The sequence below is a fragment of the Anastrepha ludens genome, chromosome 3, assembly GCF_028408465.1.
Source record: "Anastrepha ludens isolate Willacy chromosome 3, idAnaLude1.1, whole genome shotgun sequence".
NCBI lineage: Eukaryota > Metazoa > Arthropoda > Insecta > Diptera > Tephritidae > Anastrepha > Anastrepha ludens.
The window spans coordinates 26,592,022-26,736,200 of record NC_071499.1 but is presented as its reverse complement, the minus strand read 5'-3'; the positions used below and the strand labels follow the sequence as shown (position 1 = coordinate 26,736,200).

Here is a 144,179-nt window from a genome sequence, read left to right as displayed (position 1 = left end):
ACCGCACTCGCGGACGGACGCGCACGGACACTTATCCGCTCAGATGCGCAGATTGGCACACCGACACGCAGACAATTAATAAGAATTACAAGTTGTTCACTAGCAGCCGCTAACCGCAGCAGCACACACGCGCTCAGCTCAGCTCAGCTCAGTGCAGCTCGATATGGCTTAACTCCAGCCAGCGCAGCTCACAGTTACCGCATCCTCACCTCGGCTCAGCTCAGCTCATCTCGGCGCGCTGAATCCACACTTTAACGCAACATTGCCTATCGACAGTCGACTGTCAGCTGGCCGCCATTACGCCAATAACTTAATAAATCATCGCACATTTGCTACTCCCAGTAATGCTACCAAAGCACTTGCCAACGCCACCAACAACAATATACACATACATATATATATATATATATATATATACATACAGCTACCACAACACAAAGCCGCGAAAGTACAAACGCACCGCTGCCGGTCGCCGTTGCATGCGCAACGCTATCAATGCACGCCGTCGGTTGGTTGTTGATTGGCACACATGGCGGCTTGAAAGAGCCGCTTGGGTCAGCGTGCGTCCAAAATGCATAATTCAATAAAAATCCGCAAATTCCTTTAATCCTCCGATATTCATTAAAATGAGCCCTGGGAAACATGAAATGGATTACGCGACACGTATACGCCCTGTTGGCCCAGCAGTGATGGCTATCGACAGCCGCGCCGCGCAACATTGGCTGATGGTGGTATATTATGAGCAAGCGACCAAATGATGTCACGTGAGTGCTGTTGAAGTCGCCAATACAACGTCGTCTCCATCAGCGTAGATGCTGTTGGCGGGCGAACGCGTCAATTAAATCCAGATAAAAAGTGCGTTTGCATACGCACTGCCACATTTGCGGCATTTCAACCAGCGTTTATGGCAACCGGCGCAACCGGCAGATAGCAGTTTTAATGGCCGTTATTGCTATAGAGATTATTGTTGTTATTGTTTTTGTTGATATTGTTACTGTATTAACAACTGACCGATTGTTTGGTAGTTTATTAACGCAAATGACCGCCACCAGGTGGTGCGTTACACACTCGCACAAGCGCCGTGTATGCAAACATACATGCATACATACATACTTAGATACATACATACACACACACATACATACATACATACACATACGCACTTCGCAGAGATATCGTCAGCATATTGCTGCAACAGAAGCCATGCGTTCATAACCGGCGACTACTTGAACGCTCACGCCTACAAAATGCGATACAAAAAACGATTTTAAAAGCATTGACATCACCACTTATAAAATATTGCCGTTACTCGCTTTAAGTAATACAACTACAAAGTGTGAAACATTGCCAACACCGTAATTATTATTACAAATATACCATTACTGAGCTATAGCCATAAATAAAGGCTGGTTAAATTTCAAGGGCCGATGTTGCATGTGAACCACACCTAAACGTCAACGACACCGTTGGACTTCTTTCTTTGGAGTTATTTGAAAGAAAAGGTGTACGTTGATATGCCAGCAACAATTCAAGAGCTAAATGATGAGATAATTCGGCACATTAACGGCATAGAAGCTCAATTATGCTTCAGCGTCATCGAAAATTTGGACCATCGGGTGGAGGTGTGCCACCGAGGCCGCGGCGGCTATTTGGCCAATATTTTGTTCAATACGTAATTGAACCATACCAATATTATCATAATAAAGAGAAATGACAATAATTTCCTAAAGAAATTGTATTTTATTCAAAATCAACACCGGCCCTTGGAACTTAACCACCCTTTACATAGACACATTTTTTTGTCTTTTAGAGATATTCTCCCACCTATTCTGTTTGACATTCAGAGGGTCATAAATTATGGAAATGTGTTTCAAAAGTAAGTGTTCAATAAAAAATTATCGCAGAAGGCCCCACCCAGCCCAAACAGGTGCATAATTCACATGACTAACCAATCTACCAAACTAACCAATCACACTACCTAGTTTAGATTAAGTTAGCCAGGTTGCTCTTCTAAGACAAGGCACTCGGTGGCCCTAAGGTCCATTGTGATACCTGCATTTGATTTGCATCCACTACCTAATTTGCTAAGCCACTTAGATCTTTTTAAAAAAGTCCCTAACTAGTCCTTCCAGCGAGACATTTTGTAAATTTTTTGTAAATTTGGCACGGTTTCTTTGCCGATCAGGACATTCACAGAGGCGATGTTAGATTAGGTTAGGTTTTTGCGTGGAGTAGCCAACTCACGTAGATCATGTTAGTCTATTGTGGTGCCACTGTGTGATACGGGAACCTCTCTGTTTATTTGTCAACATGAAACCAGTTACTACTGTTTCTCTACAATTTCTGCAGTTCTCATGCATGAGTATTCCTAGCCTAGAAGGGGGCCTACCTAACAGCCAATGACCGATGACACAAGCCACAAACTTCGAGATGTTCTCTCTTGAGAGGTTGAGCAATTCTCCTGATCTTTTCTTATCTATTTGTTGGCTAAACTAGCCTGGTTGTAGCACAAGTATTTTCTTCTCTCCATGACTTATTGGCCTACTGGAGAATATAATTTTTTGTCCTTAATTTCCAAGTTGCCATAGGAAATCAAATATTGCCTCTGTTTTCAAGCAGCGGAAGATTATTACCCTTTCGAGCTAGCCTTCATTTTCCTTCAATATCTCTATGTCACGGAGCCCATATAAGGCTGATCTTGAAGACGGTACTAATATCAGTAAGAGCTGCCAGGCAAACTTTTGTCTTGGTATAATTGCCTCCATTGATTTGATGGCCGCCTGGCTGCCCGGGAAGTTTTGTTTTGTTACGGCAATTTCTTCCTCATCTCCACATCTTCTACAGAAGTCATTGTGAAGTACACCCATTCTACTGTCTAGGGTGCCAATAGTGAAGTGGCCCGTTATAACACCTTTGCACACATTTTGTCCTTTTAATATTCCGTTTTGGCCAGACCGCTTTGGAGATCTTCCAGCTAGTAGTCAAGGTCACCTTCCGCGATTACGCTCAAGTCAATCGCAGTGCATAGTTCGTTTAGAGAAACGCATGTGTCCTCTACCCCTCGCTGAAGGTCAAGCTCAAAGCCTTTCCTTGCATACTCGTCCGCCGTCTTCGAGTCTTCCACAGACCCTTTCGTTAACCCATGGGTTCAACATATGCGTCTACCGGCCTTTTGGTGACTGGTCCCTTTTTGTTTGAGTTCTGCTGTCGGCTTGGGACCTTTCGAGCAGTACAATATCTAATGTGCTTTTGTTACGATATTTATAGGCATTTTTCTAGCTAGGATGCAAATTGCATCGTCTGACACCATCCTATAGTCACATGCGGCCCTGAATGCACTTGTTCTACTATCTCAACCTTAGAGAACTTCCACACAGTAGTATTAAGTTGGGTTTCTGGACACGAGTGAATTTAGCTGAAAAAGGGACAAACATTCGTTTAACTGGTACTGAGCCTTGCTGTGGACTTATGCTACGAAAGGCCCAATTATTGAATAGAGCGTGAATAATGTGAGAACTTCTTATAAAATTCTCGTAGCAGAGTCGGTGTTATTTGGATTAACGTGCACACTCTCGCTTCTAACAAACGCATTTTTCAAATATGTGCGATAAGCGAAAGATGAATAAAGAAAACGTCTTTTTAGTCTTTCCGAGCCGATTATATCTCCATCCATTAAATACTGGCATAAGAGGAAGCGACCGGCGTAGCCGAATGGGTTGGTGAGTGACTACCATTTGGGAGTGCGTAGGTTCGAATCAGCGTGCATGAAACACTAAAATTACAGAAAAATTTCTTTCTAATAGGGGCCTCCCGTCGGCAGGCAAATACCACCACCCTATGAATGTATTTCTTAAACGAAAAAGCTCCTCTTCTTAACGAAAAAATTTATTTGCCGTCGGAGTCAGCTTAAAACTGTAGGTCCCTCCATTAGTGGAACAACGTCAAGATGCACGCCACAAATAGGAGCAGGAGCTCGGTCAAACACCTAAAAGAAGAGTATGCGCCAATTATTATTTTTATTTTTTAATAGAAGGGGCAAGTTGAGGAGCATGAGGTCCAAGACCGACTTACTTTACTTTACTAATTCAGTTTCGAAGTAACTAAGCTAACTGCAATCGGTCGTTCTACAATGTGGCGCAAAATTAGTCATCCAATTTTGTTTTTGAATAAGTTTTTCAGTAAATAAAGAAAAACTTACTTTGAGCGAAGAAAATCTGTATCTAAACCTTCAGGAGCTGTATTGCTTATTTGCCTTTATACTAAAGATGATTAATTTCGTGCCACTTCGTAGTTGAAAACCTTTACACCGTTTCCGGTTCTCATATTGTAAGCCATTGTGCTGCTGTAACTAAAATGGCAAAAACAAAGTTCTTATGATGAATTCGGATCTAAATCTGTTATAAAGGGTCTTCAATTTAAAGTCCGAAACGTTTAAATTTATGACCCTTTTATAGAAAACAACGCAAATTCAAATGGATTGTGCAATCTTTCTTATTTTTGTGTCGAACCATTTACGATATTAATTTTTTGAAGATACTCCCTTTCAAATTTTGGCGGCAACTGCGCCGTAATTCGATCATCCACCAATTTTGAATGACTCGCTGGAGAACTTCAGTCGGTATCTCGTGAATAACTTTAGTAATGTTGGCTCCCATTGCCTCAATTCAAGCTGATTTGTCCACAAAGCATTTAGACTTTTACATGCCCTGACAAAAAAAATTACAAAGGTGGATTTTTTGCACGATCATGGTGGTCAGTCCACTGGTCCGAGGCAAGAGATGAATTGTTCACCGAAACGACCACGCAGTAAATCCATTGTTTCAAGAGCTGTCTGGCTGTATTTGCAAATAGCGCCGTATTGTTGGAATCAAATGTTGTGAAGATCACGGGTGTCAATATCCGGTATCAAAAAGTCGTTTAGCATCTCGCGACAGCGTTCGTCATTCACTGTTACATTGGCCCCAGCCTCGTCTTACAGAAATATGAGCCGCTGATTCTTCCAGCCCATAGGCCCCACCAACCGATTGTTTTCAATGGATGTACTGACTGATCTTGAATGGCTTCGGGTATTCTTCAGCCTAAATACGGCAAATGGCATGCTAAAAATAGCTCTCATCTCTGAACAAATTTCGTATCCCAAAATGCGGAATGCGCGTGACGAACACTTTTCACAGAGCATCGATTTTCGTAATAGAATTGTACGATTTGTAAACCTTGTTGAGGCATAAGTCTTTCCATGATGAACTGTCAATGAATGCTGCAAAAATTATGTATTTAGTTCGACAGAAGTCACGCGTAATCTGTCGAAAGTACCCTATTAGAAAAAGTAACTTGAATCTGATCAGCCTTTACAAGATTTTTCTAGTGTATGGGTCCTTAAAATCATTAGGATAGCGTCCCAAAAAAGCTAAATGTGCATATGACTACAATTATTCAAACCATTCAAACCAATACTCTTCAGGAACTTCCAAGTTATAATTAATGAACGCACAGACTGGAGAACTAATTCTATCACTGTCAAACCTGGATCTCAGCTATGGTTTACTGATGAGTCCAAATTGGAAAATTGTAGAACAGGGGCAGGAATCAATGGGCCTAAATTCAAAAAATCGATTCCGATGGGACTCTACCCAACAATATTCCAAGCAGAAATACATGCCATTGAAATATGTGTGAGAGAATGTCTTAGCAAGAAAATGAGAGGTACTCACATCTACATACTTTCAGATAGCCAAGCGGCTCTAAAAGCCCTTCTTTCAACAACTATCACATCCAAATTGGTAAATGATTGCCTAAACCTTCTCTACACGTTAGGAAACCTCAGCATAGTAACACTAGGCTGGATTCCGGGACATGAAGAACATGAGGGAAATGAAATGGCTGATGACCTTGCAAAACAAGGAGCAAATATGCAACTTACTGGTCCTGAGCCTTTCTGTGGACTCACAAAAAGCCACATTAATGGATTCCTTAGGAAATGCGAAGAAAGAAAATTTGCTGCACACTGGCTAAACTGTGGCGGTCAGTGCCAATCCAAACTATTTCTAAGACCCAACAAAGGAATATCTGACAAGCTACTCTCCCTAAGCAGAGTAGATCTGCGTCTTTTCACAGGATATCGTACAGGTCGCCGCAACCTGAGGTATCATCTAAATAATATTGGTCTATCTGAAACCAATGTCTGCCGCTTTTGCGAAATGGACATAGAAAGCTCAGAACATGTGCTTTGTGAATGTCCTGCGTTGGGCAGACAGAGACTTCATCAACTTGGTTGTATCGTAGTATCTCCATGCAATCTTTGGAACAACAAACCCAAAATTGTGCTAAAATTTTTAAAAAGCCTAAAACTCTAGGGTTACAAAAATAGGCCTTTCACAATAGATCAGCTCTGGTCGCAGTGCGTAATGGCCTTCTAATAATAATTATTCAGAGCATTCAAGTCTTCCTGGAGTAACAATTAAACTGACGAACAGGAAATTCTGGATTTTCGATTCAGGAGAATACTTGAAAAACGACTAACGTCAGTGATGAAAAGTAAAACAAGATAGGACCAAGAATGCTAACTTGTGGTACTCCAGAACTTGACACAAATTTATGCGATTTAGTATTCCCAATTTCAACAAATGAGATTCCTTTTCACAGCTGGAATTTCAACCAGAATAGAAAAGCCGAATGGAAGCCTAGATTTTCAAGTATTCGGATGAGTATTTTGTGTGAGACCGTGTGAAATGCTAACAAAAAATCGAAAACGTGCCAACTGGAGAGTTACTTTTAAACTCAGTGACTCTGTCACATCTTCCATCAGCTTAGTCCATTTTATACTCACCAGCTGCCAGTTTGGAGTTTGAAGAAGCCAGCCTTCTTGACGTGCGTGGCACACCATGAATTATCATAATAATTTTTTAATCAGAAAGTGCTGTTATCTACCGGCAATCTTTACCACAATCCGTGCCACTATTTGTGGTCTTGTTGCAAGTACAGCTGTGCCTTCACCGCCAGTGTGCCAAATGGACACATGGTAATTGAATCTGAAACCGAGGCCGATTTTCGCGTTACAAAAATTAATTCAATTTGCTGTGGTTGCTTTACTGAAAGTGAAAACAACAAGAACGAGATTACCGGAATACTGCAGCATAAAAGAAGTGGCAAGAAAATGCAGTGAAAACGCGCAACCATTTAATTTTTAGCAGCGTAGTCGTGAAAAAGACTCTTATGCGTGGAGTCTTAAAAAAATATGAAGTGTAAACCAAGGCACACAGCTCTTACAGGTGAGAAGGGAAAAGCACCAATTCAACATCGCCTCATTTAAACAGTATGCGGCAGAGCTCGTTAAAACGAAGCACAAACTGAAAATGAAATGCCGCCATATTTCGCATTTTCTTCCAATTAATAAGTATCCCTTTCTCCTTTACCTTCGCGCGCATTAATCAAGTGACAAATTGAGCTGGTTGCTCGCCACTGTCCCTACCGTTGTTTCGACATGTCGGCTTTCCCTCCTTTCTGCAGTGCTTTGCATTACTGCGCCTGCCACCCACACCGTAAGACAGCATGCGGTCGCATGCGAAAAAATGACAAAGCCAAAAAGAAGTAGGGTAGCTATTGACAAAACAAAGAAAAAACAAAATTTGCAATACGCACAGCGTAGGGGGAACCCTTCAAGGGACCCACAATGAACCGAGCTATCGGCCGACCACGAAGCCAGAAGATTGGTGGCCGCAATGTTGGCCTCAAAAATCAAAAAGGCCCACCAAAAAATAGCACAACAAAAGTAACGTTCAGGCCATACACCAACCGCGTCAGCCCAACCAATAAAAGATATCAGGCCGCGTTATGTGCCAGTGTTGGTTAACAGTTGGTGGCCGATTTGGTAACTCTCTCTCGATAGCGTTGTTGGTGGTCGCACACCGTTGTCGCTTTCTTTTTGCCCCTACTGTGCTGCACTTCCAGTGATGTGCCACGTTGCACACGTCTTCTGTTTTTTGTTTTGTTTTTGCATACGCGGAAATTTTATGTGCGAATGGCGACGCAGCGAAATTGGGAAAAGGACACGCGCCGATTGAATTTTTATTTGCATTTGCGCGAAGAGGGACCGAATAAACGAACAAGTAAAGGTGGAGGGGGAAGGAGGGAAAAGTGCATTGGCTTACGAAAAACCGAGAAATCGATGAAGACAACAGTTATTGAAACAGCTTTTTTGTATCAATACTGGGCGGATATATGATAAGTTTTCATATGCCGTCGGAAAAAATGTGTTGCATGCTTTATGCGATATCCGGAAGCAGTCAATAATGTAGTGCGGCACAAGCGACGGCAGTGCGTTGCATGCAACACAGGAATGCTAAATAAATACGCATATAATTATTGTAATTAACTCACGACTGGTGATGTGAGAAAGTGTGGCACAATGGCGGGGAGAATTTCACTTTAATTGATTTAATATTTAATAAATTTAGAAAATTATTTTATTTCCAACAAATGTAATATAAAAAATTCTAAAACAACATTAGACTCTCGTTCGAGTATTTTGTTGAAATTCACTTAGAAATAATAATTCATTAAAAAAGATCGCATCAAAAGTTTAAAAATCGCAATTTGTGGGGAAAAATTTAATTTGTCAAATTAAAGACGTGGTAAAATTTAAAACTCAAGCAGCACAAAATTATCTGCTGGTAAGTAGGAGGATGGATCCATGTGTAGACGTCCACGCAAGTGGGGAAAGTTACTGATCGCCATTCACTTGGGAATGGCCAGGACGATTCTTCTGCATATGGTTCAAGCAGCTCACAACGGCCGGTCGTGTTTGGCGACTTCAACGCCAGGGTGGTCAAGGAGGGAATTTTTGGTCCCAAAGTCGAAAAATTCAGCCTGCACAACGAAACATGCGGTAACGGACAGAGGCTGATCGACTTCGCCGGGGCCCGAAACATGGTAATCTGCAGCACCAGATTCCAGCATAAGAAGATTCACCAAGCCACCTGGCTGTCTCCTGATCGAAAAACACGAAACCAGATCGATCATGTTGTGACAGATGGAAGACACGCTTCTAGTGTATTAGATGTACGTACGATCCGAGGACTCAACATCGACTCAGATCACTACCTTGTTGCAGTCAAACTGCGCACACGCCTCTGTGCAGCAAAAAACGTGCATCTACCTACGCAAAGAATGTTCGACATCGAAAAGCTGCAATCGCAACAGACAGCCAGAAGATTCGCCTCTCGACTCTCACTCCTGCTCTCAGAGAGGAACAATGGAGCAACATTTCTCGTTCTCTACGTACCGCCGCCGAAGAAGAAATCGGATTCCGGCGAGCCCGAAAAAACAATTGGTACGACGAGGAATGTCATGCTGCCGCAGAAAGAAAGGATGCCGCCTATAGAGCCACGCTGCGATCGGGCGCAACGCGAGCCATGTGGGATCGCTACAGAGAGCTGAAAAAGGAAGAGAGACGTATTATCCGAAAGAAGAAGCGAGAGGCCGAAATACGTGAGTGCAAAGAGCTTTAGATGCTGGCCAACAGGAACAACGCCGGAAAATTATACCAAAAAGTTCGGCGGCTTGCAGAAGGTTTTAAGACCGTGGCGTTTACCTGTAAGAACAAAGACGGCGAACTGGTGACTGACGTACAGAGCAATCTTAAATAATGGAGGGAATACTTCTCGAACCTGTTAAACAGTGACAGCTGCGCATGTCACCGAGAAAGTGAAGATCCCAATACCCCAATCGTTGACGACGGAATTGTCGTTCCGCTACCCGACCATGACGAGGTGAGAATAGCAATATCACGGCTAAAGAACAACAAAGCCGCGGGCGCCGACGGACTGCCGGCTGAGCTATTCAAACATGGCGGCGAGGAGCTGGTAAGGTGCATGCATCAGCTCCTATGCAAAATATGGTCGGATGAAAGCATGCCTGCCGATTGGAATTTAAGTGTGCTCTGCCCAATCCACAAGAAGGGCGATCCTGCAATCTGTGCCAATTACCGCGGGATTAGTCTTCTAAATATCGCCTATAAGGTTCTAGCGAGCGTATTGTGTGAAAGGCTGAAGCCCACCGTCAACCAACTGATTGGACCTTATCAGTGTGGCTTCAGACCTGGAAAGTCTACCATCGACCAAATATTCACAATACGCCAAATCTTGGAAAAGATGCATTCGACAGTACGGAAAGGAGCACCTGTATGCCGCGTTATCTGAATTTGGTATCCCCACAAAACTATTACGGCTATGCAAAATGACTTTGCTCAACACCAGCAGCGCCGTCAGAGTTGGGAAGCACCTCTCCAAGTCGTTTGATACCAAACGAGGTTTCAGACAGGGTGACTCGCTGTCGTGTGACTTCTTTAACCTGATGTTGGAGAGCATCGTACGAGCCGCAGAACTTAATCGCTCAGACACAATTTTTTATAAGAGCGTACAATTGTTGGCGTATGCCGATGATATTGACATCAACGGCCTTAACAACCGCGCTGTTAGTTCTGCCTTCTCCAAACTGGATAAAGAGGCAAAGCGAATGCGTCTGGTGGTGAACGAGGACAAAACGAAGTACCTCCTGTTTTCAAACAAACAGTCGGCACACTCGCGTATCGGCACCCACGTCACTGTAGACAGTTATAATTTCGAGGTTGTAAAAGACTTCATCTTTTAGGAACCAGCGTTAACACTGATAACAATGTCAGCCTTGAAATCCAACGTAGAATCTCTCTTGCCAACAAGTGCTACTTTGGACTAAGTAGGCAACTGAGCAGTAAAGTCCTCTCTCGACGAACAAAACTAACACTCTACAAGACTCTCATCATGCCCGTCCTAACGTATGGCGCAGAAGCTTGGACGATGACAACATCCAATGAATCGACGCTTTTATTGTTTGAGAGAAAGATTCTGCGTAAGATTTTTGGATATTTGCACGTTGGCAACGGCGAATATCGCAGACGCTGGAACGATGAACTGTATGAGCTTTTCGACGACATAGGCATAGCGCAGCGAATAAAAATCCAGCGGCTACGTTGGCTGGGTCATGTCGTCCGAATGGATACAAACTCTTCGGCTTTGAAAGTATTCGATGCGGTACCAGCTGGTGGGAGCAGAGGAAGAGGGCGGCCTCCTCTGCGTTGGAAAGATCAGGTGGAGAAGGAATTGGCTTCACTTGGTGTGTCCAACTGGCGCCGGTTAGCACGAGAAAGAAACGACTGGCGCGCTTTGTTAAACTCGGCCAAAATCGCGTAAGCGGTTATAACGCCAATTAAGAAGAAGAAGTAGGTTAGACGGTCACCGTAGCCGAATGGGTTGGTGCGCGACTACCATTCGGAATGATGATGAGCTTGCCTGGAAAAGGCTAAATTGGCCTCAGAGATCTCCTACCCGGTCATCGGCATCCTCCTGACAGTTGTTGAAGGGGAACTGGACAAATTATTTCTCAGGAAAGCGCAGAAAAGTCGGAGCTCCATTTCTTCATGGGCTATTTCGAAATCATTTTGGTCCCAATACGATATACGAAGGACTCAGAAAGTCCAAAAAGTTCCAAACTCGTAGCTGTGCTTACCGGTCACTGGACGATCGGCACACACGCGGAAAAGCTAGGGTTACAATTTAACCCCCATTGCAGAAGCTGTGGGAACCTTTCAGAGAAGGAGACTGTTGTGCACTTTCTCTGTAAATATCCGGGCTTGGCAGCTAGACGACTAAGGTCACTGAATGTTCCTATCTTCGACAGCCTGGAGGAGTGCCCCAACCTAAATTGCATCAATCTTCTCCATTAAATCAGCAGCTTTGGCTGGCTGTAGATATCTTCCTGTTGGAGGTCTCATAATGGTATCAAAATGGGGATTCAGTGCTACTTGAGGAGTGCCAGACTGGCACTTCAACTATTTCACCTACCTACCTACCTACCTACCTACTATTCTGAATTCGGAGAGCACATAGGTTCGAATATCCGTGAAACACCAAAATGAAAAAAAAAAATTTTTTTCTAACAGCGGTCGCCCCTCTGCAGGCATTGGCAAAGCTGCGAGTGTAGTTCTGCCATGAAAAATCTCGCCACACAAAAACTATCTGCCAGTCGGATTCGGCTTAAAACTATAGCTCCTTGGAATTGTGGAAAAACATCAAGACAAACAACACAAATAGAAGAAGGAGCTCAGTCAAACACCTAAAAGAAGTGTACGCGTCTATTATTTATATATTTTTTTAGGTAGAAGTTCTAATGAAGTCAAATGGTGTTTTCAAGTGTTAATTCTCCAAGAATCTAATTAGCGCTTCCGCATCATTTCGTTGCCACATTTTCACTACTAATCAGTTATACGGGTTATCCCTTCACGACTATATCCCTGTGAAGCCTGTGCGATTGAGAAAGATTAAGTTGTTTGCGTCTAATACCAGCTAGTTCTTTGAGATTTTCTGAAAGTGGCTTATCAAGGATTAACATCCTCGCCTTCTATGGGCCAGGGCATTCACAGAGGAAGTGCAAGATATTTTGCTATTTCTCCGGTTGATATGAAATTATAATACTTTTTTTAATAAAGTTGGTTTTATTTAATCATATAAATATTAAAAAAATTTATTTTCATTCGAAATGGTCTCCATTTGCTTTTACACAAGCCTTTAAACAATTCGGCCATTCAGCTATTGCAGCACGCACGGTTTCCTTGGATGGGTGGATATTGATATATTGAACCAAAGATTGTTTGAGACTCTCCAAATTTCTGTGAGATCTTCAACAGGCCATTTTCTCTAATTCTTACCACAAACTGCAGCCCAATGAATTCAGATCTAAACTTCCACCGCGAATATTCTGCGGCTATGAACCCAGGTATTTTGTGTTTTAGCCACTACTGGGTGATTTTTGCCTTATGGGCTGGAGCGGAATCTTGCTGGAAGATCCAACGCGCTCCACTGAAGGGAGTACTTCTCAACTGCTTCACCAAGTCTTTAAAAACATCCACTTACTAAACTTTTTCCCCGGTCATAACCCTTTCTTCGCAGAAATGGAGAGATGTAACGCTTTTACAAGACACTCCTCACCAAACTATATCGCAGCCTGGATGGTGGCTACGCTGAACCCTTGCAACACAATTTTTGCGCCTATAGAAGTTTTAGCATAGATTTTGTGGTTATGCTTTTAAAAACTTCTTCAACAGTGAACATTTTCTCATCTGTGAAAAGAGTATTGAAGGCCACGAAGGCCGTTGACCGAGTGCCACCGCAGAAGCTGCTTGCATCTTTCGAGTATAATTTTCTTCAAGTGCGTTGACCAAAGACAAGCAGTTGAGCTCCGAAATTTTGTGCTTTCATGTGGAGATATTCTTTGCTTAGTTTTGACATGGATCTGGTCGATACATTCATTTCCCTGGACATAATTTCTGGGAATTATTTCTCGAACGGCTCTTATGGCTGCACTAATTCGAACCACGCGAGGACGACAACTTCTTCTTCTTTCTGTCACTTTAGATGTTTGGGAAAAACGATTGATGGTGCGGTAAAAAAAACATTCTCGAAATATTAAGTTTTTTCAGCAATTCGTAAATCTTAATTGCACTTCTACCACACAGTAATGCAATTTCTGCAATACGATTTACCACGAATACTCAGTTTCAGTAGGCAATTATGTAGTAGACAGTAGACAAATTACTTAGTTTATGAGTAGAAAATTCATACGAACAAAAGCAAAAATAACGCAACTCTTTTATGCGAGTTTGTTCTCGCCGTATGCGTTGTGAAATTTGTCACAAAATTCATAGTATACCCATTTAGGGATACCCATTTATGTAGGCTGCTTGCTCTCCTATAGTCCAGAAGCCAGTTATGACTGCCGCAAGTCCGCAGGCATCCCTTCGTATTATATTTGTTAATATTGACATTTTTCGTGGTTGTAGGTGGGTCATACGCTAAGCAATTTTCTTTGCGGGAAGCAGGTAAAACTGGTTCACAAATAAATAACGATTTGATTACTCAATAACCAGACCGTTCAGTTCTTATGTAAAAATGGATATGATTTTTTTATCTGATGAAGGTTTCGCCGTAGCTGAATTGCTTGGTGCGTAATTACCATTCGGAGTAAGTAGGTTCAAATTCCCGTGAGACACCAAAACGTAGAAAAAGTTTTTTTTAATAGCGGCCACCCCTCGACAAGCAATGGCAAACCTCCAAAGAACTAATACCAAATTTCATTTTAAATTCGGTAAAACCTTTACCCAAACATTTGAATTCAAAAAAGTGTATGGCGATGGTTGTCTATCTCGTGCCAGAGTTCACGAGTTGTTTACACGTTTCAGAGATGGTTGTGAAGACATAAATGACAATGAACATACGAGCCGCCCAAAATCAGTAAACAGCGAAAACTCCAACGAAATTGTTCGTAAGTTTATAAAAAAAAGAGGTTGTCTGTAAAGTCGGTTTACTGACGATAGTTTAACGTGATAACGTCATAAGAAAATACTGATTGAATGGTTGCATTTTTCAAAAGAAAATTTTAATTTTATTTGTTTGATAGATATTTTGTATGGATATAGAGAATGAGTTAACATTAACATAACATAACATAACATAACATAACATAACATAACATAACATAACACAACACAACACAACACAACACAACATAACATAACATAACATAACATAACATAACATAACATAACATAACATAACATAACATAACATAACATAACATAACATAACATAACATAACATAACATAACATAACATAACATAACATAACATAACATAACATAACATAACATAACATAACATAACATAACATAACATAACATAACATAACATAACATAACATAACATAACATAACATAACATAACATAACATAACATAACATAACATAACATAACATAACATAACATAACATAACATAACATAACATAACATAACATAACATAACATAACATAACATAACATAACATAACATAACATAACATAACATAACATAACATAACATAACATAACATAACATAACATAACATAACATAACATAACATAACATAACATAAAATAACATAACAAAACATAACAAAACATAACATAACATAACATAACATAACATAACATAACATATCATAAAGCATTCACCAACAGCTTTCATTTGATACCCATATTGTACATACACGTCCGAAGGTTACCCGGGTCCACGTTTTGACCTATATCTCGAGACCCTATCTACCAATAGGTATCCAAACTATACGGAAACCATCTTCAATACCTCCTTAACAATGTGTGTAAGTTTGGTTTAATTCGGTGCAAAGACACGGCGGGTCCACGTTTTGGCATATATTTCCAGACCCTAGTCATCAATAGGTATGAAAACTACCCCGTATTAAAGCACTTATCAACAGCTTTCATTTGATATCCATATTGTACAAACACATTCTAGGGTCCACGTTTTGGTCTCTATCTCGAGACCCTAGTCACGGAGCGGATGGAAATACTCTGAACTAAAGCATTCATCAACAGCTTCCATTTGATACCCATATTGTACATACACATCCGAAGGTTACCCGGGTCCACGTTTTGACCTATATCTCGAGACCCCAGTCACGGAGCGGCATGAAAAATACTCTGTACTAAAGCATTCACCAACAGCTTTCATTTGATACCCATATTGTACATACACAACCAAAGGTTACCCGGGTCCACGTTTTGACCTATATCTTGAGACCCTATCTACCAATAGGTATTCAAACTATACGGAAATCATCTTCAATACCTACTGAACAATGTGTGTAAGTTTGGTTTAATTCGGTTCAAAGACACGGCGGGTCCACGTTTTGGCATATATTTCGAGACCCTAGTCATCAATAGGTATGAAAACTACCCCGTATTAAAGCACTTATCAACAGCTTTCATTTGATACCCATATTGTACATACACAACCAAAGGTTACCCGGGTCCACGTTTTGACCTATATCTCGGGCCCTATTTCCAAAATAAAATATAATCCATGTTACTCGTGGATGATGTAGCTTTCGAATGGTGAAAGAATTTTTAAAATCGGTCCAGTAGTTTTGAGCCTATTCATTACAAACAAACAAAGTTTTCCTCTTTATAATATTAGTATAGATATGGTAAATATTACCATACATTTTTTCCTTCATATATAATAAAAAATTAATAATAATAACATTAAAACAACAGGTATTATTAACAAACTTGGTTTTATTTTAAATTCTTCAAGTGAATGAAATTAATAATAATCAATAAGAAGGCATATGCAAATACAAATACGTGAATTTATATATGTACATTTGCGCATATACATACATACATATATACGCTCACTTAAGTAGGAGAGAGCAAGATGTCGAACGTTGCCGTTCGTTTGCTTTGTTTGCTTTGTCGTTCGTTCCGCCCTTTCGCTTGCAGTTCATTCAATGCAATGAGCAAGGTAACACTAATGAGCAAGGTAACACTAATATGAGCAAGGTAACACTAATGAGCAAGGTAACTACATATGAGCAAGGTAACGACACATTTTTTCGTGCGTGCAGCCTGTTAAATCGAATTATAAGACGTTATCACGTCAATAAACCGAGATCGTCTTTGAAATTCATAGAGCCGGAGTTGAATATCTGCAAAACATCGATTTATCGCATTTTAACATTTTTTAAGCCCAAATGGGCTTACGAACGGTCTTGTGAATGTTTCATCCCGCACAAGTTAACTGAGGACCAAAATTCCTCAGAATTCAACATTTGAAAGACCTCGTCGAAGAGGCGAGAAAAGCCGAGAATTTCCTTTACAACATTGTAACTGGAAACGTGGTGCTTCCAACATGAACCTGAAACTAAGCGTCAAAGTACCGAATGGAAGGCCCCAGAGGAGCCACCCCCCCAAATTCGCGTTTGGAAAAGCCAAAAATTAAGTGGATGCTCATTTGTTTTTACGATTCAAAGGGAATTGTCCACAAGGATTTCGTGCCAATGAGTCAAACCCTCAAAGCAATTTTCTATCTTGGCATTTTAAAGCGTTTGTTGCATCGCATTCGCCCTGAATACTGCGAAGGAGGAAGCTGGTGCTCATTGCATGATAATGTGACTGATTTTTTGACCAGAGATCGCTATTTTGAATAAATAAACAGGAAGTTATCAGAACAAAGCTCCTTTGTTTCTATTTTAGATCAGTCTAGTTTATGGAGGACATCACCTTGTATATATACAATATTTTGTGGCGTGCGTCTTGCTGTATTTAAAAATATTATTTCTAATAGAGGTCAACAGGCTGTGGTAAATCTCCGTGTGCTTTTCTGCTATGAATTTCTGCCTTGTAGAGGAAACGCATTAGAAGCGTCCTAATCTTCATTAGCGGAGAAACAGCAAATGGCTCACCACGAAATAGAGGAGGTGCTAGCGAAGTCCACATTCGCTTCTTTCCCAAATGTATGCGTCAACCTACCAGGTACGCTACGTGAAATAACTATAACTCTGGGACTTATTTACAAGTTTTGAAAATTGATTTGTTTCTTATTTGATTTTGAAATTTTTTTCCATGAAAATATGGTTCATTTTCTTATAAAAATCACATAAATGCAAGTTTGAAACAGAAACATACATTCTGTCAAAAAATTACCGGGAATTGTACAATACAACGCAAAATAAATGTTTAATCATCAAAATTTATTTTGTCGCTTTCAAGATAGGCTCTATTCGAAGCTATTCACATATGCCAACGATTAGTCCAGTCATCAAAGTACCATTTAAACGCGTTTGAAGAGATCTGTTTGAGATTCTCCTGAATTCTTCTTAATGGTTTCTATCGACTCAAACCGGCGTCCGCGGAGCGGCAATTTAAGCTTTTTGAAAAGGAGAAAGTCACAGGAGGCTAAATCCGGTGATAACTTTGGTTGCTCGATGATATTTATCGAGTTTTTCGTCAAAAAAGTGTTCACAAAACGAGACTTGTGAGACGGTGCGTTATCGTGATGCAAGATCCATACGTTTTCTTTCCACAAAGTGGGCCGTTTCATAAGCACTTCTTTCCTTCTCTCTCAAACGTCGCATAACTTCCAAATAATATTCTCTATTTACCGTAGAACCATTTAGAAGGAATTCTGAGTGCACAACGCCATAAGACTGCACCACTTTAACCAGTTAACCACGCCGCATTAACTCTGTGTGTCACATCTTCGTCAAAGTTTCCATTTTCGCTCCGGATCGATCCTATCTACCAGATTCCCATAAAAAGAACTCATTTCAACAACATTTCTACTTTGTATTATCATTTTAAGTTCTCAAAGTCTTAAGAAAACACCCGATATATGCTTACTGAGGTGAAGTTTGCATTAAAAGGAGCAGGATTTAAGACCTTTGAAACTGTGTTAGAGAAAGCGCACGCATTTTGAAAAAGACGTCTTCTAAAAAGAAGACTTCCAGCTCTTTTTCGAATGATAAAAGATTCGCATGAATCTTTGTTTGGATAGCAGATTGGAGTTGAAGTACTTACAGCATCACCCGCGCTATTTAGGAACCACATCTCGAATGAAAAATCGATGCAGTGTATTATTTTCGAGTAAAGTAGACGTACGAGACTTCGTTTATCTCGGAACCACTCTTAACACTGGTAACAAAATCAGCCAGAAATCCAAAGGAGACTCTCTCTTGCCAACTAGTGCTACTTTGGACTAAGAAGGCAATTGAGTAGTAAAGACCTCTCTCGACGAACAAAACTAACCACTCTATAAGGCTCTCATCATAAGGCGCTTGGAAGATGGCAACAACCAATATCACTCCGTCCTTTGGAGTGTTTGATAGAAGGATTTTGCGGTAGATTTTCGGATCTTTCCACGTTGGCAACGGCGAATATCGCAGGCCATGAAACAATTAGCGGTATGAGCTATACGACGACATAGACTTAGTGCAGCGAATAAAGATCCAGCGGCTACGTTGGCTGGGTAATGTCATCCGAATGGGTATAAACGCTCCCGCTTTCAAAGTATTCGATGCGGTACCAGCTGGTGGTAGCAGAGGAAGAGGAAGGCCTCCACTGCGTCGGAAAGATCAGGTGGAGAAGGACTTGGCTTCACCTGGTGTGTCCAATTGGCGCCGGTTAGCACGAGAAAGAAACGGCTGACGCGCTCTGTTAAACTCGACCAAAATCACTTAAGTGTTTATAGCGCCAATCAAGAAGCAGAAGAAAGTAGAAGTATCATTAACAGCTGTGAATGTTCCTATTTCACCGACTATTACTGTAAGTGAGTGCGAACAATGGCAAGCTGAATTTAAATTGTATGAATTAATTTACAATGTCAACTGTGTCGGTGTGTGCGTGAGTGTTGTTTTCATGCAGCTTTAGCAGCAATATTTCAACGATTATATGACCAGCGGATCACACACGCAGCCAGCCACCATTTCAACTCCTCAACTACCTGCCACCCTGACCACCAGCGCTTCCTTCCATCACAAGCACTAGCGCCAGCCTGGAGTGGCACAGCAGCCATGCGTGGCATGCGTTGCACATTTTATTGATTTTTATTTTTGCAGCAATCATTGATACTTTTGTTTTTCAGCCTTTTAAATTTTTATTATTTCGCTTTCCATTTGCAATTCGTTTTATTTTTATTTTCTCTTTTTATGTTTTTGTTTTTTTTTTTTATTTTATTTATTGCAAATTTCCAAAGAAGCGGAAACCCTGCAACTGGCCAACGCACTTCCGTTTGCTGCTCTTCCGTCTGTCCGTGCATGCGTTTGCCTGTGCATCCGCTCCTCCAGCAGTTGCGCTGATTGTTCATTTGTAGCGCCGCGCTTTGTCCTTCGGTAGTCAGTTGAATTATTGTTGCTGCTTCAGTGGTTATTTTCGTTTGTCATTATTTGGCTCCTCTTGCCAGATTGCTGGCTGACTGGCTGACGGGCAGCTTGGCCTCTGGTGTTCTTGCTGAATTTGTTGCCGCTTTCAATGGCATTACAGTTGCTGCCGATGATGAAGCAACAACTTTTTGCGGTTCATCGTTGCATCGTTGCTTCGCTGTCGTTTTTTCGCATTTTTTCCTTCGCGAGTTAACAAAAGTGTCGCTCCAGTCGTTGGCACTGCAGTTACTTGTCGTTTTATTGTTGCAGTTGTTGCTTATTTTTGTGGTATACGCACATATTTTGATGTTGCAATGCTGCTACTGCCACTGCCACTGGCACTGGCGTAGCCGCAGCTTCTGTTTTTATTGTTGTTCGCATTATGGATAGTTATTTCAGTGAATTTTTCACGTACGCCAATTGTTGTTATCTTTGTGCTTGTTTTTGTTGTTGCTGATGTTGTTTTTCCTTCGACGCCTGTTGTTTGCACAGCATAATTTTTTACGATTGCCACCTGCGCCGTCGTCATCATTGACGTTGATGTGGTTGTTGGCTTTGTTGTTTGTTCACAGTGAAAACCCCAAACAGCAAAAATGCCTGCCATTTCACCACACTGCCACGCCTCCACGCCACCATCACGCCACATACGGCTTATCTGCATGTATATGTATGTATGTGTGTGTGTGTGTGTGTGTGTGTGTGCAGTGTCTGTACGAACGTCTGTCCGTCCATCTGTTGGCGCGTAGTCGTGGCAACCGCAGTTGGTTGGTGATTTTTGGTTTCACGTTGTTGTTGCTTTTTTCTCACCACTTCCAACAAACGCGGTTGCTGTTACCGTTGATGTTGCCGCTTACATCTCCGCTCGGTCCCTCCCGCTGCTGTAGTTGCTGCTATCGCAGTATTTCTGTTGCTGTTGTTGTTTGTTATTGTTAATATGATTCTTGCTCTTGTTGGTCGTGTGTTGTGTTGTTGACCATTTTGTTGCATTTTTTACAATTTCGCGAAGTAATTGTGTCGGTTTGTCGTACATTTCTGTTACAGTTACCATTTTTACTTTTTGTTGTTTGCCCTGTTTGCTGGTTTTATTGTTGAATTTTTCTCTTTCCTTGTCGTTGGCACATTGTTAGCATTTTGTTGGGGCAGGGCAGGGCAGCAATGCCACGAAGGCAAGTCAACATCAGCGATGATTTTATGCTTTTATTGTCCAATAATAATGACAATTGGAAAAAGTAGGCAGTAATGTTGGAGAGGTGAAAATAAAAAAGTTTCATAAAACATAAAAAGGACTTCAGTTGAAGAAATCTCTTTCTAGATGAAGATATGATTCAGTGCGTTAATAAACCGTCGTAAGCTATGGGTCATACCCTTGGCGGAAAGATTTTTAGAAGTGTGCCCCTTAACAGACCGTTATTCAGCCCTGTGCGAATTTAATTAAATCAACTGATAGGCTGACGTCACTTGAGATGTGTTTACAAAAAACCGAGATGGTTTTTGTGATATAGAAAAAATCCGCAATGACCTTTCGCTGCCATCTAAACAACGACTGTTTGGGCGAGTGTGTGATTGCATGTGAAAATATCGTTCAGAATTCGCCTGCCGAATTTTCCAAGTGACATGGCAGCCGCAGTTCCACACACAATCTTCTTTTTCACCATAGTTAAAGAACAAACTTGGTAAATCTATCATCCTTGGCTACTCCACTCTTAGTCCACGTAGTCGTAAATTTTACCGAAGTAGTTATTTTAAGATAACTCTTAGTCTGTTAAATGTGGGGGACGAAGTAATATTTGTGAAACAAAATTTTACGCATTTTTTATAAATTTTACTTCAGAAATTTTTATAGGGTCAAAACACAACATTTATAAAATTCCCGAAAATTTTTCAGAACGTTGTATTTTCTCTTTCCATTCACATTATTTCGAACGAAAAAAAATGTGTGAAAACAAAAAGTTTAATGAGGCCTGTATTATGAATGTTAACATTAACAATGCCGTAAATAAAATTGACTTTTCAAAATTAACAATATTGTGGCCTCAGGAAATACTTTTCAGATTTTCGAGAAAAAGACCGAAAATTAGTTGTTAAAAAAAATCCAAATTTTGAAAAAAAGTCCTTCGATTTAACTGAAATCTACCAAGCGGTTTTTACCCATGTGGTTTCGGCATCTGCTAGCTCGCGCAACATCGACAGTCTCCAAATTCTTTGGCAGACCGCGACCTCTGCTCCTTGCGAGTTTTAGTCGAGTGCCCTTCTCGTGATGCTATCCGATGGTTTGCTAATCGTGTGACCTAACCAACGCCACTTTCAGCTTTTGATTTGCCATAGGTTGGGTTCCTCATGCGTTGATCTCCACATATTGAATAAATGACTTGGGTGAAAGTTTAGAAGTAGGATTAACCATAGAAAAGAAAAATATTAAATATTTAATGTATGCGGATGATATCATTTTGTTAGCGGAGTACCCAGGCAAACTACAAGAAATGATTAATAACCTTGAAAGTTACTGCAACTTATGGAACCTAGAAGTAAATCGCTCAATATCTCAAATAATGGTGTGCAGAAAGGGTGGGAAACTTAGTAAGGAGAAGCTTATTAGAAAAAGCCTACTACAAGGAAACGTAACGGTTAAGCTCCATCTGGTACCACTAAGGAACAATAGGTATATGTGATGGCTTTCAGCCAGCCAGGCCAACCTAACCTAACCTCGTAAGGAGAAGAAATTGTATTATAGTAAGATGTTACCTGTCATGTCTGACCGACTGCCGCAGTTCCTCCTGTCACTAAGCAGATGAGACTGTAGGAGGCTGGGTGGACTGATGACGGGCCACTTTCTGTGGGCAAAGCATATGGAAAAGGTGGGCATCTCAGACAGTCCACTCTGCCCAGCATGTGGAGAGGAGGATGAGACGGCTTTCTGTGCGTCTGCCCCGCCTTCGCTCGAACCAGGCTTGAGGCCTTTGGCTCTGATGTGTTCAGAGGCGACCACCTTGGCTCCTTGGCACCACAAGAACTAGATTTCTGCGGGGTTCGAGTAGATTTAAAGAAAATTAAAAAGGGAATTCGAGTGCAGTACAATTGACTTAATTGTGTCTGAGTGCTGCACGTGCTAGTCTGTCCTGACAAAAAAAAAACAAAAAACAAAAAACAAAAAAAAAACGATATACTTACTTACACTTCAGATAAATTAAAAAAAAAATGTTGAAAACTGAATAGTTTTCAGCAAAAAGTGGTGTTATTGCTTCGTGGACTCGTCTTTTAAAAAAGAAAGAAATCTCAGATGGAAGCTAAATGGCAGATTTTTCTTGCAGTTTGTTGCTCAATACAGTCAAAAATTATGACTCAGAATCAAGCGTGTGGATAATGAGGGCTAGAGGTGGCATGGTAATTTCAAATAGCAACAGATTTAACACAGAAAATAAAAATTGCTCATTGTGTAATTTAGGCGAGTTTGAAAATATAGAAAACGCATTTCAGGCGCGTGTCAAGGCCCAAGACTATGTTAAGAAATTGTGGGAAAGTCTATTTTAGAAAACTTACATTGAATGATTCACAACTGATTAAGATTCTCAATGGGGAAAATGATCATTGGGATAAACTTTTGCGATTTATTAAATTTTGCCATTAAATACAGAGATTGTTGAAGTGGTTGAGTATTTCTATTGAAATAATCGTAATTAGCTACTTGCGCCGTTTCATCCAGATAAAATCGAAATCAAGCGGGCTGTAATTGGATAATGAATTATAGTCTCGAAGTGCGCGAGCGATGGCTGCATTACTCGCAAATTGAGGCTTAAAGTTTTCCCCATAAAAAAGGTAAAAATTGCATTGCATCGCTTATCAGTTCAAGTAGATCGGGGCAGTCGACGATGCCATTAACAATACTGAAAATAAACGAAAATAAAAGGGTTGCCCTTCTCTCTTCTAAAGATTACAAATTAATTAGCATTAGCCGATAATTATAAGAAGGAACAGGGGCTTCAAATCGTAGGGAACGTCGTGCCTGCTTCAGGAATATTTTTGAAATGCGCTCTATTTACTAATCGAGAGAGGGCCATAAGGTCTCCTAATGATAACAGCATAAATGAATTAAGTGAGAACGAACATGAGCCGTACACAGCAATTTATAGGTATGCGGATAAAAAAATTCAGTTGAATTGCGACAAATGAACCCCAGAAACGAATACGATTTTGAAAGAATAAATTGAATGTGGCCACTGAAGGAAAATTTCGTATCGACTAAAACTCCAGATACTTAAACTCTGTCACACTTTGTATCATAGTAGAGAGTGAGTTTTAGAAATGGCGTAGGATGTCTTAAAAATGCACTGACGCCTCGAAAATGTTAAACGAAAATATTTTTTTAATATTCAAAGACAGTTGATGCACCAACGATGAAGATTGTTCAAGTCGAGTTGAAGCTTCTGAGCTTCCACTGAGTCCTTAACAGATGAGAAGATTTTTAAATCATCCGCGAAGAGTAGGAAATTAGAAAAAGTAAAATATTTGCTCATGTCATTGATAAAAGTGACAAAAAGAGAAGGCCCTACAATGCGCCATTGGGGGACACCTGAAGTAGCTACAAAGTGATTCGATAAAACTCCTTCAATTTTTACCACACACCGTCTGTCCGTCACATATGACTTAAACCATAGCACTAAAATCTCGTGCGACACTTTGCCAAATGCCTCAGTGTAAAATTAATGTAAATATATTTTTTTTGTTTTTTGTTTTTTTTTATTTGTTTCCTTATTCACTCCACTCGGGAGCATGGGGTCTCGATAAGACTCAGTTTTACGTTGGTTTGATTACTGAGAGAGTAGGTGATTAGCCTGCCGCTACCAATCCTAAATAGTGGGAATGCCCATCTGTCGTTGCTTACAAACAACGCCTTCTTACTGTTTTGAGCGCCATCTGTGTGTCACATTTTTCTGGCAGAAGGATCGCACAGAGAGTTGAGGACTTCGCTAAATTTAGTGTATCTGTGCTATTACCGCGATTGCCCGCTTCCTCTAGCTGGCCCCACTGATGCAACTTGTATGGTAACTTTGTGTTTTTCTTTGCTTTTCATTTGTTCTAGCAGCCACAATGCAACTAATGCGCTGACTTTTGTATGGGAGTGAGAATTGGAAGGATAAGGTTGTTGGGGTTGAGGAATGAATTCCTTTAATTTTTTTTATATAGAAACTAGGAAAGTAAGTAAGTTTGGAAAAGTGCGAGGACCGTGCTTTACGGGGGACTCGAACCCACAACCTCTGGGATGGCAGGCTAGTGCACTTACGCTAGACTACCGAGACCGCTTTTTTTCATCGTAATAAAAATACTTCTCTTAATAAGTAATTATCAAAAGTTTGAATATTTTAGTTTAATTTGCAGTAGATACTTATATTAAAAAAATAATTCAAATAATAAAATATTTTTTTTCTATTTTTAATTATTTTTAAATAATACAAACTTTTTAACAACAAAAAAAGGAACCCTGATGTTTTTGTTAACATTTTTATGGAAGATAAAAACCCGAGCGTCAAGTGGATAAAAGCAAAAAATTGCCAAAAAATGTTATTATAAACTTTTATGCGGTATTCAGAAAATTAAACGTTTGCTTGAAAATGAAATTCACGCAAAAAATCTCTACACGAAAATTTGCCTTATTTTACTTATTCCAAAACACAGCATTTTGCGATATTCCTAAGACATATTTATGAACAAATTTTGAACTAAGCTTATGACTAGTGGATTTCTAGATCGACCAGTGAATGCACGCATTCACAAGTGTATGTTTGTATGTATGCGTGTGTGTAAATAAAATATATAGAATGTCTAAAGTAAATTCTCGAGTTGTGTAAAGAAAATATTGAAAATCTACAATAGACGTATTTATATTATGTATATGTATATGTATATGTATATGTATATGTATATGTATGTGTATGTGTATGGGTATGTGTGTATGTATGTGAATACTATTTACACTTAGCTGCGTGCATAGTTGTATACACATACATATATACAACGCACACACATATAGACAGAATGCAACAACTCAAAAATAAATAAATGCATGCAAAATAAACCCAAGCAACAACAATAACAACAGCTATTAAAAGTGCAGTAATAATGCAATAGCAACAAATAACAACAACAGCAGCAAAAGCGACGACCAAAAACAACTTATGGCCTACCAATATTATTCCACACAACTTCAATAACCACAAAACGTGGTTAGTTTTCGGTAATAACCGAAATCTGCACTTGCCACAATATGGCGGCAACAAAGGAGGAGCAAGTAAAGAAGTTACTGCACAGTAAAGCGGCAGCATAAGCACACACAATACATTAGAAGTATGTAAGAGTGAGTATATATGAATGTATTAGTGAGTATGTTTGTATGTATACGTGTGTGTATGTACTCCCTACGGCAAGTGCAGTGAAAACGCTAAGCGTTATGTATGTGGAGGAAAAAGATTTAATGCAAGGTTGTTTAGTGGTAGCCAAGGCAACGATGGAGGCGAACAATATCGGGGGCAATGTCGGTGTGGCAGCCGATGCACGCATGCAACATGCAAGTCAAATAAAATGCATGCGTTCAGACAGCTAAGCAAATGCAAAAGGGCGAGCAGGTGTATAGGGGGGACGGCGGGGGGCAAATGTAATGCCTAGAAGTGCCTCGATTGTGGGGGCGAGGCTGCAAATAATTCAACACAAATTACTGGTTAACCGAAGTGTAGCAGCAAGCATGCCCCAAGTGGGGGAGGGGCGCTGGGAAGAAGCAAGAAAAAATTGACTTTAGGCATTTTCGTGCGTGACTTGCAAAAAATGCAGAAAAATAAACAAACACTTAGGCGCACATGTGCATATACCGTTCGATTAGTGTATGTTGCAAGCTGCTTTTCTGCTCTTCTGCATTTACGACACAACATACACGCATACATACGTACGCACATAAATGAAAACATGTAGCAGACCACCCTAGTTAATGTTGGAAAGGATCCAAGCAAATGCGTGCTGGTATATTTTCATACATGCGTACATGCGTGTGTGTGTAGTGTGTGTTTTCAAGCCATATTATTAACAAATTTAGCTGCATTTTCCACCAAGCAAATATTTTCCCACAGCAGGAGCGCAAAGTACTCCGGCCAACGTGCAGCAAATGCAAGCGGCAGAGCGCGTGAGCGTATGAGCAACACAGCCGTGTATGTGTGTATGTATGTGCAACTATGCATATCGGCAGAGCCATGCAAGTGCAACCGAATGCAAGCTCACGCATGCAGTGCACACTCCGAACGCCAAACGCTTTGCAGAATCACCACTCATTTCTGTTGCATTTGCCGCAAGGGTTAAAATACCGTTACACCCAGCAGCCAGCAGCCAACAACCAAGTGCTCCCCAATAAGCTACATGCATAGCTAATTGTGAGAGCAATGCAGCCGAGAACACAAACGAAAGAGAGAGAGAGAGAGCGAGAAGTTGCTGTGAGAGATTGCGCGCTCTCGCCCCAACTAGATTCAGTAAATTAGTGAGAGTGGTCTCGTTTTAATTAAGAACGGAAGCGGAATGTCGATCACGAAGGCAGCGCGCAGCAGCGCATCCACACAGCTGCTCATACACAAACAGATGCCCGTTCCTACCATAAACTAAGCAGCTGAGAATGGAGCAGCGCTGCCTTGCAGACGCGCATCACTTCGCTGCGTTGGAGCAAACACAAACACTAAAGCCGTTGAGTGCCGTAGTGTGTGCATGTGTGTGGATGTGCTGCTGTTTGGGGGTTCGTCAAGCAGTGTGTTTGTAGTTGTACGAGTGTGGGTGTATGAATGCTTGGCATTTGCGCTCTCATTCGTGCGCTTAGCTATGTGCGTGGTATGTGTGTGTTGGGAGTACACCTGCATGTGTGTGCCTGCGTGTGTGCATGCAAAAGCATGCATATGTGTGCTAGCAGCAGCAGCCCCAGCAGCAGCAGCAGCAGTAGCAGCGGCAGCGACATAACATCAAATGCGCTAGCAATGGCAACTCCAACGGCAAACCGTAACCGACAACTGAAATAAAATCAACACAAATTCGCCACACATCATCATTGACGCAACCAAAAAACAGCACACACTCACGCGGACGCACATCGCAAACAATCACGCAAAAAGCACACAAACGCACTATTGCAGCGAAGTGCATAGAGTACGTGAATATTTTGTTTGCCTTCTTGTTGCACCGCAAACATTTTTTTATTGCCTATTGTCGCCACCGCCGCCGCCGCCGCCGTGGCTATCACCGACGCCCCCGTCGCAATTGTGGCGTGTATTAATTTTTCCTTCAAACGCAATTGAAATTCGGTTAAAAGGACAAACGGCTGACAGCCTATAAGTGTGACCACAGTGCAGCGCCTAACGGTCTTACGTTGAAATAATACAAAAAATTATTACGCTAAAAAAACTTGCTACAAATACTTCTAAAGGTGAAAAATACGCGCTAACAAATTTATATGAAAGTGACATTTTTCGCTCGCGCATAACAGCAGAAATACTCACGTTGTTCTTTTGTTTTGTTTATTTTTTTTGTAGCCACACATCGGTGGCCGCAAACTGTGTGCGATTATTGTGGCCACGGCAAATCGACGCGCTGCGGCAGTGCACTTCAAATCCTATTGCAGCTGAGATTTCTAACAGTGCCACTTGGCGCCAGTGAAGCTGTGAAAATTGAAGGAAGCGCGAAGGTATGTGAACTCGGGAAAAACGGTTGATTCTGTGTTAAGTGTTGAGTGATTATCGATAAGTTAAATGTACGAAAAAAAGCTTGTTTTTTCTTTCAATTAGTGAAATATGCAACTGTCATAGAATTGGTGATTCCCGGAAGTGAAGTTAAACGAAGTGACTTGGAGAAAATAGAAAAGTGAGGCAAATAGCAAAGTGACACTCGAATTTAAACTACGCTGCTCGCCATTGGTTCGCAAAAGCATTTTTCTTAGGTTGGTAATGCCGTCATTGACGTTGGTGTAGAGTTGTATGTCATTATATCCATTAGCTGCTGTGTCTTCTGTGAAAAACTGAAAGTGAATTTGGCGATTTTTTATTAATTTTTTCAATAATTTTTTTATAATTTTTTTTTTGTTTATTTATGCCTGTGCGAAAGATAATTAAGTTTCACCTTTGTTTTTTGTAGAGTTGTATGTAATTATCACCATAGGCTGCAGCTTTACTGTGGGTTTTATGAAAAACCAAAGTGAATTTAGCGATTTTTTATTATACTTTTTTTTTATAAATTTTTTTTTTAATTTTTTTATTTTTTATTTTTGTTTCCTTTTTGTTTTTTTTTTTTTTTGATTATTTGTACCTTTGCGATGGTAAGTGAATTTTGCGATTTTTTATTATTATTTTTTTTATTAATTTGTTTATAATTTTTTTTTGTTATTTATGCCTGTGCGACGGAAAATTAAGTTTTACGCGATGGTTTGTGAACAACTGGAAGTGAATTTGGTGATTTTTTTTTTAACTAGAAATTTTTTAAATTTAATTTAAATTTAAATTTTTATTTTTTTTTAATTTAAGTTTTTTAATGTTTTTTTTTTATACATTTTCTGTTGTTGTTGTTGTTTGTTTTTTTACACCTGCGGCCGAGTAACTTAATTTTAACTACTTTTTGTTTTTGTATTTAAATTTTTAAATTTCTTGTTATAAAATTGCAGTGCCTTCTACAACAACCACCTTATAACTCAATGCTCCATAATTTGCACAAAATTCGCAAAAATGCTTTACTGAGAATTTTCTTCCGTACAAAGCACTCCGAGGTGAGATGATTTCCCCGCGAACGCAGAGAATTGGGATCCCCCTGACTACCTGCGGTCTGCTCCTGGAAAGATGGGAATCGCGCCAACTCAGCGAGCGTTGGGCAAGTACACAAACTTGTAAGATCGCGAAATCCTTCTGGCCACATGTGGACCGGGGGCGCTCGGGCGAGCTGCTGAGGTTGCCAAAATATCAGCTCTCTAATCTCGTGGGTTTTCTCACAGGTCACTATGCGCGAGGAATGCATGCTGTGAGACTTGGAATCACCTCGAGTCCTTTTTGCGCTGGATGTATGGAAGATGAGGTGGAATCATCTCAACACCTGCTCCTTAGCTGTCCTGCTCTGGCGGGGCTAAGATCCAGGCATCTTGGCTCTTACTTATTTGCTGCGTCTGCTGATACGAGTATAGCTGGCGCTGACATTAAAAATCTGATGAATTTCGTCAGAAGCACAAAGCGGTTAGCGTAAACGCAGCATAGTCACCGTTCGTAATCCACACACTCTAAACCCAGTCTCCTAACCATCCCACCACCACCTCTCCCCGCACTGTCCATGTATCCCATCGGTCTTTCTCTTTCACCTCACCGCTTCATAATGGACTTCACAAAGGATGAATCCATTATTCTTCGTCCAAGTGTGCTCATTCCTTGGGCAACCATACCAACCTAACCCTAACTTAAGCACTCCGATGCACTTCATACGAAACACTTCCGAAAAATTTTCTTAAATGCTCAACACTACAGCGAAAAAAATTGTCAAAAATTCACCAAAATTTTGAGTCACTTGAAACTTTCTCTTTCATTTACTAATATCCAATGGGTTATAAATTTGCATGTGTAGAATTTTTTTACGAATTTTAAATGAAAAGTTGAATAGTTTGATGTTTTTTTTCGGAAATTTATTAAATTTTTGTTAAAAAGCATACACAAAATTTTTCTAAAAATTCTAAATAAATAGTTGAATAGTTTGATTTTTTTACTGAAATTTGCTAAAATTTTGTGAATTTTGAAAAAAAGTTTGGATATTTGAGTCTTATATTCTTTGTTGTAGAATGCACTACGCATTTATAAAAACCTAAAAAAAATTGAAATAAAAATTAAAAAAAAAATTAAAATTCGCTCCTTTTCTTAATTATAATATGTACACTCGGCTGCATATGAAATTTAGTTACGAATTCTATAAATAACTGTGGTCTGTTACGAAAACAGGCAATTAACTAACTGCGATTTCTGCAGCACTCAATTCTATTCAGGTAAGAAGTTGCTTTAAATTTTGTTTGTCGGGCGAAATTTTTGTTGCAGGAATATTTATTTGTTTATTCATTTTATAACTTGCAGAAGATGTTGTAGCATGTCTTTTATAGTCAAGCTTTATTAGCCAAAAGGTAGAACAAAAGTTGAGTGAAATGTGACTTCCAATCGGCATAAAACAATAACTGATGAAGAAAACGTCAAGAAAATCAAAGATTCGTCGCTTAAACGCTACCGATTCACTATGTTGTTGTTGTTGTTTGTACCAGCAGAAAAACTCCCGGAAAAAATATTTGAGGAATGCTGCTGGAGTCCTGCAAGCTTTGGCTGGATATAAATACCCGAATTTCAGGTAACGTTAAAATGACTATCGCAGTCATTTCGAAACCATTAGAGTCGGCGGCCTCGTAGTTTAGCATAAGTGCACTAGCCTGCCATCCCAGAGGTTTTGGGTTCGAGTCCCAAATAAGGCACGGTCCTCGCACTTCTCCAAACTTACCTACTTTCCTAGTTTCTATATAAAAAAAATTAAACAAATTCATTCCTCAACCCCAACAACCTTACCCATCCAGCGCAAAGACCCAGTTACACATTGCATCAGTGGCGCCAGCAAGAGGAAGCGGGCAATTGCGGTAATAGTGCAGACACCCTAAATTTAGCGAAGTCCTCAACCATCTGTGTGATCCTTCTGTCAAAAATATGTGACACACAGATGGTGCTTCAAGCTGTAAGAAGCCGTGGTTCCTAAGCGACGACAGGTGAGCATTTCCACTATTTAGGACTGGTAGCGGCAGGCTGATCACCTACCCAGTCAGAAATCAAAATAGATTAACGAAACCAACGCAAGACGGAGTCTTGTCGAGGCCTATGTTCCCGAGCGGAGAGAACAAGGAAAAAAAAAGAGTCGTCGGCACTGCTATTATCTAGTCATGATCAACTATATTAGTTTCAAAATACCGTTCGAGCTACAACTGGTTGTGTGCAAAAAATGCTCCAATTCTTGGATTGATATGCAGATTAAAAGATAATGTACCCATAAATTATTACACTTTTATCAACTCCCACCTCGGACGCCGACATTTCTTTGTTAAGCAAAACGAAGAACACCCCGAGAGTAGTATAATGAGCCCAATCCTATACTCTACAACTCTGCAGCCACGATTTACCAGTCACTGAGAAAACTGTCGTCAGAACTTTTGCAGATGACACCGCTGTTTTCGCAATTGACTCTAACCCCCCCAAGAAGGCTTCACTTAAGCCCCAAATAGGATATTTTTGATATTTTAACTTAATGGTTAAGGGGTTGAAGAATAAAATCCAATGAGGCAAAATCAGTTCAAGTAACTTTTACACTGAATCAAAGCATTTGCCTTCCCGCAAAATATTGTTACGAAATATCTTAGTATGCACCTCGACAGCAATTAAACTCCGAAATCCATACTAGCTACTTAATCGGAATTCTCTTGTTTCTCTCAAAAGTAAGCTCTTACTATACACAGCCATATTAAACACCGATACAGCGGATATTATATTCAAGCTCTTCAAAAAACACTGGATAGTAAAATCACTACTCACAGCTAAGATTTTAGTATAGTCCAATTAAATTTTGAATTATAACCAGAGCCTTTGTTTTCACCCTATGCTCCGACGACTAGGAGCGATAATATGTGCAGAGAGATGTTTTCTATCGTATCTTTTTCTGAGCCTCTGCAGTGTCATAACATCCTTTAAGCAAGCATTGTTTTGCTCTGCCCAATCCAAGCATTAATTGAATACCGCTATTGCTTCTTCCCATGTAATTTTATTCGTAATTAGCATCACTTCGTTAGGTACTTTACCGACTCGTCGCCTTCGTTACAGTATTATTCAATGAGGTTCAGCAACCCATTGCTCGATTTCACATTGGCAGACTTGCTGCAATGGCTCTACTTCCCGAAGCAAACTTTGAATGAATTGAATATTGGATGCATCATCGGCTATCTGTAAGCTTAACTTCGAAAGTTAATGATATTGTCACAATCCCAGTCAGACCCTTTTTCAAAAAATTTCTGAGACGATGACTGAAATGAAGTTGCAGTAAGAGAGTCCTTAGCTAAAAAGTAAAGCTACGGTAAGAGCTAAAAGACATTTTGAATTTTTCAGATCGTTAGTTTACAGTGACTCATCGAGAGTTTCTCCACGAGCGACAATATGACTTAAGAGGGATTTTTTGTAGTTCAACTTATTAATTCTTAGACCCTTTTGTTATATGGGCTGTATTAGAACCGTACAGTTTGGAAGAAAGCATATTACCGATATTTAGCCGTCGTAGCTTTATAACTTGCTTTCTTTGGCATGACATGGAACATTCAATAAGATAAAATGCTTGTTCCAGAAAAGTTTGTGCATGAAGGATCTCTTCTACCTGCTTCTCTAAGCAATTTTTTATTAAACAGGACTCTTTGTTTTAACGAAAAATCAACATACCCCTGGAACAAATGTTCTGTGAAATCATTCTGCAAATAAATCTACGCTCATCCAAACACTTTTATTTCCTTTGTATCATACAAGCAACGAACCTTATTCTCTCCTTACTGAGCTTATGCCCCGGAGCCGAGGTTTCTTTTCACCGGGTAAGAGCTTTCAAAATAAGCCAGACTCATCGGCATTGCATATCTACAGTTTTGTCAAACTTAAATTCATAATTCTTTTGTTAAATTTGTCCAAAAATGGGTTCATGGAATTACTCTTATTTGATCATTTTTCTCCGCAAATTTTTAGAGTACCGGGAATGTTTAAATAAAACAAATTTCAGACAATTAAGTTAAATTTCAGGCAAATTTATTTCATCTCCTTCAAAATATGATCCGTCTGAAGCAACACACATGTGCCAACGCTTAACCCAGTCCTCCATGCACCCCTGGTAGGCCGACGAAGGGATGGCCTTCAGCTCCTTCGTCGCATTCTCTTTGATCTCCTCTATCGACTGAAATCTCCTTCCACGAAGTGGTAGCTTCAACTTGGGGGGAAAAAGTAGGTCGCACGGGGCCATATCAGGTGAATACGGTGCAGCGATGGCGCGTTATCATCATGGAAAATCCAAGAATTTTTTGCCCACACTAATGATCCGATGGCGCTAAAAATTGACAGCTGTGTGTCTTACAGTCCTACCAACATAAGAAAAAAATATGCACCGGTTCCTACGTGCGCGGTTCGTTTAAATTAAACATTCCCGGTACTTTTTGATCATAGGGTAGTATTCCAGGCCTCTTTTGCCAATTTGTCAACCCAACAAATGCTACCGTGGAAGCCTCCAAGCTTTTCCGAATTTTGGCTTGTAATAACTTGGCTTGCTCTTTTAGCATCTCACTCGTAATTGGTAAGTTTTCTTACCCTTCGATCCGCCAACCAATTGAACAACGTCTTTTCCGTTTCTAGAAACTCAGAAATCTTTTTTCAGTAACTTTTGCCTGAAAGTAAACTTTTACCTGGTGCAGACTCAGATTGCGTAAGAAGCTTCTTTATGGGACCGGCCTGCTGGACCGTACTTAGATTTCGTTACAAGCTTCTTTTGGGATGTTCATTTTTTTCAATACGAATTATTGTTGCTCTATGCAGGTAAAAGTTTTTAGCTAATGCATTAGTGGAAATTCCCGCCTTTAATTTGTTCAGAATATCAGCTTTTTCTTTTACCGGAAGCAGCGTAAATTTTTTTCTTTGACATTATGGGACCACTACAATGCAAAAGTTAACGCAAAACTGTCATTTCATCAGCAAATGAATTAAACAGTACTTCGCCTAAGTTCATTCCGCTGATTCAATTCAAAAAATGCCATTTTCAGAATGACATCCGCGGTACTTCCCTGAGGTTTATTCTCAAAAATATAAGGTAAAAAGAGCAATAGAGAAAAACAAAACAAGAAATTTTGCAGGTATAGAGGTAAACATTTCCTAATGTACCAAGTACTGCGTACACAATGAAGAAGTAATTGTGTGGCAAGTGTCGAGGTCTGCGAGTATCGAGTTGTTACTGTATTTTGTTTTATTTTTGTTGGGTTTTTTGCTTTTGGCTCTTGGTCATCACAACTATTAAGCTGCAGAAGTTTTGTATGATTAAAAAAAAAAATAAAGCATGGAGAATAACAATTCATATTACTTGTTTACTAAACATTCATATTTGTAAGCACAAAAAAAAAGATAATAAAAGTAAAAATTCACAAAAAATGCCTTGGCTCCTCCTACGAATCACTGACCAACCACGCAGGGTGTCCAACCACACACAAGCCCATTCAGAAGCACAAGCATTGAAGCACTAAATACACTCATATAAGATCGTATACATTCATATAAAGTAATATTCGACATAATATTCTCGCACTAAGCGGCATATTCGTCACTTGACGGCGGCAGCTCCGCGTTGGACCACCCCGGGCGTGTCGTCCTTTGAACGAACGAACGAACGCAATTTTACGACATTCATTTCTTTAAACAATTCAATAGCGATATTTCAAAATATGCAACACTGTCTAATTATCACCACACACGCATGCATACATACATACATACATACATGCACACACACACACATACGCACACGCATATGGAAACTTATTATTCGTGTTCGTCTGTTGTTGCCGCCGCAACGCACTTGTAGCTACGCTTAAAATTTGTTTGATTTTTTTGTTTATGGTAATTAAATGTCTTCAAATATGCACTTCGGTTTATCAAAACACAAACAACATTCATCATTGCGTCTTCTTCCCAGCAGCGCATTGCTTAGGCACGAGCGGCTGTGCAAAGCTCGTAAAATGTTGCTTGTGAGGCATGCCGCCGCTGCTGCAGTTCATGCCGCGTGACATGGTGTGTGGCAAACCAATAAAAAACGCGTTTGTGTTATTTTTGTTTATAATTTGCATTATTGGTGTAAACAAATATGTTTGGAAAATAGTCAAGTTGCCGCAATATGAGGCAAATTCATATTTTGTGTCCTTAAACTGCAAAGCGGAATTTTGCTTAAATCAACATCAGGTGGCAGATGATGAATTGATGCATGAACTCATATGAATATGTATGTATGTATGCGCATTTTTGCGTAATTTTTTTTTTCTTGAACTGAATTATTACTTGCCTTTTATAGCTTGAAAATTTTATTCATGCACAAATCTTTGCCCACTTCCTGTCAGCCGTCGTACATTCGCAGACCTCCATCGGAGGTGAAGTTGCAGACAACAACTCGTATGCCTTCAACCCAAATTTATGCTTCCGGACCACTTTAAAGTTTTCCATGCGGAGGTAGCCGCAATTAATGAATAAATGAATAAATAAATAAACTAAGGACGCAGTGGATTAGTTGCTCACCTCGGTAATTAATTTTTTTTCTCCTTGTTCACTCCTCTCGAGAACACAGGGCCTCGACAAGACTCTTCCAACGTACACAGTTCTGTGCCGTTGTTTTTTGCACAGTCCCATGAGATGTCAGCATCTGCTAGTTCCCGCAACATCGACCTTCTCCAAGTGTTGTTTGGTGTCGCGGTCGACCAGAGCCCCTTGCAGGTTCCAGTCCAGTGCCATTCTTGTGATGCTACTCGTATCTGGTGGTTTTCTCAATGTGTGACCTATCCATCGTCACTTTCTGCTTCAGATTTGCCTAAGGATGGGTTCCTCGTTCGTTAATCTCCACAGTGCCTCGTTACTGATGGTGTTTAGCCAGAATTACTTTAAAGAACGTAAATTTCTACTCCGATAGCCTAGCGGCAATTAGTATCTTAGACTCCTTGTTTATGCGTTCGAAATTAGTCGGAGAACGCCTAACTTCTCACTCGCCTGCATCGGCATACTTCGATATTAGGCTCTTATGGGTTCCCGGTCACAACGGCATAGAGTGAAACTGTTGGGCTGATAAGCTGGCTAGACAGGGGATCTTGGAGACGGTTTCATCGCAAGACGTGAAGATTGAGGTTCCTTTAAAAAATTTAAGTTTTTAAAATTCTTAAAAAAATCTTTCGTTTTATCAAAACCGCCGAATTTTTTTTAATAGTGTACAACTTTCTTACATTTACGCATTTGTTAAAATTTTAATAGCAAGACCTCCAAAGGTTTGCATAACTTACGACAAATGGCTACGGTATACTTAAAAGAACTCGATGCCATCTTGAACGCAACACTAAACTGGCTAATCGAGAAAAAGTGGCTGGGTAGAAGTATTGAAAATTATGGTGACAGTCAAGCTGCATTAAAAGCCCTTGCCAGCCCATGCTGCTCTTTAGTCGGTGAATGTAAGAATAAACTGAGCAGTGTTGCAAAACAGAACTAAGTTTGTCTTCTGATTGGGTCGTTGAAATGTATGAAAATGATCCGGAACTCCATCGAAAAATCATCTTGAGTGATGCGACTCATTTCCACTTCGGTGGCTGCGTCAACAAGCAGAATTGTCCGAGCTTGGGCTCAGAAATCCAAAAATTATTGTTCAAAAGCCTCTCTATCCTCAACGTGAGACTGTTTGGGGCGGTTCATGGTCCGACGGAGTCATTGGACCTTACTTTTTCGAAAATGAAGCTGGAGCAACAGTTACGGTGAATGGATTGCGCTATCGAGAGACGATTAACGATTTTTTATGACCGGAATTGGATGGTATTGATCCGAACAACTTTTATTATCAAAAAGACGGCGCTACGTGCCACACAAGCAACGAAATAACACCTCTTATTGGAAAACCCTTTAGCTAGCGTATCTAATTTTTGGATTCTTTTTCAAGGAACTCGGCATACAAAGGTCCCACAGATTTTTTCTCATAGATTTATCGGGGTAGCTTGGCATATGGAAAAGATCGAGCAAAAGTTAAACGTCATAGTACAAGCGGCCGGTCTTCTCACCAATCGGGAGGTGGAGAACACCTTCCAGTAGGAGGTGCAGCGCGACATCGTTGCAGAAGCTGCGCCGATAAGAAAAGTGAACAACGTACAAAAACGTTGTGCTCTTCTTGCAATATTCCTTTATGCAAGGTCTGCAAATTTATTTCATGTACTCCTATTAAAACTGCCATTTATTAGCATAAAATAAGACTCAATGAATTCAATAAATAAAAATAAATAAGGTAATCAATGAGTTCCTATTGGTACACATGCGTCCCACAGCTTATTACGCGGGGGCCAATGTTTTCCTAGGACATTTTCTCAAGTCCTGGAAATATTTTCTTGAAATATACTAAAATACATACTATTTGGATCGCTAGCAATAACTTTGCATCGTTAAGTATTCTGTAGCATAAAAAAAGTTAGCATTGAAAGGGTTAAAGCACATCAAACTTTATAATTATGATGGAAAACTAATACCATGTTTTTTTTTTTTGTTTTTGTGGTGTTGTGCATATTGCAACATCCTAATAAACATTTATACGAAGTGTGTTCGATTTTTTTGTGGCGATATGTTGGCACTCATGTCTCTCACTCATGGCGACGAGTTCGGCCATTTTGAATGATCAGTTGTTGAATGTGTCATACGGAGAACCTACTTTGGACCAAAGCAACGTTTATGGGTGGTTCAAAATGTTCTCAGAAGGCCGAGAAGATGTGAACGACGAAAAGCGTGCCGAACGTCCGAACACTTCAACAACAGACGAAGAAAATGGTATTGGCTAATCGTCGAATCACCATGAGAGAAATTGCTGAGGACCTAGACATATTGATTGGCTCGTGCCATTCGATTTTTTCCAATGATTTGGACATGAAAAGCGTAGCCGCAAAATTCGTACCAAAACTGCTCTATTTCAACCAAAAGCAGCATCGCATGAACATTGCTAATGAGATGTTGGACTCTGTCCGCGACGCCCCAAATTTGCTCCAGAGGGTCATAACTGGTGACGAATCGTGGGTTTATGGTTATGACGTGGAAGGCAAAGCTCAATCATCTCAATGGAAGCTGCCGCACGAACCAAGACCGAAAAAAGCGCGCCAAGCTTGGTCGAATGGAAAAGTTTTGCTTACCTTTTTCTTCGATTGCAGGGGCGTTGTGCATCATGAGTTCTTGCCACAGGGTACAACCGTCATTAAGGAATATTACCTGCAAATTATGCGCAATTTGCGGGAAGCAATCCACCAGAAACGCCTGGATTTGAGGAAGAACAAAAATTGGCTCTTGCATCACGATACCGCCACTGCTCACACATCGTTGCTGGTGCGCGACTTTTTGGCCAAAAACAGCGCACTAATGATGCTACAGCCACCGTATTCCCCAGATCTGCCCCACTGTGACTTTTTCTTGTTCCTGAAATTGAAGAGGCTCACGAAAGGACGACGCTACGCTGCGATTGACGAGATTAAGACGGCAACGAAGAAGGAGCTGAACAAGGTAAAGAAAAAATGATTTTTTGAAGTGCTTCGAAGATTAGAAAAAACGTTGGCACAAGTGCAGAATATCTCATGGGGATTACTTTGAAGGGGACAAAATAGATATTAATGAATAAACAAATAATTTTTGAAAAAATACAAAATTTGCGATACCTTTTGTACACACCTCGTAGACCTATATATAGATGAATGCCATCGACTTGCAATTTTCTACTCCAATCATACACTGAAAATCAGTGTTACCTGAAAATCTGGCTTGAATTTTAACAACCACTCAACCACCGGTGGGCCTGCAGTCGGAAAGAAAGGTAATGCAGCTGAGTGCGTAATTTGTTGTTGTTATGCTTTTTGCCATTGTAAATTTTAAATCCATGCTAGAAATTAGTAGAATATTGCATATCGTCGGCAATTAAAATGAATTTTCCGGTAACTTGACACATTACATAATTTACATATCCGAAGGAGGCACTAAGCACACACACAAATAATATATATGCATATCCATATATAAGTGCGTGTGTGTGTATGTGCGTAGCTTTGACAACGTCTATGTGTCACACAGCCAAACAACAGCTCTGCTCCTCCTCTTGCCGTACTGATGGTGCTGATGGCAATGGCAAAATTTCAAAGCCACATCGACACTTCTGGCCGAAGGATTTACATTTGTGTTTGTATTTGTATGTTATATGTCTGCGTTATGCCAATGCAAATGTCAACAACAGTGCACTTCTTGCAGTTAACGAAAATGGCAACAACAAATAATACAAATAACAATGAGTACAGCAACAGCAGCCCCATTGAGTAGCAACAAATTCACAAACCGCAGACATATGCAACGATGCATGCCCCCAGCAACACCTGCTCCCTCCACCCAAACGCGCAGTAAGGGTTGTTGAATTCAAGAAATACGCCAGTAGAATTGGAGGAAGAGGCATTCCATGGCTTTTTGAAAATATTGTCAATTGACCTGAAGACAGTCATACCGACAAGCAGGCATGCAATTCGGTCGGATGAAGGTGGAGCGGGGACAATGGAGGCGGAGCCGTTTGGGTGCATTGCAAGTGATTCGTGCGGTATGAAAGCAAAAGGAAATGCTAGGCATTAAATATTACAGGCCTCTTTCCGCTTTAAGTGCCCCAACGATATTAGAATTGCTACCCACGCCCATCTCACAGTCCCTTCGACACGAGGTTGAATTGATGCTGCATTTAAGTCGCCAAGTTTAACAAATTAAATGACTTCCAGTGCGTAACATTGTTTTGACATTCTCGTTACGCATGCAACACCGCAGCCATGCAATCAAAGTAAGTTGGGGTCGGGGTGTTAAGACTTGGTGGTGTTAACGTGTTGGCACTTTGCGGCAAACTGCAGGCATTCCCCATATCCGGTTCGGGCAGTTAGTGTGATTGCAAAAATATTGTTGACACTTCAATTGATTCGACCGACCAACTGGATTTCCTTCCACTCAACTCAACTCAAGTCAAGTCCACGTAGGTGCAATACGATAAGGTGTGAAGCTATGAAGGAAAGCAGGAAGGCGGGAAGGTATGAAGGAAGGAACTAAGGACGGAAGGAAGCAAATTGCTACTGATTTGTATCGCCTTCGAATGTAATGCCCGTCGATTTGTCTCAACAAAATTCGTCAAAGGTATGGGTAGCACTTCCATACACGCGTCACAGCACTTCATAACACACATACGCACACATACACACACACATACGCTCTCAATATCCATCTCCACTGTGCAATGGCACAGTTGAACTATGATCGCCATTGCTTTGGTAATGCATGTGAGGCAGGGGGGTGAGGCGTCACTTGGCATGGTGACATGTTGTCACATTGTCACCTGTCGCTTGCAGCTCAAGTTTGTCAAGTGCACAGGCGATTTTCGAGTTAACCCCGGTGGGCTCTTTTGTTTGCTTAGCGCATTTAATGAATTTTTCAACTCAAACTCTGGTGGTACGAAATTGGAACTCTAACGATGAAATTAATTGGCTCGTTAAAGGCTGAAGAATTGCTTAAGAATTTTCAGCAAAAATGTCCGATTTTAGCGAAATAGAAAGTGGGCAAGTAAATATTGCAAATCACTTCAGAGAGTCAAACCGAGGGGATTTATGTATGGACTCCTTTTATTAGTTACTATAAAATTTTTATATTTTTCTATATTTTTGTGTGTAAAAGTTAGCTTTAAAACAAGAGTTTATTAAAAATTAGGTATCTATATAATTTTATTCAACATTTGCTCAACAATTCTCATAGCGAAGTTAAATTTATTTTATTAAAGCTTTTATGCATAGCTCAAATCAAATGGTAGGTCCAGTGAGAATATGAAGAGGAAGATAAAGCCTCCATATGCAGTATTGTCCTCTCATTTAATGATATTGTGGAGTTGAGCCATGGTAGAAATTTATATATTTTTTAACCCTAGACGGACATTCTTCGTCGTTTCGACGACGCTCGATTGCATTTAACTGCTTATCATAATTTCCGTTCATTGTTTTTCTTTAATTTTTCGTACAGCTTTAGTCGTTGCTGAGCTTTAGTTGTGAGCGTCCGTTCATCTATGCTAGTTGCTTGTAAGTACCGTTTTAAAAAATTTGCGTCGTCGAAACGACGAAGAATGTCTTTTGTGTGATTTTTGCAACAAAATAATATATCGCTTTTAGGATTTTTTTTGTGTCTTAAAAACTGCCAATTGGCACTGCCACTTCTGCCAATTGAGTTAAGGAAGCCATTTGTGTTTGGTTATATTCTTCAAGTAATGAGAATACTTACTTTTTTCACTTGAGTAAAACCACTTGCTTTTTTGGTAATTTCCACAAACCAATCGCCTCAGACTACCTGGCAGTTGAGAAATAGACAAATGTGGGGTTACACAGACAAAAGTTAATCAAAGTTTCCCCAGAGTTAACCTGCAAGTCATCTTTAGGGAATAAAAATTTACGAAAATAGCACGAAAATAGAACGAAAATACCACCAAAAATGGTGTATAAATTAAAATATATATGATTTTTTTCTAATAAGAAGCCCGACTTATTTGGAACGGATAATCTTTTCAACGAAATCTAGTAAATCATCTGTAAAAATAAGACAAAAGCATCTTTAATATAATTAAGCACCTTTGTTTTCATTAGAATCTCCTCTTTATTTTAGTATGAAATGAAATTTATTTAATTAAATTATTACATTTTCTGAAAATAAATATCACACTGTTTTTTTACATCCTTTTATATGTTTATATTATATCTGTTTTATATATTTCATTATAATTTTTGTAATTCATATTCTGAAAATTCTAATAGGTAATTAAGCATGCAAAAAATATTGCAAAACACATTGGGCTTTATAAATAAAATATACTTAAGAATAATAGTTTTTTTTTTAATTTTTTGATAATTATCATCAAATTGGAGCAATTATGTTGTTTTCTCGAGGAAACACCACAGCATTTCATGCACTCATTTCCTTATATCAGAATATTGCATTCTACGCCCCGAGGTAAGGTGTGCACAATACAATTTCAAATTTTTTAAATTTCTACTATCCAATTGCTTTCTCAAAATAAGTTGACCTTTAACTGTTAGGAATTTGAATTTTGAGAAGAAGAAGAAATTGCAACAAACTCAAATAATTTGGAAACAAAATAAAGCCTTGGGGTCTGCTTATAACTGCGGACCGCATTTTTGTTGCCAGTTTTAAAGACCGGGGTTACAGATGTCTGTTTCCAATCGGCAACATCTATACCTGAGGCCAGAGGAATATAACTGAGAAAATAAAGGTAAAAGGCTCATATAGGGATGGTTCCATATGTAGAAGTCCACGCAAGAGGGTAAAGTCACTGATCGCCATTCACTTGGCAGAGGCCAGGAGCAGCTCACAACTTCCGGGACTAGCCCAAGTATCCTCAGAGTAGCTTCCGAACACCCGTTTGGGAGTTAGCCAACGTGAGAAGGCGAAGCATTCCAGGATAGCTGGTTGTGCGCTGGGTTTGGGACCAGCCACATAAAAATCACTCCAATAAAGCGAGCGTCTCGCTATAATCCGCATCAAAGCCCGTTTTTTTAGCATCTCGCTAATTTTCGCCCACGCCCCAACGGAAGAAAAGGACGATGCGACCAAAGATTTCTTCTACGAGCGCTTGGAACGTTCCTATGAGCGCTGCCCTTGCCACAACATAAAAATCGTGCTTGGTGACTTCAACGTTAGGATGGACAAGGAGGAGATTTTTGGTCTCTCAGTCGGAAAATTCAGCTCGCACAACGAAACATCCGGTAACGAACAGAGGCTGATGGACTTCGCCGAGGCCCGAAACATGGTAGTCTGCAGCACTAGATTCCAGCATAAGAAGATACATCAAGCTACCTGGCTGTATCCTGATCGAAGACGAGAAACCAGATCGATCAGAGATTTTAACAGAAATGTTAAGAGGTAGATGGTTACTTGGTTTGAGGCGAAGCCCTAAGATCACCAATACCTTTAATTGCATTCTCAGTTGAAATGGAAAATGGCTCAAAGATTTGCACGGGTTCACTAGGCGAAGCAAAACCCGGTAAATAACAGTCCAGTGCATTGACAAAATTGGCGAGTCCGAGGCACAATTCACGGAATGTCACAAGTTGGTGTTGAGGAGCAAGATTTTCTGGAGTCAATGTATTGCTAGGAAGTCTTAGAATTCGATATAATATTGGCTTCGTAGCTAAAAATATAATTTCGGCATAGAAATTTGTTTGAATCGCATACAAAAACTATTTCAAAAATCCACGCGATTTTTGAGCGACTTCAAACTTCAAACCGAAATTTTCTGAAGATGCTGATTAAAAAAGTTGAAAAACTTGGCGATAAATCTTTAAAATTTTTTAAATTTTATACTAATATACTATAAGGCTTTAGGTAGGTAGGTGAAATGGTTGAAATGCCAGTCTGGCACTCCTCAAGTAGCACTAAAGCCCCATTTTGATATATTACCATTATGAGATCTCCAACAGGCAGATATCTACAGCCAGCCCGAGCTGTTGATATAATGGAGAAGATTGATGGGATTTAGGTTGGCGCTCTGCCTCAGGCTGTCGAAGAAAGGAGCACCCAGTGACCTTAATCGTCTAACTGCCAAGCCCGGACATTTACAGAGAAAATGCTCTACAGGTTCCTTCTCTGAAAGGTCCGCACAGCTTCTGCAATGGGGGTAAGGCTTTTTTTATACAAAACAACATTGGGAAAAAAATGTTCCATGAAATATATTGCGCATCTCTTAACGATGTGATGACTTTATTTTATGACCACAAGCTCCAGCTTTAAGCGCTTCAAAAGCCCTACTAAAATGCTTTGCATCAAATGCATTCCAACTATCCAACAAGCGATCAGCTATTCCTTGTGGACTCTGCTATGAGTTTAAGGAAATTGCATCCCTGACGACATTGAAATATTGTGGCATAAAAGTAGCAAGCGTGCGCCGTCGATATGTTGCACCAATAGTGTCACAGCCTATGTGCATGCATGTGTGTGTTATCTATATGCATGTGGAGACCTACGGAACACTTAAAAACTAACAAAGCAATTGCCTCAAGACCTCTTTGTTGGCCAACAAAACCGAAAATGAAGTTTGCAACACAGCCGCACAAAGTGGCAAGTAATCAGACCTCAAAACCAATACCACAGACACCAATACTAATGCCAACAACAGCAAGAACAACAGGCATGCCGTTATTATGCAACAACAACAACACTAACAACAGCAATGGAAAGCTACAGAGTAAGACCAACACTGAATTAACCAAAAATTGATAAATTACTCCAGCCAAGGCTGAGGCGAGCGATTGTTAGTTTTTTTTTTTTTTGTTTTTAATTTCTTTTTTGTTTTGTTCTTTTTGTAGGCCAGACTAAGGCAGCAAGTAAAGTGCTTGCTGGCATGGCAATCGGGTCGAAAGTCTTCCACCGGTCGGCACTTTACTCACTCGCCAGCTCAGAATGTATTGGCTTGCACCAAAAAACGTTGCATGCTACATGGCATTCTTGTGCCAACCAACAACAATGCGTACATGCTTTGCCATGCTTTTCACACTTTCTCCATGCACACACACACACACACACACACAAGCAGGCGACCTCGACGTGCGGAGGAGTGGCGTAACAACTGCGTGAGCTTGCAGATTTGCATCTAATATGCAATGTTGCATGAACTGAATGAAGTTGCACATCACAACAAGTCGCTGTGTTTGCCTTTCGCCGAGCCCAGTTTTGGCTCAATAATTACAGCATTTCTTGCACCATCATATCCTGCATGCCACATGCCACATGCCACACTCCTATCAACCACTACCAGGCCGTATATTTTGGCCCATACACCGGAGAAACTCTTTCAAGCTGTCTTAGTAAATTGCATGCAACAATTTTTCATCACATCATCATGCATGTGTGTGTATGTGTGTGTGCCACTACATGTTGCACTGACGATGTATTGCGGAATATGTTTGCTTGCAAAGTGTAGTCGAGTTTTTTCGACTGTTGTTGTTGTTATTGCTGTTGCTGCCACCTCGTACCGTGCGTTATCTATGGTCAGTAGCTATGCCACAAGCAATGCCACAGTCGTTGCTAATGATGGCGTTGATGGTGGCAACAGCGTAGGTCAAAACAAGCACCACTACAACAGCAGCAAGCCGGCATTAAAAGTACAAAACTGCTACTGCTGATGATGACAACACCAACGTTGATGACCTTATCGTCGTCGTCGGTACGTTGCATGTTGCACATTGTCTGGTTGTCTGCAGCTGAGTGCATTTAATGCACTCATTTTGCACATTTAGTGTGGCACGCAAGTGAGGCACAGTAAAGAGGCACATGCAACAGCAGCGGCAGTTGTTGGATGAGCGGAAGAAGGAGCAGAAGAGCAGTGCGTAGGCCACAATCCGGATGCCAAAAGCAACTGGACTTTTTGGTCAATTTCGAGGTTACGGCCTGTCACTTGAGCCTCTTCTGTCAAGCGCCTCGAAATTGTTCAGCCTCTAGAAGCCTGCCAACGGTGCCTCCTCCTCAACGCGTTGTTGTTGCTTTGTTGATAAATGTGGCAAACAACTAAAAGGCGTGCGTACGTAGAGCTCTTCCACCCCCCCTACTCGCCTACCGCAACGGTGCTGAAATCACGTTTAGCCACACACACACACACAAGCATCACTACAACTACAGTTACTAGGCATCAACAGCAACACCAACAGCATCATTGCTGTCGCCGCATATTTAGGGCGCTGAGGTGCCATGTGTCAGTTGCAATAACCAACATTCCTGTTGGTCACTGCCGCACGGCTGGCCGGCAGCTGAGTGTTGTTGCAACACCGCAATGCATCCTTGGTAGTTTCCGGTGTACGTCCGCGTGCCACAGCTACCCTGCCACACACCATCCCGCCGCCAACGCCTTCTGAGCAAATGAGAAAAGTGCATTTTCGCAGAAAATATTGTCCTAATGTGTGCACAGAGTTGTTGTTGTTGTTGCTCCTGTTGTTATGTGTGCAAATTCATCGATGTCGGAAATTCGTTGCGCCATCCAGCGGTAGCTTTTAAGCTCTCACAGCGCAATTTACGTGTTCGTCCATTGCTGACTGCCTTGGATTTGCATTCGCATTTTTGTAGCTCACCTCCACTACTTCGCACATACTGGCGTACCTCCTCTGCTTATTGTCCTTGCAACACATTCGCGCACATGCCATGTTACTTCTCTAGGGTTCTTGCCCCAACAGCTTCGCTACAGCTTAAAGTGGCGTAATAAGTCCTGGCGTGTCTGGCCGCCGCCATCACCGCCACTGTCGCCCACGACGACTTAGTACTTATCACTTGGCGGCCAGCTTTGTGTGTCCCCAATGAGTGCGTGTGCGTGTGCATGTGCGGGCGCTTGCTGATGCCTGCGGTGAACACACTTGGTCAGAAGATAAATCACTTTAGACTGTGCGTAAACTGCATTCACGCAACGACATTTGGCATTGGCCCTTCTTTCCGCGCGTGCCTTCTATCCAAACGCTACTTTGCTGTCGACTCCTACTCCGAGCCTTCGTCTGCCTCTGCGGCCCACTTGCGGAGTGAACGATTAAAGAATTGTTGTTCTGCGAAGGTTGTCAGTGCTGTTGGATTTCCTGCCGCCTTCAAGCGCCACTTGAGTCCTGCACTTGGTTGAGGGCCGGTATGCACTTGCAATTTGCGATTTGCTGCGTGTGTGAGTGAGTGCCGTCCTGTGGACAAGAGCACACAATGAAAGTCAGTTGTTTTAGAAACGTAAATTGAAAAATCACATTCTAACTATGCTCATTGTGTGATAGCTTCTGGATGGGACGACAGTAAATTTGCGGCAAATTTTGTTTGCAACCATTAAGTCACTGCTGATTGCCACCAGTTGTTGTTCGTTAGACTTTAAATTAATTAGGGCACGAAGCATAACTTAGTAGATCGTCGCAGGACAAGGCTTTATTTTTCACGCTTAAGATTTCTAACTATGCTAACGGTGAATTTATGAATATATTTTAAGGGTCTAAATTCTTCTTATCCGGGTCTAAATACAGTTACCGGCATATTTTCCTGTTGAGAGGATTTTTAAACAAAACTCGTCTAAAAATTGTCATTAAAAATCTTTAAAGGATTCATGTAGCCACTGCCTCGGTAGCATTTTTTCTTTTAGCTGGTTGATTCCAACATAGTTGCCCTTGAGTAGTGGTACCAACACATCACTCAGTGGCTAAGTGGGATTTGAATTATTTCACCGTCGTCATGAACTAAAAACCTCCGCTAGAAAGTTCGGAGGCTTACAAAAGGTCTTAAGAGCGGGACATTTTCCTGTAAGACTAAAGACGGTGATCTGTTGTCTGGCATCCAAAGCATACTTAAGTTTTGGAAGTAACTCTTCTCAAGTTTACTGAATAGTGACAACTGTGGATGTCACAGAGATTGTAAATATCCAGATCCCGAATCGTTGATGACGGGACTGTTATTCCGCTACCCGACCATGATGAGCCGCAAATAGTGACAACGCGGCTAAAGACCAACAAAGCTGCGGGAGCCGACGGACTGCCGGATGAGCTGGCCGCGAGGAGCTGGAGCGCCTACCCTTGAGGGATTCCACCAGTCTCTTCGTACTTTTTTGACGCATTATCGGTATCGTATTGTAGGAAACGATTGCTGAAATAGCTTCTCATGATGCGGAAGAGATAATGTGGCACCTTCAAGTACTTTAAAGCTAGCAGTATGTTGGACCATTTTGTCGAATTGAAATTGATGAGATCTTAATATCTAAAAATGAAGAAATGATTCTAGCTGTGGTGCGATATTAACCAGCTTTCGATGATATATCCGAGCTGAGATCCGAACAAGACGGCGGTACATGCCATACAGGCCACACGACGCTCAAAGCTATGAAGGAGAATTTTGACAACTGAGTAATCTCAAGGCGGAGGGTTCATCAATTAGCCGCCACGTTTATGCGCCTTAACCCTTTCGGTACGGAAAGCCGCTAACGGAAATACAAATTATTTTATACCTATGTTTAATAGTTGCAATTGGTGAAATAAAAGTGTTTTGTCCCATCAAAATTGTATTCGGTTAAAAAGGAGCGGTGGGAGGGGCTGGGACAAATATGTCCCGTCAGTATTTTTATGGGCGCATTTGTCCCGTTTATTATTTTATGATCCAATATCTGAAATATTAATACCATTTGGTTTTATATAATAGGACTATGAATAAGTTCGTGCGGTTTTTTTTCGAAATTTGAAACTTTATTGACGTAAAATGGTTACAAATTTAATATTCAAAATATTGTCCATCGCTTACTACTACTTTTTCCCATCTTTCTGGCAATTCACGGATTCCCTTTGTGAAAAATTCGGTCGGTTTTGCCGCAATCCACGAATCGATCCATTTTTTGACTTCATCGTAATTACGGAAGTGCTGGTCAGCCAGGCCATGTTGCATCGATCGGAAGAGATAGTAATCGGATGGCGCAAGGTCTGGACTATACGGCGGGTGGGGTAGGACATCCCATTTGAGCGTTTCTAAGTATGTTTTGACCACTTGTGCAACATGTGGCCGAGCATTGTCATGTTGCAAAATAACTTTGTCGTGTCTATCGGCGTATTGCGGCCGTTTTTCTCGCAGTGCTCGGCTCAAACGCACCAATTGTCGTCGGTAGACATCCCCCGTAATCGTTTCATTCGGTTTCAGTAGCTCATAATACACAACACCCAGCTGGTCCCACCAGATACACAGCATAACCTTCAGGATATGAATATTCTGCGCCGACGTCGATGTTGAAGCATGGCCAGGGTATCCATACGTTGCCCGACGTTTTGGATTGTCGTAATGGACCCACTTTTCATCGCCAGTCACAATTCGATGCAAAAAACCCTTTCTTTTGTGCCGTTGAAGCAGTTGTTCGCATGCCATAAAACGGCGTTCAACGTCTCTTGGCTTCAATTCATACGGCACCCAATGGCCTACCTTTCGGATCATTCCCATGGCTTTTAAACGTTTGGAAATGGTTGATTGATCAACTCCCAAAGTTTTTGCAACCTCTTCTTGCGTTTGAGCCGGATCTTGATCGAGCAATTCCTCCAATTCGGTATCCATGAACTTTGGCGGCGCACCCTCGCGTTCTTCGTCTTCCAAGCCAAAATCACCACTTTTAAAGCGTGCAAACCACTTCTGGCACGTTCGCTCAGATAGAGCATGCTCACCATAAACTTCCACCAAGATACGATGACTTTCGGCTGCTTTTTTCTTCATATTAAAATAATGAAGAAGAATTCCCCGCAAAAACACATTATTTGGCACGAAATTCGACATTTTCAAGTGTGGTAAAAATATTGTTGTTTACGCTTCAAATAAAAAACTTATACTGACGTTTGTGCCTTACGACAGTAGCTCTTCAATGAATGTTTGGAAATGTGGATCGATGGAATAATAATCAAGTTACGCCATCTGTTGTAAAACCGCACGAACTTATAAATATACCTATTAAAAGTTTGTTTTATTATGAATTCAACATATATTTAGTTTCAGTAAAGTGAAAAGAAGAAAACAATGGGCAAGTAATACAGTATAAAAAAATTGGTTTTTACTTATGGTAAGGAGCAAAACAGTCCTTGCATAGAGGAATCTGGCATTCTACGCACAGTGTCTTTGTTCGCCTTTCTCTATTTTGTTGTGCACAACCTGTGCAACGCCTTCGCTTAGCAATGGGAACAGGAAGATTACCTGCAGATAGTTTCCTTTTTCTTCCAGATGTACCAGATCGACTAACAGCAGCTCTTTTTTTACCTTCGGCTATCATATTTTCCGCCAGAACGATCATAAAATCTAAGAGTGGATTTTGTCTCCACATATTACAGCTTGGATGCTCCTTCAGGTTTTTCAGGTGAAGCAAAATACATTTTTGATGACAGTAACAGAAATCTATCCCGCGATATTGCCGATTTTATAGCATCGTTTCCCATAGAACTATGTTTCGACCAATAGTGTTTCACAGATGGCAGACGATTATATGACATAATTATCATGCAACCAATGACGACTTTTATTTCTCCAATATCTGTTAGTTTTACGTTCTTGTATGCTGGTTTTGATTTTCGCATTATCTCAATTCGTTCATCGCATAAAGAGGCTTCCTGAGAAAATTTTCATACATAAATTATAAGGATTGTCGGTCCTATCAAAGCGCTGGCTTAATGTTTTCCTTGGTACAAATTCCGGGTTGGGAGACGACCACAATCTGTCGAGTGCGTTGTTGGCAAATCCTCTTCCGCATCCTCTTCACTATCATCCTCCGTGCTTCTTTCATGAGCAGATAAAACCTCACTATCAGAAGGCTCATAGCGTCTTATGTACAAAATGCGTCTGTACAAAAGTAACAATAAGAGTTTATAAATAAAAAATAGCTTTAAATTATTCCAAGAAAAAGCATATTTGATCCTTTGAGCCCGACAAGAATACTGATGGGACACATACGTCCCACTAGGATAAAACTGCCAGTAATTTTTTATATAACACAAAAACTTATACTTACTTACCTCAATATAATATAATAGTAGAGCACTAGCACAATAAATAAATATATTACAATATATTTTCAGTAAACTTTGAAGATAAGAAACCACGAAAAATCGCAAAAAAACCTACCACTTGCAAAATTCGCGTCCACTTTTGCGTTTGTTTTTCGACTAATGAACACGTGTTTACCATTTAACTTCAAATATTGGAAGGAAATACCGTTAAGAATGGCATTAACTACGAAATGGGATATATAAAGCCCATTAAATTCGCTTAATTTCCAGGCTAGGTATCTTCAAACATGTGCCGGGACATATAAGTCCCGTTCGGACCGAAAGGGTTAAGGCCCTCGATAAGTTTTCTGGAGCTACGTTTTGTCCATACCCTACCACTTTGGTACAGCCAAGCACTTTAAACGCGCTCGAAGCCAACCCGGACAGTAATATTGCCACACTTATTGGAGTGAAGCATCAAAAATTGGACCGACAGATTTAAACAGAGCCAGCAAATCAGAGGCTACTTTTTGAGTGGTGTGCTCTCCAATATATATCGCCATGAACGTAGCTTCGAAATAAAGCCAGCATGGGATTGATACCCCACGCCTTCCTGTTTTATTTAAATTTATTTTCCTGTCGTTCTTAACTCCTGACCCTTCATGTACTTCGGGATACCTCTAAAACTGTGAAGTAGGAAAGGCCAGTGAACTGAGTTAAATGGAAAAATTTGAACCGGAAAAATGCAGCTAAATACTTTTGCTTTTGTATAAAAATTCTATCAAAATTATTAAGTAAATATTTTTAATTTCCACCCAGCAAAAATCATCCAATTAAAATGAGACTCCGGCAAAGCATCAAATATCCATGGAAAAAAATACCATCTTATTAAAAAAAAAATATGTAAGCGATAACGCAAATTGCGATGTAGTCTAAAAGCCACCAAATCGATTGATACATCGACCGCAGACATGGAAGGAAGTCAGGAAACCATGAATTTTGATTTCAAAAAAACACTCAAACTCGAAATTTCTACCGTCTGCCACTCTAATCGCTGCCAGTAGCAAGGTGACAAACCGCGGCTAGAAAAAATGGGCGCGTTAATCCAAACGGATATCAGTCGGTGTTACCGACACCACCACTGCCATGTGGCAGACCATTAAACGTTTCGCCAACGGAGCTGTCGAACAATAAAACATTACCAACACCCTGTGATGTCCAGCGCACGGCGGACACTAGTGGACACAGTGCAAAACGGCGGACAGACAAAAAGTATGGTGTTTAATATCTTGTGGCATGTTGCACGAAATCATATATGAATGCAAAATTGCTCCGCCAACTGTGTGTGTGTGTGTGTGTATCAGTTTGTGTTGATGTCCATGACTGCGGCATTTTTCACTACTTGGCAAAGCCATTTATGGCGAAAGTGTAATAGTGTGAGTGACAAGACGAACATGAAAAACAAAAGGGAAGTATGTTAACGCTGTGCAAAGAGGAAAAAATGACAGGAGCGGCAGCAGTAGCATAAAAAATGGCAACTTCAAAAAGCGCAACAAAACGCGAATTCACTGGTGCCGTTGTTCGCCTGTACTGCCAACCTCTCCGCCTGCTGCTCGACACCAGCAGCCATCGTCCATCGGCCATCACCAAACGTAAACCCTTACATTTTTGGCCAGAAGTCAACCAACAGCTGCGGCATTTTTAAGTAATTTTATCGGTCGCCTCTTGGACCCGCACGCCGTGCACCTTTCCGTCGACGCTGCCGCGAAACCAAGCGAGATTGCAACGTTGTCTGCGCTTTTAAATTTGCGTCCAACGCTTTGTGCTGCTTTCACGTGAAATTTTTGTATTTTTCATTTTTCTGTATTTTTTCTCTGGTACACTTTTCCGCAGATATGTAACACATATGTATGTATGTGTATATTTACCAGCGAATTGCACGGACACATGCGAGCAGCTCCTTTAGGAAAATGTACTCTCGCACATTGGGAGTTGGGTGCGTGAGTGCAAATCGTCATGTTAAACAAGGCCATCGTCATGTTGTGATTCCATCCATAAAAGCATTTAACATGGCCAGTTTGGTGGCTCAGCCAAATACCAGCATACAAACATACTTACACACTACGAGGGCAAGTCCGCATATTTACGTAGTCCTTGACAGAGAAAAGGATTCGCAAAAAGCTACAACCAACAGCGAGAAGAAAAAACGTGCGAACAATGGTTGTGGTTCTTTGGCAGCGGCTACACAAATAATTGGAGTAATATGCGAATGTTCTGGCATTTATGCACTCGCGCACACACACACATACACACCTACCCATGGAGTTCCTTTGCTTGGGTCATTGCTTTGGAGCAAAAAAAAGGTGTAGTACTTTTTGGCAGAAATGTAGCTTCATTTTGAATATTTAACAAGCCCGTGATTACCCCACTCACGAAAAATATATGATAGTAGGTATGTATATTAGGATGGGTCCATTTGTGGGTCGATGACTTTTCTCGACATCGTTGCTGGCAGATTCAGATTCTATGTTAAATTTTAAGAAAAAAAGTTCACTAAGGCATAGCTCTAAAGACTATTTCGAACGCCCCAAAAGGAGATATCTTTAATTAATACGAGAATTTAGAGGGAGTTAAGCTCATACAGTCTGTTGTTGTGACAAACTCAATTTAATTCGGAGAAGACTGTTTACATCGTCCCAATGGTGACATTCAATAGGAATTGTACCACTCACTTTCCATCTCAGGAGGAATGGAGTAAGGGATTCTCACTAAGCAGCAGTTTATAAGATGTCTCCAAAATGGATTGTGACATTGGAGCTGGTATATTTTCTCATAGACTTAGAATTGAAAAATCTGCGTGTCTTCCTGATGCCTGCAGAGTCTTTCAGGTGGAAATACTAGCAATTGGGAAATGTTTGGGGTACTAATCGCAGATTTCTCTTTTAAGGGCAGTTTCGCTAACCATTCGGATAACCAAGCTACAATCCAGGCACTAGTTTTGGCTACAACAACCTATAAACTGATGGAAAAAAGCAGAAATAGCCTTGCCACCTTGAGTCTAAACCATAATCTGGGTTCCGGGACATCGGAGCATGAAGGAAACGAAAAGGCAGACGAACTGGCAAGATTGGATCTCCCATGAGTAACTTTCTTGCCGAATCGGTATTCACACCACTGAGTGCAAACAAGAATACAATCTCTTCAAAACACCTACGAATCGCGGAATGTAGATGGAGAGATCAGACGACGTGCAAAGTTAAACAGACTACAGAGATGTGTATGCTAGGGTATCACAGGTACTATGAGTACGACATCTGGTGACGACCTTAATGCCATTCTGAACTTGCAACTTCTAAATCTTCAAATTCAAAAGGAAGCGATGCAGGGAGCGTACGGGCTCAAGTTTAGCGGAGTCTAGCGAAATGAAGAAAGCACTGGCCACTGTCAGATAAACCACCAGTTGTCGGAGCGGTGCACACTGTTCTCGATGCCAGTGGGCAATCGGGTACCTGTCGTTAGCTTCGGTAGGAATTATCATATTTTGATCCCAGATAGAGATCAATGGTTAAGTCCACAGAACCTATTAACGGGATATCAGCACACTTTCTACACGAACGGATCCAAAACCAGTGATGGAAGCGGATCTGGATATTACTTAGGACGAAGACACTAAGTACTCCTATGACACAGGACAGATGGCCACGATTTTCTTTACGGAAGTCTATGCCAGCTTGAATGTGGCATACTGGCTAATTGAGAAAAAGTGGCGGGGCAACAACCAAACAGAAAAATAGCGACCTTTCTCCAAAAACTCAGCAGAAAGGGCCTGAGAGTACTAGTGGGTGTAATCACAAGGCACAACGTCTGTGGCCAGCATATGGCTGTCATGGGAGTCATCGACAGCCCGATATGCCTATTCTGTCTTAAGGATGACGACACTGCAGAGCATTTTCTCTGTAGCTGTCGGGCGTTTTTCAGAATCAGACTTAGGATAATGGGTTGCGATGTACTGAGGATGGATAAAGTTTATACTCTTCCTCTTCTGGATCTCTTAAGATTCATCAATGAATCCAAGAGATTTGTGGAAGAGTGACCTCAAATTATTTTATCCGTCTTACCACCCACTTTTATCTTTCCTATCTCTCCATTCTTTCTACTGAAATCTATCCGAGTGTAGTATAATGGTCCCTTCACTGAGTGCTTGGACTTGTCCAACTCCCAACAAATCTAATCTAATCTACTCTAGCAGAATGTTAGGGCCCACCTGCAACCACAAACAAACGTCAATATTGACAAACATGAAAATAAGGAATGCCAGCAGACTCAAGGCACTGATAACAGGCTTCTGGTCCATAGCAGAGCAAGCATCTAAAATGGGTCTCCCTTACAGTTTGTGCTGTCATATTTGTAATCAGCCGGCGAAAAAGGAAACTATCTTTCACTTCCTCTGTGTATGCGCTGCCCTATGGAAGGCAAGGATGTTAACCCTTGACAAACTGCTTTTTGAAAACCTCGTAAAGCTGGCCGGCATAAACGAAAACAATCTTTTAAAGTTTCCGAATTGCACAGACTGGATATAGTCGTGAAGAAATATTCGTAAAACCTGTTGGTAGGGAGGATTGGGCAACAAAATGATTAGAAAGCAGTAATTGGATTATTGGTCAAACGACATTTCAACCAATCACCCAACCAAACTCTGATGGAAAAATTGAGATTTTGATGACAATTTATTGAATTTTTATAAATCTGGAAAGTTTTCAACTTAGATTATTGTGGAGTTTGCTTAAGAACATTTTTAAAAAAGAAAAATTTTGTTGCTTTCGAATTTTATTGCAAATATTTTTAATCATTTGGGAAGTGCAGGCACGAGACCCACGCACTGATGAGTTAGAAGTTTAAAATGTTACACAAAAATGTCTACCGTTATTTTTTACAAAGAACTGATGAATATTTCATATATCTGAAATATAAGGAACTTATAGTTTCCTTATTCGAATTCCCGTAAGAATTTGCAAAAAGATAAAAGATTTGAAAATAGACTTTCGTACGCATTAAAACCTAAGAAAAAATAATAAAAAAATATATAAATAATTATCGCATACACTCCTCCTATTTAAGACGTGCGTCTTGATGTTGTTTCACAAATGGAGGGAGCTTCAGTTTAAAGAAACTCCGAACGGCAAATGGTTTTTTTGTATTATGAGTAGTTTTTTCATTGCAGGAATACACTTGGAGGTTTGTAATTGCCTGTCGAGGTGCGACCGCTATTAGAAAAAACTTTTTCTTCATTTTCGTGTTTCATGGATGTTGATCCGAAGCTACGTACTCCGAATGGTAGGCACGCTCTATAGTATTCGGCTACAGCGGCTTTTATTCTAGACTAATACACTTCGTCCTATGCTGCTCTATTTGGTTGATCTCTACCAAATAATTGGAGTTGCCCAAGTTTGAAAAATAGCCATGCGTTTATGCAATCACCTTCTTGTTTAAGTAAAATATTTTTCCTGCCAGCCCTTTCTTCAAATTGGAAAACATATAGTAGTCTGAGTGATCCGATGGACTCAAGTCTGGAGACTAACGGGGATGTGAAACGAGTTGGAACTTTACTTCCTATAATTTTGCAACCGCAACTGCTGAGGCGTGAGTTGGTGCATTGTCGTGTTGGAAATGGACTTTTTTGAAAATCATTTAACTTTTCGAATTCAAACGAATGTCAAGCATAAAAAGGTGGAACAATCTGGCTGAAGCTTGGTTCTTGTATTCTTCCGAAAGATGCTACTAACTAAACATAACCTCCATATGCGCCAGTAGTGGCATCTTTCTAACTTTGAAATAACCCTCATATGAGAACGGAAGCTGTAGCCAAATGGATTGGTGCTTGTCTACCATTCGGAAGTGCGTAAGTTCGAATCTCCGTGCAAGAAACATCAAAGAGGTAACAAAAGTTTTTTTTTAACAACGGGCGCCCCTCGTATTACCATAACTCAAATACGATCAGGCATCTCATATTTAACTAACTGAATTTTTGTTGGCTTTTTTCGACTACCATTTCTTGAATACGTTAATCCCTGCAATCTAATTTTTTTCGTTGCATTTTTTTCTTTTGCAGATATCGGCACCCATAGCCACATCTATAGTTGTTGCGAAATAACCTTTGGAGCCAACCGCCAGCCACTTTTGTAGCTCACTTTTTCGTTGTTGCTGTACTTTAAAGAAAAATTCGCAAAAATTGTCCGCCTTAAACAAGTCGCCCACGGCTACAACCACCACCACTACAAAATGCATCTCACCACAACGACCAATACCGTCGCCGCCAACAATGCGGGCGCGACCCAGAGCAGCAACAACAATGCAAACAACTCCAGTTCAAATAATAATGGCGGTAGTAATAATACTACAACAAATGGCAACAACAGCAACACCAATGAACAGAACACACCGCCAACAGCGGCTCAACTGCTGAATGAAGCCTACACGAAGATGACCTCAGATATATTGGCGGAACGGACATTAGGCGATTTTCTCACAGAACATCCAGGCGAGCTGATACGTACCAGCAGTCCGCTTTTCGTTTGCACAGTACTGCCGCCACATTGGCGTTCCAATAAGACTCTGCCGGTCGCCTTCAAAGTCGTCTCACTGGGCGATATAATGGACGGCACTATGGTGACGGTGCGCGCTGGCAATGACGAGAACTACTGCGCTGAACTGAGGAATTGCACGGCCGTTATGAAGAATCAGGTGGCAAAATTCAATGATCTAAGGTTCGTGGGACGCAGCGGCAGAGGTGAGTTGGAATTGAGGGGATGTTGTTAGCCAACATAGTCGACGGGGTATGTTGAAGTTAGAGAGAGTGAAAAAATTTACTTAGATAATTATCATTTTTCTTTGATGCGCTTTCCTTTGTAGGACCATTTCCAGTATAGTTTTCATGGTCTCAAAGCTGCCAAGCATGAAGGACTTCCTGCTTTCAAAACTCGTTTTTTATTGTAAACCACTAGGCGGAGATCAAGTACCTTGAACGAATAAGGATCATTTTGAGATAGTTTTGTGATTTAAGAAGATCCCGGCGTAAACCCGTGCCATGCTCCCGAGGAGTGTGGTGCTTCGGGAAATAATAGAATAGAGCAGCGCTTGCTTTGGCCACGATTTGATGTACGAAGAAGTAGGAAAAACCTGAGGCACTTAAAAATTAATACACTCAATTGACCGGGACATCCTTTTTACCATATGGACATCAGGTTCATAGCCGCGCGCGTAATATTTCCTGAAGGAGATGAGAAAGGGCGAATACCCCACACTTTTAAGAATGTATTTTAGCTTTATGGAAACCACTTTCTAAGTATACCCTAATGGCAATCACAAAATATCGATTGCAGCAGCAAATTGATAGTTTTAACGATTCCGTTCCGGTGTTATGAATAGGCAAGCTCTGGTATATGAAATTTCGACGCACGTGAGTACTTATTTCATTGCCAAGGAACTGAAGAGTAACCATAAAACCATTTGGAATCATTTTAAAAAGGCTGAACTAAAGGTGAAACTCGATGTAGAAAAGTAATCAAGTCGCATTTTCACGGATTGCTCCAGGACCGAGCACGTCTCCGGCTCTGGTGTCTATGTGGAATCCTAAAAGTAGATGGATAGGCAAATCTATATGTGTCTGAAGCGACAGCCAGCTGCGCCATGACCTTAGACAGCCCCCCAACAGCATCAGGGGTAGTCGAGTGCTGTAAATCCAGGCTGAATTATGTTGGTAGACATAATAGGCTGATGCTGGCATGGGCCCTGGGACACGTGGGTATCGTGGATAACGAGTCCTCTGACTCCTTAGCTAAGATGGGCTCTGAGGCCAACTTCTTTGGCCCGGAGCACGGTCTGCTACTCCCTTCTGCAGCCATCAAAGCCACGGTTAGTAAACGGGTTACTCTAACACACAAGCGAGCTTGGCAGGCTGACAGAGGTCGCAGATGAACTAAACTTATGTTACCTGTCATGTCCGACCGACTGTCGCAAATCCTTCTGTCAATAAGCAGAAGCGACTGTAGGCAGCTGGTTGGACTGAGGACGGGTCACTTTCTGTGGGCAAAGCACATGGAAAAGATAGGCATCTCAGACAGTGTACTCTGCCCAGCTTGTGAAGAAGGGGCGGACCACTTTCTGTGCGTCTGGCCCATCTTCGCTCGAATCGGGCTTGAGGTCTTTGGCACTGATATGTTAAGAAGCGACCACCTTGGCTCCTTGGCACCACAAGTTGTACTCAGATTTGTTCGGAGGTCGGGGATATACTTTTGAATTTGAAGCAGATGGTGAGTGGTAATGAAAAAACGTTTGACTGAAGAGAATATTGGGCACAAAATATATTTGTAAAATCGTAATGAATCGACCTAAATCATCTCCAAACCCCAGTTATCAGCCAGGATAGTTCTGCCTTATTTTTGTGGGACTGGACTTGAATTATGTGTTTTGAGCAGCTCCCGTCGGAGTACCAACTACTCAATTCGGATCCCTACTGTCAACAGCTAATCAAATTTAAACAGTTGATCAACCAGAAGCGGCCACAATTGGCAAATAGTAAGGGTGGTGTGCTCTATCGAGACAACGCCAGGTTGCACACAACGAGGCGTCTGAAATTCCAAAAGCTTGGATGAGAGACTTTATTGCAAGTCAAGCGACTATCACATTTTCAAGCGTTTATAAACTTAGTTAAAGTAAAAAAAACTGACAAAAAACTCGAATCAACTGCTCTTTATTCATATTAATTCCAGCCGTCAAAGAAAAAATGGAGCTATGATGATGCTTATTGGTTTCACGCTCAACTACGCCCCTTATGTAGTAGTCCAAGAGACTAAGGTCTAGGGCGTTAGGATGCCATAAGTTCGGTGCTATGTGGTCATGGAAATTATGTCGCCACCATATTGTCAGCGGAGTCTTGCTGAAAGATATATGGGCTGCCATCGCGTAACCTATTAATTCAGGGTTTCACTACCATCTCTAGAACTTTGATATTTGCAGCAGAATGTACTCGAAATACTTGGGTGTAGTGGCGAGACATTGTCATTGCCTTTGTTGCTCACAGCACCCAAAACCATAACAGTGGCTAAAAATTTCACCTGAATGGCAATAGAAACCTCTGTAGGGTTGGAACATAGCCATCTGTCATTCTGGTAATTTCAGCCTTTGGTTCTTGGTTAAACATTTTTTCCTCAAGATGTTTAATTATGTTGAGAAGGTATTTCGATCGGATAACTCGCTGTTCTCGTGTTTACTCCATCATAAACTGTTTTCTGCGCATAACGTAGGATCTATAGCGAAGACCTTCATGAACAACTCGACGCATAAGCCCCTCAGAAGCCTTAAGCTCCCTCTCAAGCGCCCTCATTTATTTTGAAGGGTCCTCGCTAACGACCTCTTGCACTTGGAAATCGGACGGTGTCACAACGTTCCCTTTTATTTTTTGAGTGTTGCAAGATTCTGCAGCGCCGCCTGTTGATTTCAATGCACGGCGAACCTTATGAACTAATGAACGGGCGCACTTAAGAAAATTTCAGATTTCCAAATCGGTGTGATTTGTACATAAAGCGACTATATTTGCATGTCTCTTCATTTCTTGAGTTAAGTTGTAGGCCTCCATGTCATATCTGAAAAAGAGAAATAATAGTTTTCAACTACCGTATACACCCTGTAAAATGTGTCAAATTATAGCCCGCGAAAAAACTATCGCATTTCACCATTTCAAGTATTTTTTTTGTATGCTCATTTTTATTTTATAAAAGAACTAGCAACCCGCCCAGCTTCGCACGGGTATAAAATATATACCCTATGTCACTCACTGAAAAAATGATTAAAATCGATCCAGTAGTTTTGGCTTATTCATTATTGCCCGTGACCCGCACGCGTTAAATTTGGAGTAAAACAATTCTCCTTTCTTTATAGCATGAAGATTTCCTGCTATCTTTGGGATATCTAAATTCATACCCTACATTTTTGCATATTAACTTTTTGCATTTTTACATATGTATTTATTTTATTTTTACAACAATTACTATATTACAGAATGTCTTTATATACAACGTTCATAGCCTTCTTGTCATTAGACAATACAAACATGTTTTCTCTAGAGGTTACTCTTGAAAGAGCGACATACAGTTGGCCATGTGAAAAACAGTCAACACTCAAATCTAAGCCTGCAACGTTGAAGGTTTGACCCTGAGATTTATTAATGGTCATTGCAAAAGATGTCTTTACCGGAAATTGTAAGCGTTTAAATTGGAGTGGTAGATCCGATGGTATCAGAGGGATTCGGGGAATCAATACATCTTCTCCGGTACCACATTCTGTGAGTATTGTGCACTCTATTATGAAAGTTGTCAGTGATTTTACCAGCAAACGCGTGCCATTGCAAAGTTTAGGTGGACTTAGGTTTCTTAATAAAATAACAGGACAACCTATTTTCAGCTCCATTTTGTGAGGAGGGAGTCCAGACGGTTTCAAAGAATTTAGAAATTCTGTAGGAAATTGAACAGCTTCTTCCAAATCGAGAACAGTATCGACCGAGTAGTATATTTTCGTCGGCGCATCAATCTTTGAAATAATCAAGTTATTTACTTTATCTACTTGTTCGTTAGTTGGTGACAGATTAGCTCTTTCTTTAAACCAAGATATTGTCTTACACCTTATGTTATCAATGTCTGGATAGACATTGTTGACTAACTCTTGGATGTTGTCTATCAAAACACAAAGGTTTTCTAGGTTAATCCTTCCCTCACTTTGTGTTAATTCTCCATTGCCAACTTTTAGCAGCATCTCTGGAAATAGCCTGTTCTCACGTGAAGATGACGAAATCCTCATATTAGTTTTAAGCTCTAATTTATTGACATACGACTAAAGGTGGGATCTTTTTAGCGAAGCATTTATTTCGTCAGCACAACTGGTAGGATTTGACGGAAATCTCCTGAGAACAGAATTGTACATCCTATCCAGTGCTTCCACAGACGTCTTGTTTGACATGGTAGCTTCGTCCCAGACTATTAATGAGCAGTCACGCATCAATTTTCCTGTATTGCTCTGTCTAGAAACACTACAGACGCTGTTATCATCATCGGTGGCGATTTTCAGCGGGTGCTTCATTGTAGAGTGTGTGGTTCGGCCTCTTTCCAAAAGACTCTTTCCAAAAGAGTAGCGGCAACGCCGGATGACGCAACAGCTAACGCAATTTTTCCGGTAGATCTCAATTACTAATTACTGATGTAATATCTTGAAATATATTGTTTTAATTATATGCTGTAAAGAGCCATATACATAGATCTATATGAAAACAACAATGTATTTAAGGTATTTAATTGGATAAGGATTAATGTTGTACCCATTTGTTGAAATCGCTTCGAAAATAAGCTATTAGTTGTCGTAAAAAGTAAATGACAAAAAATGTTATTGTATGGAATTGATAGCAAACTAAACGCGCTCCGAATCAATAAAAACTATTCAAAAACTGTATTTTAATTATATGCGATTTACTGATATAGAAGCTGAAAATAGCGTTGTAAAATTGTATGTACATATAATTACATGGAATTCAGTACATACATAGATACATATGTACATATGTCCGAAATGAAATAATGCGAGCGATTCGTAAATACATACATACATACGTCACCATACGATGTAATTCAACATTAATGAGGTGTGGTGAGATTATCGCTTAACGCCTGTTGCTTCATTCGGTTGACAGCGAACACACACACAAACAGCTTTTTTTGGAAAAAGAGCTGCTTTTGTTTAAACAATTTTGGTTAAATAACAAATAAATCAATTATTTTTTTGATGCAGAACGAAAGTAAATATTTCAAAGTTAAACTTCAAGAAAGTTTCATTTTAATTGGTTGATTCGTTTATGATTTATGGCCGTGAAAACAAAAAAATTATGTTTTTTTGCCACATTTTGACCGATTGCCACGCCCCCTTTATATATTTCTTCACATTATATAGATATAAACCTTCCTCTTCAATCAATCTATCTTTAAAAAAAAAACCGCATCAAAATCCGTTGCGTAGTTTTAAAGATTTAAGCGTATAAGGGGACATAGGGACAGAAAAAGCGACTTTGTTTTATAATATGTAGTGATAGCTTATAGTTAAGAGACGCCCAGATAAATCCATATTTCAAACTCTCTCTCAGCTTCACAGTCTGTGGTGGACCATATCTTCATCAACTATCCTCCTCCAATTCAGTCTCTCTCTTGCCTCATTTCTCCAATTACGAAAGTTTATCGCTTTAAAATCTGCATCGACGTCATCAAGCCATCTCTTTCTTGGTCGGTCTCTCTTTCTTCCTCCAATTGGGTGCAAAGTAAACAACCTTTTTGGATTCTTTCGTTAGGCATTCTTATGGTGTGGCCTATCCATCTAATCCGCTGCGCTTTAATAAAGCATATTACATTTTCGCCACCAATAAGGTTTTCAATTTCGTTGTTGTAACGGATGCGATACGTGCCGCTTTCAAACCGAATAGGACCGTAGACTTTTCTCATTATGGTTCTCTCAAATCGCAATAGCCGGTTTATAACTAGTATTAAGCGGTTTTGGTATGTCGTTCTCTTATTCAAATGGTAGCCTAACACAGCACTTTTTGCTATCTCATCTACTATTTCGTTACCCATAATACCTTTGTGACCAGTAGCCCAGTACATATGCAGCCTAGTGTTTGCGGCTGAATATATAACTGTCACAAAAAACTGGAAATGACTGGAACGAAACTATATATTTTTCTTAATGTAGGTATGCCAAAATAAACAAAAATCATTACTAAGTTCATGTGACATACACAGCGTTGACCAGTGTTATTGTAAAGAAAAATTAAAATAATTTTTTTTATAAAGTTTACGTGCTAATACATAATGTATGCATTCTTTTACATTTATATCTCTTATTATCCCTTCTCTTTTGGCGCATTTTTGGTGCTGCTGGACGTATGTGACCCCTTAAAGTTTGAATAAACATTTTTTTTCTCTCATTATTGCTGGCTGTAACGAATTTAGAATGTATTTTTTAATATTTAAATTTTTTTTTTTAATTTACTTATTTTCATTTTATATGCAATTAAAATAAAAAATATAAGAATTTAAAGAATTTCGCTATTTTGCCCACCAGTTTTTCAACAACTTTGACTAAGCATTTTTCTCAATTACACCCTCAATTAAGAGTTAATATTTGTTTGAATTCCAACACAATTGAGTGGATTGTTCTGGCGGCCGAACAATGGAACAATTGCGAAACACCCAAAAAGACAAAAAACCAAAACGAGAAATACAAAAAAAGACAGATCGCAAAACACTAACAAAATGCAAAAAAAAACAAAAAAAAAAATTAACACAACGAAAATTCTCAACAATCAAAATAGCCACATCAGCAAAAATTTCGTTCAGCAGCTGACAATGCCCGGCACACCACACCAGTCCCCTGGGTCCCAAACCTACTGCGCTACAATTAACGAGAAGTGCCAACATTTTGTAAACCAAAGTGAGCCTTTTAGTAGCAACATTTGCCACTTTTCTACATGCAATGAAAATTCACTTTTGTTGTACGACGCACACTCCAACACTATTGTTGTTGTTGCTGCCTTTATATTATCTTACAACACTTGGAATTTGATTGTTGTTGAGGCAACTTGAAGTGGCGAAATTGTTGGCAGTAAAAAGCTGTCAGCCGCCAAGAGCAGCGGTTTTTCGTCGTTTAAAAAGCAACCTCATTCACGAAAGGATCGCCGCATATCCTTTGGGGAGCTGATGCGCTGTCCGGTGTTCGGTGTTCGGTTATCGCTGAAGATGTGGAGAAGATGTGACGTTGCGTACACAATGGCTTTTCAAAAAACACTCAACACTTTTGCCAACAATACAGCAGCACCCGCCCTTACGTACTGACCTCCGCGGAGACTTTTTTACAACAAGCGAGTAATGCAATTTTGGTCAGAATGAGATACAAAAAAAAAGAAACAAAAAAGTGCTGCGCAACACAAAACACTTCACTTCGAGTGTCCACACTGTGCGAAATAGCAAAAAAAAAAACGGGAACAAAGTTAGAGTAAATTAAAAAAGTGCAAAACTTTCGTTTCGCTAAAGTGGAAATGAAAATGAAAAGGCTAAAGTTTTGCGTGAAAATGCCAGAAACAACAACAATAACTAAAAGTTTTCGCTAAAAAAGTTGCTGAAAATAATTTAGCCGATTGCCGTGGGAGTTCGCTGCAAGTTTTCATTCTATTCATTTCATGCACTGCAAAGCAACTCAGTGAAACTTTGTGCGCTTCAAAATATATTTTTTGTTTCATTTTTTTTCTATATTTCTTTTGTTTAAACGCCGAGCAGGCCGCTTACTCTCCTCAGCTGTCACTTGCTGGCCCTAATGGCAGCCAAATGAAACCACTTGTTAAGCAGGAAAAGTGTCAGCACGCGGTCAACTTCATTTGGATCCTTTTTACACATAAAATTTTGGTCTCGTATTTTTTGATCCACACAAAACATTTCTATTCAAGTGGCAATTAATTTACGTCGTTAATAGTTCAGTTTTTAGTAAAATTACATAGTTTTTTGTGCGTAATTTTTTGTGTGAAGTTTTTTTGTGAAGTGTAGGAGTTTGACATGGCCAGTTAAGAGTTTGCGTAGCGGCGCCTTGCTAAAGGGAATATTTGGAAAATTTTTTTATATAAGCAATAAAGGGTATTTCAAAAACGACGCCTAGATGTAGGGAGCTAGGTTAGATGGCAAGAGTACCACGGGTGCACTACAGGTAGCACTGGGGTGCCGCTTTGATACCATAATGCGAAAAAATTCAAAACGTAAACGAAGAAAACCATCTATATACAATCATCTAGAGCTGTTGAAGTAGTGGAGAAGAGAAATGGGATCTAAGCTTCTTCAGCTTCTGCCTCAGGTTATCTTCGAAAGGCACGCTAAGGAACCTCAAGCGCCTAGCCGCCAGATACGGTCATTTGCGAAGAAAGTGGTCAACAGTCTCTTTCTCTACCGGATCCCCACAGCTTCAGTACATCCTCACGGAAGCTTCTCCGGTGAACACCGCCATGAGTTCGGAAATTTAATGGTTGAGGATCCTCAACACTTTAAGCGTCCTGCTTCTATCGTACTAAGCCCAACGCATTTTTGAAATAGCACACGATAAGATAGAGCTCCATCTGTGTTGCACTTTTTTTAGAAAGTTTTAGAAAGAAATTGTGCAGTTCCTCTTTAAAAACAGTCAAGGGGACACCGATATCTGAAATCGGACCTGTCGACCCTTTCGTGGAAAGCTCAGCGGAGATTTCATTTCCCTCAATGTATCTATGCTCTAGAACCCAGATGTCGATGGGGAATAATTCCTAGTCGGTACCTTTTTTATATCAACTTTGAGCTTTATCAAGCTAACAGATGTACTTGAAACTTATTACGCAAAGGATCGATCTTTAATAGCAACAAATCGCAAAATTCGTGATTTTTTTGGTGGAAATAATCGTTCGAATGAGCCGACAATTCAAAGGTTGGCGAAACAATCTCAAGAAATTGGTTCTGTCGAGCATAGAAAAAAACACTACAGACCAAAAACTGGACGTTCTGTTGATTGCTGCACAATCTTCAACATCGATATCTCAACAACGGCATTCTCAACAATTAGGCATTCAAGAGATGACTGTTTGCCACAGAGTCATGATATGATGATTTTCGCACCCTTTATAGAGTACTTGGCTGCTGCTTGAAGTGATACGGCTTTTTACGCTTCAGTTTTTCCTTCCACCCATTCCGATCGGTGAGAGCTGAAGCTTCACTGCTAACATGTTTAGAGAGAGCCTCTTCATGTGCGATATGGCATATTTTTGGATTACTGCAGCAACTGGCTCAATAACAAGATCGCATTCGAGGCCGCGACTGCGTACGACCAAGGCGCGTTAACAGCACATCTCAAGACTTTGTTTTGAAATTATTGCATTCGCAAAGTACTGGTAGTGCTTGAGAAACTCCAAAGTTGGATTTTATACGTCCACATTGGTTTGAATATCTGGTACTGTAGCAGTTCTTTATTTTATGTGGATAAGGCAGAGCGCTTGCCCATAAACCAGCTCATGTTTCGGTATCTCGGCATTTTATTTCCAACTCTTCTTTTTTTTAACATCTGCATTCAATTTGAGTTTAGTATCTAAAGTCATACCCAGATATTTAGCAGTCTTTTGATGTGGGATTTGTTCTGCGTTTATGTACAAAGGCAGGCATCTGATTTTGTTGCAGGCAAAGTCGATATATACCGATTTTGCTTCATTTAATTTGATGCGCCATCTTGTTGTCCATTCAGAGATGTTGTTGAGGTGACATTGCAGTTTTTCAATTGACTCAGACTGAGTTTAACCAACCGACTGCGGTGCATTTCAGATTGATCCGTTAGTCGCAATTAAAATGTAAGTAAAGCACAGGCCCCACTTCACTACCCTGTGGAGTGTCAGCTTTAATTTCTTTGAGTACGAAGTATATATCGCTGTATTTGATTCGAAAAGAGCGATCTGATAAATATGATTGTACTAGGTTGTGATATTGTGTCAGTAGTAATGCGTTAATCTGATAGAGAAGACCACCGCGGCATACTTTATCGAAGGCATTGTGCATGCCAAGAAAGGAGTTTTCAATAACTCGAGTTAATCTGTGGACTTGGTCGATAGTTGAAAGCTTTGCGCGAAAACGAAATTGGTGCGTAAAAATTAAATTTCTCTGTGGAATTGGTGATTGAGACGCTTGGTAAGTAATTTTTGCATTAAGGGGGTATTCTAGTCTAGAGGCCCGAACTTCGAGCGTTTTTGACGGCGAATAAAAAAAAGCTATTGATATTTTTACTATCCATTTTTTTATCATTTATTTATTTATATATTAAGAGCACACAAAATGAATTAAAAAAATTAAAAAAAAATGTCATGGAATTATGCGTCCTTGGAGTGGAAGGGGAAAGCAAAAGGCAGTGTTCTCGTCATCACGATTTCTACCTTTGTCGTCATCTGAAAAAAGAACGATGACAAATTCTTAATTAATATGAATGTCATTATCGTATGACGCAGAAAAAAAGGGTGGCTACTCAAAAAATGAGCTCGATTTTTCCCTAATTTTTAAGCTTTCTCGAATTGCTTACACATATTAAAAAATTTAAATTTCCAGTTTTTCGTGCTTCATGCGATAGAGATATATTTAAAGAGTATTCATGATAAACTACAAATCGGTTGATTAGAGCTTGAGATATCGTGCCGACCGTATCGAAAGAAGTAGTTTCGGGAAAAACACGTTTGAAGTTCGCCGTCCGCTCAAACCAGTCTAGCTGTCGCGTCACTAAAATAGTTGTAACTTCGAAAATAATTCGAATTTTTAAAAATCCTTTTAGGGAGATATTTTCGAATACTTAACCTATCGAATTTTGAAAAAAAAAATCGATATTTTTAAGTTTCTAGACACGGGGGTATCCCTTAATTAGAAATCATGGGCAATGTTACATGGAGTGATGGTTTTCCTGGCTTGCTAAACAGCTATTTTCTAGCAGGATGTATTTTAATTTGAAAATGGCATTCATAATTTTTGTTATCCTTGATATAATCTATTAAGGGAGTTGCTTTAGGTTTTCGCTGGGGAGTAGATCGAAGTCAGGAGAATTTTTAATTTAAGCTTTTAATTGCTTCACTTACTTTAACAACCGTTGTTAGAGGAACTTAAGGAAAGTCCAAATTGGGCTGTACTTTGTGTGTCATACGAGTACAGTTTAAAAATGTAGTGATGACGCTCATTTCACACTGTCAATTTTGAAAGAAGATTTGTCTAGTAAAACATTGCCGCTACTGAGTGAAGAAAATTCTCAATTTTTTTCAGAAAAAGCATTGCATTCAATAAAATCATTGTATTAATGTACGGTTTGGTATAGTTTGTGCGCTGGTAGAATAATTGGCCTAGTTTTTCTCGAAGATGAAAATGAAAAAGCTGTTCTGTCAACGAACTTTGCTACAGACAACTCATTTTTGTGGCCCGCATTTGTCTGTTCCAGACATAGTTGGCATTTTTTCCAACAGTATGGAGCCGCAAGTCACACAAGACGATAAAACATTACATTATTGAAACCGAACTTTCCCGGTCGATTAATTTCACGCAATAGACTGATCATGCGGTCTAACAACTTTAAGGCAATTTTTGAGGAGTTTTTTGAAAAGTAAATAAACCAATAACGATTCCAGGGCTGAAACAGATTATCCAGATGGAAATCGCTGAACTTAATGCGATAATGTGTGAGCGAGTCCTAGAAAAATGTAATTATCTTATGACACCCCGTATGCTAGCACAACTCAGTAGGCATCACAATTGATGAAAGAATACAAACGGTCAATAGAGCATACTTCTCCCTATCAAAATTGTGCATATCATAGGTACTTAATGAACCGTGCAAAATTGCGATGCATAAATCTGTGGTCCGACTAGTTTTGTGCTACGGAACAGAGCCTTGGCCATTAAGTGAAAAGAACAAAGCCGAACTTAAAATATGGAAAAGAACAATTTTAAGCAAAACTTTCGAAGCAGTCAAAGGCAACGGCGGATATCGCGTAAAATGGAGCCAACTAATAAAAAGAGAGAATATGGTGCGCTTCATCAAATTCCTAAAAATCAAGTGGCCAGGTCATGTGACGAGAATGGACCCAGCGAGAGCTCAACGCAAAATAAAGGTAGACCAAAAACAAAATGAATTGACGACCTGGAGGATGACATAAGGAAACTCAAAGTAAAGAACTTAACAGAATCAACCAAAGATCGGGTCAAATGGAGACATTTTTTTCAGCACGTCAAAGTTGACACAGAGCTGCAGCGCGAAATGATGATGATGATGATGACAGCCTGTAGACGTGCTCGTGTTTAACATTTAAATGATGTTTTTCCCCCCATTTTTCACGTATAATTGTTGAGAGTCTTTTTTTTGAATAAAAACAGTGAAACCTGAAAGAATTTAAATTTTTACACTTTTTATTTTAAAACAACATCGAAGCGCGTATTTTGAAAGACCATTTAGTGTTGGGTATCCAAATGGAAAATTTATGTTAGCTCGAAATTTTCAAGCTATTTTATTAACCCTGCTACTACGTTAGGGTCTTTTGATGACCCAAATTGCATATAACATCACCGTATTTCTAACTGGTGGAATATATTTGAGAGTTCTTACTACTCAGTGCATCAATTGTGGAAATATACTGAATTCAAGTAGTTTTATCACCATTTTAAGCTTAGAAAATTTTTTATTGCAAGTGCTTACGCATATCATGTTCGGGTCATTTTATGACCCCTATCATATTTGTAAAACGAATAGTAAATATATAATGTAAAAAGTTATAACTGTAAACGCATTCCAGCATTCACAACAGAGAGGTGTTCCAGACGATGACTCTGCAACAGGGTCAATAATTTTTGGTCAATAATTTTTGTATTCAATAACAACGAAACCAAATACTCTCAGTTCTGTGCTAAATATTGTAGTGATCAGTTGCTATTGTAAATCTAAGTTTATAGACGATAGATTTTGATAAAACATGGAATCTAGGCGTACTGTAAGTATATAAAATCTACATTTTTTTTCTAAATTCATACAAGTATTTATACGGTAAAATTCGTTGTTGTATTTACTTGGCCATAATGTCAGCGTGGACAAATGACTGAGCATGACATTGGTGCATTCTTGAGTGTCCTTGAAGACGATGCAAGTGATGATAATTTTGTACTTGAGGAAGACGAATGTTTATCTTCAGAACAATCCATTTCCAGTGGCACAGAAGCCTTCATTTCATGGACCGTAACTAATAGCACAGAAGTTTTTGATAAAGATCGGATGATAAAGTGGACAACAATACCTTCTTTGCAATGTCTAAGTCGTGCAGCAAGTAAAAATATTCTTCACGGAAAACCTGGAGTGACTCCTTATGTTATTCATCGTATTTCAAAAATTCGTGATACTTTTGATGTATGCCTTACAGAAGCTATGAAAAGGGATATAATTCACTACAGCAATTTGCAAGGAAGTGCTGTTTTCGAACATTTTCAAGCTATAGATGCTACTGAGTTCGATGCTTACCTGGGACTTCTTATACTTATTGGTATTTATTTACAATACATTTTTCCTATTATAATTGTATAACGGACATATTATTCGTTTAGGAGTCTACCGGTCATACGGTGAAAGTCTTAACTCCCTGTGGGACGAGTTTCATGGACGTCCGTTTTTGAAAGCAATCATGTCTTTGGAGCGATTTAGCAATATTTGTCGTGTACTAGCATTTGACGATAGGCAAAGAAGAAGATCAGAACAAAGAGGAGATAAACTTGCTCCTATTCGCACATTAAAAATATTTTTGAACTGTACAAATTTGAATTTTCTCAATAAAAAAATGTGGGGTCAAAATAAGACCCGAACATAACATGTGTATTTTTTTTTCTAACATAGTAGCAGGGTTAACCACGAGCCAGAAACTTTTTCTTGAACATATGAAGCTTTCCGCGCCACACATTTTTTCTTTCTTCCTTTTAGCATACGAATTTCTACTAGAAAAAATGTAGCGCATTTTTAAGTGATTTATAAGGTCAAAAAAATCAATTTTTTTGTTTCGTTTTAAGCGATTCCTAATATATTTCAGAATATTCACACAAAGTTACAGAGCCTAATTCTCAATATTTCCGTAGATACAAAGCCAAAGGTAGGCGAGCGTTAGGTAGTTACGCTGTGACCGGACAGCTATAGTACAAACTTTATCTTCTTTTCTCGACTTTTCATTTTTATGATTGCTTTGAATTGGCGTACATGAATGAAAAACAACTAATGAACCTTTTGAAATGAATCATAGCTTGTTCCCTTCAGTATTAAATTCTCTTCTATTTGAACTAACAAAATAGATAAAAAAAAAATGTTTCAAGATTTTTATATCAAGTTGAAGTGAATTTTTTTTTTATAGAAAGGCATTTTTTTCTTTAAAACCTCCAAAAAGTTGAAATTTTGTAATTTCTCATTTGAATATTTTGCTTTAGGTAATAATTACGAGCTGTATTTTGTACGCCAGTTGGAAACTCCAGCGTTGCAGCGGTCTACTAATTTCTATGTTAAACATTTTTTTCAACTTATTTTAACCAGTACACAAATTTTTTATACTTTTTAAATGTTCATTAAAAGATAGAAAAAACTTTGCAGTGCTAAATTATTTTTTTCCTTAAAAAAAAAAATCGCAAAGAGATGCAATTTTTAGACCTCATAAACCAGGCTCCCCCCTTAAAGCTATCTAATGCTTTCAAATTGCTGGATTTCATCATCAAAATTAGTTAGAGGAAAAAGGAATTCATCATTTTCTCGGTAGGTGGCAGAGGTGATGATCGATATCTCGTAAAGTGTCGATCAAACAATTCAAAGTTTGCGCTTGTTGTGAAGGTGACTTTCCCACTAAAAAATTATTTTGCTGTTTTTTGCTTGTTCCATTCAGTTGTGAGTTACAGGGTGTTAATTGGAAGCCAACAAAGAGAAAATTCGGTACATTTTGAAGTTTTTCTTTAATAAAGGCGAAAATGCAAGCTGGGGCGCTGAAATTGTGAATGGTTTTGATGGTGCCGATTCTGTAACAGAAAACTACGTGCAATTTTGGTTTCGCCGATTCCATTCAGGTATTTTTGATGTTAAAGATGCACCTCGCAAAGGCAGGCTGTCGTAGAAAATGTCGATAAAATTACAGAAATACTGGAAGTTGACCGGCAGGTTGGCAGTCGTAGCATCGCCCAGGAGCTAAAAATCAACCATAAAACAGGTTTAAGCCACTTGCCTTTTACCCAATCGCAAAAGCGAACAAGTCGACTTACAATACTAAAATAATAAAAAAAAACAAAAAATAAAAAAAAACACTGCTGTTGGTGGTCTATCATTTCAGCTGTATAACGTTGTTTTGTGGTTTTTACATTTTGCTACCATAAAAAAATGTAAGCTCCTATATAAGAAAGCAGTATGATTACGCCTGCATGCCAACCAACATAAGATTCTCATACCAGGTTGCAAATTTCTCAATAACTATTTTACTCGTGGCACTTCCTCCAATTTTTCGCATTTCCCACAACTCTTTCGAAGAGCTCCCTATTCATTTAACCGTTTCGCCTATACCACTCGTATTATCTCCACCTATTTGGCACATTCCCTTTGCAATTCACATTCATGGCGATGCACTCAATCAGCATTGGCTTTTATGGCTTCGCACAAAAGTTCGATTGCTTCCAAACGAAAATCCTACCAATTTGAATGGAGAAACTACTGGAATAGCTGTATTTTCAATAGCAAATAGCAAATAACAAAAACAATCACAACAAAAGCGAGAATTCGAATGCGAAAAAATGAAAACAACAACAAAAGGCAACGAATCAACATGCAACCGTTTGTGGTTGCACCGCAAAAACCAAAGCCTCAATACAGGCCACATTACTCGTCAGCACAAACCCGGACAAGGCGTTCCGTCATACATCGCGCTGCCACCGGCCACCGGCCATGCGAGAGTCATTGGGCTCCACAACAACAGTCAGGTTGCCGCTGCTGCCACTCACCATTCATTCACACAACGCGCATTTAATTATAAAGGCTCAGGTTCAACGCCTGTCAATATGAGGCAATAAGGGCTCTACAGAGTGTGCCCCAGCGTACCTCAGTGCCATTGTCCGTCCGCACTCATGGTGTCCACATCCGCATCCGTGCACACGTTGTGGCGTTCAATGTGACACCGCTATGCTAACTCTTGTTGCACTCCTATTAACGTCAGCGCCAATAACCGCTACTCTCCCACCCGCCTACCCGCCACCCAGCCGTGCAACGTTCACCAACGAAATACTTTCGAAGAGTTCGCTTTTCGCTTTGGTCGTAAATTTGGTGGCGAGTTTGGCTGGTTTTTCGTTGGCGTTTTTTCCAATGCTCGCGCGTTACGGCTGTTGGACGGGTGTCTGTTTTGTTGAGCTGTGCTCTATTTGAGCCACAGCTGCGTGTAAATAAAGTGATGTTTGCGCTGATTTACCAGGCTTGTCAAAATGGGTGTGTGTATGTGTGGGTGTGTGTGTGGGTGTTGATAGGCTTCCCTCACATTGTTGTTTATTTGTGTTGCGCGCATTTATTTGTGCTATTGGCGTTGGTATATTTTTGGTATTGCATAGTTTTTGGCGCATTCGCTTTATTTTGACAATGCGGGAATGTGCGCCTGACCACTACGCCTCCTCTTTTCGCATCTTCGCTCAGCTCGTATTCAATGACTCGAGTCTTTCACGTATGGAAAATACAAAAGTTCAACAATTATCAAAATTGGGCCGCAGAAAATTTTTCAGCATCACGCCAAATCGCCGAATCTATGTAGTCGAATGGCATGGCAGTAGGTGTAACAGGCGAGCGGCAGCTGCAATTTGCCACATTCACAAAGCCAAATACTCACTAACAGCGCCGTATTGTATACAATGCTTTTGCTACGCTCTTGACTATTCACTGATATGCTTTTGTTTGCGCGCCTGCGTGTGTGTGTGTGTGTGTGCGCGCTTGTGTAGCTTCGGTCTGTTGGAATGCCGCCACGTTCTTTCGGTGGCTCCTTGTTGTTTTGGCCACATTTTTTTGATTTAGAAAATTTTGTTTGTTGGATTTTGGGTGCTGCTAAAATTTCTGCATCGTCAAAACAAACTGAATTCACAGAATTTTGTGGGCAGGCGCGCATGGGTGGGGCGCGGTAGAATTTTGCTGAGTTGAGAATTGTTGATTGGCAGTTCACTTCCTGTATTCGTGGGCATTCCATGCACTTTGTTTTGTGTTAATTGAATACTTTTGTCGATGTACGAGTTGAATTGAGTTAAACTGAATTGAAGGGATTAAATTTCCGAAATGCAACTCTTTTTCGATTGAATACAAAGCGGTTGGGAAAGGTTTCGAGTATTCGAGTGGGTTTGCGATAAAAATTAGCTTTAAGCATCGGAAAGAAAATGCTGATATTTGGTCGAGTCGATTTTCATGCCCCAAATTTCTAAATTAACGAGTGTTTTTTTAACGTATAAAACATTTGGTAGTTTTACTCTACCTTCTATGTGCATTAGCTAGAACCAGAATAAAATGCTTAGGAGCTTTACAATATGAGAAGTATGAATACCTCTCGGGGATAGATCTTCAAAGTTTACTTAGATTCGCAAAAGTCGCAGACGTATTACAAGATGTCTACTACAAAGAAGAAACGTAAGGGTCAAGCTCCATCTGGTAACACTGAGGATCAATAGCTCTATGTGATGGCTTTTAGCCAGCCAGGTCAACATAACCTAACCTTTACTCTTCCTATGTCAGGACTGACAATCGAACAACATTAAAAAAACGTATAATTAGTTGACCAAATTCCCGTTCTGTGCACGCAACTTGCAGGCCACAAAATTGTACACTTTAGCTCCGATAAGATTACAAGAATAATTGAATTATGATCGCGCCTTCTATTATGGATATGTATGTAGGTATATACGAGGGGTCTAAAAAATTTCGGTAGCTCGATGGCACTTTTTATTTGTTTTAAAAATTTTTGAAATGCCACTAATGGTAATTGTAATAGTGTGACAATACTTCCTTTAAAATATCAGGTAAATAAGTGTGAATTGAGACGAGAAAACGTAAAATAAGTGAGGCAATAGAAGTAGAAATTCCGCCACCGTCGCAGCAGAAAATTCTTCACTAAATACTTTACGGCTTTCGACGTCAACTCAAACCTGTGGAAATTTTCAATGAGTTCCAAACTGCATGCACAACCGACACTCCATCTCTTAAGACTATTTTCAGGTGGTACCAAAGATTCCATACTGCATATTTTTTTATGGAGAACGAGTCTTGAGAGGGACAGCTGAAATCGTAGACCGGCGAGACAAATGTTAAACGAAAAAATTGATGTAGGCCCACGAATGATACAGAAACTGTCGAAGGTAACTTTCAAGATTTTGGGGTTGTAACACTCGGTATTGGTGTGTCGTCGACTTTTGCATTAAGTTGCAGTTTGACCTCCTTTGTCCAGGTGGTGAAAAGAGTCGCTGTGGACTTCGTGGGGGAAAGTTTTAGGTTCCTCATAGTAAAGAAGCGAGAAAGGCAGATGAGGTAGTCGTTAACTTTCGCGCACAGGCCAGCAATGTCATTGCCCTGCTTCAATATGATCGTAATAGGTGACGAGGCTTGGTTTTTAATATCAGCCTCAAATTTACGGATATGATTTCGCCGAAGAGCTTTACTCAAATGATTAAACATTTCTTTATCACTCTACCTTTTGCAGTTTTTTCGTATACCATGGAATCATATACCGCTTCTTACTTAGACGTGGTACAATTGTAGCAGAAAGTGAGTCTCAATGAAGAGCCGAAACTTCGTTATTGGCAATGTGGAAATTACAGCGTTCAAGGGGTTACATACGTCCAGAATTTTCAAAAAATCGACTTTTTTACAGATTATTATTTTTAATAGTTTTAGGCGTATTTTTGTGGAAGTCGATTGTAAAAATTTCCCATGGGTACAAAGGTATGATAGAAAATGTAACTGCTTTTTCTCGAAATTACTTTTTCCGGCACGGTCGGCTTGATAACTCATACGGTTTTTAATATTTTTTATGCGTTTTTTTTTTTTGTAAATATTTGAAATTGTTTTCTCTATAGATTTGATGTTTGATATTTTTATTAAAAAATTGTATAAACATAATTAAAGTGTGAATTTTACACTTTTTTAAAAATCCCGTACATTGCAAAATTTTTCGAAATTCCGAAAATGCAGGTCGACAGACTATAACTACAACTTAATTTAACAAGAACTTTTTTACTTATCCACCAACATTTCAAAGAGAAATGATGCAGTTTTTCTTTCAGCACATTTTTGGATTTGGACGTATGTAACCCTTTAAAACAAAAGCAGACACCTAATAATTAACCCGAAGATTTTTGAAACTTTAAAATTCATACCAAATAGTAAGACATAAAGATGATTATTAGAACTAGACATATGGGAGAGACATTCACGGATTGAGAAGTTGATGTTATCATTTTTAAAGAGGAGGACAAGAATTCTATAATTACAGATACATGGTGTAATAGTTCAAATTATTTGAAATAGTTTTAAAATACGCACCAATTCCTTAAATCATAAAAAAAATGGTTCAATTTCTACAAACTGCAAACGTAACTATGGGCAACGTTTATCCATGGAATAATCTATACCCGGGAACCACAAGGGGCTATGTACATGAAATAATAAATAATATTCCACAGAACCAAAATGCGTACGGCCACATTTTAGCGATCAATTAGCATCAAAATTGCTCATAAAGATACTTTACAGGATTTTATTTAGCTGTTGTCGCATTGTTGTTGCGTGTTTAGCAAACACAATTAACTGCTCAAAACTATTTTTTTACACTTCACCACTTTGAAAAAATGAGGTCTTACCACGTCTGCCGCGAATCACGTGAAAGTAGCAAATTCGCACAACATTAAATCAACTAATAGCAGATAATATTTTTTTATGGGGAAACGAGTAGGCCATAAAAAACTAAACAAAAAATAAAATCCACAATAATTCGCAACCAGTAACTGCTAACACATAATTTTTTACGATAACTTGCAAAAGTCACGAAATTTCTATGTACCAGTAGCACTAATCCATGGTGTTATTACTCATAAAAGGGGGCGGGAGAGGGGCAAGACGGTGTGAAAAAAGTAACTACCTTAACTCACAGGTCTATCTACATATATGTACGTACGAGTAGTCCTAGAATTAGCGTGTGGTAAAATTTATAAGTCTTTTTACGCTTCTGAAGTAAAGGCAAGACAATCGTTTTATAGATTCAGATATTAATATGGAATTTTTGTAGTAAATATGTGTCCTATAATGTGGTATTTTTATTTTTTATATGCCATCGACTTTTGTTACATACAAAGTGAGCAACACTATTGAAGGTCCTTTGCAAGTTTTGGCATTTATTTTCTATTAATTTAATGTTAGTTAGTTTTTAATTAGGACAATTTTTGTAATAAAAAAAAATTCAGCAAATTTTCATCACAACTTCCAACTTTTTAATAGGTTAGGTTATGGTGGTAGTCGGTCTGCACGACCGACTCACTTAGACCTTACAGGTCCGTTGTGATACCACTGCACGGGAACCCCATTTTTCTTCCTTCCTAGAACCATTTTGTGGCTCTTATGAAACGTAGAATTGATCCCAACCCCACGCCAGACAGCTCCCCCGTCAGTTTTCAGTATATTTCTGAACTGACTAACTTGGAGAGACCTAGTGTCGATTGTCTGACTCACCTCTAGCGTTAGTGTCGATGCTCCCCCACAGGATGTTGTGAGCAATTGCGTCGCAGGAGACAACCAAGTCTTTGTTTTTCCGGGCTGCCTCTTGCACCAGCGTACGAACTTCATCCAGCGGGGCATCTCTATCGTGGGCCATATAGGCGGAGGCTAGCCAAAAACCGTTTTTCCCGAGCTCGATGCTTGCCGCTACCACGTCGCCGCTACTAAGCTTTGGAAGCTAGAAAATGTTTATATTACTTTTTGTAAGGATGCGGCTATGAGTCTTACCTGTGTGTTGTGCGGCAATCAGTTTAAAGTCCTTCACTCCGAGACCGCAGGTTTTATTGCCGTATATCCACGGCTCTTGGATGAGGGCCATGTCAAGTCCACCGGCAGCCAAGCGGACGGAAAGGTGCGCGGACGCAAGTTTAGAATGGTGAAGATTAATTTGGATCAGCTTCATGGGAATCTGTCCGTTTGATCTCCACAATCGTGACCTCGACGTCCTCCTCCGAGATCTCCCCACCATCAGTGTCTGCGAGGAGATTCTCTTCGTTAAAAAGAGGTCCCACACCTGTCAGCCTCCCCGAATCGGTTGAGCATTGGCTGCTGGCCAACTCTTGGCTGGCCTTGTCACTCTCATCACTTGAGTCCAAAGCTGGCTCGTCGCTATGATAGATTCGAATGGTTGCGTCAACAAACCCGAACCTCACGACGTTGTTTTTCTGCGCCAGTGGGGAGAGCGATTCTCCATTGAGGATGAGCATCACCTGTCGCCTACCTTTTACTGGCTCTTCTATTCCACCTACCTTCCAATTATGAGTTGGCAGGCCTCTATTGCAAGATTTGAACATCGCCTTGGCTTGAATTCAGACTCGAGCTCGACGCCTGTTAGGAATTTCATCCTTACTAACCGCTTCGAGTTTGGCTCCCGGCCAAACCTCTCCTACCTTACTTACGGCCAATCTGTAGAGCGTGGCTGTTATAGTGTCTTCGCAGTTTAGCTCTACCCTGATACCAGCCTGCGTCATGACAAAGGGGAGGAGGTCCGAGGTCTTCCACTAGGAGCTGCAGGTACACTTCGGTGATAACCTCATCAATCCACCTCCATTTTTCCTTAGGAATGACTCCTTCCTCTTCTCCCTTGTTGATGATGGCCAGTATCTCACCGCCGCCCTTTACAACCTCACTAAAGGTTGGATGTTTGTGGCCGCCTACCTTTTGTCCTTTGGCGACCCTTTCTATTGTCTGCTCTGCAGACCGTTGGAGTCTTTTAGGAGTAGCACTCACCCGTTTTCCCAAGTCGAATATTACTCCCTTTGCCCACTCTAGCGATTCAGCCCGGTCTTCGGTTAGCTGTTCTATTGCTGCCTCTCCAAGTCTAAATAACACCCTTTTGGCCGTCTTCTTGTCTTAGTAGTTCTGCTTGGAGGGGCGGAGATGGTTAGCCGGTCCCCCCCCCCCCCGTCCTACGCTTGTAAACTGCCTAGAGGTACTAGTACCTTCTATGGCAACCTGCCGGTTAAAACTAAAAGCAGGTGCCGACCCCCGCCCTCTATAAGAGGTTGAGGGGAGATGGGGGAGATAAGCTAAATTGTGTTAGGTTACAACAAATTAAGTTTAGTTTATTTAAGTTAAGTTATATAAATCTAGAACCTAGACTAAGAGCCGAATCAGATGAACGTAGAGATTAAAGAAATTTCATAAAAAATGTCATGCAAATCGTAGACGATTGGTTCCCTTCCAACCGAACGAAACACATAATTTGGATTATTATAATAATTTTGAACTAATATTTCCACAAGTGAGCTCTTTTCTAGCGCCAGTTAAAGCTTATTTAAAAAAATGGGCAAACTTCGTTGACGTCCATTTATAAGCACCAATACATAGAGCTTCTTCTTGAGACCAGCCCTATGTAAATAATTTTAAACAATATTCTGACTTTTCTTCAATTCTTGGACAACGACTTTGTATGTATTTATTTTTTTATTAAATGAAGAATAAAATAGAAACATTGCCCCAGTTTAAGGCGAGCATAGCTGTCAGTGCCCTCAGCTCATTTATGTGTAAGCGCTCATATGCCGATCCGATTTCACTATTTCCATGATTTGGCATTCTCTCGTAAGTGAGAGAGGATTTCTTATCTTCTACGTGGATATTACTACAATGGAATTGGAACCTCCACTTTGCTGTCACATGGGATGCTGTTTCGGGTTCATTCAGAGCTTACTTTTTCTTCTCTCTTCGGTTGCAGGGACACTAAAAATTTAATAACTTGTCTCTTCTTCTTCTTACCTCAGTTTCGAAACTCTTTAACACACTGTAAAGAATGGCTCGATGCTACGCACATATATAATACATCGTGAGATATGGCACGACCATGATAATTAGCGGCAAAAGCTCAGAACTTTTTACTTCCCTAATAAAGTATGTGAAAGCATCGAAAAAACAATGCATTCCATTTCCACCCAACAGTGCGCAACATTGAATCTGTGAGTTAGCCAAATATAAAAAAAAATAAAACAAATATTGCTTGCTTACCTCACCTCCATAAATATTACTCCATGCCATTAAACAAATGTTGGAGACTAATATTTGCTAGGAAAAGAAATTTTTATTTTGCTTGTTTGCACAAAAGCCAAAATGCCTTGACGTGCTAAAGGACAATTTGTAATATTAAATGTCTATATAAAAGGCAATTATTGCTTACACAAATTTTTTCTAAGGTATTTTTATGATTTCCCAGAAGCAAATAATGTGAAAATGACATCATGAAATGCATACATAAATATGATGGTAAAAAATAAAGGAAAATAAAACTGCGAGAACCAATTTCTTGGTAAACAAATGCGTCCCGCACTTACGGTGTGTCACTTGCAGAGTTGGTAAAAGCTGTTGAATATTTGTAGATATATCCAAATGTATGTACATATGCATAAGAACATATATTTAAGTATTTACATATACATTTATATTTACATACACATAGGTATATACGCCACGCATATATTTACAGGTATGTACTTTATTTATTTGCTTTTGCTGTTTGCACTGACGTTAGCCCACAAACAGTTAAATCAAAGCTTCGACAAACGCACACACACGCCTGCCACATACTCGTATTTTCCCTATTTCACTGACATTTATCAGCCCAGCAAATGCTAAGTACTTTTGTAGGCCTTGCTTGATTTCACCACTGGCGCACATGGCGTATACGTAATCTGTGTGAGAGCTCACTAACATTCAATACGACGAGTACTCCCACATACACGCATAAACGCTCAAGCAAATGTGTGAGAGCTGTCATAATCGCTGGCATTTGATTTATTTGCATTGATTGTTGCTGGAAATCACGACATTTTAACTTTACTCCTCCACCCTGCACATGCATACATACGAGCGTGCATACATATATAGGTGGATGGGCTTGCAAAATTGAGGCGTGCATAAATCGCCTCTAATCTGACTCATTGCGCCACCTTGCACCATCCTTCACTGACATAACTTTGACTGACTGAGTAAGATTTCGCAGGAATGTACTGAAAGATTTGCACACAATTAAATGGTTCCTAAATCATTGACAAATATTTAACTGTTGTCATATTTTTCAGAGAAATAATTTCAATAGCTTCAAGTGCTTTTATTGCTCGTTGTGGGTTCCGCAATCCTTTTAAGTTTCTGCTCAAGTGTTGTGCGGTGGATACTGTTAACTGTTAGCTGCTGACTGCTGACTGCAATAGCTGTTGTTGCTTTAGTTGGGAGGGCAAAATGCCATAGCAATTATTATTAATATTTACCTTGTGTGGACATTTATTTACTTTGTTTGGTGTTTTTGTGTGTTGCCAATAAATTGTCATCGGCTCTGCCACAAAGTGAATACTGTTTGAGGTTAATTTGATGGCCAAGTACTTACGAAAGCACTTCTTTGCACATATTTATTTACATATGCGCATGCGTATGTGTTAGTTAGTGGCTGTACTTAAATAGCAGCTTATGAATAAAATTTCCATTGTTTTTTCTTTTTGTAAAACGAATTGCTGAGGTAATATATTAAAATTTGTTGCTTGAGAAAAGGAGCGCAAAAGTTAAAAAAAGAAAGGTCATAAAAATTAATCTGTAAATAAAAAAATGTCAAAGAAATTCTCTATGATCGGAAGTTCCTTGTCCCGAAATTATGCTCACGCATGCAATGCTTTCTTCTCTTTTAAATTTCTTTCCTATTTAAGAGGTTGTTCATATGGAATTCATGCCGGGGCAGATTACACTGATGGACAAATAATTAATGATTTTTTTGTACTCAAAAAATTTGCTCAACGATGCAAGGTACTGCGAAGTTCCAGTGGGTATTGGGGTCCGGCAGGACTGCGTTTCGCCCCCTCTACTATGGGTTGTCAAACAGAGTTGTTATTTTGATATTCAAAGAAAAATGCTTTTTTCATATAGATGATCGGATGTTTATTTCAATATAAAGAGGAAGGTGTGCCATTAATAGTGGAAAATAACATCAGGCAAATGACCACCACGACTACGCTTACAGGACAATATCCTTTTCATGAAATTTTCCATAACCGAATTGCAAAGTGGCTGCCCTATGCCGTAGATAGCCTCACGAATTCCACCTTTGAGCTCTTGAATCGGCCCTGGGCTGTTGGCGTAGACCTTTTCTTTCACGTGGCACCAACGAAAAAAAGTCACAAGGTGTTAAGTCACAAGATCTCGGTGGCCAATTGTGATCACCTCTTCAAGAGATAACACTGTCCGGAAAATGTTCCCGCAAAAGATCAATGGTTTAGTTGCTTGTGCGACAAGTAGTGCCGTCTTGTTGAAAATAAACGTTGTCCAGATCAATACCATCTGATTCCGGAAATCAAAAATCTTTAATAATCTCTCGATAGCTCAATTCTATTCAAAATAACACCTGCTATTGGAAAACTTTTTATTATTCATTTCCAATATTTTTAAATTTTTTTTTTTAATTCTCCAAATTGCTTATTTGCCTTATTCGAGGTAGCCTTTTTTACTTAAATTACTGCCTCCTGTAGCCTTTGAGGTCTTGAATCGACCCTGGGCTGTTGGCGTAGACATTCTCTTTCACGTGGCCCCAAACGAAAGAGGTGACAAGGTTTTAAATCACAAGATCTCGGTGGCCAATTGTGGTCACCTCTTCGAGAGTTACCACGGTCCGGAAACTTTTCCCGTAAAATATCAATGGTTTCGTTGCTTGTGTGGGACGTAGCGGCGTCTTGTTGAAAATTAACGTTGTCCAGATCAATACCATCCAATTCCGGCCATAAAAATTCGTTAATTCGTTAATCTCTCGATAGCGCAATCCAGTCACATGTAGCACCTGTTATTAGAAATCCCTTTATTTAATATTCTCCTCGGCATGGTTATGACGAATCTAAAGCGCGAAGGAAGGGGTGTCAATTGTGGTCTACACGCCAGTATCAGCGACCTTGACCATGCAGACGATATCTGTCTGCTTATGCACAGCTTTACTGACGTGGGAAGCAGCGCAGACTGTGCTCAACACAGACGCCACTACCCGAACCGCAGCACCGTCCAGACAACACTTAATGTACGAAAAGTCTTTAACAGCTTACGATGGGTAGTCAAAGTAAAGGCGCTATGAGAAAAGTTTCGAAAACCTGCATACCTGCTAAAGATTCTCCAGAGCTACTTGAGTAGGCGTGAACCGCTATACGATACACCAGATGGCCAGGAAACCACGCGGTAACGTCTGGCGCAGTACAAATATCTACTCTCAGTCCCGATCTGTGAAATCTGTTCGAGATCTTGAGCACAGAAATGCCAGAAAATTCATATTTAGTGGTATACGCGGAGTTTATTGCGGCGGTCATGCCAGCCCGGAACACTGAGAACCCCAGGAGGAAGCTGAACCAAGTTGATATAAGTACGCAAAAATGGTTTGAAGAACTCGCCAAACATAAAACCGAAGTCCTCCTTATGACACAAGGTCAGCATGCAAATATGTACTTTTAAAAAATTAAAACTAAATTACTTTCTGGGCCCAGACACGGCATGCGGCTACCAAAGCAGCTACTGTCACGGGAATGCTAAGCAGATTAATGGCAAGAATCGGTGGGCCTACACAGAGCAAAAGAAGGCTAATCATGGCGGTCCAAAACTCATTTCTCCTGTACGGCAACGAAGTATGGCTGTCGACCTCATTTCCTGAGAACGAATGGATGTGTGGTACTCCTACAAGAAACACATCATCACTAGCAGCACGGACCGGAGATGCAAACCATGTTGCGGTGGCAAAGACGATACGACACTGAACCGAGTGGCAGATGGACGGCGAAACTTATTCCATCTATAGGCAAATGTGCCCAAAGGAACTTCGGGGAAGTGAATTACTTCTTAAACCAGTTCCTCTCGGGCCACGGATACTTCCGAAGATACCACATGGGCAAGGTAAGCGATCCCAAGTTCATACGTATACTGCGAATTGCTGAGCGATGACGCTGAACAAACGTTTTTTAGTTCTGAATGATGGTTCACGAAAAGAGTTGCTCTGAGGGAGTAGATTGACGAGATCTCTTTGAGTAACACAATCAGCACAATGCTCGAACGCGATGACAACTGAGACGCGGTAAAGAGATACATCGAGAACTTACTACGGAAAAAAAGATAGACCTCGACATAGTGCAACAAAGCGACAGAGACAAAGGCAGAGACAAGCCTATAACACGAAAGCTGGCTACAAATACGGCGGATTCATTCGAGGGTGAATAGATTTGGCCATTTATGCATGCTGTTCTGGGCCCTCCCGAATTAATGCAAAAAGTGGTCCCGGCCGAAAAATGGCGGACTTGCAGCTGATGCTAATCTCAGACTTCAGAAAGTAAGACAGGCTTTCGGACGGCTACAATAAGTTTGGAGATCCCCCCTTTTGTCAGCCCGCATCAAACTAAAACTTTCCAACTCTAATCTAAAGACAGTACTCCTGTATGGTTGCCAGCAACATAAAAGAGTGCAAGTTTTTATCGTCACGAATAGCAGACTAGGGGATATAACGCACCAAGATGCTATTCACGTTAAAGTTAGGAGAAGGAACAATATATCACTGGATTGCAAGTCTCCTGAATGGAATGAGACTATTTTAACGAGGAAAGCACGCAGAGAGACTCTCTAAAACTGATCGCATATGCAGATGGCATTGTTTTATGTGGGTATCACAGGAAGATGCCTATCTACACTGAGCGACGCTCTTAAAACAATACGCAACTCTTTCCGTAGAAGCGAAATATTTTTAATAGCGAAGATCTCCTCTTTTTAGTTAGGATGGCATACGAACTCAATACTAGAAAGCCGGCAACTTAATGCAGTTCGACTTGACCGTACACCAAAAATTTTTTGGATTCATTCAAACCATGGAAAAAATTTGACCCTATTTACTCGTCCTGCCAAATGATAAGTGCGCTTAAAAAATTTTAAAGGTTTAAGTGGCAAACCAGCAAATGCAAAGTGGCCAAACCTTAGCTCTAAGGCATTTCAAGGCAAATCAACATCAACAACAACCAAATTTACTCTCTTATTTACAAGCAAACAACCAAAAAAAGGTGTCTGGGAAAAATTCAACAAAAAAAATTCAACAAACAAAAAATTTACCCCCAAAGTCCACATAAAAAAGGAAAAGAAAAATAAGATAATAAGGCATGAAATTGTGCGCCTTCTGGTGGTTGGCGGCATTGCGGCTGTAGTGTTGACACGAAAGTGAATGGGCGTACAAAAGGCAATACAAATTTGGGGCACGAACAGCAACAGGGGGCGTCTTCAAGGATATCATAATCAGCTCCATAACAGCTTACTTGAGTAAGTCGAAGTTTAAGTTTGACGACTGCTGGTGGTGTGGGAGTGCCAGCAAAAGAAAGTTAGAAAAAAGTGGCGGGTTCCGGGCGAAGGCGCGCAACAGGAATTCCCAAATGTCATGTCATGCCCGATTATGGGCTTCCGTTTTTTTTCACACTTGCGCGTAGGCGTCTCTCTCTCTCCAGCTGCTCGTTGTACTACTTTGTGTGTTCATGATTTTCTTTTTGTTTTTTGTGCCTGGTAGTGGGGGCGCTGCGCGCTATTTGTTGGCGTGAGTATTACAAGCAAAGGTATTTGTTAATATTAACAGAAAAAACCACTAAGCAGTCGAGGAAGAAGCGGAGAAAAAAGTGGCAATGAAGTCAGTAAGATTTATGAGGATTTGCAGTTGTTGGCTTTGTAATTTTCTGTGACTGCGAGTTGCTTACTTTGCTACTTAAATTTTTTTATATTTTATTTTTTTGCTTTTGTTTATTTTTTTACCACCGTACGTTGTTTGCTGTGCATTTAACGCGGCGTTTATTTTGTTTTCACTGGCTGCGCTCATTATTAGCCTCACTTTTAAGAACTTTTGCCTTTCGCACAGCATATGTGAGGACATAGTTTTGGGGGGTGAGGGGACTTAAACATTCTTTTGTCTTGAAATTTAATTAACTCACCACACTTTTGCTTCTTTTCTCGCTGCGCCAAAGATTCTTTTGTCAATTTCAAGTGTTGCCAACGCCTGCGAAAACGGAATGCTTTTAACTCAGCAAACAAAGCGTAAATCTCTTACAACATAACTTAGCACACACACACACACACACGTAGCAACACATGTCCCATGCCTGCTCACATATTTGAAAATAACTGCACATACACAAGCCCCCTTTGCTTCTTAACGGAGACAAAAACAATTTGCGCCTCTTCGCCTTTCTAAATTTTTAAGCGCGCGAGTCCTCGAATGCGCACCCTTTCGCTGAGCATTGAAGTGGCGGACTGCACTGGCAAACATGGAAAATATTCCAGAAAATGTCGGTATTGTCAACAATTTGAGCTGTGTGCATATGTCTTAAAAATAATGAAAACGATTATGTGGCGTGAATTGTCATTAGCAACCAACGCGCTTTGCCGCCTCCAATGATTAATGACTGAAAATTTTAGTTCGCAATGATGGAAAAAACAGCAAAAAGGGGAGAATATCCATGAGCATCTGAAAGAAAATTAATCGCATATGTTGAACGTGTAAGCCGAGGATGCCATTGTACACCATTGTTGTATGTATTTGTGTATGTATGTGTGTGTATGTTAATTAACTGTTGCAGTGGGGTAGTAGTTTGTGACTCTGAATAATTTTCTGAAGGATTCTCACTTCGAATTTGCTTTAAAATATCAGAAATTTACTTCGAAGCAGATGCCATTTGGAAGAAATGTACCCTGTGATCAAAAAGTACCGGGAATGTTTAAATAAAACCAAACAGAGTTAAATTTCAGGCAAATTTATTTTATCTCCTTCAAAATACGACCCTTCTGAAGCTGCACACATATGACAACGTTTAACCCAGTCCTCCATGCCTTGCTGGTAGGCCGACGAAGGGATGGCCTTCAGCTCCTTCGTTGCATTCTCATTGATCTCCTCTATCGACTGAAATCTGCTTCCACGAAGTGGTGACTTCAACTTGGGAAACAAAAAGAAATCGCACGGCGCCATATCAGGTGAAAACGGTGCCTGCACGATGGTATTTACTTGGTGTTTGGTCAAATAATCCAACACAATTTGGGCTCGGTGCGATGGCGCGTTATCATCATGCAAAATCCGAAAATTGTTTACACACATTTCCGTCCGTTTGCGACATACATCATCTCTCAAATGCTTCGAAATGGATAAACAATATTCTTTATTGACTGTCTGGCCTGATGGAAGGTGGTACTCATGGCGCACTACGCTTTGGCAGTCGAAGAAAACAGTCATCGTCATCTTCCCGGTACTTTCTGATTATAGGGTATTAATAAAAATGGGGTTTGTACTTCAATTACACAGTCTTTTGTGCCCTCTCCACTCATCACAGTACCTCATCCAAGCCCAGTTCTCTTAATAAACCTAAGAATGCGCTGGGTCGGACTGAGTGTATGTGACTTTCTTCCGGCCGAGGTATCTCATCCTTCGTCGCGCAATTGCATCACATTTATTAGACGTTGTGCTGGGGTCTCCGGTGACCAGTCGTAGAAACGACAGGAGTCAGGGGGTCTGTAAATCCTAGGCAGATGGCTGCGCAATCTGCAGTGACATACGAGAATGGCGTGATCATTCTTAGTTTATCCTTAGAAAGGGTGTAAGATGCCTGAAGCTCCTTTGACTATATCCCCCCGTAAGGACTTTGCCTCCCCATAATTTAATAGCACTTCACGTCTTTGCCTTAGCTCCTTGCTTCTAAGCTTCTCCATGTTAATGTGTTGTCCCATGACAAATAATGTCTTGGGTCCTATTAATAACGAGGTTGCAGCCTCTCTAGCCAATTTGTCCACTACTTCATTCCCAGTTTTAACCCGATACTCTGGGACCCATATGAACCGGATACGATGTACATTCCTTACCATTCCTCGCCTGACTATGGCTCAGAATGCCAATGCGTTCATTCCTGAGGTTTCGATCTAAGTTGATCTCTGCATGCGGGCAGGTGGCATACACTATCGCTAGGAAGGTGCTAGAATAACTAAAGCAACATATTTTTGCTTAACCATCCATTGGACACCTTTTTTAAAACCTTCAGTTTGGCACCCGGGTCTGGCCTTTTTTTCGCCCTATTCGAGGATCCGTTTTAGAAAGTTATATCCATAAATCGATAGAAAATTAAATTTTAGGAAGCTACCTGGAAGCTCAAGTCATTAGTTATAATAGAAATATGTTAATTTCAGTTCAGATATATTAAAAATGAAGAAGCTAGTCTGGCAAGACCTGTGTGCCTGACGGAGGGTTAGTAGAAGTTTATTAATATTTTTGCTTAAAACGAATCGAAATAACGAGGGTGCGAAAGATAAGCAAATATAACACAACATAGCCTAAGATATGGAGTGTTTTTTATCTACGTGCGATCTATAGATATCGATAACTATGGTTTGACAGCTGAGAAGGGCAAACTGTGTTGACATTCCTATTTAGAAAATTTACTTTGCAAAAATTGCACCTGTTCGCGAAAGTTATAGAACACAGGTGGCATCATCGGTCCTTAGGTATTTTGCGGAAGAATGAGGAAGAGCTGCCGCTACGGTGAATGGCGAGCGCTAATGAGCCACGCTGACGGAATTATTGTTTCCTAAAACTAATCAGCTAAACCTCGACGACATTTGGTTCCACCAATTCCAACGAGATGGCGCAACTTGCCGTACAGCGCACTTAACAATCGATTAAATACAAAATCAATTTTCTGATAACTTTCTTCCCAGAAGTGGTCGAGTTCACTGGCTCACTCGTTCGGCCCTGGACCACTTTTCAAGGAGGTACATTCATCACTGATTTATGCCAACAAACCAGCATTAGAAGCTAATATTGAAGCCACTATTGACGCCATATGCCCAGATTTATTGGAAAAAGTAGCCAAAAATTGGGCTAATCGAATGAACCATGCAACTCGTAACCGCGGCGGACATATGCCGGATATTATATTCAAAAACTAAATGGCAAGAAATCATCTACCAGAAACAAAAATTCATAAGCTTAAAAATCACAAGTGATATGGTGCTGATGGTATTGCTGCTGTGTTATTGAAGAACTGTATACATAACTACACAGCCTGATGGTCAGGATACATATATATAATAATAGGCCTATTGAGTGGTTAAAAAGCCGCAATTCCCATACACTATAAAGGGAAGATAAGTGCTGAAATTATTGGGGTATCTCGATAGTAAACGCTGCGTATAAAATATTTACAAACCTACTTTATGAAAAAATACGCAAATATTCCGAACAAATTCTCGATGATTATCAAGCAGGTTTCAGAGGCAACTCGTCTACAATAGATCAAGGTTTCATAGCGACACAAACTTTCGAGAAGCTATACGATTGTGATATTGGCGCAAAATATATATCGCCCTATAAAATTGCAAGACGGTACCTGTCGAATTCGATATAATCATGAGCTGGAACTTTTAGACAAACACGAAACTCTAATAAGATTTATAAAAGCTCTGAGAATAAAATGGCTCGGATGCTTAGAATACTCGAAAGACAGTTGAATTACGCCCTATTGGTGGTCGCAGAAGAGGGCGCTGCAGAAAGAGATGGCTCGAAGACGTGGAAGTTGACCATGAAAAAGTACTCGTGGGACTGTGGAAGGAGGTAGCCGTAGATAGAGACAGATGGTGCAAGGTTGTGAATAAAGCAATGGTTCACCAAGGACTGTGATGCTAAGACTCTGCCATCTACCAGGTTTTAATAAACAAAAAGTATTTCCAACAATATTTTCATTTTGTATTTTAAGTTCTCAAACTCTTAAAAATCAGCGGGTTATTTAAATAAAAAATGGCTGAGACCTTCTCCTTCTTCTTCTCGATTTGCGCGATAACTGCTTAACAACTGGGGTTCTGTTGTTCTGTAAAAAATAATGTGAAAAAACTGCCTTAAACGAATCTAGTAAAAAAATGGCTAGTGGCTGATGCTCCTAAATGTCTGATATTTGGTTGAGAAAAAATCACTTTTGATTTATATATATAATTGGCACTTTGTTGGGTGTATGGTCAAGCACCCTCTCCAATTCATGATGTGAGTTTTGACATTTTTCCACACAGAAATGCACTCGGAGCTTTGCCATTGCCTGCCGAGGGACGACCCCTACTAGAAACAAATTTTTCTATATAATTTCCATTATTTAAAAAAAATAGTAAAAATAGATGTATTTCTTTTATTTTCAGGGAAGAGTTTCACACTCACAATTACAGTTTCTACAAATCCGCCACATATCGCCACCTACAACAAAGCGATCAAAGTGACAGTGGATGGACCGCGTGAGCCGCGCTCAAAGACTAGTAAGTATGCAAAGCTTTTCTCTTATAAAATCGCTATACTCTACACAAACAAGCCATGCACACACTAACACAACTTAAACACATCTCATGTGCACGCACACATATGAAGCACATATCGCTGAGAAGAAAACAAGCGTCGAACAAGCGAGTGCGCATCCTTACCTCACTGGCCCACAAAGTATAATATTTAATTTAGATGGCTGAACTGAAGTATGCGACTAAAAGGACAACAACTACAATGACAGCAACAATTTATTAGTTGCAAGATAGTGAAATGCTTTACACTTATTTACCGCACTCCGCTCAACTTCACTGCCCATTTTACTGCTTGCACTCGTTTTGTATTTATTGCGAGCTGCCTTTGTCCTGCTCACACAATGCCACTGTAGTAATTTCCTCCTCCTTTGGCTATTGTCAAACGAAACAATTCATCTTTAAGAATATTCATTAGCAAATCCCTGCAAGCATAGGCAAACACACACCTACCAATAAGCTCCAGAAAATGAATAAATGCATCCCGTCTGTCTGGTAATGGGCCAAAGCACATACACACACACGCATATTTGCATGTACACAAATGAGAGTTAAGTGTATTTTGGCAAGTGAAATATGCCTTTGTAACTATTCGCTCGCTTCCCAGCGGCATTCGTAGTATTCTGCTTGTATATCAAACTTTGCATCCACCACGCCCTCTTTTGCACTTCCTGCCATGCTGCAGGCCGTCTGTCCTGCATTCGTCCAGTCGTCCTGCTATTCATTTGGCTGTCCATTTACTAAATATTTATAAGCATGCAAATATTTTACTTTGCATATGTTAAACGTAGACAATTTCAGACAGATGAGTTCCTACAAAGGGACAGCAGGATGGATATTCATTTGCAACTGCAACTCACATATGCGTGCAAAGGCGCGCAGTAGTTTAGGCTGGGCACACAAACTAACTTCCTAACTCACTCAGTGGAGGCTCACTGCCGGCCGGCAGTCAAGGACAAAAGGATTTGCCGACTGCTGAATGAAATGAAAGTTGCAACAATTGAATCCACAAATGATTTATCTCTCGCCAGCAACTGCAGAAGGGCAATAGTTTTGGAGTTGTGTCGCATGAGTGTATAAATTGTACGTATGCAGATATGCACATTAGGGTGCATCACTCTCCATGCAAAGAAACTCTTAGTATTGTTCTTTTAACGGAATTATAAAAATTAGTTTTTTTAGTTTGGGGCAAAAAGAAATCCACTATTTACTCGGTAGATCGCTTCAGTGATCGATATCTTGTAAAGTATCGATCGAACAATTGAAAGTTTTTGCTCGTGGTCAAGGTAACATTTCCCACTAAAAAATTCTTTTGCTGCTTTTTGTTTGTTCCATTCAGTTGTGAGTTACAGGGTATTACCAATGGAAATCAGCAAAGAGAAAATTCGGCACATTTCACAGTTTTTCAGTTTTTCTTTGGTAAAAGTCAAAATGCAAGCCAGCCCGCTGAAATTGTGAATGGTGTTTATTAGGGCGGGTCGATTAAAAATCGCTCATTGCTCTGTGAAAATCGCATTCTAGGGATCAAAATAAGAAACTTTGCCGAAGGAACCATACCTCTCAAACAAATCCTGATGTCCCCCAATTTGGGTCGAACGAAAAATCCCACTTTGACCCATTTATAGTGCTCCAATCGAGTCCAAATGTATGACCGACCCCCAATAACTTTGGACGGCCGATTCACCCATGCCAGTGGCACACACCCTGGAACTCCCCTGGGGGGTTCCCCATACAATCATTTCAAAATATCACCATTTTTGGCCTTTACATAAGAAAAGAAACTAAAAAGTTCGACCCAAAATGGGGGACATCAGAATTCGTTTTAGAGGTATGGTTCCTTCGGCAAAGTTTCTTATTTTGATCCCTAGAATATGATTTTCACAGAGCAACGGGCGTTTTTTTTGCCTCCCCACAAAAGACTCTAAAAGTTCGACCCAAATTGGGGGACATCAGAATTCGTTTTAGAGGTATGGTTCCTTCGGCAAAGTTTGTTATTTTGATCCCTAGAATATGATTTTCACAGAGCAACGGGCGATTTTTTTGCCTCCCCCCAAATCGACCCGGCCTAGTGTTTATGATGCCCCGATACTGTAATAAAAAATTACGTGAAATTTTGGTTTCCTCGATTCTGTTGAGGCATTTTTGATGTTCAAGAAAAGGTCGATAAAATCACAAAAATAATCAAAGTTGAGCTGCATTTTAGTTGTCGTAGCATCGCCCAGGAGCTAAAGATCGACCACAAAACCATTTTGAACCATTTGCGCAAAGCTGGAATCAAAAAAGAAGCAAAAATATGAACAAGATCGAATTTCCATCTCCGAAACCTTCCCGAAACGGAATGACATCCACAAATTTCTTAAACGAATGGTGGCTGGGCATGAGAAATGGGTCACATACGACAATACTGTGCGAAAATGATGGTGGTCAAAATGTATGCAGCTGAAACGCTGGCCGAATCAGAACTAACGACTAGAAAAGTTCTACTGTATATTTGGCCTAACACAAAATTCAGATCTCCGTAATTGTCAACAACTGGACCATTTGAAGTCATCGATTGACCAGAAATGGCCAGTATTGGCTAGCAGAAGAGGTGTTGCGCTCTATCAGGACAACATAGGGCCACACACGTCTGTAGTGACTCGCCAATAACTTCGGGCGCTTGATTGGGAAGTTTTAATGCATCCAAACGTGACACCAACTGATTATTGTCTTTTTCTCTCACTGCAACATGTCCTGAGTGATAAAAACCTGGTATCAAGAGAAGATTGTAAAAATCGATTACTAAAGTCTCTCGCAAAACAAGAACCAAGACGTCTATGGGAGAGGCATTATGAAGCTACCTTTAAAATGGCAACAAATTATACAATAAATCGGTGAATATTTGACTCAAATCGAATAATACGAAACATCTTAAACAAAGTTTTGAATTTTATGCAAAAATAATGGATTTCTTTTTCCCCAAACGAATATTTTAAGACTCATGCGAAAATATTTCAGGAAAATCTTGAGATTTACGTGAAAGCACATTCAAAGACTTCACTATTTTGAAAAAAGTGGCAACATTTGTTTAACATTTTTACACTGACTTTTAGGGCTTACACTTTTCTATGTTATATTTAGTATCATTTGAGGTGCCTTTTTGGAAAAAAAAAGTGATAAACTAATTTTATTAAGAAAAGTTAAAATCAATTCTTGGGAGTATCTTAAAATAGCTCAGTATCGCATTAGTTTTAGCATTTTTTCGAAATATTTTCTGGCGGAAGTTTAACCCGAGAAAGATAAACCAACAGAAAGCAATGCTCTGAACAACAGACTTGCAATAACTAAGATTTTCGAAAATATCTGAAAAGTTTTCATATCAAATAACTCAAAAAGAAATGTAAAATAAAATTGCGTACTTGGAATTTTAAGAGAGCTTATAATTTTGTTATCAGATAAAAAATTGACAGCACAAACATAGGTACCTCTGTCTTCACCGACGGATCCAAGATCGAGTTAGGAGTTGAAGAGGTTTTCGGGGTTCGGAGGTTTTCTCCAGATCAGCCAATAGATTCAACCAAAGATCAGCCAAAGAGACACAACTTTTAAATTGCCGAAACTAATAAATAGTTTTTTCGAGCAGAGGTCTTTGCGAACCTGCAGGCATGCAGAATGTTTATGGACAGCTGTTGGGGAGAGACATAAATGTTTTATCCGATAATCAAGCTGCGATCAAGGCCCTGCATTCACCATGTTGCAGCTGCTTTCTGGTTAGCTCCAGTAAGGAGGAATCAATCATCTCGAACATGCAAGAAATATTACTCTTGGGAACATAGATGCATAGGAGCATAAGGTGAAATGATATTGCCGATGAGCTTGATTGGAAAGGATCGACAGAATCGATTTCAAATGTCCTCATCTCAGACATCAGTGTCTCTTTGAACGTTTTTAAAGGTAAACTGCGCCATTTCTTTCTTAAAAAAGCGCAACACAGATGAAGTTCTACATTATCGTGTGCTATTCAAAAGACTTTGCCCTCAGTACCACAGAAAGAGAACGCGTAATGTGCTGGGGATCCCGCGACATTCAATTTCCAAACTCATAGCTGTGTTCACCGGTCACTGGTTGATAGAAACTCATGCGGAGAAGGGTGGACTTTCATACAACCCCCCTAGCAGAAGCTGTGGGGATCCTGAAGAAAGAGAGAGAGAGACTGTTGAACACTTTCTTTACAAATGTCCAGGTCTGGCGGTTAAATGCTTGAGGTTCCCTAGTATGTCTTTGCAGTTCTCTGAGGCAGTATTCAGTATTCAGCATAGATGCATTTTCTGCCTTCAACTACATCAACGGCACTGAATGGCTATAGATGTTTTTTTGTCCTTTTAACTTTTGTAATTTCTCGCCTTTAGTGGTCTACATTATGGTATCAAAACGGCACTCTAGGGGCGCACTCGTGGTACTCTTGCAATCTCACCTATTTACCTATCTACCTATAAAATTTACGAGACTTACTTAGATACTAACTTCTCAAGGACTTACTTCCCTTATATCATAATAAATTCTACTTTTTTTCATGAGCCACCCTAATGTGCATATGTTTATGTGCTTGTGTGCGTTTATAAAACTGGTAGTTTTACACAATGTTGCTGGCAAGTTGGGTGCAGTGGTTGAAACAATGGCTTGCGCTTTTCAACCAGACGAAAGGTTATAATTTTATAATGAACATTGCCACAGAATGAGCTGTACAACTTGGAAACTGTGTGATAAGTGTTAAATTTATATAAAAGACGAGAATGGCAAGGAATTTTTATATACATTTTTAAGAGTGATCGTTTGATAACCTTTATCTCCTTAAAGTCAGAGCCTCAGTAGAGAGGACTATCCTTTAACAAACAATTTCTGGCCTAATTTTTTCGCCTTTGGACGTAAATTTAACATATTTCTATTATAGCTAACAGCTTGAGCCTCCAGACAGCTTCCTAAATTGAATTTTTCATCGATTTATGGATATAACCTTTTAAAAAAAATCCTCGAACAAGCCAAAAAATGGACAGGTCAGAGTGTCCAACCGAAGGTTTAAAAAAAGGAAGGTTAAAGCCTCTTCTCGGAATGTCCTAGGTTGGCAGCATCTCAGTAAATGCCCGCATGTAATCAAGAGATAAAGTTTCCCTAAGATTTATACACCTTTACAGCCCATTGAAGAGAAGTCGAATGCCGTGGGCGATGCTCAAAAACCAAGCTCTCTCATCAATTCAAAATATTGTGATTATTTAATTTCATGCTTCCCCTACAAGCCTTAGAGTGCTTGCGCTGTGAACAATTTTCCGCGTCCGCGAGAAGCTGAAGTTGTTCTTAATTGATGAAATTGACGAATAAGCAAGTATTGGGTTGGGGAAAAGGTTTGGCAGCCCCATCGCACACAGAGACAGCGATGCCACTTAGACCACGAGTCGAAGCCCTTGGCTGCTAGCATTCCTGTTAGTTATTAAGTATAATAATTGTACTATTGTACCTAATCATAATAAATAAATAAATAAATAAATAAATAGACCAGGAAATGGGTCCATAACGTTTTTACAACCTTTTTCCCACCTCTCGACCAATTCGTTGATGCCGTGTCGCCAAAAGTCACCTGGTCTTGTGTTAAAAAATTTGTAGAGCCAGTTTTTAAAGACCTCTTTGTTATCGAATGTAACGCCCTTCAAATGGTTGGACAAGGTGCGGAGGAGCGCAAAAGATGGTAGTCGGTCCTTGCAAGGTCTGGTGAATGCGGCGGATGCTGAAGGATCTGTCATTCGAGCTCTTGGAGTGCAGCTTTGACGACTTGCGCAACATGGAGCCTGGCGTTGCCGTGAAGTAGTATGATTTGACCATGTCGATCAGGATCGCACAGCCTCATTCACGCAGTGTAGCTAGGTAATGCAGAATTCTTTGTTGACTGTGACAATCTTGTCGAGCATTTCTCAAGGTATCATGGCCTCCCAGTCCCACCAAACACATATCTTGAACTTATTTGGATGAAGATCCGGCTTGATTATCGGCTTTGGCGTATCTCCTGGAATCACCCTCTACTGTCTTTGCTTCATATTGACGTATAGCCACCATTTCTCATCCCATGCGATGATTAGGTACAAAAAGCGCTGTTTATGACTTCCTGTTGCTGGAAGGTGACTTTCTTTGTTTTTTTCGTTGAGCTCTTGGGCAACTAAGCTCCCAATTTTTCGGTAAATTCCTTTGAATGAAGGTGATTGAGAATCGTTTTATGATCACAGCCCATTTTTTCGTCAATTCACGACTGGTTTGGCGGTTGTCTCCTTCAAAAGTGATTTGAGACGTTCTTCATCGATTCAGAAGGCCTTTCGCTGCGGGACGTGCCATTGATGTCACAATCCCCATTTTTGAACTTTGCAAACCATTTCCGTGCTCTAAATTCGCTTATGACACCTTTTGCATACACGTCGCAAATGACCCATTCTGCTTCTGCAGCTTTTTGACCTCGTTGAAAAGCAAAGAAGAGCAGGTGTCGAAAACGTAGATTTTTGCATCCTGGGTATTCCATTTCTAAGCTTCAAAACAAATAAAAAATTAAATAATTCAAAAATACAATTAACATAGTTCGTTGAGCAGAAAGAGTTCTAGCAAATGAGTACTTACCCTTTGCCAAATAGCAAACAAATCTTGTAAAATAAAGGAAAATATAAAAACGATAGCAGCTTAATCTCCAACGAAATATTATTTCTGTCTAAACATGCAAAAGTTTACTAAATATTACTTTAGTGTATGCCTTTCTTGGCTCTTATAAATACAAAAAAAAATTCTTTAAATATGGACGGTAAAATACTAACCATGCGCCCACTCACGCTTCACGAAAGAGTGGGACTACTATGGGACTAGAGAACTAGAAGTATAATCATAAATCGCTGTATATAGAGAGTCATTCCATGTGTTGTAAAGGGTTATTAGATCCATGACATCCAAGTACTTTGGTTGGTTTTTAATAACAAATCGCTCCATATGGAAGGTGAGCAAAAGGTTTTACCTGTAGGTAACCGTTCGACGTACGAAGAATAGAAGTGCAGCTTTTTAACACATTTCACACATGAAGACACAAACAGATATTAACCTCTACCATTGCTATTTCGATGAACCAACTTTAGATAAGAACAGTTATTTTAAAACTTACAACAATTCAGTGTTGTCGCTTTTAGGACAACAGCAGCAGTTCCACTTCGCATTCGGACAACGACCGTTCCATTTCTCAGCCGATCCATTATCGGGTTTTCGTATGCCGCCAATTGGGAATTGTCAAAGTAAGTACCCAAATTTTGAGTATATTGAATTGTTATAAATTATTTTTTTTCAGCGGGTATTAATATGGAATATTTTATATATTATATAAATATAATAGGCAAAGATTTTTTCTGTGTACTCCTTTTTACGGCTTAAGGTAATGGGTTTTTCAGTAAGAGCGCTTCAACTTTTGAACTTTTTTGAATAAAACACAAACGGTTTGACTTTTTTAACTAATTTTTTTTTATTATCGAGTTTGAACATATACATTTAAGTATGAAATTCGATTTCTTTTGCATGACCACCGCGTGCACGTTTTACAAAGTCCAATCGTTGAACCCAATTTTCGACCACTCTTTTGCATAAATCGGCCGAAATTCCAGCAATTTCGCGTTCAATATTGGCTCTGAGCTCACAAATCGTCGCCGGCTTGTTACTGTAGACCAATGACTTCACATAACCCCAAAACGGGACGGCTTGTTAAATGGACCGTAAAATGGTCGTAATGCTCTTAAAGTAGCAGAGCAGCAACAGAACGATTATTTTCATAAAAAATTTGCACGATTTCCAATCGTTGCTCAAGTGTGTAGCGTTCCATGATGAAATGTATACTAATGAAGTTTACAAATGACAAGCGAAAAATAAAAAATATTTCGTCGCTCGCCCTCCCTATCGGAAAAAAGTTGAAGCGCACCTATTGAACAACCCTACAGTAGTCTGGTCGAAAACTCATTTTTTATAGATATTTGATAGGAATTTTTTTTAAGAAAATAAAATGCGATCGTTTTGGTTTTATAGTAAGTTATTGACATCCAATAGTATACAATAATTTTTTTTTTTGACATATCTTTTTCTAGTAGTGTGGCATCAAAGTAAGCGTCTTAAAAAAGGATAGGTCATCAGGATTTGTGCTCTTCAGGACATCTGAAACGAAAAAGTTAAACTGATTATTATTCTGGCTGGTGCTACAATGGGGCAATTTTTTTGAAGAGAGAGATAGAGATAGAGGAGGAGATAGAGATTGAGATAGAGGTAGAGGTAGAGATAGAGTTAGTGATAGAGATAGAGATAGAGATAGAGATTGAGATAGAGGTAGAGATAGAGAGAAAGATAGAGACTGATGGCGCAAGGTTGTGAATGAAGCAATGGTTAACCGAGGATTGTGATGCTAAGAAGCAGAAGAAGATATAGTTGCTCCTTATATTCTTTATTTAGTATTTGGCCGAGCTCCTCCTCCTATTTGTGGGGCGCGCCTTGATGTTTTACCACAATTGAGGAACATACGCCGCCTCCGAGCGGCAGATATTTTTTATGAGGAACTTCTTCATGATAGAAATACACTCCCAGGTTTGCCATTGCCTGCCGAGTGGCGAATGTTAGTAGAAAAAACTGTTTCTATCATTTGGTGATTCATGCCATTGAACTCGAATCCTGGTACTTCCGAATGGTAGTCACGCACCAATCCATTCGCGGCTACGGCACACGCTATAAATATCTGTAAATTGTAAAATGACTCCATAATATTTTTAGCAAAATTTACCCTGCGGCAGTTCCAGGTGAACATCTTTTTTCTCTTTAAGGGGTTAAATGGGTTTCGTGGGTTCAAAAAATCGATTTTTTTTGGCTTATTTCTATTATCGATCCGAATAATAGTTTCGGAGGTACAGCCTTTGGAATGTGTGCGCTCTTAGCCACTTTTATTGTTACTCAAAACCTTAAACGTGTTTTTCTCGGAGCCGTGTTTTCTAAGTCGGTTATCAAGTGTTCTCGAAAACTACTCAACCGATCTTGTTGAAATAATACACAGGTGCTCGAGATACAAGTTACTCGTGCTTGAACGAAGGATTTTTTTTTTTTTTTTTTCAATTACAACTATTTGAAATTTTATTTTTTTTTGGATAAATGTCTGCTAAAATTCCAATTTTTACTATTTTTTCTTTCCTTCGTTCAAGCACAAGTTTATGGTCTTAACTAAAACGCTTATTTTTGTGTTTTCATTTTTGATGATCCTGTCAGGAGTTATGCTGACAACGCGGACGCACCTTTTTTCGAGGGGTCACCGGAAATGACGTCAGAATTGAGGAGTTTTAAGTTTTTTTTTTTTTTGAAAATCTCAGAAATTATTCTTTAAATATGTATCTATAAGACAGGAGAAAGTTTGAATTAAATAAATAATTTTTTTCATAGAAAAAAAAATATTGAAAATGAACGTATTTTTACCCCACAAGACCCATGTAACCCCTTAAGAAGAAAAAAAAAATGTGTTGTAAATTTGTATAAAATTTTAAAAGAATTTATATTTTTCATTGAATTATTTAAAAATCCATTTTTATAAATGCAATAAATTACTGTAAGTCAAAAAGTTGCACGGACGACAATTAAATTCACAAGTGGCACAAAAAGGGGACGGAGGCAGTTCTAGTGCTAAGTCGCTGTTTAGCCAGACTTACTGCATGCCCTCTAATTAAGCCTTGGGGTCAAGATGCTCGTAGCTTTTTTTTCCAACCTCACCGAAACCAGCAGTTAATTAGTTAAATTTTATTTCAATTCTACCAATTAGTGGTTAATTATGACGCTCACACAAAAAAATCATAACATTTACAAATTTAATGGGTCAAAGCGCACAAAAAGACTACATTCGAATCATTTTTTTTAACCCTCAAACAAAACGGAAATTTACAAAAATAAAATTTGCTACTTGAGAGAAAATCAATCAAGATTCAACAAAAAATATTAGCAGCAAAAAATTTATTCACAAACAGATTTATAGACACATTAACAGACGCGGCCATTAAAATGTTGCCACTAACCATTTTTGAATGTTTTCCGTCTTCCTGCATTTAAGCGCTTTGGCGACTTCATACAAATTTTCCCAAACGAGCGAAAAAAGTATTGAAGGAAAAAGAAAACAAACAAATAAAAAAAAAAATTAAAATTAAAACGAAAAACCACATAAACTCACACAAAACGATTAGTTTCGGTTTTTAAAAATCCGGCTTTAAGTTTGACCAAAAACGGTTGCGGTGTCCACGGGGCGCGCACAAGCAAACAAAAATTGCACACACACGCTAACAACTGCCTGCGCTACACACATATGCGCATACATGTATGCGTGAGTGTAGTAAAAATTAAATAATTTTTTATCCATTGAGGGAATTTGACACCGCCAAAGTTTGAAAGATAAAAATGTTGAATGGCGAGTGGTAAATTCGATTATGTTATTACAGCTTTTTGCTTCAATGCATTAAACAGCAACAAAACCAACGAAAACAGCCGATGATGGTAGACTAAATAAAAATAACTGTGGTTGGGATTTTCGGTTTTGTTGGAAAACAAAAAATCGGTAGGGATGCAAAACTTTCATTAAATAGGCGACGAGCCGAAGCTCAGACTTGTCCTTTGCGCTGCCCATTTGATTGGCACAGCCGCATAGCAGTGAGATGGCAGGCATAGGCACAGTGTTGCATTTTAAAATTACCGCAAATGCACGCTGAATGTAAGAGTAGTTCAATTTTTTTTAGCTCTGCCTCTCACTGCTTTTTTTTTGATAGATGGAAAAAGCAGTGAGAGGCAGCGATCACTCAAAAAATGGGTTCTTTAAAAAAATGATTCAAACCAATGCATTGTGGTAAATATTCTGGTCAATTTTATATGAACGTGATAAAAACGTAAATGTTTGCGTGAGTGTGGTGATGGGAGGGGGTGCAGTGCTATCCTTTCGGCTGCCACAGCTTTAATGCTAAGCCTTAGTTGGTTGGCTGTTGTTGTTGTTGGTGCTTCTGATTACAGCTACAACTGTTGCAAGCTTTAATGCAAATATCTATGTATATGTAATTTACATACACATACATACATACACCTGTCCATTATTGTGTGTTTGCGCGTATTATTGGCATTTAAGCCGTTGGCCACTTTATTTAACCAATGTTTGCATACTCGCTTAAACATACACACAGACAAGTGCTGATGCACAAACATACACGCACACTCAGCCATACATTCATACACGCACACGCACTCACGCAAATTGGTTGCATTTGTATGGCAGAAAAAAAACAAATGCTTGACCAAAAAGGTGGCTGACCAGGAATGCAGCGGAAAGTTGGGCGCAAATGTATTTAAATGCTCACCACTACCATTTCAGCTACAAACTATGTGCATTAAAATACTAGGCTGTCGCCATTCAATGAATTTCAATCAACTGGTCAGTGCATTAGTGTGCGTTTATCGCTAAATAGCGACAACAGTAAATTGCAAATGCACATTTCATATATTTAAATGCATTTGTAAAAAGGTACAAAAATAAATATATTTTTATCCACATACACGCGACCCATCTTCTAAGGAGGGTTGTGGGTCTCCATTGCCCCAACTTAAGGCCATACGTGCGACTTAAGCCAATCCTAATAAAAAAGTAATTAATACCCGATCAACAATTTGGCTTCCGCCAAGCGCACGCAGCAACGGAACAAGGCAATACCATCGATGGCCTGTGCTCCAAAGTGAGCAGCTATCTCACCGACCCTTCTCGCTTTTTCACTGCGAGGAATCTCCAACTTTACCCCACTAAGTCCACGGCGACCCTTTTTACCACCTGGACAAAGGAGGTCTAGCTGCAACTTAAGGTAAAAGTTGATGACACCCCAATTCCCACGGTAAACAATACCAAAATTTTGGGTGTAACCTTCGACAATTTGCTCTCCTTCTCAGCGCACACAACCGCAATTACCACTAAGGTCCAAAATCGCAACAAGGTCCTCAAATCGCTTGCCGACAGTACTTGGAGAAAAGATAAAGAACTGTCGTTATCGACATTTTAGGCAATTGGTCGGCCGGTTCTAAACTATGCTGCGCCTGTCTGGTCGCCTGGAACTAGTGACCCGCAGTGGATAAAGCTACAGACATGCCAAAATACTGCCATTCGGACAGCGACCGGTTGCCTCCTGATGTGCTCTATTCAACACCTTCACAATGAGGCACAAATGCTCCCTGTAATAGAGCACAATAAACTGCTCAGCAAGCAGTTCCTGCTAGGGTGCTACCGTAGGTTTCACCCTTGCAGACACCTGCTTGAGCTAGAGCCGCCTTCTAGGCACGTCCGGAGACAACTTTTAAACTATACCGACGAGATCCAGGACAAAACTCATAGAAATCTACTGGACCAGACAATGTTTAGACAGTCCATAAACGACATTCACCGGGAGACCGTCACCACCTTTTTAAGCTCCCGTCCTGTGAATGCCGTAATCGGAGTCCAACCACCACCTATTGCAGGTGAAAAGCTCCAGCTTCCCCGTAAGACACGCATGACACTGGTACAATTACGGTCTGGATACTGTAGCAAGTTAAACTCCTACTTATCGAGAATTGACCCCGACATACCAAGCATATGTCCGACATGTGAAGGTATCCCGCACGACACTAACCACCTTTTCACATGCGCTCTAAAACCTACTCATCTAACACCCCTCTCCCTCTGGACCCACCTGTCGAAACAGCATGTTTCCTAGGCCTACCCTTTGATGAGCCAGACGAAGACGGCCGGTGATATACCTTACACTGACGGGGCTTCTATTACCGTTAAAACAACAACAACAACAACGGAACAAGTTCATCGAGTTTATAATGCAAGGGTTTAGAAGAAAACAAATTTTGTACTGCGGCTTTCCTCGATGTCTCACAGACATTCGATACGTTTTGGCACCCCGGTTACGCGCCTCTCTCTTTGACAGGTGCTTCAGAATCAAACTGCAAGACGAGGCCACAGATTTAGCAACGATCTCTGCAGGTGTCCTACCAAAGCATACTTTGGCCGTATCAAACTTGTGAAGCCTTCATTGATATCAAAAGAAAAAAAGCACCAAATAATACAAAACTATAATAGAACCGGTTCTCACCTACGGCTATGAAATATGGGTCCCCAAAATTAATGACTCGAATTTACTGAAATTTGAATTTACTAAAATGTGAATTTGAAAGAAAAATTATCAGCAAAATATTCGGTCCTATGCGATTAAAAGACGGTACAACCACGAGCTTAGTGTTCTAATCGCGGGACGAAATGTAACGCGGTGTATAAAGTCGCAAAGATTACGTTGGTATGGACACGCCCTAAGTAGGAGCAGCGAAAGAGCGACCAAAAAAGTGTTTGAAACAAATCCTGAAGCACTCGAAGTGTAACCAATTAAAGAGGCCATAAATTTAAATTAGGAATTTAGTTTTATTGAATTCAAAGCAAAAAATATGTGAAAATAATACAAAATTAAGAATCAATTTACTTTTACTCGATATGACCTCCTTTTACCTTGACTGTGGCTTTGACGCAGTCCAGAAACGAACCGCAAGCTGCCCGAATGCGACTTGCAGGTATTTTGGCCCACTCGCGGACAATGGCTTTTTTCAGCGCCTCGTATCTGGTGAATCGTTTAGTTCGGACTCTGCTCTCCAAAATAGCCGAAAAGAGAATAATCCATTGGACTCGCGTCTGGTGAATTTGAGAGTCACTGTGTGGACATAATGAAGTTCGGAACGTTGTTTTTTAGACATTCTTGGTTCACTCGAGCTTTGTGAGACCGTGCCGAGTTCTGCTGAAACGTCCATGGTCTGCCACTGAAATCTTGACTGTCCACGGCTTCGGAGCAAGCTCCACAATACTTTCCCGATAATATTTCGCATTTACCTTGACGCCAGGCTCGATGAAAACGATTGAAGAGCGCTCATCTGAGGTTATAGCAGCTGAAACCATAACTTGTGCTGCCTACTGGTGGCCAATCGATGACTCGAATTCTCGTATGAACGATCGGTCAAATAAACCCTAACGTTTTGGGAGTTTACGAATTGCTTAATTTGAAAAAATGTCTCATCAGAAAACACAATTTTCGGAAATTGACCGCTTTCGGCCAAGCGAAGCAACTCCTTCGCTCTCACAAGTCTGACTTATTGCTGCTTTGGTGTGAGATTATGCGCCTTTTGGATCTTGTAAGTCTGGACTTTGAGATTAGTTTTCAGTATGCGGCAAATGCTACGGTCAGATATTTTCAGTTCTTTCGCCTATTGAGTGGCATTTCGTCGGGGGTTTCACTCAAGTCACTTCTTCACTTTTCGATTCCTTTCACGTGACGTTGCAGTCTTTTGATGAGCGAGCGGTCTGAAGTTGGTTACACTTCGAGTGCCGGACCCTGTAGAGTGAAAGCGGGCTGTCGAAAAGAATGGAGACGTATTGTACGGGAGGCAATGGTCCACCCCGGACTGTAATGCCAATATGATGATGCGGCTATTTTTTAACGCACATTTCACTAGCAAAGCTTGCCCCAAGCATCACCTGCGAAATATCTGTAATTTTTATTAGAAAAATGAAGACAGTCTCACAATAAATCGAGGCCCCGTAATCACTAAAGCCCCTCCAAAAAAACTTTCCGCGCCCGCCAGTGTAGGAGTATATCCGCGTAGGCTTGAGTTTTATGCGTGTTTTGCATAAAAAGTAATGCGTTTTTCTGCACTACTTCAGCCACTGCCAATGGATGAAAGAGCGTCAGCAGCAGCATTCACGGCGACTTCGCTAAATCGACTGCACTCCCAAAATGGCACACACACACACCCGCACCCCCATGCAATCAAAGGCTGGAATACATTAATATATTAATAATTTATGTGCTGTTGCTGGGTTTATTAATGTATTCCTAAGAATTAAATTATGATTTTAAAAAGCATTTAAATTAATGTTGAAAGCAGTCAATGCATTTGAATGCAAATTAATTGCATTAAATTCGTTTGCGATTTGTGCGTCAATTTTTTTCCTGATTTATTTTTTTTTTTGTGTTGTTGTGCTCACTGCCACACTCAATAGTCAACAAATTGATAATTCAAAATTTGGTTATTTAATATTAAGTCGCCAATGCATTTTTAATAAATTATTCGACTATTTAAACACAAAAGCGCTGCAGTTTGTTGTAGTCTTTCAGTTTAAAAACTCGTCAACCACTTTGACCGAGGTGTTCGTTTTAATCCGAGCCGGCAACTTGTAATTAAATTCACTGTGAATCAAAAATGCTAAACGAATTAACGATGTAAAATTAGACTGAAAGTATGAAATTGAAAATTTAAAATAAAATATGGATGCGAAATTAGGAAAGAAGAGCGCGTGTCAAGTAATTAACTGATAATTTGGAAGTATTTAATTTATTTCGGGATAAAATTTGGCATTTTAAGTGATTTGCTTGAAAAAAAAATGGAAATAAAAGCTCTAAGCTAATAGAATTTATGAATGATAGAATTAATTAAATGCAGCGAAAGCAGTTAAAAAATAGAAATTGAGAAAAATACTTCGAACTGACTCTTAAAGCCTGGCCCTGATCTATGATATTCAAATTTCGCCCTTTTCATTTTAACAATAAAAACTGGCGTTGTACTGGCTCAAACGCTTAATCGCTTAATCCTCTTTTGAGGAGTAGTTCTTGTTACTTATACGGGATTGAAGTCCACGGAAAACGGGATAATCTCAAAATGCAATATCCAGAGAGTATGGTGGATGCGGCATTAGCTCCCGTCCGAGCTCGTTCAGCTTGCCTAATGTTTGCCTTGCGGTATGAGGTCTTGCGTTGCCGTGGTGAAACAAAACTTTGCGCCTATTCACTAAAGACGGTCGATTTTTGTTAAGTGGCCGAATTCAGGTGTGGTAGCTGATGAGAATAATAATCAGCACTTATCGTCTGGTTTGGTTCCAGAAGTTCATAATTAACAATACCGGCCATATCCCACCAAAGAGACAAGAGAATCTTCTTGGGGTGAAGGCCATCTCTAGGGGTCGGTTCTGGTGTTTCATCTTTATCTAACCATTGGCGTTTGTTCGCAAGGATTGTTGTAAAGGACCCATTTTTCATCACCAGTAACGATACGGTTCAAAAAACTTCCATTTTCAAGCCGTTGCAGCAGCTGAGAACACACATTCACTCTCTGCTGAAGGTTAGCGACGGAAAGTCTATGCGGAACCCATTTTTTCAGCTTTGAAACCTTTCCCAACTGAACCAGGTGCCTGTGAACTGTTCCATGCGATGAATTTAACCTCTGAGCTATCATATCGACTGTCGAATTTGGCTCAGCTTCCACGAGTTCGAGCAAGGCGTCGGAGTTAAAGACTTCAGGACGACCAGCGCGCGGGAGGATGCCCCCAGGATCGCAGTTTCCTCTTCGGAATTTTGAAAACCACTTTTGCGCAGTCCTTACACTCACGGTATCCTCTCCGTGAACAGTGTTTATTTCTGCAGCAGGAGGTGTTGCATTTTTACCACTTTTATATAAAAAATACAAAATATGCCTCTTATACGCGTTCGAAGATTCCATTTTATTTTTTAACAACACGTGCTTCTATCCGCGATTAAAATCACTTGTTGACTGCACAAATCAAAGAAAATATAAATAGTTCTGTTATATTCCGCGAATAATTTTTTGTATGCAAAAATCGTACAAAAGTGAAATGTAAAATACGCACGAATTTATGGACTGACCTGATATGATCGATTATATTCAGATTAGGCAATTGAACGGGTGTTTGGAGTAGTCTAGGGCAATTGTAGATGCGCCACAACTTGGCAACCACGAAGATGTGTTTCATATTGTTGCCCTAATAGGAAAAAAATTTGTGCAAAATACCCAAGCGTTTGGCTTTTAGACCAACATTAACTTTAAGGATGTTCAGATATTGCCGCGGCCGCCGTAGCCGAATGGGTTGGTGCGTGATTACCATTCGGAATTCACAGAGAGAACGTTGGTTCGAATCTCGGTGAAACCAAAATTAATAAAAACATTTTTCTAATAGCGGTCGCCCCTCGGCAGGCAATGACAAACCTCCGAGTGTATTTCTGTCATGAAAAAGTTCCTCATAAAAATATCTACCGTTCGGAGTCGGCTTGAAACTGTAGGTCCCTCCATTTGTGGAAGAGCATCAAGACGCACACCACAAATAGGAGGAGGAGCTCGACCAAACACCCAAAAAGAGTGTACGCGCCAATTATTATATAGATATATGTTCAGATATTGAAACTTATTCATATTTCCTTCTACGAAATGAATATTTCCGACAGCTGCACTTGAAACACTCATCCACTGCTCACAGAACCGCCTCCATGCTTCACAAGAGCCTTCGTATTCTTCGGTTCGTATTCAGTTACATGGATTTCTCCAGACTTATGACTTTTCATTAAATTAGATTTGTTTTCATACCCTTAAGTAAAAAGGGTATTTCAGAAGATGTGCCTCAATGTTCTTTTAAAATGAAATATGTAAAATTTAGTTTCTCTCAGGTTTCTCTATTTTTATTCAAAATGTGGCTCCTAACAATTGAATGTGAAAAATTACAGCATTTAAAAGTCCATCATGAGCTCCCGATCCATAGATATGATAAGATGCGCCAAAAAATCGATGCATTCAAATTTTTTCACCAATTCACCATTGAATTGTCGACTCATTCGGACGCTTATTTACACCAAAAAATTTTGATTTTTTCAATATATTCTTCTAAAAGGTCGACAATTTTCATAATAAGTTTCGTGACGGGTGATGAAAAATGGATTCATTACAGCATTCCAAAGAAACGAAAGTCATGGAGACTGCCCGGTCATGCTTCTACGTCGTCGCCCCGGCCGAATATTCACGCTGCGAAGGTTGTGCTTGTGGGGCCATGGGTGGGACCGAGTTGGTGTTATTTATTATGAACTGTTAAAGCCAAGCGAAGCCATCACTGGGTATCGACTTCAACTGATGCGATTGAGCCGAGCACTGCGCACTGAAAAAGTGACTCCACAGCATGACAACGCTCGGCCTCACGTTGCCAAACCCGTTAAAACCTACCTGGAAACACTGAAATGGGAAATCCTACCCCACCCGCCATATTCTCCAGATATTGTGCCGTCCGATTATCACCTGCTCCGATCGATGGCACATGGTCTAGCTGACCAGCAGTTCCATTCATATGAAGACATCAAAAAATGGCTTGATCCGTGGATAGCCTCAAAAGATGAACAGTTTTACCGCGACGGTATGCGAGGTCTACCAGAAAGATGGGAAAAAGTAGTAGCCAGTGATGGGCAATACTTTCAATGATTCACTTGTAACCATTTTTTTTCAGAATAAAGTTGTATTTTCATACAATAGAAAAAACACATTTAAACATATTTAGATTTTATTTTGAAAAAAATGTAATGAAACTTCACGAATTTTTTACACAACAATGAAATTTTCATTAGCTGCAAAAATACCATAACAGTGGCTGGAAACTTCCTGTGCATAACAACAGCAACCCCTGTAAGATTGTAACATAGCCATCTGTCATTCTGTTCATTTCTGCGGTTGGTCTTTTGGCCTTGGTCAAAATAATTATCGTCAGAAAAAATTATAGCATCTCAGGCGCTTCAGGATGATTAATTTTGTTCAGAAGGCGTTTTGATCGGATAACTCGCTATTCTCATGTTTGGTCCAACAAACACTGTGTTTTGTATACAACGTAGGATTTATATCGGAAATCTTGATGGACAATTGGACAGATAAGACCTGCAAAAGCATTAAACCCCTTCACAAGAGCACTAGTTCTTTTTTGAAGGATCCTCGTCACGGATCGCTTAAACCTTTTGAATAAATTCTGCAGATCGTACAGTGTCACAACCTTCGTCCTGCTTTTTACGTTTTGCAGCAGATTCTGCAGCGCCGCCTGATGCTTTCAATTTACGGCAAACCTTGAAGGAATTAACGTGCGCACTTAAGAAAATTAGAGATTTCCAATTCGGTGTGATTTGCACATAAAGCGCCCATAATTGCATATATCTTCGTTTCTTGAGAAAAGCTGTAGTCCTCCATGGCTTACCTGAATATGAGCAAATAGAAAAATAATATTTTCGGGAAGTTATAGCCACAACTATGATGTCCTTAACTACTGTGTACACCCTGCATTCAGCGGCAAATTTTATGCGGGCGCTCTTGTTTTTTAGACTGCTTTCACGCTCGTCAAGTGTTGTTTCTTCAACACATTTCGAATTGTTTCATCATAAGCCACTTTATTGGTATTTCCCTAAAAGATTTTACTACTTCTACGACTAATATGAAGGCATCTTTACTAACTTCGGTTAAAATCATGCCTTCTACGCGAACACAAAGTTTCTTCCTTGGCCTTCACTTGTCACATTATGGTTTTGAAAAATTTGGAGGTCAAGCACCATAAAAACATGAGTATTTCGATGCTTTCACTTTTCCTTACATAACTGAAAATAGCGAATTCAATAATGACGGTAGCAAAATCTAAAATTGATATGATATTTTTGGAGTCGCTGATTAACATAACTTTGGATTTTGAAAAATTACATGGAATTTGTAATGAGCAATTTCAAAAGACTCCGAGTACTCATTTTCACTATACGAGCTGAGCTGTTAGTAATTTGCAACTCGGTAGTAATCGCTGCATCATAAAAAGTTACGCACACTTTAATAAAACTCGTGAAGCTTTTTATTTTTGGTTTGAACTTAAAATGTGGTTGTAAAAACAATAAGTCATCTGAGAGTGAATCATGCCAAAAATGCTCAAAGCATGTCCCACAACTACTGCTAAAATACCACACACCATTTTTTGAAAAAATAAGTTGCCGGATGAATGGATGTAGATTACTTTGCCAAAAACGGGAGGCCTGAGTGAGTGGCGCTATTATTGGGGAATTCTATTGCTATGTATCCCGTTCAAAGTTTTTTCAAGAGCACTTCTGACTGCTTAAAAAAGAACCGCTAAGTACAGTCAAGTAGCGATTTCCGGTCAAACTGTTCTTGTCTCGATAAAATCAACACGTTAAGAATAATGATGGAGCAGTCGACAGAATGGAAAACAGCTTTACAGCTCGTCTTCTTGGACTACAGTACCGACAACATTCATAGAGAGTGCATCCGGAACGCCCTATCATCAGGCTGATTAAAGCAACAGCAGCAGCTTCAAATGTAGGGTTCAACATAACGGAAGCATATCGTCCACTTTCGACTCAATATCTGGTGTTCGGCTTGCCTGATTTCCCTTTGTGCTATTCCTAATGGTGCTTTCAAGATCTGTAGACGCATGTGGCAGAGGTATACAATGGAATTTCAGCGACCACCTTGAAGGCATAGATGACGTTGATGACATCTATCTAGTGCCAACAAGGTTAGGTTAGGTTAAGTAGTAATGATTGCCCAGAGAGTCGGTCCACTTGGACGAAAGAAGTTTGATTCATCCTTTGTGATACCATTGCAAGAGGGAGAAAAGAGGTGAAGGAAAAACCGATAGGACGAAAGGGAAAGGGGTATTTGTGGACTATGAACGGTGACTAGTTTGCAGTTGTGTTAACCTCTTTATGCTGCTGATGAAGTTCATCAGGCGCAGAAAAGAAGTGAGAACCAAGATGATTGAATCTTAGTCCCACGAGAGCTAGGCAGCTAAGGAACAGGTGCTGAGATGATTCCACCTTATGCTCCATACAGCTAACGCAAAAAGGACTCGAAGTAATTCCAAATCTCACGGCATACATACCTCACAGATAGTGCCCCGTAAGGACACCCACGAAGTTTGAGAGATGAGATTTTGTCATCCTCAGAATATCTATCGAACGCCTCAGATCCAAACGTGGCCAGAAGGATTTCGCGACCTTACATGTTCGTGTACTTGCCCAGCGCTCGCTGAGTTGGTGCAAAGGCCATCCTTCCAGGAGTAGATCGCAGGTTGTCAAGGGGATCCCGATCCTCTCCTATCGCGGGCACACTACCTCACAGGTCCCTTGTCTCGCCTGCTCGACGGCTTCGCAGTCACTTTCGGTAATGTCACTGTGACCAGGTCTCTAGTGTCAACAAAGCATTCCGGCATGCAAAAGAAGCGTTTTGGTAGAAGAATCAAAGAGAGTAGGTCTGAAGATTAATGGTGAAAAAAATAAATCGCTTCAAGTAAATGTCAACAGCTTCAATTACCTGGGGAGTGCAATTTGTACAGCCCCACCGTCTGTAGATGACATACAAAGCAGAATCGCAAAAGCTCGCAGCGCGTTGGCTCAGTTGAACAAGATATGGAATTCTACATCGATTTCCATACACACAAAGTTACGTATTTTCAACTAAAATGTAAAATCGGTCATTTTGTATGGCTGTGAGACTTGGCTCATGACAGACTCGCACTCAAATAAACTGCAGAATTTTGTCAACAAATGTTTAAAACTTTTATTGCGTATATGGAGGCCCATAACAAACAACAAGAAAGAGCTTTGGGTGAATTGTAAGCAGTTACGCATGCAGACCGAAATAAAGCAGAGGAAGGGGAGATGTGGATTGACCATACTTTTTGAAGAGATCCCACAGAAATTTGCAGACAAGCACTCGAATGGAAACCGCAACGCAGTAGAAAAAGAGGAGGTCTTGGTTGCACTTGAAAAGTCAAGATTAGCGCGAAAGATCGTAACCGTTGGAAATGTTTTCTAATGGCCCTATGCCCCATCGCGGATGACTGGAATTGAGAAGAAGAAGAAGGAGAATTATGAGTGCTGCGCGGCCTTTGAAAACATAGCGGCGCCTTTTATCCGCTACACGCAAGGATATTAAGGGAAACTGTAAAGCCGATGAGCTATCCAGGAAAGATACTACTCTTCAACTGCTCAGTGATAGAAGTATAATACCATTGAGATACCTATGGCCATGAGTAAATTAATAATTAAAGGCATGAAGAGATGAAGATGCATGCATAACAGCTTGGCTACTATGCTCGCAAATAAATGGGAAAAAGGAACGGCTCAGCCTCAAGAGCGGATATCTGAATATTGTAGAAGTTCTAACGATTAGTCGAGGAAGAAACAGCTGAGCCCTTCCTTCGCAATTGTCCAGCTCTAACTTAAATCAGAGCAGGTTGTCTTGGTAAATACTTTTTTAATTCTCTTACAGAGCTGTCTGGCGTGGGGAGAGATCAATTCTACGCTTCATAAGGCCCATGAAATGGTTTCACGAAGAAAAATAAATGAGGTTCCCGTGTCGCGCAGTTGCATCACAACGCACCAGCAAGGCATAAGTGAATTGGTCGTACAGAACGATTGCCACCATAACCTAACCTAACCTTGACTGGGAAAATCGCCACGTGGCAGAACTTATGGCACTACTAAGTTAGTATTTGCATGCGTACATGTTTTGAGTAAACTATAAATGGGGCATTGTGAGGCTGACTTTAGCTGAAAATAGTTTGCGCTCATGAAAACCGCGTAATAATAGAGGGAATTTGTTGCTGCACTTATTTGCCACTTACATTTTTTGTATGTATGTATGGATAGTATATTGACGTGTCTACATATGTATGTATGTGGGTCTGCATAGTCTGCGTACGCCGGTGATGTGTTTATGAAACGGTTAAGCGAATATCATTAATAAAGCCACCACAAAATCAATATTCCCCATTTAAAGGGTACCGAGCGCACTCTGATGCGTCTATACGAAAAACTAATTAATAATTTCCGAATGAGCTATTAATTAAGCCTAATTACAATACTAATATATATTTAATGTGTATAGCTTTGAAAAATCAAAATAAGCGTTCAAAAGCACGCACATGCGGCATAACGAAATTCAGTTAATTCAGTTAAGCGCCCGCATCAATACTTTCAGTTCGTTCCGTTTTTATACAGCAGCAGCAGCAGCAGCCGCCTTCATTTGGCGCTTTTTTCGGATAGTACAACATCGTTTGTAGCCATTTTCATCTCCAATAATCAATATTACACAGCGACAATATATTAATGCACACACGCACACATACACACTTATGTAGACAGAGTCATATGGGCAGCCAACAATATCAACACCACCCCCACCAACTTGCGACCGGTGGGCAAGAAAATTCGAGTGACCGCCACATTTTTTGTCACAAACTGTTAACTACTGATGCCATCGATGCTGTTAGTGCAATCATTTTTGCAGCGGCCTGATATGAGTGCATATACGTAGGTTTTAATCCGCGTAAATGCCGTGAATGGCGACTACTCATTACCCACACATTGCCGCTGTCCAACAGTAGTCCAAACCAATCCAATCCAATCAGCAGCCAACCCGCATAATGGCCTCATTCATTTACACGCACTCCGCCATGTTGACGTAATTAGCGGGCCGATGCCGCGTTTATTTTATACAAACATATGTACACACATGTGCGTCTGTATGTATGCCTATGGCTATCAATAACATGGTTAGGTCGAAGTAGCGCAGCAGACATACAGTCCGGTTCACTTGAATAGAGAGACTAACCAAACACGAAAAAATTATAGGAAATATACAAATTTTACATTTATTATTTAAAGCTTCATAGTTTGTGCTGCCACCTTGTTTATAAATTACTTCGTAAATACGTTGATGAATTGATTTGTAACATTCTTCAGGTAGCCTAATCAAATTTCATATCAGGCCGTTTCAATGATTCGAATTAAAGTATTTTTGCCTTTAAATTGTAAAGTAAATTTGCCTCTTATAAGCCTTTGGAGTAATCCATCTAAAGTTTCAAGGTTTTGGGACGCAATCGAAGTTCTAACCACACATGAAGTGTGTACAGGTGGATTATCCTGTTGAAATATCCAATTAGTAGGTCCAAATGTTTCACAAATATCGGGGGAAAAGGCGACTGCAGCAGAGTTTTATAGCTGTTTCCCGTCATTTCCTAGTCTACAATTTTCAATAGACCCCTATTCATTACAGTACATCATCCAGTCTCAGCGTTCTCACGGGCTCACGGGCATTCTCAGTTTATCCGCGGGGACAGTTATGAGTATTTTAAACCTCTTTTGGTTGCACTCTCTCAATAAGAATTTCGTCTGGCGTAGCCGCATAGTTTGGTACCAGCAAACCTCACTTAGCCCTAGCTCTTCAATCCTAAGCTTCTCCTTGATGGTGTGTTGTCCCATAGCAAGGAAGGGCTCGGGTCCCATTAATGTCGAGGCCACAGCCTCTCTCTTAAATACTTCCGACATTTTGTTCCCAGTTATATCCCTGTATTCTGGCACCCAAATTAGTTGGATTCGGTTGTGCATTCTTGACAAATTCAGTGTCTTGATACACTCAATCACCAGTGAGGACTTAATCTCACAGGACAATAAAGTCTCGAGTGCCGCCTGACGGTCGTTTAGAATGTCATTTTTCTCGTTGCGGAAATTTCTTTCTAAGTTTATCTCTGCACATATACAGGTTACATACATCTCCGCTTGGAAGATTCTTGGAAAACTACCCATCTACACAGAGCGCTTGGTTCTGGCGCCGTAAATTAATCGCCTATGCCTCCTGGGATCTTCGAGCAATATACATATATATCATGGCAGGGTACACTTCTGCTTTTTTTTCTTTATTTAGTTTGGCCGAGCTCCTCCTCTTCTGGATGTTTTCCAACAATTAGAAGCACCTACAGTTTTAAGACGACTCCGAACGGCAAATGGTTTTTTATGAGGAGTTTTTTTATGTCAGAAATACACTCGGAGGTTTATTATTGCCTGCCGAGGGGCGACCGCTATTAGAAAAAGTTTTTTCATCAATTGATGTTTCATGCTCGGAGATTGGAATCTGTGCACTTCCTAATGTTAGTTCCGGATGAATTGGCCAACCGTGGATCAGCGGTTCTCCCACAAGGGTCAGAGCCAATAATCGAAATCAGTTCTGCAAGAATCATGAATTAGATCACCGATTATATTTGTAATTTACATACATACAAAGAGCGATGGTCCGGTCCAGAATGCTGAAGAACTGCAAAATATTTTGTGACAAGCCCGAACAGAAAACTGTTGAACTTTCTTCTAAAACTTGGTTCTGCCAAGACGTTCAAGACGTTCGGTTGATGGTCGGTATTAGATATTATAGGACACAATCCATGGTGTCAACATATGACCACCATTGGAATCATTGAGAACCCGATGTGTCGGTCTTGTTTAGCGGAGACGGATGGCACTGAGCATTTGCTGGAGCAAGGCTACGAGTTGTGGGTTCCGATGTCATGAGAATGAGTAAAAATCGTTCACCCAAACTGGAATACGAGGTTTCACCAAAGAACCTGGAAAATTCTCACAGATCTAACTACCTCTATTTCTCTTTTCTATCCCTTTTTTTTCGGTTACTTACCTCTTTTCCTCCATGACTACATTCTCTTTCACTTTCCAGAGCTTTAAACGCAATGGGCTTTGAGGGCCCAAGTGTTTTGGGAATTACCAAATATCTCGGTGCCTCTTGGCTCAACTTTTCATACATCAATTTTTCTCCATTTAATTCCTGCTAACTGAAAAATTGCTCTGTTAACTGCCGGCGAAGCCATTTTTTCTGATCTAAGTTTATGTATTGCCATGTATGCTTTACTTTTTAAATTCCCTTTTTTCTTTCATCTTCCTTTTACTCAATACATTCTTGTTTTTCATTTCAGGTGCTAGCAATACACACTGGGGTTATGGCTCCGCATCTGCATACTCACCCTACTTGGCCGGAAGCGGACTTTCTTCCTGCACAACTCCAACTTCAGCACAATTCAATAATCCAGCTCTTGGCTTCACCTGCTCCTCCAACGATCAGTCAAACAATCAGGACTTTACTGGCGCCTCAAATCGCGATTGTGTACCAAGTAAGTATCAACATGGCCGGGAAGACTGACCGAATGCTTAAGTAGATGCATATTGATTTGCTTCTGAAACTGAATCTGCAGAAACGAGTATAAATGGAAAATTTACTGAAAATAAAAACTCATAGGCAAGGTTAGGTTAGGGTGACTACCACTCTCTCGAGTTTAAAGGGGTCCCATTTCGAGCTCTAGGCAAATTGTGATACCACTGGTTTGGACTCAAGTTCCTCTTATAATTCTCAATGTGGTTAAACCGCTTCGATTTCGGGGAAACTGTAAAACACTGTATCTGGTAATGATACCAACCACTGTACTAATGTAAGGCCAGTCTAGATGGATCAGGGACCTAGTTCAGAGATCATTCCTTCTAGGCCAAACCTGTCTGATTATCTCACAAGTTGGCTCTTTAGTCCATCTACTGTTGGGATCCAGAGTTTTCTTTAGGATAAAGAGACGCCTACACATTGGAAAGAATTGACTAATTTAAGATCAGTTCCCTTCCTATTTAGCTCTTTCGCTATGCAATTTCCGGAATATATCTATGTCTAGCAACCCAAAATATATCTATGTCTAGCGCTCGTGATGTACCGCTAAGCTAGCTCATTAAGAATAGCTCTACTTCAGAAGAAGTATTATTGCACTGTGGAAATTTTATCACCGCTGGGCTTATCAGAGTAAACAATAATCGGTTGTGTGTTCCTGATCAACAACGCACCCAACTGCAGCCAACTTGATAACGATTAACTCTACTTAAAAGGCGTTGTAACAGTCAGGTAGCCATGGCTTAAGTTCAGCTGTAGAACTTCTGAGCAGATACCACTCTCGACCTTAGTTTTAGTCTTAAGTCCTCAGTGAAGATATTCACTCATCCTGAGCCAAGAGCCAGTTCACATCTTTATTGGATTCGTGTGGAAATATTTTCAAAACAGAATTTTGAAACAGTATAATCTAACTCCCTGTGCGTTCCCAGAAATGTTCCGAGAATTTTTCAGTGTAGGCATGCCCAAAATTTGTCATAGATATCCTTATGGAGAAAGCCTTATAGAGTCCCAGAGAGCCGTAGCTCAGGTAGAAAGCAACGCTCCTGCGAAAAGTATCACTGCTGCTCTCTATGCCTCTTACATTTTGCTTTTAGATACAATATTTTCCAAGATCGGCCACCAAACGATGACTCCATAGAAGGGGATAGGTCTCACAACCGCAATGTAATATGTGTGGTTTTACGTCTCATCTTTCACGTATGTCAGTTTTGGATGCATAAAGTATAGTGAACGTTTCTCTTGACCAGTTTTCGATGTCTCGGTTCCAGTGTAGTTCCTTCTTGTTGCCGTTTCTTTCTCGTTCTAACTGGCGCCAGTGTGAAACACCAAGCCAAGTCCTTCTCCACCTGATCTTTCTAAAGCAGAGGAGGGCTCTCTCTTCCTTTGCTATCACCAGCTGGTACCGCATCGAATACTTTCAGAGCCGGAGCGTTTGTATCCATGCAGAAGAGATGACCCAGCCAACGTAGCCGCTGAATATTCACTCGCTGCGCTATGCCCATGTTGTCGTAAAGCTCATACCGCTCATTGTTCCGACGCCTACGATACTCGTCTAACGTGCAATGTCTCTCAAACACTCCAAGAGACGGATGTTATCATCGTCCGAGCTTCTGCGCCATACGATGGAACGGGCATGAAGAGAGCCCTATAAAGTGATAGTTTTGTTTGTCGAGAGAGGAGTTTACGACAACATAAATTTAGCTCAGCGAATAAAGATTCAGCGGCTTCGTTGGCTGAGTCATGTCGCTCCAGCTCTGAAAGTATTCGATGCGTACCAGCTGGTGGTAGTAAAGGAAGAGGAAGAGCTTCTCTGCGTTGGAAAGATCAGGTGGAGAAACACTTGGCTGCACTTGATGTTTCCGACTGGCGCCGGTTAGCACGAGAAAGAGACGACTGGCGCACTTTGTTAAACTCAGTTAAAATGGCGTAAGCGGTTATCGCGCCAATGATAAAGAAAAAGAAGTAGAGTGGGATCAACAACTGAAAATGCACGAACTTCACATCGGACACAGCCACAAACGCACACATTTTTTCTTTATGTGTAGCTGAACGTCATCTGAATGATTTTGTTAAACTTTACTGTATTTTAGATATAAAAAACGTTTCAGTTTTCCTAAAACATCTTTTTTTTCGATATTTCAATACTGATCTTTCTACCTTTTCTTCATTTTCAGTGCTTCCAGATTCCACAGCCACCGACTTGGATCAGCATTTGAGCAATCTGGTAGGTTCTACCACCGGACAGATGACGCACCACAGCCTGCTGGGATCGAGCGGCCAATCGGCAATTTCCTCCACCGTCAATGGTGGCGTCGGATCCAACTCAATTTTGGTGCCACGCTATCATCACACCAATACCAACGATTACAATGTACACTCTAGCCAGAATGGACCACGAAGTTTGAGCGACTCTTCGCAAGCCGAATCACCGGTGCAAGAAGACCTACTCACCACCAACACACCAAATTTGGGGGGTGGCGCCGGTGCTGGCGGCGGCGGCGGTGGTGGTGGTGCCAATGGTTCAAACAACGGCAACAGCAGTGCCAATGGCAGCACCGGCGCTGGCAGCGGGTCCAACTCTTCGGCGGCAAATAATTCACTTGTCGGTGCCAATCAAAATTTTCCCGGACTAGTCAATCAGACGCAGAATCCAGCCGTCTACAGCGGTGGCAGCGGTGCGGGCGTAGGCGTTGGCGTTGGTGTTGGGGGCGGTGGTGCAGGCACAACTGGTGCCGGCTGTAATGGTTCACTCTATCCCGTGCTGCCGGCTAGTCTACTCTACTCACAGCTCTACACAGCGGCCAATCAGACTCATGGCTTTCACTCGCATGCGCTAACGCCTTCACACGCCTCACCCAATTCATCGGTGCATGGCGCCGAACTGCAAAGCGTTATGGATCATATCAACAATGTGGGTGTCGGAGTGGGTGTGGGCGTACGTCAGCAGCACAATATCATGACAGGTGGTGGTGTGACGCATCCGGGGGATTTGACGCTGATCGGCAATTGTGGTGCCTCGGTGAGGAATATCGAAGACGGCAGTAATACGCAACGTCAAGTGGCCGCTTTGGCAGCACACCGTGGACACCACACACCCACCGACAATGGGGGTAGCGTGTGGCGGCCATATTGAGGTCAGGTGCTCTGGTGCGGCTCGGCCGTCCTATAGTGTTACGAGAACCTGGAGAGCGAGCGTGAGAGCGCCGGCACCAGTGAACCGACAAAATATTGGTATGGCTGAGGGAAACTAATACGTGCAAGACATGTAGGCGTATGTGTGCAATGTGAACTGTGCCAATAAGGGGTGAGTGAGACGGTGGTGAGTGGAAAGCGGTACAGGGAGCTTAGTGCAATAGTAAGTCGAAGAGATTCGTGGAAGTTGGCAAGCGGTGGAGTTAACGCCACAACTGTACATAAATTCCTTTGTAAATAAATTAGTAGCCGAATGAAGGGGATGGGCAGATAGATTTTAAATGTGACTTTGTAAACATTTTAAGCATAAAAAAACTAGTCGAATTTGTTTACAAAATGTTAAGGGAAAACATTTACTATACAGTAAAGATGATTTTCAAAATATTATTTAGTTAAAACTAAAGTTCATTATCAGTCTCTAAGAGTCCTTAGCAAATTACCAATTTTAACTTTAATAACTAAAGAATAAATGCATAAATAAATGAAAAAATGGAAACTGAAAAGATTGCGGATGAATTAATTTATGGTAGTTAAGTATTAAAAAATGTTATATAAAATGAAAAAAAAAATTACAAAATTAATTAATTAAAACAATCAGTAAATGTATTAAAATGTAAGCTATACTCATACACATGTACTTAACTGCATATATATGTGTTTGTATGTATGTAAGTGTTAAGTGTATCACCCACAGCAGAGCAGAAGTAAGTTCCTAAATCCGCGATTACCAAATTTTCAGTCTTCGTGCTTTCTTAGCTTAAGTTCACTTAAGTCATTTAGCAATTTTGTATGCCAAGCGCATAAGTATTTGTGTAACGTTAATACTCTCTCCAAGAATTTTATTTAAAATTAATATTTGTTATGCGTGCGCATTTTGTTATTCACCCATTTGTTCACGATTTTCGAAAATTCTTGTTATGCAATTTGAAAAATAAAGAGAAGAAATTAACTATGAATTGTCCCTAAAACAAACCAAATTCCGTAGACCGACTTCGGTATATACTTATGAAATGAGACTTTTTTTTCTATTTCAAACGTTTATTAACAAAAAATGGTTACAAATTTAATCTTCAATATAATAACCATCGCTAGCGACACATTTCTCCCATCTCTCACTGACCGTCTTTAGCCGCAAACCAATCATCGAGCCATTTTTTGGGCTGTGGCCCATCGATACAAACAAATGATAATCGGAGGAAGGCGCCAAGTCTGGTGAGTAAGCCGCATGCACCAGCGGTTCCCAATCGTACGTCTCCACCAATTCCCGCGTCGCTCTTGTTCGATGTGGCGGTGCATTGTCATCAAGAAAAACACACAGCATTGCCTTGCGGCCGTAGCGATTTGGTTTGGCCGTTGTTTTTGGCTTGTGGCCGGGCTGACCATACGATCGTTTACGCTTGGGATTGAAGAAATGCACCCAATTTTCATCACCCGTAACGATTCGGTGCAAAAAAGACTTCCTTTTGAACCGGGAGAGCAGCATTTCACAAGTGGTTTTTCGGTTCTCTTGCTGCCTTTCAGTCAGTTCATGCGGCACCCATCTTCCGACCTTTAAAATCATGCCCATGTCTTTCAAACGTCTGGAAATGGTTTTGTGGGTCACTCCCAACTGCTCTGCCATCATTTCTTGCGTTTGACCATCATCTTCATCCAACAATGCTTGCAATTCGGCGTCCTCAAACTTTTTCGGTGGCCGGCCACGGTCCTCGTTCTCCACGCTAAAATCACCACATCGAAATTTTTCAAACCACCTGAAGTATTGTGCTCTACTTAGAGGATGTCCACCATAAGCTTCTATTAGCATTTGATGAGCTTTAGAAGCGCTTTTTTTTTCAATTGATAACAGAAAATCAACGATGTTCGCAAATCGTAGTTTGAAGGCACGAAATTCGACCTTTTTAAGAGCGACAAAAATGCGTTGTTGTATGATACGTAACAAACAATGAACTGAATATTGTTGACAGATGACAGATGACAGATGGCAGACGAAAAAAACCAGACATTTGGTTAGGTTTAAAAATACTTCTAACGACATCTATCGATTAATAGCTCAAAGTCTCATTTCATAGGTATCTACCGTATGTATGTGTGCATAACGGTACTAGCAAAAAACTGGTAACAAAACAATCATACATGCCGCATGTATGTATGTAAGTATGTAATTGAACGGCAGCCATGCCTTAAATTAATAGCAAAATTTTAAATGTAAATACCGTTTAAGTCCAACAAAAACAATGCTGCACAACGGCATCAGTCCGTGCATGTAGTACCATATGTACATATGTATGTGTGCGTGTGAAACAAAATCGACTTGATTGCCACTTCAATAGGAATTTTACAAAACAATTGAGAATATTTTAGCAGCTAAAAACAACTACAAACATATGTACGTCAAGTTTCTGTCCAACTAAAATTCTTCGAGGCGTTGCAAGTGGGCGTGAGAAGTTATTGCGAAATTTATAGAAAAAATTCAATTGTAGGCTCATACATTTGTACGTCTATCGACACTTGTATGCATGTATCCCCCACTACAGTTGGCTAGTTAAGTGCGAATGTATCTTAAAACAACAACAAAAAGAAAATACTAAATAAATAATATAAAGTGTCTAACGATTTTAAAGTACATACTTATAAAAAAATTTCGCCATGATAACTCTAAATAATTACATTGTGGAAATAAAAATGGAATTATTGATAGAAATAAAAGCTGTGTTTCATTTCATGTGCGCATTTATCTTAGCTGTTCTGAGATGCGCGTGATTCGCATGCCAAAAGTGCTGGGTTCAACATTTAAGAGGAAGATGAAGCACTAAAAAGAGAGTGCGCCATATTTTTTTTACGCCGCTAAAGTAGTACGAGGACGATACAGGGAGACTCGCAGTATTTTGCACTGATTTAATGCACGTATTTGAATATAACACGAAAAGGTAAGGAAAAATTTCATATAAAAAAATTTTCAAAAATGACCACACAAAATTTCACAAAAAAAATATAGCAACAATGTTAAACAAATTTCCCAAAAAAAGTTGAAAAAAAATTTTGAGAAATTTACAATTAAAAAACATGTTCAAAAATTCCAAAAAAAATTTTAAATAATTCCCCAACAAATTTCCAAAAATTAATTTGTCCAAAAAAAATTTTTTTTATATTTAAAAAATTGTAAATATTTTTTTTAATTTTCTCCCAAAAAATTAAGCAACTACATTGATTTTAAAATAATTTTTTCCAAACTCTATTTTTCGCAGAGCACTTGCGTGCACTGATTTTTTGTTTGAATATAACTCAAAAAATTGAGAAAAAATGAAAAGTTAAAAAAAGCATCTTCAACAATGACAACAAAATTTCCTACAAAAAAATTAAAAAAAAAATTTTTCAAAAAAACAGTTTTAAGAAAAAAAATTTTCCCCCAATAATATATAATTTTTTCCGAAACATAAGGTAGTAGTCCGGTGTAACGACCGAAATTTCGACGTTTTCTCATGAATCTTTTTTAAAAAGAAAATAAAATGCGATCGTTTTAAAGTTTTTACATGTTTTTATTGGTGTTTTGAAGTAATATATATAAAAAAAATTGTTTAAAGTTAATTTTATATTAATTTGTTTAAAATTTTTGACGTCAAAGTGGAGTCCTTAAAAAAAAGATGAGCGGACAAAATGGCGGACTTGTGAAAAAAGTTCTCAAAAACTAATTTTTTTCTTCATAAATTGTTTAAATTAAACAGGGTATTTTTAAAAAATTAAATGTTTTAAAGGTCCGGAATCTAGATATGTGTGTCTAGAATGAAGGGTTAAATTTTTTGTCAAATCGGTTGAATAGTTTTGAGTCAGTGATTCCCCGAAATTTCGAAAACATGGTTTTGAGAAAAACGCGCTTAAGGTTTCGACTATAAAAGAGGGGACGGTCAGAGCAGCTGCTGCTGTCGTCTCACACGTTTTTACGAGTATACACACTACGGCGCGCTCTCTTATTTTAGCTATAACTTAAAAAATAATTAAAATTTCTGTCTAAAAATTGTATAGTATATTTTTAAGATGTTTTTCTTCCGAAAAATGTAAGAACAAAAATTCGATTTTAAACCCGTCACACCGGGCTACTACCATAAAAGAAAATATTTCCAAAAATTTATTTTTACCAAACAAATTTTTCTGAAATACATTTTATCTTAACAAATTTAACTTTTCAAATTTAATAAAATTCAGATTTAATAAAGTTCAAATTTAATAAAATTTAATTTTTTCTAAAACAAAAAACAAAAATATTAAAAAAACAAAAATTTGCAAAGCACTCATTTCTTGTACGTATTTGTCAAAAACAACCATCTTCACACAAAATATCACAATTTTCCAAAAAAAAAACCAAAAATTTTAAATAGTAAGAGATTCGTTTATTCAGAAACCATTATCAACATCGATAATAATCGCAGTCTTGAAATCCAAAAGAGAATTCCTTTTGCCAACAAGTTCTCCCTTAGACTAAATAGGTGATTGAGTCGTAATCCTTCCCGTCCTTGTCTATGTTCGCAGTTGAAATGTTCAAAATAATAGTTTTATTTATTTATTTATTTATGTTATACCTATAGCCAATGATTGCAATATACAAAATGTTTATAGGCGAGGAATACCTATGACATACATCTGTCAGATGTTAGTAAAAATAGGAGACAATTAATCGAAACTTTACAATAGAGATTCAAGTAATCAATGAAGCGATTTTTGAAACTGAAATGCTAGTCTCGACATATTCTGAGATTCCATTGAAACCGAAACTTGGGCAACGAAGACACCAAATGCCATTATTAATTTAAATCTTCTCAAGGAACGCAGCACAATCAAAAGCACTACGTAGTTTATCAAAGGCGAAAAAAGAAAGGATTATTTTCTACTCTGCAGTGATTTTAATTAGTGATTATTAATGGTTCAGATTACTAGAAGGTGGAGTGATCCGACAAGCGAAGATTGTGTGAAGGAGTTTGAGAGGCGATGGAATAAAGAGCTGTATAAGCTTTACGGTGACATAGACAAGATCTAATGGATCCGCTGACTAAATAGTTGCGTCCAGCTCTGAATGTATTCGAAACGGTAACTGCTGGTGGTAGAAGAGAGAAGAAAGGCCTCCTTTGCGTTCTCGTAGATAAGGAGTGGCCTGTTTTTGGTGAGCTCAGCCGAATGCGGTTACCAACAGAAAAACTCGGCCAAAATTTCTTATGTGGTTATGACGCCAATCAGAAAAACAAATACACGTGCTAGATATAATTTTATTGTTTTTATAAATCAAACAAGTTAAAGCGAATTGAAAGAATTGTAAACATCACCTGGATCTATAATGCTAATTCTAAAGATGACTTCTGTTGCATGCCAATATTGCGCTATCGACTGCAGCTCACCAAAGGGTGGTTAAGTTTCAAGGGCTGGTGTTCATTTTGAATAAATACAATTTTTTTAGGAAATTATTGTCATTTCTCTTTACTTTGATAATACTGGTATGGTTCAATTACGTATGGAACAAAATATCGGCGAAATGGCCGCCGCCGTCTAAATTTTCGATAACGCTGAGGCATAATTGAGGTTCTATGCCATTAATGTGCCGAATTATCTCATCCTTTGGCTCTTGAATTGTTGCTGGCTATCAAATAACCCCAAAGAAAGAAGTCCAACGGTGTAGTTGACATTTAGGTGTGGTTCACATTCAACATCGGCCCTTGAAATTTAACCACCCTTTATTTAAACAAGCTTTTGAAACAATTTCTATCGCGGTTGTTCCCCATTAAGCAGCAGAACATAAATCTTACAACGTGCGCACAAACTCGTAAATTACCTATTCCCGACATCTTCTAACTGAGCCTCTGATAATAATTAAAAATTGAAATTCTGCCTTACGAAGAAATAAAATGTTTTAAAGTCGTCTCTCAAAACACAGTGCAGGATCTTAATTTCAAATTCTCAAATATTATTATTATTGATTATTAAAAGATACAAAATAACTCATCTAATGCTTTTATCTTAATAAGGAGAGAGAGAGAAAATTATCCAATAAACGGCTACGTGACGTTGGTGGTCACCCTATAAACAAATTTCAAATCATTTTTGGCATAAAACTGGCGAAATTTCATCCATCGCGAGGCGAGGCGAGTCTCGAATTTTAGTTAAGAAACTGATTTAGGTCCTGCCCGTAGTCTTACCTTCAAAAAGCTTGAAAGACAAGACTGCAAGTATAGACGTCAAGTGGAGCGATTTTGGTGGCCGATGTACACCGCCAAGCGTCGACCTCACGATGTATGTATTCGAATCATATCCGAAAAATTATCGCTATTTTGGTATTAGAATTGGTAATTTCTATGAAATTGTCTAATCTGCAAAAAGTCACACAATACAGCAGTCAACCAAAAATGTTGTAGTCTTCTTGTTCTTATAGTCTCTACTCTCTAATCTCTTTGTTTTTCTTGATTCGATTAGGAGATTTTGACCGTGTTTAACAAGGGGCGCCAGTCTTGCTCGTGCTAACCGACGTCAGTAGGATACACCAAGTGAAGTCAGGACCTGTCCAACACAAAAGAGGTTTCCCTCTTTCTCCGCTATCAGCAGCAGTTATCGTGTCGAATACATTCAGAGCCGGATCGTTTGTGTCTATTCGTAAGCAATGACCTAGTCAGCGGAGCCACTTGATCTTTATTCGGCGCGCAATGTCTATGTCTATGTCATCGTAAAACTCATAGAGCTTACTGTATATTCGCTGACGTTAACGAACAAAGGTTCATAAACCTTAAGCAAAGTTTTCCTTCGAACACTACAAGGGACATCTCATTGAGGTTGTCATCGTTCGAGCTTCTGTGCCATATGGCGAAAATAATTCAAAATGTTGGACCGTTAACCAGCTCTCAGCGATGTCGAAGGAATCAATTGATTTGCTGACGAAGTCGGGGTTACGACAGCGGTTTATTTACGACAGAAGGAGTCAAAAACTGAGATTGTGTTGGTAATACATGAAAAAATCCAGGCAGTCTCTGATCAAGTTACTTCGTTGCCATTAGAACAACAAATGATTAGGCGTACATAAGAACACATGAAATTAGCGGACAGAATTCTGCTGCCGAATCTAAGACGACGAATCCAAGCGGAAGTTATTCTCACAATTTTGCTTCGGATGTCGAAACGGTGTGATCTATCACCATTGGTTGCGTCTTACAATCGAACAGGTATAATGAGAGACTTGTGATGTGTGACTTTGGTTCTCCGAGAGAAGATTTTACTAATAACTTGATTACTTAATCCAAACTAGCGTTTGTTGGCAAGAGAGATAGGACTTTAAGGCACACATAACTATCGGTGTTGATATGGCCGCCGTAGCCGAATGGGTTGGTGCGGGGGAGAGTAGGTTCAAATATCCGTGCGTGAAACATCAAATGATGGAAACGATTTTTTAATAGCAGTCCCCTCTCGGCAGACAATGACAAGTCTCCGAGTGTATTTCTGTCGAAAAAAAGCTCCTCATTAAAAACCAATTGCCGTTCGGAATCGGCTTAATTGGAGTCGGTTCTAATTGTGGAACAACATCAGAACGCACAACACAAATAGGAGAAAGAGCTCGGCCAAAGTCCTAACAGAAGTGCACGCGCCAATTATTTATTCATTTATTAATGTTGATTCCTAAACTAAAAACGTGGTTGTTAAGGTCGATGATATCAATGTCTAATCAGTAATATAATATAATACGTTGCAGTGTCCATAAGAAAGTTTCCTACCACAGGCGAGTTCATGCTACGGAAAAGATGCTGATGAGTTTTCGGCAAAAATGTCTTGTGCCGTAAATTCGAAATCTTCTGTCTGAACAAGATGCCAATTATGACGTTGGTAATGTGGCAATTCTAAATTGATTAGTCAGAACCCTCAAATGACCTTATTTCAATCCAAATGTTGTAGGACTACATTTCTTATGATACGAAATCTCTTCTCCTTTAAGCTGCTGAAAACTAGTAGCGTTTTTCAAGCAGAGGTGCAAAATGCTTAGGGATCGCTGTTGGGAGGGAGACTTAAATACCTTTTCCAATAGTCAACTGCGATCAAGGCTCTGTTGTCGTCCTTTTTCAGTTCTCTTCTGGTCAACTCCGGTAAGGAGGGGATATAAAACGTCTCGAACGTGCAGGAAACATTTCTCTTATCTGGGCTCCAGAGCATAGGAACAGAGAGGGAAATGAAATGCCGATGAACTTGCTAGGAAGGGGTTGACAGAACCTGTTTCAGTTATCTCCATCTCAGATATCTGTGTTCCGCTGACTTCTGTTACAGTAAAACTGCGCAATTTCTTCTTCGCAAGGCAAATTGAGCTGTATCTTATCGTGTCCTATCTCAAAAATACTTTGCCCGGGGATCCACTCAGTTTCCAAACTCATAGACGTAGTCACTGCTCACTGGGCGATCGGAATTCGTGCGGAGAAGCTTAGACTTTCGGACAACCCCCATTGCAGAAGCTGTGGAGATCCAAGAGGCTGTTGAACACTTTCTTTGCTGCTAATGTCTATGTCTAGTGGCTAGGGAATTGAGGCTCCTTACTTAGTCTTTTGAGGATAGCCTTAAGCAGTTCTCCAGCCTGGATCCCGTTTCTCTTCCCCACTACATCAATTTTTTTCGCATTATGCTATCAAAGCGGCATTCTAGTGTTACTTGTGGTGTACCCGTGGTACTCTTGCCATCTAACCTACCATCTACTTACCTAATCCTTTACAAGCAACAGAATTTATGAGGCCACGATGAAATTAAAAGTTCCAATTTGTAAACGCAACCGAAGAATAAAAGATCGAATGAAGTGCAGCAATATTTTAGCAGTCCACGTCAAAGGACAGAGGCCAAAATACCAGCAACGAATGTAATTGCAATCTCTAATAAAGCGGAACAATGAGCAAGCAAGCAAAACTGGAAAAACAACAAAACCAACCATAAGTGAAGACCGTTCGCCGGTTCCAAGACAGAAGGTGAAAAAATTCGGTAGAATCCGCAAAATAGAAATCGTAGCACACAAAAAAAAGACACAAAATTAACAAAATAAAATCAAACAGAGTTGATACATCGAAGCTTTAAAAGTTTTTTACGATAGGACTTCGAAAAGTCAAAAGGAGAGCGGGCAAGTGGATTGAAATTTGTCTCGGAGGCAATAATGCTCTTGTGTGCAATATGTAGCGGCATCACACATACACACACACAGGCACACAATATGTATGCGCATTCATATATATTTGGTGTGTATGGAGCTCGAGTGCATAGCGCGTCGTACAAAGTAATTTTCTGCTCAATTTATTTCACATTGTGGCGTCCAATTAAGCTAAAACTAGGCAAAGCGCCAAGGTGGGTGACGCGCGACACAGGACGCTGATAAACATGAAGCCAGCCAAACATGCGAATCAGCATTGGGCAGCGAACAGCAGATAGCGGATAGCGGACAGAGCCAGCGATCCGACCGGGCGACCACACGAAACGAAACGGAACAAATGAGCATAGCTGCGGGTCACAGATTTCAAATGAATGAATTGTGAAACACACGGCTAATGAGGAAGGCAGCAAGAAATTCGGAAGGGAGAGTGGGTAGCTAGCGGCAATTATACAGATGTATAACTGTACACACACACATACATGCACAGTATACGAGTATGAAGTTCGAAGCTATGCGGTTCAAGTTGGTCACGTCACAAAGGTGACACTTTTAATGAAACAAATGAATGGGCGATGCGGATGAATGGAATAGCAGAAGTGCACGTATGGTAAAGCAGCGATTTTTGTGAAGTTGGAAAAGTTGAAATTGTCACAGTTTTTTGGGTAGTAACTGGAAATGTGACGATATGTTATTCGGCACAACTCAAGTGAGGTGTGCAATTATGGGTATAGAGTTACAGTGCAATAATAGCGAGGTTATATATCACGGAAATCGATGTGTCATAAACAAATGGGAAAGCTTTAAACAGTGCTTAGAAACAGGAAGGACATCATCATCTGCATCATTTTCTTTATCGCCTATTCGCGCATAGGGCCTCAATAAAGCATTCCCACCTGGCCCTATATTTCCCGCATTCATCGACTTCCTTTTGTAGCGATCTTCTCCATGTAGTCTTATGTCGGCCCCTCTTACATTCCTTGGGGAATCCAATCAAGAGCTTGTCGACAGTCTTCAGGCTTGGTTAAGGTAATATATATGAAGTTGGAATAAGCTGAGCATTAAGGGGGATTCCCATTTCAAACGCCAAAATATACGGTTTTTTACGATTTTTTATTGGGAAAACTATCAGTTGAATCTTTTGGAAAATTTACAGCCATATTTATTAGGCATTATATATTACAAAATGAACTTCAATTTTGAGTAGATTTTCTGGAAAATTGTGGCTTTGACAACGCTCGAAGTGAAATTTCTATGAAAATTCCTGGTCGCTGGCCGCCACGATAACTCAGCTCCAGGTTGTCTGAAAGGAAAAATTCAAATGGCATTTTACTCCCTATGAATGTAGTTTCAGTATGAGTTATTGAAAAAAAATTTCTTCGAAAATTAATATAACTGCGATGGTTGACAGACAAAGTTTGTTTTTTCGCACATTTTTTCCTCGGATTTTTATTTATAAAAAAAGTCATGCATGTATCATATTTTCCGTAGTTTATGATAGAGACAGATATTATTTCGAGATTCGTATCAAATTTGAGAGCAATGGACCGAATAGTTCTCGAGATATCATGGCGGCCGTATAGAAAAATGCTGTTTTGAGAAAAACGCATTCAAATATTTATGTGAAAAAAGGTATACATTTAAGACTCACAGCATTTTCGTATTAATCAGCTATTCCAGGACCATATAGTACTCCCTCTTCCTCTTCAAAAAATTGATTTTGCACCATTTGCTGACCCCGACGTAAAATTCGAGCTTCTTTCGTTGCATTAAGGCTCCGCCTGGCAGACCTTTGTAGTCTCTGTTCGTCTCGGGCTTTACAAAATTGATCACGCATACCTTCGTCAATTTAACGAATTTTGTCATGAAATTTTGCACAGAGCTCTTTGAAAGTATAATAAACAAGAATCGGTAAAAAAAAAATCGATTTTTTTAAGCCGGAAAATGGGAATCCCCCCATAAGACCGATGTAGTCCCAAGAAGCAGGAGAAAGATGGTAGAAACTAGAAATTTAAATGTTGGGATTGTAACTACTAGTTGATAACCCGCTGTTAAATATCTAGGAGTGATGATTGAGAGTCGTTTAAACTTCAAAACGCACCTGGAATATGCTGTGAAGAAGGCATCGAGTGTGCAGTCCTGTCTGTCGCGAATAATGCCTAACAACGGCGAACCTACCCATAGCAAAAGAATACAATATGTAACACCGTAGTCAGCTCGGTTCTTTTATATGATGCACTGGGCTGATGCACTAATCATAAAAAGCTACACAAGAAAACTGATAGCCGTCAATCGGTTAAGCGCTTTGCGGACTATCTGAGGCTTCGGTACAATTTCGGAAGCGTCTTCATTATAGCCGGTCTAGTCCCCGTAGACATTTTGGCGAAAGAAATGCAAAGAGTGCATTTAAAGCTATATGAGTTCGACGGTAGAGCAAATCGTAGAAATATTGCGGAAGAAGAAAGGCGTCGTTCGATCGCCCACTGGCAAGACTAGTGAAACAGATCACCAAAAGGTAGATGGACGCATGGGCTAATACCCATTCTTACGACGTGGTTAGAAAGGAATCATAGGGAAACAAACTTCCATCTAACCCAATTTCTTTCAGGGCACAGGGTGTTTCGAAAATACCTCCATAGGTTCGGTCATGATAGCTCACCAAACTGCCCAATCTGCACGGAGAGGCAAGAAAACGCTGATCACGTCTTGTTTCAACGCCCACGCTATGCTCCCGAAACCTATAGCATATTAAACGGAGAGAATATTATAGATTTAATGCTAAAATCGGCTAATAACTGGAAGCGAATCTGATTTAAGACGCGCGGAGGTTCGTAGACGAAATAACTAGCAGCCTATGAGCTAACCAGCCCCGTGAGTTAATTCCTTTTTTGGATTGTTCCGCGGGGAGAGTGGTAGATAGTGGAGAGGTGCTTAGTAAATAGGTATATATGTGAGGCTACAAGTCGTGCATACTGCTATGCCGGTATAGCAGTTCTCATAAAAGTTTCCTCTTCACGGGCGTCATCCTGAACAAAAAAAGACTTCAGTTGCATCCTTTTGCAGTGTGTGGCCTATACACCTCCACTTTCGTTACTTTGTTTGGTTGGCCTTTGGCTGAAAGCTGCACTTTTTATGTAACTCATCGTTGCTTATGACGTTCTGCCACCACACCTTGAGAATACGCCGGATACATCTGTTTACAAAACTTTGAATGTTTCCGATGAAATGGTCGGTTACAAGCCAGATCCCGTATCCATAGTGCAGTACTGAGGTGGTATTTGATTAAATGGTGTAATTTTTGCTTGGAAAGATATTTGTGATGAGTTCCAGAGATGTAGAGCATATCATCTTCCAATGTGACCGTTTTCGAGACGAGCGTCAAACACAGGAGGTGCTCCATGGACTCCCGTAGCAGGTGAATACTCTGATACCAGCCATGAGTGCATCAATCAATAACTGGAATGCTGTTAAAACATTTTCTGCAAAAATAACGGGGTACCTCCAATATGTGGAGTGGGCGGCTGAAGTGTAGGAACTCTTAAGTAAGAAGGCACTAACTGTTTGACTCTCATATCGCACTCTGATATCGCATTCTTCCGAAGTTCCCTGTTTCAAAAAGCGGACTTACCGATGTCATGAAACCTGCATATGTCGATTGGAGAAGACGCAGAAGCCAATTGTGGTCAATATACACAAACGCTGCACAGATGGAGACATAAGAAGACGAGCCTATAGCAGGAAGCTGGCTACAAATATGATGGGCCCAGACGTAGTCCACTTCATGGACGCCATTCTGGGCCCTCAATGGTAATGGAGTAATGGAGAAAGTCGTTCCGGAAGGGAAGTCGCCCCAGAAGAAGAGGAGAGATTGTTTTAGTGGGCACACAACTCAACGCAGGCATTGGGAACCCTACCTCACCCACGAAAAACAAAAAAAGGTAAATACCCATTTAATACCGACTGCTCTATTCCAAGTATAAAATGCAACGTTGGCCTTCTTTACTCTTTTCTCAAGATTAGGTATCCTCATGAGCTTCCCATATACCTAAAATGAGTCTTAAATGCTTAACATTCCCCCTCAAACGAATATCCACACTTCTAAAAACTAGCGGGGAGATTATAGGGAGCCTACGTTTCTTTGCAATAAGAATTCGCTCAGATATTGCGATTAGGTTTATACCGACTCCCCTACTCTCGGTCCAGCTTCCAAGCGGGGTCATGTTATTTTATTTCTAAATTATGGCAGAATACAGAGTCTGGCACTCGAAGTGTAACCAATTAAAAAGGCCCTAAAGATTAGTTTGGGAAATTACTTTTATTTAATTCAAAGTAAAAAATGTGTGAAAATAATACATAATTAAGAATAATTTTTACATTTGCTCGATATGACCACCTTTTGCCTTGATTATTTCCTTGAGACGGTCCAGAAACGAATCACAAGCTGCCCGAACGTGACTTGCAGGCATTTTGGCTCAGCGCCCCGACACTAGTGAATCCTTTAGTTCGGACTTTGCTCTCCAAAATGACTCAAAGGGAATAATCCATCGGATTCGCGTCTGGTTAATTTGAGAGCCATTGTGTGGACGTTATGAAGTTCGGAACGTTGTTTTTTAGCCACGCTTGGTTCACTCGAGCTTTCTGAAACGGTGCCGAGTACTGCTGAAAGTTTCATGGTCTGCCCACCACTTCAAAGCAACCGCCAAAATATTTTTGCGTTAACATGTCGCATTTACCTTGACGCCAGGATCGATGAAAACGATTGGAGAGCGCCCATCTGCGGTTATCACGGCCCAAACCATAACCTGTGGCGGTGTGCTGCCTTCTGATGGCCAATCGATGACTCAAATTCTCGTATGAATGGTCGGTCAAATAAACCCTATCGTTTAAGGAGTTTACGCATTACTCAATTTGAAAACTTCTCGCGTCAGAAAACACAATGTTCGGAAATTGACCAAGCGCAGTAACTCCTTCGCTCTCTCAAGTCTGACTTGTTGCTGCTTTAGTGTGAGATCATGCGCCTTTTGGATCTTGTAAGGCTTGACTTTGAGATTATTTTTCAGTAAGCGGCGCATGCTATGTTCAGATATTTTCAGTTCTTTCGCCATTTGATTAGCACTTGGTCGGAGATTTCGCTCAAGTCACTTCTTCACTTTTTGAACCATTTCACGTGACGTTTCACTCTTTTGCCCACCGCCTCCATGACGTTTCGCGATGCTACCAGTGTCATTGTAACGAGTAATAGTGCGATGAACTAAAACTTTATTTACTTTAAGGTGCTCGAGCTCGCGAACAATCGCTGGTTGCGCTTTTCCAGTCAAATATAATGCAATCGCACTTTACGTTTGAAATCCACTAGAGATTTTCTTTTTTCGCGTTTACTCTCGGTAAAATGCTTCCGCGCGCTTGAAAACAATACTTTGGACTGTCAACTAACAGACAGCTGATGCGCGTACATCAGCTGCGCGAGTGGTCTGAAGTTGGTTACACTTCTAGTGCCGGACCCTGTAATTTTAATGTTGCATTAATTATCGTAGCTTAAGCACCGAATTGTCTATTGTTTGTAAGTGAACTACGAAGAATTAAATAAATAAATAAAAAATTTCTATTTTCAAGTTCAATATTTCTGAAAATTCTTCTACGGGCTTAAAACATTTATTGAGACCTAAATATCAACACCTTTTTAGTTTACATTTGGTTTCTGTAACAATTTGCTTTCGGAGACAGTAGGTTGTTAGCCTAAGATCCCTATCTTCGCAATGAGATTGCCACCTGGAATTGAGCCTGCTATTTGTTGGCAGTCGCTCGTTACGAGTCAGACGCTGGTTTTAGCCGCTTAATATAAGACAGACGCTGCTTCATATCTAGTTTTGGTCCGCGAGTAATATTTTATTTCCCACCTGCCCTGCATACCTGTCGAGCTTTCCTCTATCCGCCACCCGGGGACGCGTCCGGTGGGAGACCAGAAACTCCATACGGAGTGTACCGCATCATTCCTCTTTTCATCGATGAGATACTAATTAACTACTACATCAATCGACACTGCAGGAAAAAGAGGAATGCTATGGCAACCGATTTCAGTGAAACATCTCGAAAACCTAGATTTTGCTGATGGCATCGTTCTATTCTCGCAACGCAAGTCGGATATGCAAAGCAAGATTTTAAACTTCAATGTTAAATCAGTTATGCTCTACACCTGTGAAACATGGCGTCTGTCTGCGGAAATTGAATCGAGGATGCCATCAAAAACCAATTGCAACTGAAATAAGAGAACGTAAATGGAAATGGCTTGGCCATACAAGCAGCAGACAAGCACTGGTCTGGAACCCCCAAGGACAGCGCAGATGAGGCAGACCTTGGGGTCTCTTGGCGACGCTGCATCGAAGAGGAATACAAAGTCGTGGAGAAAACAATGACCTGGCAGCAAGTAAAAAATATATGCGGGAATCGCACAAAATGAAAAAAATTTACTTTGGCCCTATGCTCCGCAGCGGAGTCGAAAGAAGGATGATGAAATACCTACACCAATACATACATACTTGTAAGTAGGTATGCAACACATTTCCGTTGTACCATTTTGTAGCAAAAATACTTTCAGAAATACACACACACATACATACACTATTAAGCCTGTTGCCACTTTCCACATTCTTAAAACCTGTATATTAAGAATATTTAATTAATCCTTTTTTGTCTGCAGCATGCCGAAGATGTTTTGCATTTCAAATGAGCCATTTCAGCCACTCAACTCCGCCACTCAACTCCGGCAATACATCCTAAAACATTTGCGCCCATAACGTGGCACCCGCTCTACCTATCATCGTCAACAGCAGTTCTCATTCTGAAAATCAAAAATGTATCTTCTTATGATTTAAGTGCCCGACTTGAAGTAGGAGGAAAGCTAAACAGGCAGAATCTCCTTCAATTTCGTGAGTAGAGATTGTTGCCATCTGAAAATTTTCAAACAATAAAAAGCCTAATTAAAAATTCTACACATTACTTTCGCTAGCCTTCGAATAGGCCACTGTCTGATGCGACGTATGTGCGTATATACGATTTTAAGTTACATAAGTATGAATTTGTGTGCATATGTGCCTGTGTGTATACATGTGGGTGTGTGGCAAACAAGTGAACCCTTACGCAAAAGACATTTGCCTCAATCGAAAGTAGCTGCTGAAGTTCAAAAGTAAAGTCTTGGCACTTAGTAACCACTTGAGAACAACTGGTTTTGGGTGGCTAAGCACTCCTGCCACGCACTTACATGAATGTACATTATTACACACACATGCATACACCTACATACACACATACATACATACATCCATATGCATAATTGAAGAATCTTGCATTTAATGCCTGCATGCGTGTGTTTGTTGTCGAAGGTACGCTTTAGCAAATTTATATTATAAATACCTACATGCATACATACATACATACGAGTACATACATACGCATGATATGTGAGTGGGTGTGAGTTATTCCGTGTTCGACATTTTAACACGTTTCAATTTGTAGAAATTTTCGCGCATCTAACACTCGTTTCTACATATGAGAAAACACATACACGCACGCCTGTGTACATGTGTATGTACATACATGGATTGCGGTGCATATGTGTTATTACTGCTACTTGCCCCTTTATTGGGTCACATAAACTTTGAATTCCTTAGAGATCACACACATGTTGCACTCACACCACTGCGCCGAGTTGAAGCTGTTTGACATTTTAAGAACTTTGCTGAAGTACTCGAACAATAATTTGAATCTTGACACGGGAAAGAAGATAGTTTATTATCATTTCTCGGTCGCCATATTAACCAGATGATATTTAAACAGACAATGACATTTTTAGGCTATTCAAAAAAAAATATTCGATATAAAATTTTTCAAGTTTCACTTTTTAGGTGAAAAGAAATAAAAATAAAAAAATTAGTGGCTTATTTCTTCAAGCTCGAATTTTACATTGAGTCTTTAAGAATATTTCACTATTATGGTGATATTTCAAAGAATTTTTGTTCTTCGATCCTAGCAAGGCGCATTCAGTAAAGGTAGTGCCACTAGACTAACAACAATGTTTTGTATGCTTGATTGTCAAAGGAAAGTATTGGGAAACTATGTATGTACTATGTAAACAAATAATGAATTCGCCTAGTCTCATTCTGAGCTGGCAGCCACATGAACACGGCGAAAGAAAACAAAAAACAAATCAGCTGTTTACAAAAAACAAATCAGCTGATTTACCAACACCACCTTTAATGGATTCGCCTTGCATTCTATGCTATGGAGTGAGCAAATTATGAGCTGCTTGATTTCGGAAATAGTGAAATATATTACAAGTATTTAGGCACTCAAGGTGGATTTATATATTATATTCACCCAGCTGAATTTTTCGCCATAAACGTGGCTCACGTCAAAATGATATGCTCTGTTTGTATGTATTGGTATGTTTACATTCGTATGTTTACATTTGATTACTGACTTTGACGAGATGCTTGGACCAAACGCAACAACAAATACATGTAGGGTTTTACTTATATGTGGTTGCTGTCACCTATAATAAATTCGCCTTGGAGGCACTGTTGCACCAAGAAGTGTAGAATGGAACAGAAGCTCCGCAGGCGGATTTCAAAATTATTTCATTAATTTACACAGTTACTATATTAGCACATCGTAATGGTAAAGTGTTTGAATCCACCACAGCAAGAAAAAACAAAAGTACAAAAACACAAGAAATGCTTCTCTTAGCTGTCGTGAAAGTGTTTTTAAGGGGTGAGGGGTAGTCAGAGGCCCGAAAAATGATGGTTTTCAATATTTTTTTTTGCTAGTCAATTGCTTTATTTAACAAAAATAAAAACATAGCATTAATCATGTTTCGACTTGACTTTAGCAAAATTCCAAAAAAAATGTACAACTGTAAAAGTTATCGCTATTTGTGTGGATCCCGCTGAACCCGAAGTTCCTTGCGGTGATAATCACAAGTCCTTGGAGACTCATCTAAAATCAATCGGACAAGAGAAATTAGTTTTATTAATAGATAATCTTGTGCCTGATAGAAGCTGTTTTTGTTTTCAAAATTAACAATATGGCTGCCTCAGGAAATATTTTTCAGATTTTCGATAAAAAAACCGGCAATTAATTATTAAAAAAAATCGAAATTAAAAAAAAAAAATCCTTTGATCAGGCACCAGTTTTTTATGCTTTTCAAAAGCAGTATACATTTTATTAAAATCCACCAAACGGTTTTGAAGTTACAGTGATCACCAGTTCAAAGAACATAGTTTTTAAAGTTTTGCTAGCCATTTATGTAGAGTTACACGAATTATTTAATTACTCACACTGTGTCATCTATTCCTGGGCCATATAATATATATATATTAATATATATTAATAGTTCTTCAGCCGTCATATACATATACATATTTCCCATACTTCCTAGATGAAACATAGGGCCTCAATGAACAAGTTATATTTTCGTTCGTTTCGAGCTAGATGTTTCATTTGACTCCAGGAGCGGCCTGCTCTGTCCGCCTCTGCTGCTACATGTCGCTTCCATGTGTTGGCTGGTCTGCCGCGCCTACGGCTTCCTTGGGGATTCCCCTCTAGCGCTGTCCTTGCGATGTCATTCCGTGGTTTGCGCAATGTGTGTCCAAATCATTTCCACTTGCGACGCATAATTTCTATGTGAACTGGTGTTTGCCCGGTAGCCGCCCAAAGATCATCGCTGCTTATGATATCAGGCCGGAATATCCGCATTATCTTTCGTAGGCAACGGCTTAGGAAGGATTTCGATGATTGTGATATGCTTGTTGTTAAGTTCCATTCATTCACATCCATTCCGGCTTCACGTTTGAGTTCATCTCCATACCTTGTCTAGCAGGCCAAATGCAACGCGTCTCTTAGAATTCGGTTGCGTATGTCAGTTGTTGATCCACCGTTTTTGGAAACTATGCTCCCAAGGTAGCGAAATTCATCTCTCTCTCTTCAAGCAGCGTGTCGGTAATTTGAAGGGCTTGCATTTCGGTGGCGTTAATCCGCATTACTTTGGTCTTTGCTATGTTAATTTTTAGACTTGTTTGTGCTACTGCATGGCATACCGCTTGTAGTTTAGCTGATGCATGCGATAGTAAACAAATGTCGTCCGCATAGTCTAAGTCTCCAAGCCGGCCGCATAAGCCCCAGGAAATGACCCTGCTGACCGCACACGCTTGTCGCATTGCTAGGTCCACGACAAGGTTGAACAATAGTGGAGATAATACACATCCCTAACACCGGTTTGAACTTCGATACTACTTAGAGCATTTTCGTATTTCACGCGGCATGAAACGCCTGAGTACAATTCTTTTGTAATGGTGACAATTTTCTCAGACACGGCTTTGCATTCAAGAGCTTCCCAATTTGCTGCATGATTGCGAGTGTCGAACACTTTGTCGAAGTCGATGAAGCAGAGGTAAAGAGGCGAGCGCCACTCAACCGACTGCTCCACGATTACTCTCGAGAAGTTTACATGATCGACGTAAGAGCAGTGGAGACGAAAGCCTGCCTGTTCTTTGCGTAGTCCCTGATTCAATGAGCCGGACAGCCTTTTGTGAATTACGTGTGCTATTACTTTGTTCACCATGCTTAGCAATGTGATTCCTCGCCAATTTTTGCATTCAGATAGGTTACCCTTCTTCTGTAGAAGGGTGATAACCCCTTCTTTTAAGTCAGATGGTATTTTTCAGCCGTCATAGGGAATATATATGTATATTTAGGTATACTTATATGTACATCAAAATGGACATTCATATTAATAAAACCCGAGAAGTCGGTTGCTTGTAGCTGCTGCTAGCTACTTGCTCTCGAACGCTCCGGAGCGCCCGAGTGCCCTTTGTTAATTGTTAAATAACTCGAAAAGTATTTATCGGATTCACTTCAAACTTTCACACAATATTTTTAAGATATAATACTTTACGAAAATGCAAAACAATAATCCATTTTTGTGAAAATTCTGAATACTCTTAACCCCTTAAATATCTATTTTCGGCATCGTTTGCTAAGATCATTTGATATACCGTTATCCCACTGAGTTGTTACACACGCATAAGTCATCAATCAGCCATAAAGTGACCGTAAGTGTGTTTTGTTGATCAAAATATCAAATCGTAGGTAAATTAAAAATGGAGAAACCAATACTCCAGCCACCTTATTTAACCAGCTGATGCCGTTTCACAAGCCGATACCGTTAAATACCTGGGCAAACGTCTGACGTAGCAAAAACGCATAATGACTAAACGCAAACAACTTGGCTTAAAGCTCACGCCCCTATACTGGTTAATAGTAAATAAAACTCATACGGACTTATGGCTTCGAACAACGTTTCATATATCAAAATTGATGCCAAAACATTGATTTATATTCCACTCTATAAGCATCTATTACATCACCTCCGGAAAGCCTAGGAAGCTGTTACTTTAATGTAGTTTTTTATAATTGCTTTTCATTTATAAATAAATAAATACTCTTACTAAATTCACATTTTCTTTTGTGGGCATTTTAGAATTCAGAGACGGTATCTCCTACTGTCTATCCGCTCTATTGACCACCGAATACTATCAGGACTTAAGCAGATGGTTTGACCTAGCGAGCAGAGACGCTTAATCTTAATTTGCTGCCCTATTCGGGTTTTCACAAAGGTGGCCTAAATGTCGTATTGTTGTCTGCCGTTCAGTTTAAATAGCTCACGATATATGTAGAGGATCCTGTACCGTACTAGTGACACTATGAACTTTCACCGCTACAAAATAGTAGGTTGTGGTGTGAAGTCCTCTAAATATTTATTTCGCCATTAAAAACTTTACGACAATTAAGGCAATACGTCACTTACGACGCCATTCGAGCCATCTATGCATATTTCCATGTTTGCGGTAAAGCTCATACAGCTTAAATATTATGAAATCGTCCTCGGAATTCGCCATCCTCGATACACAAGGCTTATTAAATATTCAGAGAGAAAAAGTGGACGCCAAGTGGAAAGCAGGTCGCCTCCAAGACAAAATTTATGTGCACGAGCATAGCGCAAAAATGCAAATGCAGCAAATATGCAAAGAATTCACAAAAATCACTGCATTACTACTTTAGCGAGAAGGAAGTAAAGCAAAGCTGGAGTACGTAACGTGAATAATTGTCTGCAGAAATATTTGCGGTCACATAAGAAGATGGCCACTAACGATTCAGCAAAAAATCAGAATTTTAAGTAATTAAACGAAGGAATTTTTGTTTTTTATTTATTATTAACATTGCAACTAAATATTTATGCTCTTGCAAATACCATATAAGCACAAGCTTTAAACTTTGGGCAAATTGAAAAAAATCGACAAGCTTTCATCAGAATTTCAAACTTTTTAACGAAGTTCTCCAAAAAAGTTTCGAGTGTTCAGAGTGACATCGCATTGATTTTTGGGAGAAAAAGAGCAAGTTTGAGGTGGCTCAAAATTCGCGTTGATTTTTGCCATTTTTGTTTTCTTTGCTGGGTGTCTGTCTTATAAAAAACTTCGATCCTTTATTGTAGGGAGAAGATGAATAAGATTTCCGAAAAAAAATTAACGTGATTTTTGAGTTTCTTAAGACTGAAGGTCAGTATCCTAAAATCCAATTGGCTATAAAATTGAGCAGTAAAAATTTTTTCTAAAAATTCTGATTCAAGAATTCTGAGTTTTACTGGAATTTTATTAAAAATTATTAGTTTTTAATAGTTTATTATATTAAAAATTCTAAATTTTTTATTTAAATTTTCACAAAGTTTGAAACTTCGATTTATATGGTTTTTGTAAGAAAATCTTCCATATTTTCATAAAAAATTCTCAAAACTTGTCAAAAAGTAATAAAAATTTTTTTCTAAAAATACTGATTAAAAAATTTTGAATTTTACTGAAATTTCATTAAAAATTATTATTATTTAATAATTTTTTTAAAAATTTTAAATTTTTTATTCAAATTTTCACAAAGTTTGAAACTTGGATTTATATGGTTTTTGTAAGAAAATCTTCCACATTTTCATAAAAATTTCTCAAAACTTGTCCAAAAGTAATAAAAATTTTTTTCTAAAAATTCTGACTCAAAAATTTACTATTACTCTTATTATATAATATTACTATATTACTATGATTATTTAATAATTTTATTAAAAATTTTAAATTTTTGTATTAAAATTTTCACAAAGTTTGTTAAAAATTATTATTATTTAATAGTGTTATTAAAAATTTTAAATTTTTTTATTTAAATTTGAAAAGTACTTTACTATCGGGGAAGAGCTTTAGAGCATACCTGCCGACTAAAGGTTCCTTTTAAATAAAAGATTTTTTTTTAATTTAGTTAGAGCAAATGACTGCCTTCCAACTACCAGGCTAAGACTGAATTGCCCGCCTTCTGATAGAATGGCTTTATTTTATACTTTCTTTTTGTCTTCTCATCAATAAAATATAATATATAATTACAACTAAACATTGTTACAAGTAAAAATCAATAACAAAATTATGAATTCATAAAAATACTATACAATAAAAATTTGCTTAGGTAGACTTACTTGACAGTAAGCTATGGTTTTGCTTTGGAGTGAGGTATCATATGACAGAAAAAATGTATTTGGTGTGTGCCATGTGTTTACTTATGTTTCGGGTTTCAAAACAAAAGGAAAAGAATTTTGTCATTGAAATTAAAGTGTTTTTTTGACAACAACGGCATTGACACTGAAATGGTTTACATAATTTAAGTTTGAGTTCATTTACCTATTAAAAATATATTTAAAGAATTCGAAAGAAGTTTGAAAGTGAAGTGAAGGTACTCTACAAATTTTCACAAAGTTTGAAAATTGGATTTATATGGTTTTTATTAGAAAATGTTCCATATTTTCATACAAATTTCTCAAAACTTGTCAAAAAGTTTTCTAAAAATTCTGATTAAACTGTTTTCAGTTTCATTGAAATTTCATTAAAAATTATTATTATTTAATAATTTTATTAAAATTAAAATTTTTTATTTTAATTTTAATTTTCCAAAAATTTGAAACTTGGATTTATATGGTTTTTTAAGAAAATGCTTCATATTTTCATAAAAATTTCCCGAAACTTGTCAAAAAGTAATAATCAATTTTTCTAAAAATTCTGATTCAAAAATTTTTGAGTTTTATTGAAATTCCATTAAAATTTATTATTATTATTTAATGATTTTATTACAAATAAAATTTTTTTTTTAATTTTAATTTTCAAAAAGTTTAAAATTTGGATTTATATGGGTTTTGTAAAAAAATGTTCCATATTTTCATACAAATTTCTCAAAACATGTCCAAGGCTAATAAACATTTTTCTAAAAATTCTGATTAAAAAATTTTGAGTTTTATTGAAATTTTGTTAAAAATTATTATTATTATTTAATAATTTTATTAAAAATAAAATTTTTTTTTTTTAATTTTAATTTTCCAAAAATTTGAAACTCACCTTTATATGCATTTTGAGAGGGAATGTTCAATATTTTCATTTTCATATTCTCAAAACTTGTCAATAAATATCTGGGATTTGGTTATTAAGTGCCTTGTGCTACCTCTAAGTATTCA

The 144,179-nt window shown here is 39.7% G+C and overlaps 1 protein-coding gene across 2 annotated transcripts; it reads left to right on the top strand.

Annotated features, from left to right (window-relative positions):
* Positions 1–57,417: 57,417 nt before the first annotated feature.
* Positions 57,418–120,910, top strand: LOC128857234 (runt-related transcription factor 3). 2 transcript variants are annotated; one of them, XM_054092884.1, is made up of 5 exons: positions 57,418–57,925; positions 91,201–91,314; positions 98,535–98,636; positions 117,032–117,226; positions 119,439–120,910. In XM_054092884.1, the coding sequence occupies exons 1-5, from the start codon at positions 57,418–57,420 to the stop codon at positions 120,395–120,397; spliced, it is 1,878 nt and encodes a 625-aa protein (XP_053948859.1). In that variant the 3' UTR covers positions 120,398–120,910. The 2 variants fall into 2 exon arrangements, with proteins under 2 accessions (XP_053948859.1, XP_053948858.1); XM_054092883.1 differs by having other exon boundaries at positions 98,520–98,636.
* The last annotated feature ends 23,269 nt before the right edge of the window (positions 120,911–144,179 follow it).

Coding starts and splice junctions, on each gene's coding strand:
- LOC128857234 (XM_054092883.1), top strand. CDS start 57,418: ATGCATCTCACCACAACGACCAATACCGTCGCCGCCAACAATGCGGGC. Junction 57,926..91,200: donor CGTGGGACGCAGCGGCAGAG/GTGAGTTGGAAT, acceptor TTTTATTTTCAG/GGAAGAGTTTCACACTCACA. Junction 91,315..98,519: donor TGAGCCGCGCTCAAAGACTA/GTAAGTATGCAA, acceptor ACAACAATTCAG/TGTTGTCGCTTTTAGGACAA.